The following is a 109,841-nucleotide window of genomic DNA, read 5'->3' as shown; positions in this document are numbered from 1 at the left end:
GGCGATGAGACTAGCCCATCATTCATTTTCAAAATCACTACACTGATTTCCACAATGCCTGTAAAGTTTTACCTCATAATTCTATCACTTTAGGTTGATGTGACCAGGAAAGCTCTACAAAGGTAAAAAACGCACCTGGGTCTGGAATGTTTGAATTGCACTGGGAGTGGCAAAGATGAAGAAACTTCCAGAAAATTGGTGCCTCCTGAACTGCAGGTCAGAGACAGGCCAGCCCATGGATCTGTCAGGGGCTCTGAGCAAAGAATGCTGAGACCTTGGGTTTCAGCAAGTCCAAGAGTGGTTGGAAGTAAGGCTGGTCTGGAGATGGAGGTCCTCTGGGGAGGCTCTGGAATGTCAGTTCTTTTTATTTAGTGTGGGGGACACTGCTCTCAGCCAGGCTCTTTGCTGAGCTCTGCCATACGAGAGTGGACAGGATTGGCACTCTCCCTGTCTCCAGCCGGAGGAAGCCTGTGCAGGAACATAAGTGAGTAAGCCTACAACGACCTGACAGCAACAATGAAAAACAGCGTATTGGTACAACGCACATGGCAGTGTGTGCCAATGGTGCTTCTATTCTGCTATTTCTGTTCCTTAGAAACCCTTCTACTTCAGAAGGATGGGTGGGGAACACCAAGTTCTCATCCTTCTGAAATAGCTCATGCCCCAACCACTGAACAAGCACATCGTTGTTCACGCTGAGATTTTTACCCAGAGCAGCACTTGCACCAAGGATTTGACATTTTCTTGGCGTGGGGTTAGGGGGACCTTCCCTGGGGACAGATGTAGGTGTCTGACTCCCATCAGCGTGACTCTTGAGTCCTCATCTGAGCCCATGGGAGGCACCACACAGGCTGGTCCCCTGCCCTCCCTCCTGTGCCCATCACGTGGGAGGAGGGACTCCATGCTCATTTGTTCAATACTTGAATACACAAGGGGACGCATTTATCCACAGAAGACCCAAGAAAGACTCAACCTCAAAGACAAAGCAAAGCTTGACAGTTCTGAGATGATTTTTGTCTTGTTTCCAGACATATTGGGGTCAGAACATCCATTAGTCTTCAATATTTTTATAGTAAAAAGAAATGGACTTGTTAATGGGTGTTTTTGAAGTTAGCCAAACCGAGGCAATAAATAGGCCCAGTGACTGTGAACTCTAGCACTAGCTTGGATCCCAGCGGTACGCTCTGTGAGCCGAGGGGGCGGCGGCGACATGTGGAGAGGCCAGGGGCATGGCGCATGCGAGGTGGCATTCTTTGTACAGCGGTATGGTTAGAGATGGTACCGGGGCTTCCCGTAATTCCCAACTGTTTTCTGTCCTCTCTGCCTGAGGATCAGCCATCCCATCCTCTCCCTGGGGTCGGCATGGCTTCGGCCAGCGAGGTGCTGTTTGACATGACATCACCACATCCCAGCAGATTCTTAAGAGACACGGCGTGACTTGGCTACGTCACTCTCTCCCCTTGTTGTGTGACTTAACTTTTTAAATGTTAGGCAATGTAGCACAGGCCAAACATGCGTGTGTGGGGCCGGCGTGTTCTTTCCAGCAGGATGGCCTCGCCCCTGGTCCAGGGGGCCTCCTGTGGGTGGGGGGCTCCCTCCACACCCTCCTCGGGGGAACGCGGGGTCCGCAGTGGCCGTGCGCGGACAGGCGAAAGCCCCGTGGAGACGGCGTCGGGGGCTTCCTTCCAGCCCTGGGTGGGGGCGTCGTGTTTCCCCGGCCCCCCGGAATGCCCAGCTCTGGAAATGCATCGGAACCGGGACCGGATCCGGGGTTCCCGCCGGCTCGCCTGCAGCGACCCGTTCTGGGCTCGGCGCCGAGGCTCCTGGAGGCGGACCCGGCCGCTCTCCGCCGGGTGGGGGGGGGCGCCCAAGGGGCTCCGGCAGCGGGGCGCCCGCTCCTCTCGGGGCCCTTGGCAGTTCGGGCTCTCGGCAGCATGTCTGCGGTGGAACTCGGGCCTTTTCGCAGCCGGCGCTCCGTCAGCGACGCCCCGTGGTGCCGGTTCCCGATCGGACCCACGGCCGCTCGGCCGCGCGCCCACGGTCGGGGGGGCACCTGTGTCTCCCGGACTTGGCCTCCCTGCGCGGCCCCCGCGGCCGCCGGGCTCTGGCCACCGCGGCTCAAAGTCAGAAGAGAGGCGCCTTCCTGCGGAGCGGCGGTTGGCGGCCGGGTGGGCGCCCAGGCACCGCGCGCAGGAGCCTCTCCGGCGGCGCGGACTTCGCGGGCCGGGGCCCTGCCCCCGGGTCTCTCGGGTTGGCTCGTCCGCGCCTCGCAGGGGCCGCCGCCCCCCGCGCCGCCTGGCTGCGCCTGCCAGGCCTCTTGGTCATGAGGAAAGAATCCACAGGTCTGCACACTCACTATTTTTAGGCATTGGTGGACTGGAGCCAGTTTCCCCAGTGGAGTAATTACCCACATATTTTATTGAATAGGGCCTTGAAAAATGACAACACACATCTTCAATCTACTTAGAAATTTAAACAGATTAAGAAAACCATACAGCTAATTCACAACACAATCGAGAAGCTCCTCGCCTGGTGCTCAGGCTGGTCCCTCCTCTGGGCAATCTAGCCACCCCCTACCTGGGTGGTCCCTGCACCCCACCCCTCAGTGATTTCCCCACGTCCGGCCCGGGCAACCCACTCACCCCCACCCCCTGGGAGATACACGCATACCCTCCCCTGGGTGATCTACTCACCCCCACCTCCTGGGAGATCCACCCACGCCTCCCTTGGGTGATCCACTCACTCCCACCCCCTGGGAGATCCACCCCCCCTCCCCCAGGTGATCCACATACTCCACCCCCTGGGTGATCCACTCAACTACCCACTGGGTGATCCACTCACCCCCACCCCCTGGGAGACCCACTCACCCCTCCCCTTGGGTGACCCACTCACCCCCACCCCCTGGGAGATCCACACCCCCCCTCCCCCAGGTGATCCACGCACCCCACCCCCTGGGTGATCCACACACCCCCTTCCATGGTGTCTCCAGACTGCTTTTTCCCCTGGTTGTTAAATGTCAGGTACAGAAGCTCAGGACTCCAGTAACGGCTTAAGAGATGATTGGAAGTAGGGCTGCCTTGAGCCCACTCTCATAAGTCCCAGTGTGCACCATAGACAAAACAGACACCTAGGAGAAGTTAGAGAAATAGAAAAATTAATTAGCTCCTGAGACCTGCAGAGCAATAAACTATTCTCTTCCTTCAGTGGGGTAGTTGGAGCCTGACCAAGAGCAGAAAGCAGGGAGCAGTGTGCCTCCTCAATAAGAGGGGGAGATAAGCAGGCAAATAAAGATGCAAAGAAAATTCCAGCTTCCTTAGGAACCTCAGTGAAATAACATTGCAAACACATGTAGGGCAGGTGGCTCTGTTAGCCTGGTCACTCTGGTTAGGCCATCATGGTGTTGATCCTTTCAATGTTCACAAAATCCTAAACTTAAATTACAGCTGTTGTCCCCATTCTGCAGATGAGGAAATGGAGGCCATCAGGGTGGATCAGCTCGCCCAAGGCCCCAGTCAGGAAATGCAGCACAACTGCAAAGGACACTGGCTCCACAGCCACTGTTCTTAACCAAAGAAACAGATCTGAGTTTGAGAACGGGCTGTGTGCCCTGATTAAAGTCCTAAAGAGGGGCGAATGTCAGCAAACCCCCTGAGATGGGTAGTCTGGGTTTGTTTATCCAGAACTGCTTCCTGGCTTTCTGGCACCACAGGCTGTGGTAACAGGGGTTGGACTGGGCTGCCAGTGACCCCATTTGGAGAGGGGTGTAGCCGCCTAGGGCTGGCCTCAGCTGTAGGAGGCATCTAGGATGGCAGCAACAGGAGAGGTCCAGGGTAGATGCTGACACCCAGTCAGTGCTGCTGGTTGTAAAGGTTGAAACCAAGCGCAAGGACAAATACAGAAGCAAAGGGGCCTTTGCTAGATAAAAGTGATATTGTGACAAATGAGAATGCTCGTGTTTCACATTCAGGTGGTCATTTTAAGTGGCAGATTTATATCCATTTATATGTATGTATAAAGGAAGCATTGCTCCTATAAATGGAATGAAGGTCACTCAGTAAAACTGGTGTTAAGTGTTCCCTGGGTGCTTTTAAAATAGACCCATCGTTACTTGCTGAGGCAGTGGTTACTGTGTTCAATCTAAGAGTCCTGCCCCCCAGGCTCCTGGGTGGGAACATGGAAGTTCTCCCCTTTCTCCACATGGAATCAATTATGAGGCCCTGATGATTTTACCTCTGAAACATTTTGTGGCAAAGTCAGTTCTGTCTATTGGCCAGACCGATTTCCTTTCTGATCTCAGCTCCACTACACTTTCTAGACTGCATCAGATTAGGTGGGGCCTGAGTTTTGACAACCAGAATGTGGGTGGAAGTTATCTGTTGGCTACCCCCAGGCCTGGCCCTGAGCCTTCTGCAGGATCCTGAATCCTATGTCTTCCTCTCCTGCTGGCCCTCTGTAGAGAACTAGCAGAGAAAGCAAGGCCCTAGGGAGTGGCAGAACTTGGTCAAAAGAACCTGGATCCCTGAATGACTATGTGGAACAGAACATCCCACCCTCTTCCCTACACCAAAGCCTCACTGCGGACCCACGCTGGACTGGGGTGTAAATAAGAAATAAAGTCCTGGGCCATGCCACTGAGATTTGAGTTTGTTTCTTATAGCAACTATAGCTACTTATGCTACTTTATCTTCTCCTAAATAATGCCCTCCAAACCCAACACCATGCTCACTACTGACCTTCTCCTCCTCTCAACAGGCCATGGCACCCCAACCTCTATCTCTACCTTCATGTTTGTCCATCACAATTCCACCTGCGAAAGCAGAGTAAGCCTGTTTTTTTGTTTTTTTACCACCACTATCTGTTTTTTCTTTCTCTTTTAACCATTTTTTTAGACTATAACATGAAAATACACCATTATTACCACATCCTTCAACTCTATCCCACCAATCATATCTTTTTAATCACAGTTAACAATTTTCAAATTGTTCCACATTTTAGAAATTCATTACATATATGATTGATGTCTTTTTGTGTGTGTTTCTTTTATTTTTTTATTGAAGTATCATTGACATACAATCTTATATCATTTCAAGTGTACAACACAGTGGCTCAACAATTACCCATATTATTAAATCCTACCCCCACCCCCCACTAGTACAGCAATCTATAAACATAGGAAAATATTACAGAATCATTGACTATACTCTCCATACTGTACTACTATTCCCCTGATCAACCTACATTACAATTGAGAAATTTTGGGTCCCTTTATCCCCATCAACCTCCCCACCTCCCCACCCCAACCCCTCCTGCATGGTAACCACCAGTCACTTCTCAGTGTCTGTAAGTCTACTGCTGTTTTGTTCCTTCTGTTTTTGCTTTTCATTTATATTCCACAAATAAGTGAAATCATCTGGTATTTGTCTTTCTCTACCTGGCTTATTTCACTGAACATAATATCCTCTAGATTTCATCCATGTTGTTGCAAATGGCAGGATTTCTTTTTTTATGGCTGAATAATATCCCATTGTGTATATGTACAACATCTTCTTTATCCATTCATCTATTGATGGACACTTAGATTGCTTCCATATCTTGGCTATTATAAATAGTGCAACAATAAACATAGGGGTGCATATGTCTTTTCAAATTGGGGATCTTGTTTTCTTTGGGTAAATTCCTTTAAGTGGAATTACTGGGTCATATGATATTTCTATTTTTAGTTTTTTGAGGAACCTCCATACTGCTTTCCACAGTAGCTTCACCAACTGACATTGCTACAAACAGTGTAGGAGGGTTCCCTTTTCTTCACATCCTTACCAATATTTGTCATTTCTTTTCTTTTGGATAGTGGCTCTTCTAACTGGTGTGAGGTGATATCTCATTGTGGTTTTGATTTGCAATTCCCTGATGATTAGGAATGTGGAGCATCTTTTCATTTGCCTGTTTTGGCCATTTGTTTCTTTGGAGAAGTGTGTTGTCAGGTCTTCTGACTATTTTTTAATCAGTTTATTTGTTTTTTGGGCATTTAGGCATATGAGTTCTTTCTATATTTTGGATGTTAATCCCTTATCAGGTGAGTCATTTATGAATATTTTCTTCCATACTGTAGGATGCTTTTTTGTTCTGCTGCTGATGTCCTTTGCTGTACAGAAGCATTTAATGCAGTCCCAGTTTTTCATTTTTGATTTTGTTTCCCTTGCCTGAAGAGATGTGTCCAGGAAAAAATTGCTCATACTTATGTTCAAGAGATATTTGTCTATGTTTTCTTCTAAGAGTTTTATGGATTCATGTCTCACATTACAGTCTTTGATCCATTTCGAGTTTACTTTTATGTATGGAGTTAGACAGTAATCCAGTTTCATTCTCTTGCATATAGCTGTCCAATTTTCCCAACACCGGTTATTGAAGAGAATGTCTTTTCCCCATTGAAGATTCATGGATCCTTTATTGTATACTAATTGCCATATGTGCATGGGTTTATATCTGGGCTCTCTATTCTGTTATACATTAATCTATGGGAATGTCCTTGTGCCAGAACCATATTGTTTTAATTAGTGTTGCTTTGTAATATAGCTTGAAGTCAGGAAGCATACTACCCCCAGCATTTTACTTCTTTCTCAGGATTGCTTTGGCTATTCAGGATCTTTTGTGGTTCTATATGAATTTTAGAACTATTTGTGTTAGTTCATTGAAAAATGCTGTTGGAATTTTGATAGGGATTGCATTGAATCTGTGAATTGCTTTGGGTAGGATGGCCATTCTGACAATATTAATTCTTCTCATCCATGAGCATGGGATAGATTTCTACTTATTTGTGTCTTCCTTAATCTCTCTCATGAGTGTCTTACAGTTTTCAGAGTACAGGTCTTTCATTTACTTAGTTAGGTTTATTCCTAGGCATTTTATTCTTTTTGATGCAATTGTCAGTGGAATTGATTTCCTAATTTCTCTTTCTGCGAGTTCATTGTTAGTATACAGAAATGCAACAGATTTCTGAGTATTAATTTTGTATTCTGCAGCTTTGCTGAATCCAGTTATTAGTTCTAATAGTGTTTGGTGGAGTCTTTAGGATTTTTCTATGTATAATGTCATTTTACCTGCAAATAGTGACAGTTTTTCTCCCTTACCAATTTTGAATTTGGATGCCTTTTATCTCTTTGCACTCTCTGATTGCTGTGGTTAGGACCTCTAGAACTATACTGAATGAAAGTGGTGAGAATGGACACCCTTGTCTTGTTCCTGATCTCAGAGGAAAACTTTTCAGCTTTTTGCCATTGAGTATGATGTTAGCAGTGGGTTTGTTGCATATGGCCTTTGTTATCTTAGGTAGGTACATTCTATGCCCATATTGTTTAGAGTTTTTATCATGAATGGATGTTGAATTTTGTCAAATACTTTTTCAGCATCTATTAGATGCTCATGTGGTTTTTATCCTTTTGGTTAATGTGGTATATGCTATTGATTGATTTATAAATATTATACCATCCTTGTATCCCTGGACTAAATTCCACTTGATCATGACGGTGATCCTTTTGACATATTTTTTGTATTCAGTTTGCTAATATTTTGTTGAGAATTTTTGCATCTATGTTCATCAGGGATATTGATGTACAATTTTCATTTTTCTATCGTCTTTGCCTGGTTTTGGTATTAGAGTGATGCTGATCTCATCAAATGAGTTTGGAAGTAGTCCCTCTTCTTCTACTTTTTGGAATAATTTAAGAAGGATGGATATTAGCTTTTATTTAAATGTTTGGTAGAATTCAGCTGTGAAGCCATCAGTTTCTAGACTTTTGTTTTTTGGGGAGTGTTTTGATTACCAGTTCAATTTCATTGTTGGTGATTGGTCGGTTAAGATTTTCTGTTTCTTCCTGAGTCAATCTTGGAAGGTTGTATTTTTATAGGAAGTTGTCCATTTCTTCTAGGTTGTCCAATTTATTAGCATATAATTTTTCATAGTATTCTCTAATAATTCTTTGTATTTCTGTGATATCCATTGTGACTAATCCTTCTTTGTTTCTGATTTTATTTATATGTGTACTCATTCTTTTTTTCTTGATAAGTCTGGCTAGGGGGTTGTCTATTTTGTTTGTTTTCTTGAAGAACCAGCTCAGTTTCATTTTATTCTTCTCTATATTATTTATTTCTGCTCTGATCTTTATTATGTCCCTCCTTCTATAAATTTTGGGTTTCAGAAAGGTCTCTGTGGCATCCCACAAATATTGGACTGCTGTATGTTTATTTTCATTTGTCTCCATGTATCACTTGATTTTTGTTTTAATTTGACCATTGATCCATTGATTATTTAGAAGCATGTTGTTTAACTCCCCATGTTTGTAGGCTTTTTTGTTTTCTTTGTGTAATTTATTTCTGGTTTCATATCATTGTGGTCTGAGAAGCAGCTTGATACAATTTCTATCTTTTTTAATTTATTGAGGCTCTTTTTGTGGCCTAGTATGTGATCTATTCTGGAGAACATTCCATGTACACTTGAGAAAAATGTGTATCCTGCTGCTTTTGGGTGGAGTGTTCTGTACATGTCTGTTAAGTACATCTGGTCTAATGTATTGTTCAGTGCCTCTTTTTCCTTATTTGTTTCCTGTCTGGTTGATCTATTGATGTGAGTGGTGTGTTAAAGTCTCCTACAATGAATATGTTGTGATCTATTACCCCATTTAATTCTGTCAGTATTTGTCTTACATATTTACGTGCTCTTATGATGAGTGCATATATATTTATGGTTATATCCTCCTGTTGGACTGACTCCTTTATTATTATGTAATGTTCTTCTTTGTCTCTTGTTGCTTTCTTTGTTTTGAAATCTATTTTGTCTGATATAAATACCACTACTCCTGCTTTTTTCTCCCTATTGCTTGCATGTAATATCTTCTTCTATCCCTTCACTTTTGGGTCTGAAACAGGTCTCCTCTAGGCAGCATATAAATGGGCCTTGTTTCTTTATCCATTCTGCCACTCCATGTATTTTTTGGTGCATTGAACCCATTTATATTTAAGGTAATTATTGATAGGTATGTACTTATTGCCATTTTATCATTTTCTGTTTATTTTCATAGCTCCTCTCTGTTCCTTTCTTTCTCTCTTGTAATCTCTTGTTATTTGATGGTTTTCTTTAGCTTTGTGGTTGGATTTCTCTCTTTACATTTTTTCATTTGTATTATAAGTTTTAGGTTTGTGGTTACCAAAGGTTCAAGAATAGCTTCCTGACTACATAACAGTCTATGTTAAGTTGCTGACTGATCTTTTTCAAACACAGTCTAAAAGTACTTTTTTTCTTCTTCCTCCTTCACATACTTTTTGTATATCCCTTGATTGATTTTGTATATAGTTCATTTTGCTACTTTTATTTTGTTTTAATTTCACACCTGATTGGTAATTAATTGGTCAACTACCTGTACTGTAGTTGTATTTCTACTGGTGAAAACTATTCAGCCTTAGGAACATTTCCATCTACAGCAGTCTCTTTAACATATCCTATAATCCTGATTTAGTTGTTACAAATTCTTTGAGCCTTCATTTATCTGGAAATGGTTTAATCCCTACTTCAAATTTAAGTGATAATCTTGGGGAAGAGAATTCTTGGTTGAAGGTCCTGTTCTAGTACATTAAATATTTTATGCCACTCCCTTTTGGCCTGTAACATTTCACTGAGAAGTCTGCTGATAGTCTAATGGGGTTCCTTTATAAGTAATTTCTTTTCTTTCTCTAGCTGCTTTCAATACTCTTACCTTGTCTTTTATCTTTCCCATTTTAATTATTATATGTCTTGGTGTTGTCTTCCTGTGGTTCTTTTTGTTAGGGGATGTATGTGCTTCCATGAACTCAGTGTATATTTCCTTCCCCAGATTGGGGAAGTTTTCAACAATTATTTCCTTAAAGAGATTTCCAATCCCTTTGTCTCTGTCTTCTCCTTCTAATACCCCTATTGTGTGAATATTGTTTCATTTGGTTTGGTCACACAGCTCTCTTATCATTCTTTCATTCCTAGAGATCCTTTTTTCTCTCTGTTCTTCAGCTTCATTTTGCTCCTGTTCTCTAATTTTCATCTCATTGATTGTCTCCTCTAGTTTTTGCAATCTATTATTCATTCCCTCCATTGTATGTTTCATTTTAGTTACTGTGTTCTTCAGCTCATGTATCTCTTTGTTGAAGTCCTCTCTGAGATCTTTAATACATTTCTGCAGATCAGTTGGCATATTTATGACTTTTACTTTGAAATATTTATCAAGAAGATTGGTGATTTCATTTCATTTAGCCCTCTCTGGTGTCTTATCCTGTAGTTTTGTTTAGAACATATTCCTCTGTCTTCTCATTTTGTCAGGTTTTCTGTGTTTCTTCCTTGGTATTAGATGGATCTGCTGGATCTGCTTTGCTTCCTGGTCTAGAGAGTAATGGCTTTATGAAGAAGGTGTCCTATGGTGCCCAGAAATTCCAGCATCTTTTCTCTCCAGTGCATGGTTCTCATTTGTTGTGGAACCCCAGTTGCTGTTGGTGGATAATGAGTGGGGTCTGTCTGCTGAGGTTTATCTCATTTTGCCTCAGTAGAACCTTTGTGATCGGAACAGGGGCTTCTACTAGGATCACTGTGGGCAGGGCCACGCTCTACCTGCCCTGCAGTGATAGTGGGCCTGCTGGGTTAACAGGGTGGGCAGGGCAGGTGAGTTGCACAATGGCAGGGTGCACAGGCTTGGAGTGGTGGCAAGTCACCTCGTTGTGGAGTGCATGGGTGCTCAGCAGTGATGGCAATCCATGTGGTGGGAGGGTGCACAGGAGCATGGGCAAGTGGTGGTATTGAGTCCCATGGTTGAAAGCCAAGCCAGCAGTGGCAGAGGCAGTTAGTCATGCCCTGGCAGTGTGCAGCTCCTGCAGAGTCGCACAGGCACCCTCTAGTAGCAGTAAGGCACTCAGCACCTGGCTTGGCCACCCCTGGGGAGGAAGGAGCTCTTGGAGCTGGCCCCTGCAGGTGCCTACCCAGTTGGGCTGAAATAGGACCACGAAAGCTGGGAGAATTTCCCTTAGCCCTCCAGGCAGCAAAGTCCGACACTGCTGGGCTGAGTGGGCTGGCACTTTGGCTGGGCACAGGGAAGTGCTTGGGGCCAAGCCACCAGTGAGTGGGATGGAGTGTCTGGGGCTCCAGAGAGTGCCTGAACTGTTGGGCTGATTGAGGGCTGGGGAGGTATCATCCACTTGCCCTTTCTCTTGCAGAGATAGCTTCATCCAGCCCTTGCCCCTCTTGTCTTCCCTCCCACGGCTGCAAGTCCTTCAAACTGCTGCCTCTGCTGGGTCTCAGTAGGACTAGTGGAGTGTGCCTGTGCTCCCCAGGCAGTTGGAGTCTCAGCCTCCAGTGTGCTCCAACTCTCCCTGGTGTCCAGCCCCACTAGTCACCAGAACCCAATGTAATGTGGACTCCTGTTCCCAGAGCAGATCTCCAGGGCCAGGTGTGCAGAGTTCCTGGGTGCCTATCCCTTCCCTGCTCCTTTTCTCTTTCTCCTGCCTATGGGCTGGGATGGGGAAAGGGCTCAGGTAATGCTTGATCACATCTCTGCCCCTTTACCCTTCTCTGTGTGGTCTTCCCTTCTCCCCCAGGTGCAGGTGGTCTGCCCTGCAGTCTTCAGGTCATTTTCAGGGTTAGTTGTATTTGCTGTAGTTGCTTCCTTGGTGTGTGTGTGGCAGGAGGTTTCTACCTTGCCTTCCTATTTATCCATCTTGAGCCTGCCTTCCCAGAGTAAGCATCTTAAAACACAAGTCAGACCAGAACTCTCCTTGGTATAAATCCTTTAATGGTATCTCCAAATACAGCCTCCAAAGTGCTATAATGTGGCATATGGTCTTTCCATGCCTGGCTCTGGTCTACAGTGCTAACCTCATAGTAGATTTCTGTTGACATCGATGGGGCCTGGCCACAGAGAGCAAGCTCTGGGCTCTTCTGTCCTCAAGACTATTCTCTCATCAGGCCTCTTTCTGGGACATCCTTCTATCCACTGGCCCTCTACCTCTTTCTGCTCACCTAACTTCTCTTTATCCTGTAGTCTGGCAACGCTTCCTCCAGGTACCCTCCCTCTGCAGCTTCCTAGTACTCCACACATATGTCACTGTATTTTCTACGCTGAGAGCACTTAGGACCTGGGTGTCATCTGTCTGTGCTTGACACACAGCCGAGCCTCACCAAATACTCCTTAGCCATAACATTAAAAAATGGCTCCAGGCATTGCCAATGTCCCCTGGGAGCACAAATGGCTCTGCTTGAGAAGCCCTGCTTTATAGTCATGCAGAGAAGGAGCCACCTGCTAGCCCCGACGAGGACTCAGAGGACATGTTAGCGCTGTGGGGCCACCTGAGCCACTGTTGACCTGAAACTGGATTTTGTCATGAAAGGCTCTCAGAAGCAGACCTGTAGAGCCCAAATTTGGAAGTGACTGGGGTTGGCAGGCATCAGGCCTACACAGTTTCCTGCTGCTTCTGTGTTAACAGAACCCAGTCTTTTTTCCACATGGCTGTATGCCCAGCACAAGCATTGTCTTGAGATTTGTCTAGGCCATTTTCCATCATTCCATGTCTCAATATCCCAGCCTCTCATGCAGTTAGGGGTGGCCTTATAACCAGTTATAGTCAAGGAGATTTAAGGAGAAAGTTAGTGTAAGAGCTTCTTAGATTTTTGTGCTTTTCTGATAAAAAGGGTCAGCAGCAGACATTCCCTATCCTTGACTTTGGTCATGATGGCTGGGGCAGCCATGGAGCTAAGGACGAAGGAGTCAGGTCAGCTCAGACATCCTGGAGTGTTTAAACCCTGTAGTGGGTTGAATAGTGTCCCTCCCACCCCCCACCTCCACCAAATTCATGTACACCTAAAACTTCAGAATGTGACCTGATTTGGAAATAAGGTCTTTGCTGATGTAATTGGTTAGGATCTGGAGATGAAGTCTCCCTAAATTTAGGGTGGGTTCTAAATCCAAGGACCATGTCCTTATGAGAGGAGAGGAATAGAGACACTTGTGGGGACAAGACCATGTGAAGGCAGAGGCAGAGACTGGAATCAAGCAGCCACAAGCAAGGGACCCCCAGGAGCTACCAGGGGCCTGTGGAGGCCGGAAGGATGCCTCGTAGAGGGAGGGGCACAGCCCTGGGACATCTTGGTCTTGGGCTTCTGGCCTCCAGAACTGTGAGGGGAGATTTTGGTTGTTTTAAGTTACCACATTTGTGGTGATTTGTACAGGCAGCCCTAGGCACCCAATACAGACATTGTTAGTTACGTTTTCTGTTACTTTAGATGAAAGTGTTTTTAATTTTTAATTGCTACAGTAAGACACAAGCAGAGAGCCAATTTAGAGCTCACACTAGGGGATTCATTCCCAGGTGCCCTCCCTTGAGGATAAGGGAAGGAGAGTGCCAGCTGGAAGGTCGCTTTAGGGTGAGAGGAAGGTCATTTCTTCTAAGTGTAGGCAGAGCCTTTTTTTTAAAAATGTGGCTCCAAATGTTTGCCACTAATTTATTGTTGTTATTTCTCACAGAGACATTTAAAATGGAGAATGACATGTATAACACTTCATTTGTCTTATGTTGTGAGGAAATAAGAGTTTCCACACAAATTAATACTATAGAAAACTGAGGCTTACTGTTTTTTTAGGTTCACATACTTCTAATATTCTCTATATCCATTTAACACTAATTTGGAAGCATGTTGAAATATATTTTTCTGCTTTCTCAAAACAGTCTTTTTCAACATGCTTTATCTTGTGTATGAATTTTTAAAAATTCAATCTGATGTCTTTATTTCTGTACTTTACTATTTAAGTAAAAATTGTATATATTAAGGTGTACCACATGACACTTTGATACACCTATACTTAGTGATGTAATTATTACAGTCAAACCAGTTAACATATCTCTCTCCTCACAGTTACCTTCTTATCTGAGGTAGAGTGAAAATCTCCCCCCTCCCACAGAGGTCACCCACCTTCTGGTGATGGATCAGGTGTTCCCTCCCCGTCAGGGACAGAGTCAAAGCCCAATTTGGGGGCTCCCCATTTCTAGATACCCTGCAGACTACTTCCCCAATTCTGTTAGAGAAATATTCCTTCCACATCCCATGTGACATAATGAAGTTAACTTTTGTTGGGTCTAATTAATAGGACTTGCTTTGCTGAGCCTCTACTCTGGGCTTCCTGGCTGGGCTGTGGTTTCAGACAAGCCTCCAAATCCTCATCTGGGAAGTAAGGAGTCAGTCCTGACTATCTTCAGGATGTCCTCTGCTTCTCAAATTAGGTGAGGAGGGGTCATCTTGGGATCTCTGTGCTACTTAAATGTGGTGATTCCATCCTGATGGAGCAATGGACCTGGGGTTTGAGGCAACACTCCTCAAAGGTGTCCCACCTCCACAGCCATCTTGGCAAAAAACGACCAAACCCGAATTCAAGCAAGAACTTAATCCAATGACCACTCTTCAGAAAATACAGACAGGGTGCATGTTAAATGACATCCCAGGAGGCTAGATAATGGCGAACTCCAGACTATGGGAAAAGTAAACCATGTTCTGCAGCAACAGATTGCACCCCCCCCAAAAAAAAAGAGGAGGAAGAAACTAGAGATTGAAAGCCTTTGAAGATAAAAATCAACCAAGTATAAAACATAGACTTCTTTTTGAAGGAAAAAACCCACAACTGATTAAAAGTTTTATAAGATAGTCAAAGATATTTATTATGGATCAGATATTTGATGTATTAAAACATTATTATTAATGCTTTGATGTGGTAATGTAGTTATGTTTCAAAACTAGAGTGTTTATAATTCAGAAATGCATACTGAAATATTTTATGGGTGAAATCCTATATTGTCTGGGGTTTGCTTCAAACTAATTGGTGAGGGGGAAAGCAGGTAGGGAAAGTGGTGAACAGGCTTGGTCATGAGTTCATAATTATTGAGGCTGGGTCATGGGTACAAAAAGGTGCATTATATATATTCTCTCTGTTGTATGCATTTGAGGCTTTCCATATTAAAAATAAAAAGGCATTCATTTCACAGGAAAACGTACTTCCAAAGTTTCTGTTTATAGGAATTTACTTTTGTAGGAATGCATCTCTTTGGAGGAACCCTGTCTTCATGAGCACAGGCTCACTAGGGCTCAGAGCAGATGGAGTTTCCTTCCTCTCCCTTCCAAAGCTTGCCTGCAAGTCAGACATAACCCACTGACTGTTCATATCTGGTTTCCATGGCATGTTCACATTTTCTGAATTGTTGCTGTATCAAGGTGCTTTCTGCATCAAATGAGATGTGATGCAGTCCAGAAAATGCTGCAACCTGTCTGGGAGGCTACCACTTCTCACACCAAAGGGTCTGGAGAGGGGCTGTGGTGTGGTTATTTCTGCTGCTTGGGAAGGCAGTCAAGGGCATCTGCTTTCTGTCATCCAGCCTGGCCCCCAGAGGGCTGGTCATGTCTCTCCTCTGGTATCACAATGGCTGTAGTGGTGCCAGGCCATCCTACGTGGATATGACAGTGTCCAGTGGTGAAGACTTTTCCAAAAGTGTCCCAGCAGCCTGTCCCACACTCTAGTCCTCTAGGGAGTTCCTGCTATGCTGACATAGGCACTGGCAGGGAGAATGAGACCTCCAGGACCAATGTAGACTTGTCCTGATTTGCCCTCTGGCCTGAGAAAGGTGGCCCCTGTTTGCATACCTGTCCATGCATACACCTGGGTAGAATTAGGGCTCTGCCAGCTAAAGCAGTGAGGGCAACGAAGCTACATAGATGGGTTGGCAACCAGAAACATTTGCCTAGGTGTTGACATTTCAAAGCAGGAGACTTCAGGCTCGTGTCTGCATTGGTGGGAAAGGACATCTCTGGCACCTTGGGTGCTGGCTAGAGAGGAGTGGCTTTGCCCCCTTTACAAAGTGGCTTTTGGCTCCAGATCACTCCAGGATCCCATCATCCCTGTCATTCCTCATTCATGTCATGCTGGGGCCCCATAATCCCCCTCCCAGACTCCCATGCCCTTTGCAATGAGACTGTAGCTCCTTCCTTCAAGAGGTGGAGGCTATTTCTCTGCTCCACACATCTTGTCAAAGCTTGGTCACTTGCTTGGGCTCACAGAATGGCGAGGAAGTGAAGGCATACTAGTTCTGACCTCATGCATATCGCCTCACTTTCTTGAAACCCTGTTCAGCCATCCTGAGAACAATCTGGGGCAAGCCTGCTGGGTAATGAAACATGTGTGGGCCAATCAACCATGGTGACCCAGTTGCCAATTGCCAGCCATGTGAGTGTGGTCACTCTAGACCAACCAGCCCTCAGTTCCCTAGCCAGCTGATGGCAGAATACAAGTGATGTGAAAGGCACAATCACTAGTGTCTGACCCAGATCAGCAGAACTGCACAAATCATCTGTACACTTGTGAATAATACTAAACACTTATTTAAAGCCACTGAGTTTGGGAGTGGTTTGTTACCCAGAAGTAGCTGACTCATACACACACACCCTGTTTCTTTTCAGTTACATTACTATTCAGTTCCTGGGAGCAATTGGGTTTGGGAATCTGGGAATAGGCAGAGGTTTTTTCAAATTTAACTGTGCTTAAGAATTGCCAAGGGAATTTACTTAAAATATAGATCACTGTGCTTTGCTCCTAGGAAGTTTTAATAGAACCCCAGATAACCTGCATTTGATCCAGCGCACATCTGATTCTGGCATAGGTAGTCTGGAAATCATTTACTCAGGAGAACAAATCACTAAAACCACGTGTAATCTCTAATATTACCCTCCTCCTCTAATATCAGAGAGAGAGATAAGAGTGGGTTTTGGCCGAAAAGGGAAAATGCTGGGCTTATCTGTGCAAACTGATAAGCAATGAGAAAGACCTCCCCTGCCCAGATCCTCAGCAACTTCATTTTACTCTTAGTAATGCTGCTACATAAAGAAATCTGTGTAAAGAAATATATTGCTTCTAATTTGCATAAACAAATTTGTGATCAAATACATTCATAACAAAACCCCTGATCTAATTACAAGCAGTTGACTGGTGGTGGATGAACCAAAGTAAGGGGGATTAGCTAGCTAGAAGCAAACTGCAAAGACTGAGTATTAGGGAAAAAAAGGAAAAAAGAAATCTTAAAACCTTGTAAAGAAGTAAACAGTGACAACCTGTGTACTAGATTCCGGAAGCCAGCCAGGGAGAATGGCTGCTTTCATTCCTATTGGTCAGTCAATGAACCGATGTCCTCTGAGGACCTGCCATATGACAGACAGTCAATGTGCTGCCACTAAGCAGGGAAAAGCACAGATGTAATTCTTCTCCTTGTGGACTTGTTTTCTAATGTGGTAAGGTGCAACAAATGGTAGATAGATAAATCATACTAGAGGGTGTACTGGGTTGAACTGAATATCCCCCCAAAATATGTTCAAGTCCTAACCTGGGTACCGGGAGAATGTAACTTTATTTGGAAATAGGGTCTTTGCAGGTATAATCAAGTTGAGATGAGGTCATTAGGACGGGCCCTAATCCACTACAAATGGTATCTTTATACCAAGAGGAGTAGAGAGACAGACACAGGGAGGACTCCACGCCATGGTGGAGGCAGATGGGAGTTATGCACTTACAAGCAGAGGAATTCTAAGGACTGCTGTCAGCATCTGAGACTAAGAGGAAGCCATGGAGCAGATGCTCTTCTAGAGCCGTGGGAGAGACCATGGCACTGCCAACATATTGATTTTGGACTTTTAGCATCCAGAACTATGAGAAAATAAAGTTTTGTTCTTTCAAGTCACCTGGTTTGTGGTACAGTACGTGGCCCTAGGAAACTAATGGACATAAATGCTAAGAGAAAAATAAAGCAGCATCTGGAAGTAGGGAGTATTGAGGGTTGGGTTTGTAGTTTAGATAGAGCCATTTGGAAGTTCTGACTGAGACCTGCGAGTGGGAAGGGAGGGATCGATGGGAGAGTCTAGGGAGGAGCATCCCAGGGGAAGGAATAGCAAGTGCAAAGGCCCAGAGGCAGAACTGCACCTGCTGTGTTTGTTAGGGGAAGAGCTGGGAAATGAGATGGGAGGAAGAGGGGGAAGGACCAGACACTGTAGGCACTCGCAGGTCACAGCTAGGCTGAGAGAGAAGTAAGCCACTGGAGGGATTTGAGCAGGAGTTGCATGATCTGATTTTTTTCAACAGAGTAATGGTTTTTTGTTTTAAAGGATCACTCAAGCTGCTGTGTGGAGAAAATGCTAAAAGGGGCAAAAATGGAACGTGGGAAACTTTTAAAATAGGCTAGAAACAGTGGTGGCTTCAAGAGGGTGTAGGTGGAGGTTTAGAGGGAGGAATGCTTTTGGGATTTGGATGTTTCTTGCAAGTGGGGCCAAGAGGATGTATTGGTTGTGGAGAGGAGGCTGGGATGACTCCAAGGATTCTGGCCTGAGTCACTGAAAGCAAAACAGTTCCAGAATAAGGACTGTTTGACTGGTGTGTGATTTTCCATAGTTTATTTAAGGAACATGTTCTAAGGCTTGGTCATAATTTCCACTTGTACAATAGACAGGTACTGAAAAACGCCTGAATTGAAATACTCATTTTTATTAAGTGACACCATTTGCCAAAAAGCTTTAGTATGCAATACACAAATCTTCCATACTGGTATGATATTTAAGTGTCAAGCACTTAGTGATCTGTGCTCACCTATGATACGGATAAGGAAGATAGCATTTAAACCGCACCGTTAAAAAGGCTTTATTCCCTCGTGCTGAGAAAGAAAGGCGGCCAGGCACCACAGGAAAGAGGCGATCAGCTTTGGGAGCAGAGAGGGCCGGTTCCGTAGAGCCGTCGTGGGGGCGCACCGTCGGGCTCCACTTCGCAGGCCGGCTACGGGAGTGCTTGTCCCCACCCCGCCTAGGCGCGCAGGGCACCGGCTGGTTCGCCGCAGCACCCTTACAGCCGACGCGCAGCACCCTCGGCGGACCCACGGCTTTGAAGCTCTGACAGCGCCGCCAACGCCGCAGGCCCAGCAGTCAAGGCCGTGAGGCCGACACGCCAGCTCGCGGGCTGTTTGCCCGTTTGCCTCTGGAAATCGTGAGCAGCTTCAAAGTTTTAACTTCATTTTAAAAAGGAAACCAAAAAGCCTGCAAGGAGACTCGCCCAGAAGGGTCTGCCAGGGGTCCCTGGACCCTGCTCCCCGGCTGCGGCTTGGCAGGCGTGGAACTTGCTCCTCCGCGGCGCCGGCAAGCACGTGGGCAGCGGGGACATGAGTGGCCGCAGCGTGACACTTGCACACGGGTCCCGGATGATAGGTTGGGACATGGGGCATTTCTGCTTTTCCACTGAGCGGCGGCCGGCGCGCGGTCGGTCTGGCACTGCCCAAACGTAGTGTGGGCGGGGTCCCGCTGACACGGCCCCAGAGGCTTCCGTGACCCGGTCCCAAAGGCGCGGAAACTTCCACTGGGCAGAGGTGGCGGCCTCGCTCCTCTGCGCATGCGCAAGACGGCCGGGAGGGTGCAGGGTCCCGGGCCCCAGCGAGCATTTCTCCACGCCTTGGCCTGTGCGCGGCGGCGGGACGTGGGACCGGTGGACGCAGGCAGGGCGCGGGCGGCGCACGGGCCTTGCCTCTTCTCTTTCGCCCACCACAGCCAAGTCTAGTCTAGGATACACGCCGCCGCGGCCACCCTGTCAGCCCCTCGCAGTCACATATCCACCCGACGAGACGCTGAGTCTTCCCGTTGAACCCCGAGGAGAGCCCTAGTGCGCAGGCGCGGTTACCATGGCGGCGGTGTCTAGTGAGGATTTGAAATCGGCCGCGCGTGCGCACTTGCGTCCCAGCGCCGGCGAGGGAGACCGTGGTTCCTCCCCGCCCCGCTCCCTCCCCGCCCCTCATTGGAGCGGAGGCGGCGGCGCCCCCTCCTTCCCCCGCGTCCTGTCGCCGCCGAGTGTGTCTTTTCGCCGCCGCCGCCGCCGCTGCAGGAGCCCGGAGCGAGCGGCGCGAGCGTGACTGGGGCCCGGCGCTCGGCGGCGGCCCTCCCGCGGGTCCCGGGGCGCGCGGCGCCTGGGCCCGCCCCCTCGGCCGGCCGGCCGCCCTCTCCGATGGCCTCTCTGCCTGGCCCGAGTGGAACGCCGCCACCGCGGCCCCCTCGCCAGCCCCGCGCCGCGTGAGCTGGCCCGACAGGCCCGAACCACCCGCGCGGCCTGACCGCGTAGCCCCGCGGCGCGCCCGGGACCCCGACGGGAGCCGCCCACCAGCCGGCCGACTCGCGGCGCAGGCCCGCCTGTCAGTCCGTCCGTGCGCGCCGCGCCGGGGCTCGGGGAGCGGCGGGGGCGGGGCCGCGGCGGGCGCGGGCCCGCGGGCGGCGCGTGGATGGATCCGCGCGTGGCCTGGATCCAGCCTGAGCAGAAGGGGCCGGCCAATGCCCTGTGGATGCAGATCTGGGAGACCTCGCAGGGCGTGGGCCGCGGCGGCTCCGGCCTCGCGTCCTACTTCTGCCTCAACTCGCCCGCGCTGGACACGGCGGCCGCGGCGGGGGCGGGGGCGGCCGGCCTGGGCGGTGGCCTGGCTGGACCCGCTCTGCCCGCCGCGCCGCCCCCGGCCCTGCGCACTGCCTTCGGGCCCGCGGCCGAGGGCGCCCGGCGCCCGCACAAGTCGCCGTCGCTGTCCTCGTCGTCGTCGTCGTCGTCCAACGCCGAGTCGGGCACCGAGAGCCCCGGCTGCTCGTCCTCGTCCTCCAGCAGCGCCTCGCTCGGCCGCGCGGGCGGCGGCCGCGGCGGCGCCTTCTTCCACTTCGCCGACGGCCCGCTGAGCAGCCCCGGCACGGCCAACGGGCACCTGGGGCCGCGAGGCCCCGCGCCCGCCGGTTCGCCGGCGCAGCACCAGTTCCACCCGGGCCGCCGGAAGCGCGAGAACAAGGCCAGCACGTACGGCCTCAACTACCTGCTGTCCGGCAGCCGCGCGGCCGCGCTGAGCGGAGGGGGCGGCCCCGGGCCCCAGGCGCCGCGGCCCGGCACGCCGTGGAAGAGCCGCCCGTACAGCCCGGGCATCCAGGGGTGAGTGCGCGCGGGCGCCGGCGGCCCTGGCAGGCCCCCCGCGCTGTCTCGAGGACGGAGGTCGGAGGCCGAGGGCCGACTCTGTTCTAAGGTTTTTATTTATATTTATTAAAACAACAAAACCCTCAAACTCCTGTTGTAAACGAGTGATCTGCCCTCATTCTAAAAGTAACCGCCGGGAAAGGGGCTGCTGAATCCGACGTGTGCAGATGGTCTCCATTTCTGCCTCTGGAGACTGGAAAGGGAGAGCGGTTCCTTCCCTCTTTTCCCTCCGCTGGAGACGCGTTAGAGACCCTTTGTCAGAGCGGACCCTGGGGTTTTTTATGTAAATAACGTTAAGTTACAGGCGGTTTTAGTATTGCCAGGGGCTTAAATGAATTTGAATGTAAATATTGGTTACATGGTAACTTTTTCCTTTTGAAAAAAAAAAACCTTTTTTAAGATGACTAGGTTTGATAGCGATACAATTTATCTAACAGTGAATTGAGAATTAACCTTTTGGGGAGGGACTTTCATGTTATTTCATTTCGTGCAAAAAATAACAAAAGCATTATCTGCAGGGTTTTTGTTTTGAAACTTAGTAACAAAGAAAATGAAAGTATCTGTAGCACATTGTTCTTTAGAAGCTGTTACATTTGAAAAACTTTATCAATCTAGAGGGGATTAGAGAAGTTGTATTTCCATTTAGTGCACTTACAGAGGGCAAGGGCCGGTAAAAATTTTTATGGGGAGGGGAGATTTGGAGCAAGCCCAGGTGAGGCTGTTCAGGTGCCAGTTCTACTTACTCATCCCCTCTGCCTTTCTGTGCTTTTCTGAACACCTAGAAACAAAATACTTGTAAGGAGGTTTTATGTCAGTATTTCAAGACTTAAATCGTAAACTTTCCTTACACAACTGCATGGAAAGGCACTAAGGGCATTTTTCAGGGTATTAGGGTTGTTACAAACTTGAGAGTCCTACAAGTCCCAGAATTAGGATTACTCCTAATGTAACTCTTTCTTGTAGTTTGTTTATTGTCATTCTAAATGTTCTTGGAAAACACTTAAATTGGTTTTACTTCAAAGTGTGTGTGATAGAGGGTGATAGCTGCATTTTCTGCATCGTGTTTCTCCTGGTTTGGGTTAGAATTGTTAATTTATTAAATTCCCTGAAGCCTGAGCAGGTACTTCAGCCCCGTGTGGGAGCCCAGTCTCCTCTCCCTACCTCCAGTTCTTGTAGAACTTCCTGAGCAGACCTGGTGGGAGCAGTTTCTTGATGGATGATATGGTACCTTAACAGTTATGAGGGGATCTTCAGGTTTCTAGTCTGTCATGTCACTGGAATTGACTCTGTGTCTCAGCTCTAGGAAACTAGGAAGACACGTGGTCTTTGCCTGTAGAGCAATTTTGGGTCCAGACAGCCCAGAGTCCCACATTTTCCTTTCATGACCTTCTGGCGGTGGTGGCATCATGTCCTTTTACAGATTACCTGGAAGCTGTTTCCTCACTCATAGATTTCTAGCTAGCCTCAGTCTACACCTTGCTGTTGACTTTATTAGGAAGTGAACCCACTACCTTCCAGGCACTTTGCTAGGATTGAGGGCAGCGATTGGCTCAGGGAGACACCTCGTGATCCTGGCTGCTAAGTCAGTCCTCCTGTTAGTGCGCCGGCCAGCACATGGGTGCTGTCTGCCCAAGGGTGCATACCTTGTTCCCCTCACCCCTGTGGGTCTCCTGCGTGGTCTTGCATCAGATCCTGTCCAGGCACCCTGTACCTTATCATCCTCATCCCGGTGCAGACTGTTGTCACTTCTACTGGAGATGGCTCAAGTAGCCCAAGGTGGTCATTCATGCATGCCAGCCCCCTCTGTGCCTTTCCCAGCCTACCAGTGGGGGGCCTTTGCCAGCGGATTGGCTCAGTTCCCAACCCTTTGGAACCTGTGAAGGCCACTGCCTGGCCCCTGTGCATGTTAGGGACTAAGCCTGAAACTCTCAGCAGGCCTCCAGGGGGCAGCTGCTCTGGGCCTGCTCCCCTTTTTTCAGGGTCTCTCCCACCATCCCCCTGCCACTCCTGTGTCCTGTTAGAACTCAGCTCAGAGGCCAGGTGGCATAGGGTGAGAGTGGGTCCTGAGGCAGCCAGGAGTTGTGCAGTGTGACTTACCTAAGCAGGGGCTGTTACAGTGCTCATGTTAATGTCCCTTGTTTCTCTTCATTGGCCACCCTTCCCTGCTGGCCTCTATGGGTGGTGTGTACTGTGCCCCTGTGTGACTCTGGGTCTGTACATTTTCTGCCATCTCTGCTTAGAGGAGTAGCCTGCTAGGGTTGCCTGCCATGTGTCTGGAAGAGCAGGGTACCCTCTCCTTCGTTTATTACTTGGAATCCTCCTAGCAGACTGCCCTGTTTGAGAAGGAAGAGAGGGGGCCTGGGAAAGCAGAGTAGTGGCTGAGCCGCCGAACCATGCCTGTGGTTAGAGGAGGGGGGTGCCTGCATGATCATTTCCCCCTGGGCTTACAGAAAACATAACCTTTGGGTATCAGGAAATAGGTCTGTCTGGAACTTGCCCCTGGCCAGAGTGATGGGAAAGGCCACCAGAAAGTCCTTCACATGTGATGTAGAGAGGGAAAGAACTGAGATAGGAGAGCCCATGGCCTGGCCAGTAGAAAGGGACCTCAAGGATGAGAAGCTGCTCAGACTCACTAACAGGCATTTCTGGAAAGAGTGGATCCTCAAGAGAGGGTGGTGGCGGGAGCTTGAGTAGTATCACCCAAACCCAATAGGGCCTTTGCCTGGTAGCCCATGTGGTCACCAGCACTGCTCATTCTTTCCTGGAGAGGAGGTTTTCACCCTGGTGGCCTGGCCTTGTGAGATGATCAGTGGCTTCCGTCCTTGACTAAAAGGAAAAAGCAGCAGGTGAGAGGGACAGGGATTAGTGTAAAGCCTTCCCTGGGGAGGTGGTGGTGAAGGCAGGGAGGTAAGAGTCGTTTTGCAGCTGCCTTGGTTCTAGTTTTTGTTCCATTTTTTGGTTGAACTCTCCAACTTTTGAGAACCCTGGGGGATAGTGTGAGATGTGCTCTCTACCCGGGCTTCTGACCTAGAAGTTGGGGCAGGTGTGTGGACAGTTGTGTGTCACTTTCATGTGCCTCATCTCCTGAGCCCGCAGAGCTTTGCTACTTTGCCCTGCTCTGTCTCAACAGCTTCACAAACCACCTCAGTTTAAAGGTAAAGAGAAGTCCTGCGTGGGGAAGGGTGGGGCGTGGGCCGGTCCTTTGCCCCATCCTCCCTGTGCCTGGTGGAGCTCCGGAAGAGCACGGTGGGATGAAGGAAGGCTCCTAGCCCCAGGCAGACACCTGCAGTCTGGGCCCTGCCCAGGCTTCACTTGGTCGTCCAGCCTCTCGAAGCTTGCCCCCTTGTGCATGACTGCACGTGCAGCATCCTCTCTGCTGCAGCTCCCTTGACAATATTACTTTTATATGTCTTCTGTTCTCTCAAAGAAGATGCCATTTTTCATCTGAAGTTTCTGAGAAACTGACAGATGTCATTCATAGGATGTGGGAAGCCATGTTCTTGGGCCCTGGCCAGGGTTCTTTCTAGCTGTGCATGCGTGCTCTTGGCTCTGTTTTGGTGGAGTCAAAGCCTTGTGTTGCATCCAGGATCCCTCCTGTCCCTCTGAGGTTCTGCCTATCTTGGCACTACCTGAGGTCGAGTGAATGGGACCGCCCAGCATATTCTCATGGGGACCGAGGACAAGGGCAGAAGGCACAGGGGAAAGCCCAGCAGGGCCTACCACAGGCCATGGCCATGTTACTCTGGCAGCTTCTCCCCCGGAGCTCTTCCTGGGAACATGGCGGGGGCACAGGAGAGGTTACTGCCAGATCCACCTCAAAAGCTGATGGGCCACACATGGGCCTTGTTTTTTGAGTGTTTGTCCTCTGGGACCCAAAGGTACAAGGTCATGGAGGGAAACAGATACAGCCACACCATGCACATTTGCTGCTGCACGGAACTCTGAAAACTCAGCTCCCGTGCCAGCCCTCCTCCCGTTCAATAGCAGCACTCGTTCTGCCCGTTGCCCTGTGGTGTGCCTCTCTGCAAAGTGAAATTGAGCATTTAGTGCAGGATGCCGGCTGTGATGAAGTTGAGAACAGTGGTGCTCAGTCACTGGTAAACAAGGATGGGCAAAGTCAGGACCTCTGGCACTTGGAGAAGCAGCTGCTGAGGCAGAGTGTGGGTGTGGGACAGATTCTCTGGGAGGGAGGATTTGCAACATTGGACAGGCCACAGGGTGCAGGGGTCTTTGGGAAAATGGAGACTTCACGTGTTTTTGCAAAAAATGGCCTTATTAATGCTCATGCTGTACAAGCCAGAGTTGGCAATGTGGACTGTGTCTTGCTACTGTGAGCTTATGATGGCAGAGCAATACCAAAGCAGTGCCATTTGCTGCCTAGAAATAACATGTGGTTATGACTTAATATTTTGTAAAGTAATTTTAAGTAAATATTTTAGAGTAAAAAATTATTTTTTCATAATCTTAACATTTGTATTTCAAGGTGACATCTCAGACCTTAGTTTGTTCACTATTTATTATGAAATTTTGGTTGTCATTTTAAGTGGATTCAGGTGAATGGCCTGTGGGAGGAGAGGTAACAGGCATGCTCAGACAGTGAGTACTTTTTTATGCCTTGGTGAGGTCAGCATGGCTTAGAATTTGTTTGTTTTTTTTTCAATTGTGTAGTGAAAGAGGGTTGTAGTAAAAAGCAGAAAAAAAAGACCCAAACATAATCCTTTTGATGTTCAAGTTTGGAAATGATTTTGATGATGTGGCCAGAATGCAGGCTAACAGGAGAAGGGGGGACTGCATCAGACTAACTAGATTCATAGGCAGTTATGTAAGCCACAGTGTCATCTCAAAATTGCCAGTGGCCAGGGTGGCTGTGGGGAGGCCCATCTGGAAGTCTCTGCCCAGCTTGTCAGGGGCTTCTCCTCTCAGAAGGCTGCTGAGTGAGCATGGCGTCTGAGTATGGCAGATGGGTGATCTTAGTAATTAAGACAGATGCTCGAGACACCTGCGCTGGTGTAAATATGTGTCCTGAGTGAGGTGGTCAGGGGCGCATTTTCCATCAGTTTGGGGTTTGTGCTACAAAATAAAGCATTTTATCCTAAGAGTTCTGTGCTGTCTTCATTTTCTGCTGCTGTGTAACCACCACAAACTCAGTGGCTTAAAACAACATTTATTGCCTCAGTTCCTGTGGGTCAGAAGTTGGGGATGGCCAGGCTGGGTTCTGTGCTCAGGTTCTCACCAGGCGGCAGGTGTTGACCACTGCGTTCTCCGCTGGAACTCAGGGTCCTCTTGCAAGCTCATTCCTGTTATTAGCAGAATTCAGTTCCTTGCCATTGTAGGACTCAGGTCCCTGATTCCTTGCCGACTGCCAGCTGGAAGCCTGTCAGCTCCTTCAGGACACCTGCTTTCCTTGTTTTGTAGCCCCTCCATGTTCAAACCATGCTGTGAATCTCTGACCTTGTTTCCCAGTTGGAGGAGGCCCTCTGCTTTAGGGGCTCATGTAATTGAGTCAGATGTAACTTTCCCTCTGAAGGGCACGTGAACATACAGCATGATCCCAGGAATGATGGTGACTTCATCATGGCCATGGTTCAGGGGTTTGGGGTGGAATCTGCTGGCTGCGGCCTGCCACATTCGCTGGCCTTCTCCTGTAGGTGGACTCCCCTGCCTTGGGAAGAAGGGTGATGAGGCTGTGGTTTTCTTTTCCAGCTCTTCTCTCCCTTGACTGGCTCCAGCCTGTCACCATGACTCTTGCAGTTGCTGCTCCTGTTTTCTAGCTTGGTTGTCACCACTGAACTCGAAAGTAACCACAGCGAACATAGCTTATGAGTGCCTTTTTAGTGCCCCTCTATGGGGACTGTTCTTAAAATATGCCATCTGAGAGAGCTTGACAGGAAAACCGTGTGCATGACTACATGGACATTGTGGTGAGGGACACTGTTCAGAGGTATCCTGCATGGGCTGTGTCTGTGTGGAGGTGGGAGGGCAGGGAAGGTCTTGACTCACCCAGATTGCCTCTCAAATCCATTTCTAAGTACGTAGTCATCCATCTTTGCTTTGCTGACAACCCCATGCCATTTGTCCAGGCTAATGGGAGTGGGGGCTTGCCTAGGACCTCTGCTTCCGAGCACAGTGCCTCCTGCTGGAGGAGCAGGAAGATCCCCACACTGTTCTTCCCTCTTTCTGCAGATGTACTATTCTTAAAACCTGACCCCTGCCCTCCTGCATCCCTTAGAGAAGGAGGGGCCGAGGCTTAGCCTGCATTCCCAGTGTCAAGCAAACGCTACTTGCTGCCTTCGAATAAGCATGATGAATGAATGAAAAAAGAGGGTCTGTCAGCTTAGGTGAGCAAGGTAGGGCTGGCAAATCTACATAGTTAAATAAACAGAATGCTAAATATAACTTTTGTTGTTTGACATAGAGTTTTTAAAGATTTGGTTGCTGACTCTGAAATTTTTTAAAGAACTGTCTATTGTGATTTATCTGCCTATCTTCCTGAAGAGTGTGCTTAAACCAGTTGATACCTTGCAATATAGAATGTATATTTCAAAAAAAATCTTTATTTGAAAGACATTCCCATTTAGTTTTAATGGTCTCTCTTCTCTTAAAATTAATACCCAACCAAGAAAAGTTAGAAGACAAGGAGAGGTGTGAAGATAAATTGCCCATCATTCGGCCACCTGGTGGGTGTCCTGGGCTTCAGAGGCACTGCCTCCCATTGCCCGGTGGCGAGGAGAAGGTTGGTTTTCCCTCCAGGCCAGGCGGCTCTCTGCGAAAGATTTATCCATCTCCTCCCTGACAGGCGGACTAGATGGGCCTACCTCTGAGGTTCCCGTTGGTAGGGAATGCCTTTGATTTTCAGCAGCATGCCTTTTTATTGTGGGTTTACACTCTTTTAAATTCCCAAATCAGTTGCTCTGCATAGGCAAATAGGTTCTCCTGTGGTTTTTGATCAGAATTAGTTTCCTAAATGATAGATATGAATGCAGGTAGTTTAATATCATTCCATTTTTGCAAGAGATTTCACATCATATTGTTTCTGAATTTCTGTGGATCTGAAAGAATGGCTAGGATGCAGGAGTTTAAGGAAAGTGAAAACTCGATATTTCTGTTTTTGTTTTGAACTGTTTGTCTGGAATAGGTTCCCAGCATTGGGAGGCACGTGAGGCCTTGTGCTTGTCTGGTCAGCTTGAATCATGTCCTCGGGTAGCCTGCCTCACAGGCTAGTTTGGGCTGGTTTCCCTGTGGGTTCTGACCCATGAACCTCGGTTTCCCCGTCCACGAAGTGGGGCCTGTGACATGAAGGAGCCTGGGAAGCACTGTGTGAATTGTCACGGGAGGTGGGTGGGTGGGCCAGGACTAAATAGGCTGCCCGTTTCCTTCCCTTTCCTCCTCTTTCCCCGAATGAAATTGAAACTGAAAATTATGTGGTTCTTGTTGCCAACGGGAGAGAAAAAGCCTTTTGCTTGGTTTTTGAAAAGACAGGCAACTTCCCCCCTCAGGCCAAAACTTTTCTCTTGGAGAAACTGTTGAAATCTTCAGGGAAGGCTGTAGGCCCAGCTGGAGACCAATGCGAGGCTGTAGAAATACTTTCTCCTTTGAAACCAACGTTCTTTTGTTTTGAAAATTTAAACAATGCCTTAGTGATGTGCTCTGTAGTTTTTAAGTGAGAATCTTATCCCAGTGTTTTAGAGGTACCCTTGATATAGTATTATGGGTGTGTGTGGCTGTTACCTTTTTAAAGTTGGGGTTTTTGCTCTGTGCACATAGTAGAAAGGGTGGATGTTGTATTATTTCTATGAGCTTTTTGCAGTTTCTGACACATGTTCTGTTTACATGGAGAAAACAAAAGTAAGGCCAGGAGTGTTGGAGCTGGAGTAGTGGAAGGTTCTGAGAAGATGGGAGAGAGCTCTCTTTCTGTGTGGTCCAGTCCAGCAGCCACTAGTCAACGTGTAGCCACTGAATACTTGAGGTGTGCCTAGTACAGCTGTGGAACTGAAGTTTAATTGCATTTAATTTTAATTAAGACTGAAATAGCCTTATGTTTGGGAAGCACCGAACTGGAGTAACCTTAGACTCTATTCAAAACACAGTGTTTGATTCAGTAACTGCTGCCTAAATAAACTCAAAAGGCAGCAAGAGCTGTGCTGCTCAGCAAGTTACCACTGGAAAGCTCTAGAATTTGTGCTTCTGAGTTTCTAGTGTAAATCCTTTCCAAAAGACTGCCGTCTTAGGAGTATATGATGCCTAAGATGGGGGGCGGGGGCAGCAGAGTGTGACAGGAAGCACCTTGTGGGTGCTGCATGCAGTCCCACATGTAGCTGGTAGGCCTCAAGCCCTTTTGTGCACCAGGACAGTGGCACGTAACCCAGACAGCCTCTTCCCAGCTGGGCCGGCTCCCTGGTGGCTTAGCAACCCTGTGGCTCACAGTGTGTGGGGCTGTGCATGAGTCTCTTCCTCAAGTTCTTGGAGCAGGACTGTGAAATGGGCAATGCTATTACTATTTTGTAGAGAGAAAACCAAAGCCTAGACAGACTAACGTGATCTGGCAGAAGGTGCTGCACTTGGAAATGTCAGTCCAGCGCTGACATCAGGGAACTCCAAACAGCTTTAAGTGAAGGAGGCATCCCCAGGATGCAGGGGATGGGACCTGGTGGCCTGCTCTACAAACCTGCTTTAAATGTGTCTGTAGAGGGCCTTTTGCTTTCTGAGAGAGAGAAGATTTGGGGAGGGGAAAACCTGGATTCCCCTATAAGGACTTTGACAGTCAAATGACAAATGACAGAGGTGCCAGAGGTGGGGTGGGGGACCCCAGGGGAGGACCTGGGGACAAGAAGCTAGTCTTGTTACTGGTTACTGAAGTTCCTATTTTTCCCAGACATTCCAAAGCTGGCCTGGAGGGAAGTTGTGGTGGAGGGAGCAGGACCCCTACCATCTGCATTATTCTGGAAGTCACAGTCTACGAAAACAGAGCATTTGATGAGTTGCTATTTTATCTGAAGACAATTGCAAGACAGAAATCAGGACCCGTGAGCATTTGCTGACTGCCTCCTTGGGTAGGCACGGCCTTTGCTGTTGTTCTTGTGTTTTCCCAAGTTTTCTTAACAATACTTCATTTTAAAGAGAGACAAATTAAGCTTTAGTAGATGTAAGCATCTTGCCAAAGCTGCAACTAAAAAATAAAAGAACTGGGCCTCAAAAACAGGCCTTACTGACAAGAAAGTCCATGTACTTTACCACTGCCTCCCCAGTAGGGGAATTGGTGCCCTTGAATTAGGAGCAAGAACTTGGTGAATTAGCAGAGATGGGGTCTGTAGTACAATGCAGTCAAGGGCATTTTGGTTACAGGCATCTTCTCTAAATTTAAGCAAACACTTTTAGAAATTGAAGGACAACTCAGAAATGATGGCCAAAATATACAAGGGGATACCTTGCATAGTTTGGGAAATGCAAAGAAATTCTGAAGTATTGATATACATTATCTCATCAAAAAAAACAGATGAATCTATGTGGAGGTTGTGGCTCTGTCAAAAACTGACCCACAAGAGACTGATGTAAAAACCTAAGTACAAGCATGATGGATAGAAATGAAAATATAGGGCTGAGACCAAATTCCAAACAATGGTAACCTGTGAGAATTGTCACAGGCTAAGGCTTGGAATGAACTGAAGCTTGCAAAATAGGTAAGAGTGCAAAGGGCTTTTTAGAGTAAGACCATAGAAAGTTAAGGATCTGTGGTTGGGAGGATGGCTCACTATTCTCAGAGCCTTCCTTAGCACATGGGGCTTCAGCTGTTCCTTTGCTCTCATCAAGCGTGCAGTCTTCAGCACCTGCCACACCAAAACTCATTGCTGGCCCTCCGAACCCTGCCCTTTAGGCCATGTCTCCTGCTCCCTGCCCTCTCAGGAGAGGGAGGGCTCTTGTCCTCTCCAAGTGCAGAAGAGGGAGACAGGCAGGAGGCCAGATGGCTGGCAGGCCCACAGCACATGGAGGGGCAGAGCCTGCATTGGTTCCTGGGCTATCTGGGTTCAGAGCCTGACTTTTTAACTCTGGACATGTAGAACAAAGAGGGAATTATCCCAAGATAATTCCAACAAGGAAAACACATTGAATTAGGCGAGGTTCGGTCTGTGGATCGAGAGAAATGACATCATAGGAGTGATTGCAGATGTCATCATGGGGCTCTGCCCAGGCTCAGAACTCCCCAGGGACCCCAGGGATGGACATCTTTGCCCCAGTCTCCCCAAGAGCATTGTGAGAGTAGCTTCTCACGAACCAGGCAGGAGGCCTGGTGCTGTTGCCCTGCAGTTGGAGAGGGACTCCTTTAAGGGGCCAGTGACAGCAATGCTGTGTGATGCTGTGCCTCTTACAGGTTTGTGTGCCCATTGCTTTAAAGTTAGTTTCCAGGAGTGCTTTATGCTGATTTTTAGGTAATGATATTGATTTTATAAAACAGATTCATGTGTGTGGAGAAAGTGAAGGTTCCTGTGGCCAGTATTCTCACCTGGCCCTGGTTGTCCTGCTCAGTATACACATGTGGGCAATACGTCGTTACTGACTCTCTATAAAGAGCTCCTCCCAGTGCTCTGGGTGACATGGTGGCACGGTTGCAAGGCTGCAGGAGAGCAGAGACTGAAATGGCTGTGGGGATAGAGAGGCCCAGAGGCAGAGACCGGCTTGCTGCATGCAGACTCGCTCTGAGTGGACAGGATTCTAGTGACTGACCTGCCACTGTGGGAATAAAGTTGGGTATAAACCCTCTCACCCCAAGAAAGTTCCATTGTCATTTGTTGTTTTCATTGAATCCATAGTGAACTTGCCTGGGACTGAAACCCATTGGCAAGACAATTGGCGACCTTGGCAGGATTCACTGTTGACCAAGGAACAGAACAGGCCGCCCTCACGGGAGGACTGTTTCAGCAGCTGCACCTGTGGATGAGGAGAACTTCAGGTGTCCCCCAGTGGACGTGTGGTCCGACGTGGCTGGCCTCCCAGAGGACTGGGCCCCACTCCAAGGCTGGGAAGGGGTGGAGGCGTCACCTGAGGCAGTAAAGTTGGCCCTCAGCAAAATAGGGAATTCCTTAGAGAAACAGAGTGTCTGTGAGGCTGTGGGAACTGTGGTGAGTTTTCTCACAATATTGAGAAAGGCTGTAAGGGAGAAAGACGTCCTCCTGCAGGAAGCACGAGAAGAGGCAGCATGGGAACATGAGCAACGAGGTGCCATTGAAGAGGTAAAATATTTGTTGGTGACTGAAATGGCGTCCCTACGAGGTGCTGTGGAAATGGCAGAGGAGGTCATGGCAGCCTGAGAGGAAGCAGCACGAGGAGCAGCAGCACGAGAGCACAGGCTGCCAGGGGCCGTGGGGCAGGTGGAGGGGGCAGTGGAGCCGTCAGCCCCAGAAATGGAGGAGCGGAGGTTTCATGAACAGGTGGGGGTGGAGGCCCTGCCGGTGCCCGAGGCATCAGCCCCTCCTCGGGTGAAGCCCCACCCTGTTGGAAGCTGGTGGAAACCCCAGAAGAAAATAAAGACTCAGCAACCACGGGTTCCTCCAGGAGAGGTGCAGCCCCCACCCCAGGTCTTGGAGGGTCTATGCTCTGCTCCTATCCTCAGGTTCAAGCAATGAAAGCACAAAAGGTAATACAGTCTGCTTCTCGAAGGAAGTATTTAAAGGTCCCCATGAAGGTCAGGAGGATCCAGATGTGGGTTAATTTGATTCAGGAGCCAACAAAGAAATTGGATGGAAAGACAAATAGGTTCTTACTGGAGCTGTGGCAACAACTGAGACCAGAGCAGCAGGTCTGGCCGCTGAGGACAAAGAAGCAGAAGCCAGAGACAAAGCAGCAAGATCGGCTAGTGTGTCTGCAAGACTTTCTGCCGGAGAGGCTGGAGAAGGTGGGTATTGTAAGGCTCACCCATGGTCCTTTGGGTTAACTCATTTGAGTAGAACTGGTTTGAATACAGCCAGGGTAACCACTTGGTGGCAATGATCTCCTCAGGCTTGAGAGTTATTATAATTTGTTGTAATTTTTGTTATTTGTACATTGTTGTAGCCTCTGTTGTTATTATGGAATTTGGTTATAATGTTCCAGCTTCCTTGCACAGGGACTATTGCAGAGGATTGAGGGCACATAGACTGAGAGGTGAGAATCCTGGAGGGGTGTTGTGTCGATAAAGTGAAGGTTCCTGTGGCCAGGATTCTCCCCTGGCCCTGGTTGGCTAGCTGACTACACACGTGTGGGCAATACGTTGTTATTGACTCTATGTAAAGAGTTCGGCCCAGTGCTCTGGGTGACACGGTGCATGGCCACACGGCTTCATGAGAGCAGAGGCTGGAGTGGTGGCAACGCCAAGGACAGGGACTGAGACGGCTGCGGGGGCAGAGAGGCCCAGAGGCAGAGACTGGCTTGCTGAATCCAGACTCGCTCTGAGTGGATGGGATTCTAGTGATTGACCTGCCACTGTGGGAATAAAGTTGGATACAACCCTTGCACCCCAAGAATTTTGTTCTCATTGAATCCGTAGTGAACTTGTCTAGGGCTGAAACCCATTGGCAAGACAATGTGTATTTAAGAAAAAAAGCAGGAAGTTAAAAAGTCATCGATTTGACCATTCAGAAATAACAAAGTATGATTAGGAGGCAGCCATTGTAGCCCTCTCCCTGCGCCCATGTGTGGATGGGCAGAGTAACCAACAGAAATTCATGTTCTCTTTAAGTACAGTTTATTAAATTATTTTGCTTCAAAGTAAAAGTAATGTTCAACTTCAGATAGTACTAACTTCTAAGAGAGACTGCTGCAGCTGAGACAGAACAAGGTGATGACCTTAAGTGGCGGAGTGCAGAAAAATCAGAGGAGTTTTAATGAGACCATGTTGGTTTGCTTGCTACTCTGTAGGGTGACATTTAGCCCTTGCTGTGGACTGAATTGTGTTCCCCCAAATTCATATGTTGAAGTCCCAACCCTCAGTGTGATGGTAGTTGGGGATGGGGTCTTGTGGGGTGGTTAGTTTCAGGTGAGGTCCCCAGAGTGGGGCCTCATCCTGGAATTAGTGTCCTTTTAAGATGAGACCCGGAGGCCTATGTGCTTACTTTCTCCATGCTGTGAGGACACAGGGAGAAGGTGGCCATCTGCAGACCAGCAGAAGGGCCCTGACCACACCTGCCCATGCTGGCAACCTCATCTCGGACTTAGAGCCCCAGAACTGTGAGAAGGACATTTGTTTATTCAGTTGCCTGGTCTGTGGTATCCTGTTATAGCAGCCCAAGCAGACTAAGACAGCCCTTTTGTATATCTCCCCACCTCCTGATTTGTGTTATGTCTTTGTCACCATGTGTTAAGCATTAGTATTTTGTGTGGTAATTACAGCCACTACCATTTATTGGGTTCTTACTGAGTGCTGGGCTCTATTCTATATGCTTTGTCTGTATTCACAAATCTTCATGACAGTGCCCCGTGGGGGATGCCATTAGCATCCTCTTGTTCCATGTGAGGAAACTGAGGCAGGGAGCCACAGGGCAGATCGGCCCCAAGCAGTCTGGGCTCCGGATGATTCTGTAATTCTGCCTCAACACAGGAAACCACACTTCGCGGTCGATCCGTTTCTGTTTTGTATTTACCAGACTTCTTGCTCACTGCTGCCAATGTGGAAGGCCCCCCACGTTCCTGTTCCTGCTGTGCTCCATCAGGGGTGCCTTTCCATGCAGGGCTCCACGTGCTGCACTGTCCTTGTGGCCTTTCTGCCCAGAGCAGTGTTGCAGGGCCAGCCCCTGCCTCCCCTCTCAGCAGATAGTGCTCTGCAAGACTGATTCCCCTGCTGGGGGGCCTGCCAGTCCGGGGCTCCTCTTGTCCTCACTGGGCCTTTCTTGCAATGTCTGTCTGGGCATCGTCCAGGCATTTCTCCCTGGATCGCAGCTGCCCTCCAGGCATAGACCCACCTGCCTTCCTAGGGAGCCTGGCCTCTGAGGCTTTCCTGGGTTACTGGTTGCACTCCTTTATGGTGGGATTGTCTGCCCTCCAGCTAGACCTTTTCCCTTGGGTGACTTGACTCATTTTCTTTTTCCTGTGTATTCATCTCACTTACATAGGTTCTTCTGGCTTTGGTCTGTTACCTTAATCCAGTAGCTTCCCTGTGTCCTACCTGCTGTTTGTCAGCTTTTAACCTCCTAACCCAGTTCCTTATCTGGGACTTCTGTAAAAGCAGGCACTGTTGATTTTCCTTAACTTGTGTTCTCTGTACTGGGTTTGTTGTTTTTATTGTGTACTGATTCCTTCCCTTCTTTTTTTAGCTACAGCATGAGGGTATGGTTGCTGCCCCTGCCAGGGCAGACCTTGTGGCCAAGTTTATACTGGTGGAACATGAATGTGAACTTCAGGAGCCCTTTCCACCTCACCTGAGAACTTTCAGTGCAGGCTGAGGGTTTGAAAGGCTGGCAGTGTCTTTGGCTGGCTTTTCTGGGATTGGATGGCCCCTGGGTAGAGAGAGTTGATGGGCTACCTTCTTGGGGCCTGAATTGCTTTGCTTTCTCAGGGGTTAGTTTTTCCGGTCCTGTCTTCATGACACTGGATTACCTCAAGAGCCTGGTGGTCCCGTTTGCCCTGAAGTTGGCCCGGTGGGGGACAGATGCCCCCACTGCTGGTATCTCAGACGCAGGCTCCCCTGTTGTCCTCAAGGCCATTCTGGCTTCCTCTCCTTCCCCCAGCCTTCCAAATTCATCCTTGCCTGGGGGGACTTGGTCCAGTCCTCCTGCAGAATGCTGTCTCCTGACCTCTGCATATCTGACTTCTGGACCTTGTGACTTGGCTGCAGTACCAGCTCTTGAGGAGGCCATTGCTGGCCACCTAACCTAAAGTCACAGAGAAGGCCGTGGGCCACCTTGGGGATTGGCATAGCATATATACTTTTTGGGTTATTTTGTATATTCTCTCTCCTCTCTATGCCTCCCCCTTCCCCCACACTCAGAGCAGGGGCCTTATTTCTTTGGTCCTGCTCACTACTCTGCAGCCAATATCAGAACAGTGCCTGCTACGCAGCAGGTTTCCAGGAAACAGCTGTGAATAATGAATCACATCTGCTCTCTGCACTTCAATGTTGACTTACACCTTCGGGTCCAGTAAGTTCTTTCCTTGCCTTTCAATTTTTGGTAATTTTCCAATGCTGTGTGTTGTCCTTTTTCTTAAAAAATATTTTGGACATTTTCTTGGGGCCTTGGAAGGCTGGTAAGTTCTTGTCCTGCCACCTTGAGCCAGAACCCCTGAACCACTCTCCTGAGACTAAGAGTTTGACATGTCTAGTTCATGCTGTGGGGAGTTGGCACACTGACTTGCTTCCTCCTTTAAACCAGAAGGAAACAATCCTGGCTGATTGAATGAAAAGTAAACATATGATAATAAAAGTTACATTAGTTTCATCCTGATATTGAAATCAAACTTTACTCTGATGCATATACAAATATTGGATACAACAAAGCTGAATAGCTTTAGTTGCATAGACTTGTTGGGTCTGGTAATGCACTGTAACTGCGGGACAGACTGGCTGTGGATGGCCCTGGCTCCTGGCAGGCGATGAGCACCTTTACCAAGTGCCTTTCCAGTCCTGGTGATATGGAGAGGGATGCTCATGTCCTCTGTCAGGGCTGTTTTGCACATGGGCTGGCCTCTTGAGGGGCACTGGGATGACTTGTCCCATGAGGGTGGTGGCAGTGGGAGGCTGGGCATTACTACTGAATGGTCAAAGCCAGGCAGGTGGTGGGGAAGGAGCTGCTTAGCACGGTGGAGTGGGAGGGTTCGGTGGTCAGCCTGTAGGCGCGGTGGAGCTGCTAAACCGGGGGCTCAGGGAGCACTTTGAGCAGCAGGGAGCAGGCACACCGTAGAAGTGCTGCTGCCTCCTGCCAGATGTGTGGCTCAGATGGCATCTCACCTATGAGCCATCCCGTAAAGGCGTGGGTGCCTGTCGCGGCTATACTCAAGGAGGTGTCTCACAGTGCCTAGCCAGAAAAAGCAGGTAAATGTCTGCTGAGGAGAACACTGATGTGGTAGTGTCACTAATGAATTTTAAGTTGTTACCTAAGTCTGAATGCAGCCTTGGAGTCCTACCCAACACAGCCTTCTGGCAGCAGTGCCTTTGCTGAGAGCTGGCACAGTAGATAAAACTCGTTAGCCGCACCTGGTGTGGTGTGGCCAGAGGAAGCTGGGCACTTGAGAGAACACCTCCTTCCTCGCATGGGTGTCCTCTGGGTCCTGTCTTCCACATCTGCAGAGGTTTTCCAGGGATTGTGGGTAGCTTTTCTAGGAGCCCTATGTTTTAGGAGGGGTGTCAGCTGCAGTCTGGGGTAGCTTCTTAAACCAGTGACGTGGGGTGGCACTAGAACCAGAATTCCAGTGCTGAAGGGGCTGCTTAGCCTTTGGGACCTTGGAGCTGAGCAGAGTCACAGGAGTTCCCAGGACCTCTGGGATGCCGGGCGTGGCTTGCCCTTGGCTCTGACAGCCAGAAGGGAAGCCCGTGCTGGTTTGGCCTTGGTGCAGAGGCTGAAGGAGACCAGAGTCTTAAAGAAGACCTAAGCACAGTGATGGCTGCCTTTAACTTTTGGGGCAAAGTCAGTGTCAGTAGAGCTGAAATGGTAACGTTGGTTTTGTTTATGATTATAAAAGCAATAATGGACTTAACGGAGGAATTTGGAAAATACAAAAAAGAAACTACCCATAAGTTTCCGGCTTACATTTGAGCAGATTTCTTTCTGATTTTTTAATGCTACCTTAAATATGTCACAATATGCCATTTTATATTTGTTTCCTAGATAAGTGGTTCTTCTGTCATTGAAAGCTCTTTAAACAATTTTTAAATATTGTATGGATGTATGTTATTTTCTAAATAATTAGAGACATATTACAACTTTCACTCTTCATTAGGGACCACAGTGAGTTTCCACATGTTTCTGTATGTTGAGTCACCTCCTGAGTGACACCACATGTGTCCAGTAGCTCACGTTCAAGAGTTACACAGCTCTGGGTTTGAGTCCCAGTTGCGTGATCTTGCGCCAGTTACCATTTGTCTAACAAACCCTTAGTTTTCTCACCTGTGAAATGGAGATGAGTATTTGCTTCAAAGACTATTTGGGAGGCACTGATGAAAATGCTGGCAATGTGGATGGTATCGTGTTAAATCTCAAACATTAAGTTTTCAAACTCATATTAATCCTTCCTCCTTGAAAGATTATCCCAGGTCACCTTCCCATTGATGGTAAGACTCTGGACAAATGACAGGAAAAACTAGCTAATTTAATTTCAGTAATGATCTAGCCACTTGAGCTAGCAAGCAAGGCTTAAGACCTCACCTTCAGATGCAGCCATGCAGTTCCCTGTGAGCACCCTGCAGGTGGCCTTCAGTGGTCTGTGATTGTGCCTTGGCTGCTGAGCATGGCTCTGGGGCACATGTGGTTCAGGGAAGTGTCTTCCGGGCCTCTCCTTGTGCTCTTCTCGGGTGTTGGGCCTGGATTACATTGTGGAATTTGTAGGACACTAGAGTCAGGAGACTGAGGCCCTTTGGTTATTTTTGCCCCATGATGGGCTGAGGACGTGCTGAACAAGTGGGGTGCTTCCTGCTAGGGTTGCTCCACTGGTACCCAAGGCATGGGTCAGTCATTCTTGGGTTTTAATGCAAGATGGCATGTAATGGTTCTCAGTCGTTCTGACCCCATCCCTGGAGTGTCTGTTTGCTCAGCTTGTGAACTGTTGGGTTGGCTTTATCCTGTCTATGGGAAGCTCCCAGGTGCCTCACCAGAGCTCTCTCTGTAGAGAACAAGATCAGCATGTCTTGTCTTCTCTAGCTGTGGGATCAGAAGAAATGCATTAAATTATTTTTGCCATGGCTTAATTTTAAGCTGGTATCTGAGCTCTTGCTTTCGGTTCCAAGAGGAAGAGGAGATTGTTCTCTAGGCTCTAGATGGCCCCAGGGCCTTTGCTTAGCATTTGCAGTATACTTGGGTTTGATCTGCCAAAGCAGAAGAGTGTCATCTCTGCTTGCCTTCAGTTCAGGTTCTGAATGGCCCTGGGGCAGCCACTTCCCCGGGGGTTCAGTGTGACCCACCCCACAAGGGGTATTGGAGGGAAGGGGAAAGGAAGCTGACTTTGCTGGGAGCTTAATTTGCATGTGTTTACATGCACCATGGTTCCTGCCCTGGTGACTCCACAGCTGCAGAGCCCTCTGCCTTGGCTATTTGTGACTGCTCTTGGGTCTCAGCTTCCCCAGGGCTGCAGTGCCCTCCCAGCCCAGCTCCTGCCTGTTGCTTAGCAGTTGGGCCCTCCATTTACAGTAGCTTCTCCCCAGGGCCTCACCCTTCCATTGACATTTAAATCACAGACACAGGTGGCTGCTTTCAGAGCCCCTTTGCAGACAGAGCGGTGCACAGATAGGTCTGTCAGGAGTGGAGAGAAGTCAAGGCACAGGCAGGCCCTGAGGGCAGGTTGACGGGCACCTTAGTTCCTGCAGCCGCTCCAGTGAAGGCATAAAGGGACACCCTGGAAACACGGGAACTCTCTAAGCTGCAGTTCACTTGCAGTTAGTTTCCTTCCACTTCTGAGCTTAGATTAAAAAACAAAAATTAACCTTTGAATATCTGATTCAAAGTTTTCTAAATAATTGAAGATATTGATTACCTTGTAATATAATTAAAAATAAATAAAGGTGATTTATATACTTGGCTCATTAACTGTATCAGTAAAGCAGTACTTTAAACAGGACCATCCACCCTAAAATAGAGGTTGCTCAGGGAGGAGGTGGACGCCAACTCAGACCCCTCTGTGCAGCAGGTCGAGCCTGTCTTCTCACAGTGAGAGTGCATCCACGCGGCCCTCAAAATAAGTACAACCCCAGTAGTTAATCCAGATATTTTCATGAAGACATTGCTTTTGGCAAAAATACAGACAGTGAACATTGTGGAGCTAAAGGGAAAGAGCTCCTATTCTGACAAAACCCTGACTTTTTAAGGCTTTTGAAGGTTTTAAGAAGAGTTGGAGGGAGAAGTAGAGGAGGAGAATTGATGAATAGTTGGAGACAGTTCTTGGTATTTTCCCTTGCGTTTTACATTGTAATGGAAAACCCTGGTGTTCCCCAGGCATTTGGAATTGGCCAGGTTCCTCAGGTGTGTTAAAGGGAACCCCCAACGCTGTTGACAATGGCTGGGGACCGTGGGGATAGTATTGAGGGCTAAGGTTTCAGTGACGTGGGGAAATGGGCCTGTTCGCCTATTACAGTGTGACGTGCTTGGTGGGCTTGGGTGTCGAAACCCTGACCACATCAGAGGTGGTATGTCCTGCCTCTGGCTTCCTTTTCTCTTAAGAAAATGATGAATAAAATCTGACTTCTGAGCATAGTTTTCTTCAGAAGAAACCACAGGATTTAAAATCTCAGAGAATAGGTAGAACCACCTGTGCATTGCCCTTACTGAGCAGCATCATTAACTGTTTACTGTGTTTCCTTTGCCCTGTTTCTTTCCACACAGTTTATTTAAATACAGTCCATTGTCCTTTGGGCCCCTTGTTTCATTGTGTCCTTTACCTGCTGCAGCACTTCTGCCCGTCTCTGAGTATGAGGCAGTCAGTTCCCTTTGGACAACGTACAGATTGTGTGGAGCTGGGAGTGGGGAGCTGGCCTCTCCTGGAGCTGGGTACCAAGTTTGGGGGCAGGTGGGGCTGCTCATGTGGGGAAGTCCTTTAGTACCCACCAGGATCCCTGACTTTGAGTCACATTTAGGCCAAGTTGGGAACCATGTAACTCTGCCAGCTCGGCTTCTAAAATCAAAAATCACCCTTCTGAAATGGGTCATGTTTTCATCAGTAGCTTTATTAGCTATGACATTAGATTGGTTCTCTAACTGAATAATGCATCTTCTGCTTTTTAAAATAGCTCATGGAGTTGGTTTTCATAAATAGTTACAGCAAACATATACCAGCTCCTAAGATACAAAAACATCACTGATCTTAATGTTTGGTACTAAAAGCAGAAATTAATTTGGGAAATGTACAAAAATTGAGAAGTTAGTCATTCCTTTTTGAATGAATTTGGACTCTTGGAGCAATCATAGATGAGAACTGTGTTGTTTTTCAAAGAACTATTTTCTAATATTTTGAAAGTACACTAGATAGTAATGCTTCAGAAGTCTGTTTGCTAGTAGTTTCATGGTTAAAACTAAAATTCACTGAAAGCTGCTCTCATCGTTTCCATATTTCTTAAAATAACCAGAAGGTGAATCATTTAAGGCTTGCTCCATTCTGATAAATCAGTTCAAGATTTCTTTGGAATTGAATCTTGAAGTTGAGCTTGATCTGTGTGGCCAGTAGTCCTCTCTAAAGTGTGTCGGGATTTCACTTGGTGGGACTGGGCAGCAGAGGTGTGCTCTGCCCCTGCATCCCACTGCTTGGATTACTCCTCTTGGCACCTGACACAAAACCTTCCTTCCTACCAGGCGTGCCCAGACTGAGGGCACAATTTGAGCTGCTCCCACAGAGCAGCTGGAAGCTCTGCTGCCCAGGGGCTCTGTTTTGGCCTCAGGCAGTCTGTACATTGGGCTTCCATTCACAGCCCCATAGCTAGAAAGCAGCAGGGCAGGCCTCATGTCCCAGTGGTCCTTGCTGTCACTCTTGCTGCTTCCCTAAGATGCCTTGTGGCCAACTTCTAATTCCCATGTTTTGTTGGATCTGAGGTGCTATTACTTGCAAGAAGTTCACCCATTTGAAGTTGTGTTTTGGGGTCAGAAAAATAAACTTCATATAGGCAACTTCCTATAAAGGCTGGCCAAAAAAGATGCACCTTTGAGAGACATACCATGAAGAACAAAAAATGTTTAATTTTAGATGGATTCAGTACTTAGCCATTGACTGAAAGATTCATGACAATTTCAGACATGTTAAAATGTTGAGGAAAAAAGAATGTCTTTTAGTGATAATGGAAGAATAGTGTTTGCTTCACTCAATTCCACAATTTCATCAGTCATTTGGGGAAATGCCCTCATCAGGCACCATTGTGACTAACATCTCATTCATCTGTGAGCCATGGTTCTGAAAGTGGAGCAGTAAGTGTGTGTTTTCATTTAATCAAGAACTGTAATGCTTAGTTTTGATAGACATGACTCTTATTTGTTCACATGTAGCTCTAAGATTTTAAAATATTAATTTTAAGTTTAGAAAAAAGTACCTACAAGAAGGTACTTTATCACTTATCTTGGTCTCCCACTGGAGAGTGCGCAGAGGCTGGGGGCGCCCCTTCTTTCCTGGGCTTCTGGGCCTCTGAGGATGACCCGAGTGAGCACTGGGGCGAGGAGATGGAGTTCATTCCAAGCTCCCTCAGAAAACCTCAAGGAACATGTTGGGGACAGGGGAGGCTTTGTGTCGGCAGCTGTCAGGTCAGCGTTGTGCTGCTATCTTGGTGGAAGAAACAGCCAGAACTGTGCTGTCCAGGGTGGTCACCACTAGCTACACATGACTGCTTAGATTTAAATTAAGCAAAATTAAAAGTTGAGGTCCTCAGCAGCACTAGCCACTTCTCAAGGGCTCAGTGCCATGCTGGCAGCCTCCATCCTCTTGGGTTCTGGCTGTGGGCCTCTCCTCTCCCTGGAGCAGCCCTGCCAGCCCGAGTGTCCCCGTCACACTAGTGTTTAGGGCCTGGCAGAGTTAACCCAGATCCCAGTAGACTGCTGTCTTGTTCTGAGGTGAGTGACAAGTGGCCTCAGGTTTTTAGAAGCCTGACTGGCTCGATAGTCTTTTTTTTTTTTAAGTCATTTATGTTCATTGTTAAAATTAGAAAATGCACATAAAAAATATGAAAAATCGCAAGTCATCTTGCCATCTAGAAATACGGCTGACTTGTTGCGTTTAACATTTTGTTTCCAAATATTAAACATAAGCAGAGGTGTAATGATCATTCTCAAGGGTGAACTTTGGTGTAAACCCTTGTTTTCCTTCTAAAAAATATAATCATCTTTTTTCCTTTTCATTATTTCTGTATATTGTAAGTGCAGTAACAATGTAGGCAGCTCAGAAGTGTCCAGAGTAGGAAGGGAAGTGTCCTCCACCCCATCCCAGTCTCCTGTTGGCACTGGCATCTGGCCTCCAGGACCCGTGCAGGTGTTCACGTGTGTATGTTATTGCTAATGCCCGCATGTGAGCAGGGCCATGGGTCTTGTTTGTCTTGTCTGTCGTGGACGTGTGCCTCCTTGGGGCGCATAGCCTCTCGGCATGTGGAGCCACAGTCCTGTCCCAGGTGCGCCCTTCTCGTTCTTGTGTGTGTATATGTTTCCGAGATGCATAGCACAGGTGTCCAGAAGTGGAATTCCAGGGCTCTGAGAAAGACCTTTTCTCGGCCTTCTGATGAACTGTCAACTTACCCCAGAGCACACCAGGCCCAGGGGCCATGCATTTCATGAGAGGCCTAGTCTTTCTCAGAGTGAGGGGCTTCGTCTTTCTGCCCCATGCAGTTGCCATTTGTGTGTTCAGTTATTTACACTCAGTGTGCGTTTTGATGGAATCTCTTCATGATTGTGTGCACCTGTCAGTCCTTGTGATGTGATTGCTGTTGGTATGGGAGTCTGGAAAGGCCTCCTTCAAGCTCGAGGTAGCTGGTGGGTCACTATGGATAAAATGAAAGTTCCTGTGGCCAGGATTCTCACCTGGCCCTGGTTGGCTAGCTCACTACACATGTGTGGGCAATACATGGCTATTGACCCTATATAAAGAGCTCTGCCCAGTGCTCTGGGTGACACGGTGGCACAGCTGCAAGGCAGCAGGAGAACAGAGGCTGGAGTGGTGGCAGTGCCGAGGACAGTGAGACTGGGATGGCTGTGTGGTCTGAGAGGCCCAGAGGCAGAGACCAGCTTGCAGCATGCAGACTCGCTCTGTTGGGTGTAACCCTTTCACCCCAAGAACATTCTACTGTCATTTATTTGGTTGCATTGAATCCATAGTGAACTTGCCCAGGGCTGAAACCCATTGGCAAGACACTTTGCTTTTTCCTTACTTTTTCTATTTGAATTTTTCACTTTAAAAAGCTTTCCATCCATCCATTTTCAGATGTAAAACAAGGTAGGAGTTAATTGTTTTTAGGCTATTGTGTCAGGAGTGGGTTTGTTTACAAAGAGACAGAAATAATGGAATAATGGTGATTTGGTGATCTGATGAGTCCCCAGTGGCCCTTCCTTGGGCACACAGAGGCCGGTGAAGCCCTGCATGACTCCTGGAGCTTCCAGGGGACTGCATGGCTCTGGAGCATGACAGCACTGGTGGGGCCCAGCCGGCCCAGCCGGCCTCCTCATCCCCCTTCCTTGCTTCTCACCTGGCTGCCTTTCTTGGGGCCATGGGGATCTCCCCCTGTAGGAACCTTCCAGAAAGTCTCCTGGGTGCTTCTGCCAGCACTCACTGGCCACGTGAAGCTGCAGGACAGGATGGTCAGGGAGGTCTCTTTCTTAGCACATGGGGTGGGCACTAGATGCCTCTGCCACGTGAAGCAAGTCCCAGGGCCCCCCATTAAAGGGTTGTGGTGTCCTGCTGGTTTGAGGCCACCACCTCTGTGATCTCTTATCAAGGAGATTTTTCTGTGATGCTCACAGCGTGGAAGTTGCCTTGGAAGATTTGTGGACTGCATGACACTGAGCTCTGAGGCAGTGATGACTGACTTGTGTGCAAGGAGGCTTCAGGGTGGTTTTTATATAGACATCTTGGCAGCTGTGAAAGTCCTTTGAGGTCTTGATATGTGAGAAGAGTAAATTCCTCATTTTCATTTTTGAGTAAAAATGATCAGAACTTCTTACGGACATAACTCTGTGGAACACTTTGAGACTTGAATGTGTAGGTACATTCAGTATTGGCAGCAATAGACTAATAAAATGACATGTTGTATCTGAGGCTCGCCACTGGGCATGTGGTTAAGTACTTAATTGTGAAAGTAACATGCAGTTTTTTAAAGTGCTGAAAACTACTTGTAGTGTTAGTATTAAATAAAATAATCCAAACTATTTTATTTAGCACTGTTTACATTTTTAAAAGGATAGTTGGCCACTTAAATGGTGTCTGCTAACAAATCAAGTTTATTCCACTATAGGGGTAAAATACTATTTCTTGGAAGGTTTTTTTTTTTATATCATTTTATGGGGAATGTAGGTCTTAAATAAACAGGGATATAAGCAAAATATTTATTTTATCAAAACTTGGTTTGATCCATTCCACACATTGACCGAATACTCACCATGAGCAACCAGTGCTCTGGTGCTGGAGGTCACCTTCCCCAGGCTGAGAGACTCCGGCCTGTTACCATGCAGCCATGAAGAGCTTGGGCCGTGTTGAGGAAGAGCTGGAGTGTGGGGCACAGTGGAGAGGACACGGCCATGCCTGTCCTGTAGGTTCTGTTGAATTGTTCAGAGTCCACAGATCTTGGCTCGGCCAGCAGTTCTTCCCCGCTGCCCTGCTGCCCTAGTCCTCACTCAGCCCTTGTGCTTCCACTGTCCTTGCAGGTTCCACTAAGTGCCCGCTGAGCAGGAGCTGGCAGCCAAGGGGGCTCTTTGGGTTTGCTTAGATGTCGTGATGAGTTTGCCCTCCCGTGCCTTTCTGTCCCACCAGTGCTGTCATGCTCCAGAGTCATGCAGTCCCCTGGAAGCTCCAGGAGTCATGCAGGGCCTCACCGGCCTCTGTGTGCCCAAGGAAGAGCCACTGGGGACTCATCCAGATCTTCTTGTCCAGCCAGTCCACTGGCAGGATCCCTTCTGTTCCCAGGAGTCAAAGCAAAGATACTCCTCCTATGGAATATTTGTTACAACAGCTGTTAATTTTTAGATCCAATTTAGTACATTTTTCAGATAGGTACATTATTAGTGTATGTTACTGGTGGATTGCAACCCTGAAATTGGAAGGCCTGTGTGTTCCACATGGCACCATTTCCCACTCTGGGAATGTGATCATGCTGTGACCTCATTATTCATCTCTCCTGAAACCTGGGAGGGGAACAATGCTAGGCAACCACCTCTTATGTCATGAGCAAGTCAACAGACATCTGGAAAAACTGACCCTGTGCTATGTCACTGAGGTGGTGTCTGCAGACTGGCCATAGGGTTCCCTTCCCTGGGGTGTTGAGGTTGACTGAGGGTGGGAGGCCTGAGAAGCTGTGGAGGGACAGTTTTGTTATTTCAGATGCATGCAGTTTAAAAGAGTGTCGGCAGCACCTTCTGCTTTGCAGGTTTGGACCAGCCGTGACATTTTGGCAACTTAGAATGCCCTGTTTGCAAGATCCTTTAATGTGTTAAATTTACAGTTGTGTGGGTAGCATTTTAGCATGCTAGCTTTGGTATTCCTTTTCCATGATTTTGGGCCAATTGCTTAATTATTCTAGTCTGTTCCACTTGGGGGAGGTATAAGTAAATTGACCCCGGAAGGCCGAAGGGGTTGTGAGACCAAAGAAAGGGGCTGACAAGTCCAGCTTGTATGCCACAGAAGCTAACTGAGGGAGCCTGTCCACAGAAGTGTGTCCTGGGCTGCAGGGCGCTTGGGTCTCTGCACCAATTGTGTTCGGGGAGGCTGACTTAGACAAGGGGGAAGGGTCTGTGTGCAGGATGGCCACCTGTGTACTTAGTCAAAGCAGGGGCTGACGTCTTGACCTTATCTGTGGAATGTTCCCGGTTTGCAGCATACACCCAGTGTGGGGAAGGGGTAAGGGAGCCAGTGGTCATTGTGGCACATTTGTGAAGATGGCATCGCTCTTGCTTACTGACACAGGCCTGTATCTTTATTACCAGGTCTCTAAATGTCTGTACCCCTGTGGCTGTTACCAGAACCATCCTGTGAGGTGCAGGAGGGTGTGTGCTCTTAGTGCTTCTGATGGACAGACTTCTCACCTTGGGGGATGGCTGCTCCAGCCACATGGGCTTTTCTGCAAAGAGCCCAGTGCTGCCTTCCAGGGAGCCATCTGCACTGACGGGACTGATGCAGGAGACCCAGCAGGTGTCTGTGCTGACAGGGAAAAGGTTGCCTGTAGCTTCGCCCTGGCATAGGCATTAACCTGCTAACCTGACCTATCTAGTCCTCCCTACAACATTGCCAAATGGCAGGAAATTTAGGTGACCCCTCAAACGTTACCATGTCTGCTGAGCTACTGAGAGAGAGTGAGTTAGAGCCTCAGTAATTGGAAGGATGGAAGCTTAGTCCCCCAAATCTTGGCGTTTGTTAGGTATTTTGGAAAAATTACTGCTTTTTCGTTTTGATGACTTTTTGGATTCATTAGAAAATGGACTCATGGCTGTCTGAATCAGCAGCATGCTTGGGGTGAGGTTTTCTTTTCTTGATTTTTTTAAACAAAATTAAACTTGGTAAACTTAAACTTTGTCTCAGGGATTGCCTACCTGATGCTGGTGAGTTACCATGAGCAAGGGTGTTGAGGATTTATTTCCCACTAGAGTCCCGTGGGCGCCCCTAGCAGCCTCCAGTGGCCTCTAAGCCTGCTGCCAACTCCAGGGGCAGTCCCCGAAGACTGTGGGGGTGGGGGCAGCCGACTTCAGGCTGGACCGTGGGAGTGGGCCTCACACCAGAGCTGATGTGAGCTGCTACCTATGTCTGTGGTGTCCCTTCCTTTGTGACTTGACACGAGGCCTGTGAAATATTGCCTGCTGTTAGGCGGATGCTCTGCTGGCTAGTGAGCTAATCACACTGTTATTATACTACCATTACTGAGCTAATTTTATTTTGTCTTCTGTTTGCTCTATCAAACTTAGAATGGAAGCAGTAGATTTGACTTGTTGTAATTCCTGGGATTGGATCCTTTGTCTCCCCTTCCTTTTAATTCCTAAAAGTAACTGAGGATCACCTGCCTTCCCTTCATACTGAAGGTGTCTTTGGTGTAGATTGTTGACTCTGAAACTTAACTCCTAAGCCATTACCACCTGCCACAGGCCTGGCATCGTCCCATGTGGGGTGACAGTGGGAGATATGATTTGAGCCAGAGGTGTAAGGTGGCTTTGGGGACTCACTCCTCTCTTGAAAATACTCCCTTGAGCTTGGTGCTTGCTTCTGCCCACACGTACTTGGTCATTGACCGCCTGCTGCCCTCTTGGAGTTGTACGGACAACACCAAGTGGAGTAGAAGTGCCTTCCCTGTGCCCAGGCCTCTCGGTTTCCCTGAGATGGGATCTCAAGGCTATAGGGTCCTGGGTCCTGGGTATTGTCCACAGCAGGCAGCAGACCCTGGCCACTTGCACTCAGGCCATCAGGCTTTTCGAGGCTGGCATCCATTCTTCTCCCTGGTGTGACGCACTGCATGTGTGCTGCGTCCTGCAGCTTGCCAGATGGGGCCCTCAGTTTCCTCATGTCCAGTCTCTGAAATGACACTTTTGGATAAGTCTTTAAATGCCTCTGGGAAGTTTTGATATTTGTGTTGGCAGGTTCACTCGTGTTAGTCTGTGGTGCTGAAGCATACTCTGTGCTTCCACCCACTACAGGGTTTCATTTCATTGTGTACTTGCAGAGAAAAGTCCTGGATTTTTAGTGGCCAGAAATATATTTTAGTGCCATGTTGATGTAGTAACAATGAAAAGTAAGCTTGATGAGTGTAATTGTAACTCTGTTGTTTTTTCTTTTGTCCACTAGACTTCATGAGGAAATAATTGACTTTTATAACTTCATGTCCCCTTGTCCTGAAGAAGCAGCTATGAGACGCGAGGTGGTGAAGCGGATCGAAACCGTGGTTAAAGACCTGTGGCCAGCAGCTGATGTGGGTTTACTCTGTGTACTTCTATGTTGCATGCTGGCAAATGCAGGCACCCCTGGTGGTGTGGTGGGGCCTTCTGTGGGCTGGGTGGTCTTTCTGGGTCCGGTCAGCCAAGGCAGTGCTCCTGCAGCTGTGGCCCTGGGATGGGCCTCAGAGCGTCACCCAGGAGCTTGTTAGAAATGCATATTCCCTGCCCACCCTGCACCTGGCACCAGAGCCCTGGGTTGGGGCCGTGATCTGTGTCTACCCCACCTCTCAAATGTGAGGACCACTAGCCTGAGGGACTTTGGCTTTTGAATGTCCTCCCCAGCCCCATCGCATACTGTAGCCAATGTTCATTTTGGTGAAACCTGAAAGCCTGCCTTCACACACCACTCTTCCAGGGGATGGACGAGGGCTGTGGTGTTCACAGGACTGGTGCAGGCTGCATGGCAAGTGGATGGGGCTGCAGGCTCCTGTCCTGTCATCAGCACCCCCTGCCAGTGACTGTGTCAGGGGACTGACCAGCCCTGGATGGGCTGGAGAAGCTGGGCTGGGGAAGGACACATGTGTTCCCAGTGGGCTGGAGCAGCCATCCAGTCCCCTCTGTTTTCATGGACATACAGCAGTTGTGGCTTTAAACTTTTGTTCCTTGGGACAAAGCCCTGCCCCTGTGCCTGAGCTGTGAGTTTGAAAATTGTTGGAGGGTTTGTTTGAAACTGGTTCTGCGGAGTCCTTGACTTTGAGCGGTTGTGAGCAATGCCAATGATTGTTTCATCTCTTAATTTTAAAGTTTGAAAAATTTCTTTTTGAGGCAGTTCTTTAAAGATTAAGAGGATTTTGGTTGATTATGTTGGACGCCTCACCCACACCTGCAGGGCAATGTAAATTTGGTCCAAGAGCAGAAGCGAGGCCTTGTCTAAGTGCGCTGTGGGGAGGGTGACTGCTGGCGTTGTGGTGTGCTTTCAGACAGCCACTCTTTCTTTCAGGTGCAGATATTCGGCAGCTTCAGTACAGGTCTCTATCTTCCAACTAGGTGAGTGCCGGGTGCTGCACGGCTCAGCGTTGACATGTATTGAGCTGGGATGGGGGTGTCTGTATGCGTATTAAGGGCTAAAAATAGGTTCCTTGTATTCAAATCTCAGGCTAGAATTGCAGCTAGAGGAAAAAACTGGAGCATGGGTGGTGGTGGGGGTTGTAGGAAATAAAATATGATTTAGTATTATGATAAATGATTCCTTTGCCTTTTCCTTTTGTACTTAATTTGATGAGTACAAAAATTCTGGACCCTAGAAACAAGAAGGTGAGTAGGAGAACCATACAAGTAAATGCTATAGAAAACATTGTTCTGCTGATTTTTATTGACATATTTTTGAAAATCTGATTTTATATTTTTAACAAAGATTCAAGCAAAATCTATTTAAACAGTATTTTGTAAAGATTTTTATTTGGTAGAAAAAGACATCGGACAAGTTTGCATTCTAAAATCCTTCTCTAGGGTTCTTTCATCAAGGTCTCTTTATATTCAAAATGGCTTTATGTTCAGTGTTTTATTAAAAGCTTACGTTCTGACCCACTGCTAACATTTGTAGACTAGGAAGGTATAATCTCAGGATTTGGGATTGGCATTGGCAGGGCCAGTGGGGAATTGAACAGATTCATGGTGTCAGGGTCCTGGGTCAGCAGGAGTGATCCAGTGTGGGTAACACAGGACCATGACAGTGTAGTTCCAGTGTAGACAGCACAGAAGTAAGGACCAGGACACCTCAGAGGGGCTGGCATTTTCCTATCAGTCTCCCTAATTATCTAGTGATGCTGGGAGAGCCTTTTGGCCTGTTTGCCTTTCATGTTTATGTTTCAAATAGTCCGTAAGGTGCACTTTCTCTCCCTAAGAGGGTTATGTTTATGGGGTTAGGACAGTCTTTGAAGGAGATACAGTGTGCTATGGCACCTGTCCACCCCAGATGTGTGTGTTACCATGTGCTGTGGCACTGGACCACCCTAGATGCATGTGTTACCGTGTGCTGTGGCACCTGTCCACCCCAGATGCATGTGTTACCATGTGCCGTGGCACTGGTCCACCCTAGATGCGTGTGTTACCATGTGCCGTGGCACTGGACCACCCCAGATGCATGTGTTACCATGTGCCGTGGCACTGGACCACCCCAGATATGTGTGTTATTGTGTGCTGTGGCACCTGTCCACCCTAGATGTGTGTGTTACCATGTGCTGTGAGCAGCAGTGGTTCACAGTCACAAATTCTTCTGTCCAGTGACATCGACTTAGTGGTCTTTGGAAAATGGGAGCGTCCTCCTCTACAGCTCTTGGAACAGGCCCTGAGGAAGCACAATGTGGCTGAGCCATGCTCCATCAAAGTCCTTGACAAGGCTACAGTAAGTGGGGCTGGGCCCTCCGGCCCGGGGGGCGGGCTTTCTCACACTGTAGGCAGGCGTGGTTTGTGGTTTGCTCATGCTGTTTATAGCACTTACTGGTTATGTTTTTGATGACTTCTCAACTGATGGTATAAATGTGCTTGGTTTTTTTTAGTTAGGATTACCAGCTAAGAATGTGTTTAGTGACAATCTGAACTATTGTTGGTTGTGAGAGCATCAGACTGCACTTGGCAGTAAAACGTGACTGGGTCCAACTTGGTTGGGCTGTGTAAAGGATGTTGGTGTCTGAACTGAATGCATTCAGCTGTTGGTGTAGCTGAGTGGTTGAACCGTGGCATTTATTACATAGAAGGTGATTACCATTTGCCCAGTTATACTTGAGAAAGAAAAGCTCACCTGTTCCTTTCTCATTGTTCAAAAAATGTGCACGAGAAACCTCCTCTCTTGGGGAGAAGTTGGAGGGTGAGATGGCTTTCAGTGTGTACTCATCCACGCCCATCTCAGTCTGGGATCAAAGCACTCCGGAGCGAAAGTGCCTACCTTTTGTGGGGCTGTCAGTTCCCACCGGCCCCGCTCTTTGGTGGCGCTCCCACTCGGCCCATTGTGTGGACTCCTGGGTGAGAACGAGGTGGGTGGTATCCTCGTTTATCTGTGCAGGGGGCTAAAGAGACCATACCTGATTGTCTAGGGTTCCAGAACTTTCTGGAGGACAGACAATAAATACGCTGAGGTGATGCTACAGAACCTGCAAGTTGTGGTGGCCTCATTGCTGTCACACCCCTTTTCTCAGCTGCTGGCAATCCCCTGTGGGCTGAGGAGTGCCTGCCTGCCCCTTCCCCAAGTGCCAGCTGTTGCCTGTGCCCCCACTGGGCTGCCTCCCCTCCTTTCATCAGGGCCTCGAGCCCAGCGTCAGAGCTGTGTTCAAGGAGAAAGCTGTTTTGAACAACCACCAGAAAACAAGTATTGCAGTATTACTACTGATCTCCAGAATCTGGAGTTCAACCTGTGAGTGTAGGTGCATGCGTGTGTGTGAGAGAGGCAGGAGAGGGCCGGGAATCCTTGGGGACAGAATTCCATGGGTCTGTAAGAGGTGTTGGGTGGATGGCGGGCAGGTGGCATGGGGGTGAGTGTCAGCTCTGCATTGGCTCCGCCGGGGCCATTGGAGCCTTGGGCTTCTGCAGGACAATTTCTGATAAGTTCTTTGGAAAGTGTTTTATTCTCCTGCCTATGGGTCACAACAGCTTTAGCTTACCTTACCTGGTGGTCTCCAGGAGCCACTGTCATTGCCTGCTGGCCCCCCACATATCCTTGGCAGTTTGCTTCGGAGCCCAGATCAGGTGTCATGTTCCTGCATCGATGGCTGTGAGGCACTCTGGACCTTTAATTAGACCCTGATTTTGGGGTGAACATCTTTTTCATTCCTCAGAGGCTGAAGGAAACAAAGCACCGCCTTTTCTCCTGGAAGAACACAGTTGTGCATGTGGTGGGGGAGGGTGTTCTGAATGGGTGCTTGGGCAGCTCTTAGGAGGCTGGTTTTGAGCACCTTTTGGTGATAATTTGTTTTGATGAGGTATTTCCAAAATACCTTTTTATTCTTTGATTTTCAGGGAATTTTTTTTTTTTTTTAGTTAAATTGTCTTAAAGGGTGAAAATCCAAAGTGGCATTGTTTGTAGAAACAACATCAGTACAAAATATAATTTAAACAATGGCTTTGTATGTTTTCTGAAATTCTAGCAAATATAATTTGGGGACCAGGAGCTCCTCCCAATGGCCAGGCTGTCATGGGGATGGGGGCTCAGCCAACTTCTCCTTGTGGTAGGCGGGTGGCAGAGTCGGGAGCTGCCCGCAGATGTTATTGTGCAGTGCCAGTCCAGGGGTCCTGAGCTGGAGGAGCCTTGGCTTCCAGGGACCAGTGAGGTCCACACAGGCAAGGTCCCCTTTCTTCTCACCTTTAAAATCTATAGTCCATGATCTCTAAGCCCCTGTTGTGAATAATGAGCAAAAACCCTCTGTACACCTTAGGAAACATTTTGATGCCTGACTGTGGAGAATGTTCCCTATTAAAGTGCAATTTTTAAAATTAAATCTTTGCAGGTACCAATAATAAAGCTCACAGACCAGGAGACTGAAGTTAAAGTTGACATCAGCTTTAACATGGAGACTGGGGTCCGGGCAGCAGAGTTCATCAAGAATTACATGAAGGTGCTGTCGTCAGCAAGTTAGCCCAGTACAAATAAGGGGCTTGTTATGTTGGTATACTTTTTCATATAAATGTTAAAGACTTTAAGCTAAATGGTAGTGGTTAGTAGGAATTGTGCAGTTGGATTATTTATCCTGTAGTTTTATTTCTAGAGGTAGTTTGAAGTTTCGTAGCTGCTGTGCAGATTACTTTCCGTGGCTGCCATTTCATCAGGCTGAGCTATTTCAGAGCTTTGTGAAGACGTGCTCTCTGGTTGTGACCACATGACTACCCCTGTTGCTCAGGGAGCCTGATGCTTCCATTGGAAGTGGAAGAAGCGTCATGATGTGGCCTAGATTTGCTTCCTTTGGAAGTTCTCAGTGCTGAGGGTGGGGGTAGCAGGCTTGTTCAGGAAGCTGACAGATTTTGGGCTCTGAGCAGGTGTGGGTCCAGTTAAATACATGGTGCTTCCCAACCCCCAGTTCTAGTGGAGGTGGTGACCCCTTGGGGGAGGCAGCCCCTCACCAGTCAGGAGACCACCCCACCCACAAGCCCAGGGGCCTTACTTCTTCAGTTCCCCTCGCAGTGCTTCATCAGCTCATCTGGGGGAGCATTGCCTTCCCAGCAGAACATAATAGCAGAATCTTCCACTGCCGCCCCCACCTTGTCCGGCCGTTCTGCTCCCCACATTCTGCTACTGTCCTCCTGCTCCAGAGCCGTGCCCCTCCCTGCTCTTGTTCTGCTGGGTGGGTGTGGGGGAGGCTCTGAGTGTCAGAGTTCTGTGTATTGGTTCCAGGACCCTTGCTCACTCACTGCCGCCCCCACTGTGAACAACCCCCTGCCTGCCACCCTGCAGAGCCTTGTACCTGTCACTGTGGGAAGTGTTTTAAGGAGGGCAGTCATTCCTTCCCCTGGCCCCACTTTGCCTGGGGGCTATTCATGCAGTGTTCCCCAACTCATCCCCGCTTTGAGTGGTAACTTGCACAGGGGTCCCTGGAGAGGTCTTAACAAGCCCCTCAGGTTATTCTCAGGCCCCTAAATTTGAGGAAGATTGGCCCAGAGGTGCAAGAAGATTGAGTAAGCCTTTCTTTCTACCATGTGAAATTTGCTATGTGAGACATCTTTAAAGGTATATTAACTAACCAGTCAATATTTTTCTTTTGCAATTTACAGAAATATTCGTTGCTGCCTTATTTGATTTTAGTATTGAAACAGTTCCTCCTTCAGAGGGACCTGAATGAAGTTTTTACAGGTGGAATTAGCTCGTACAGCCTGATTTTAATGGCCATCAGCTTTCTACAGGTGAGTGTGCCTTCTCTCAAGAGACCTTAGCAGTGAGACTCAGGTGGGGCAGATGCTCCCTGGGGTTCAGTTGCATTGCTCCCTGACCCCAGCATCCCTGCTCGCCCTTCACTCCTCTGTTTTGGTTTGGTAGAAAGTGACTTCTAGTTTTCACAGTGAAACACTATACTGATCAATACTTCTTTCCTTTTTTTCCTGTATAGCTTATTTTTTAGATGATTTAACAGATGGAGGAGTTAATCTGGTTCTATCTGTCAGGTATATGTCAGTCTGAAGTCAAGGCAACACTCTACATTTAGAAAACTTTCTTTTATAGACAACAAAAAAACTATTTTTCTTGGTTCTTGACTGATTTATACCAAAAAATTTGTTTTAGGAAGTGAGATAACATGTGTGGTCAAAAAAGTACTGGAAAGAGCCTTCTCAGATTGTTGAAACATCAGTATTTTGTCTTAAAGTACATATTGCCTTTTTTATTGAGTACCATGGAGAAATCTATTGTAGAAACCTACCAAAGTGTTAAATGCTATGATGTATTAATAAACTGTATTTATATTTGTTTAACATAAAATAATCTCTGAATTCATTTAAACATTTATCCCATTTATATTTCCTTGAATGAAGGGGTCTCTGTGGTCCAGCAGGATAGCCACGAGCCATATGTGCTCACTGAGCACTGGCAATGTGGCTACCAGGACTGACAAACCGAGTTTTTAATTAATTTGTTTTAATTATGTTAAATATAAGTAGCCACATGTGGCTGTCATAATGGGCAGTGCAGGTCAGCATTGCTCAGATTTATGAGCCTCTCAAAATCATGAATGATACTCAGAAAGGTGTCAGTAGCCAGTGGCTTAGGTTTAGGCTAAGTCCATTGCTTTATAGGAAGTGTGCTGCTGAGAGGCTGTCACTAATCAGTATGACAGGCAGGGACGTAAGTTTGCTATAAATATTTTGATACAGTGTTAATCACCTTACACAGTTCTAATTCATCCTTTCCCATTCAGGTTTATGATACTGATAACTGTTCATTCTAATACTGCCCCCTATTGGTTGTATTTCAGAATAATGGAATTGAGATTGGAATTGAAAATTACATTCACCATCTAGACGACTCTAAATTGTGCAGAACATGGCCCACTTAATTATTATTATTTGGGGTGTTGTGGCTAATTAGATGTCTGTGTTTGTAGGGAGTTGCTACATGGATCATGAATTTCAAAAAATGAAAGTATGATTTAAAAATTTAGATTAGGTTCTATATTTTTGTAACGGTCTTTATTGACAAAGGTTCTCCAGGCTCTTGTAGTGCCTCCTGGCTGCCCTGAGAGTCCTCGGTGCTGGTGAGTGAGCAAGTGCCACTGATGGTGTTTCCCTGCAGGGACCACTTGCTAGCGGACTTCATCACCTGCAGTCTCCTTCAGAGCATACTTGAATCTGTACAAAATGTGGGTGCATTGCTTTTACAGTTGCATCCAAGAATTGATGCCCGGAGAGCTGATGAAAACCTTGGAATGCTTCTTGTAGAATTTTTTGAACTCTACGGAAGAAATTTTAATTACTTGAAAACTGGTATTAGAATAAAAGAAGGAGGTGCTTATATCGCCAAAGAAGAGATCATGAAAGCCATGACCAGTGGGTACAGACCATCAATGCTGTGCATTGAGGACCCCCTGCTGCCTGGTAAGGGTGCCTCCCTGCCCCCCCCCAACGGGGGCATCGCTGGCACACCAGCCCAGGGGGTTGGGGTGGGGCGTCCCCAGGCCTGAGTGCCAAGGGCTGCTATTCATTTGATCTGATGCTGGTTCTTCCTGTACCAACAGAGTTAATGGTAACATGTTCCGAAGTCCTGGTTTAACCGTCTCATTAGCTTACTATAAAGTTGTAATTTTGTTTACATTCTGTAACCAGGGAAATGTAGAAAGTAAGAATTAAGAAAAAAAGTTCATTTTTTCTGATAGGAAAGTATTACATATCCATCATAAGCCATTTACTTCCTAGAAGAATGTCACATAGAAAAAAAGCCAAGTATGTCATAATTCCTTCCGATTTTGGTGTGTATTTTTCCAATTTTTTCCTACATGGGTGTTAACATTTACTGCTGTAATCTTACTAATTAACTGGCATCACATAATAGAAACAGGTTTGCAGCTTCTTGTTTTACATGACAGTATACCCTCGGCCCCTTCCCGTGTGCACAGGGCACATACCGTCGGGAGGATTGCCGTGGTGAGGATCCCTAGGCAGTCTGACACTTTTCCAGTTTTGTTCCCATGGGTATATTTAAGGGCACCTGTATCTCCATGCCTTTGGTGACAGTTTTTAATCTTCACCAGTCTGAGAAACCGTGCAGCACAGACTTTCATTTAGTTTATGTTTCTCTGTGACTAGTGAGGTCAAGCACATTGTTACAGTATGAATCACATAACTGCTCATGGAGCATCTATTGGGTAGCAGACTGGGGACAGGAAAGGGGTGGAGGGTGTCAGCGCCAGGCATACGGTGCCGTGCATGTCTTTCTGTGGGAGTTCCTGAGCTCTGTTCCTTTGTCTGCTGGGATGTTTCCCTGCTGGTTCTTTTACCCCATAAGCATTGGGACCTTTCCCTGGTGTTGTGCTGAACTTTTTTCTTCTAGTTTGTCTTTTGCATCTGTACTTGGTATTTTTTATTGTTTGGCTCCTACATACATATATATATATTTTTTTCTTTCCAAAGCTGGCTCCTATATATTTTTTAATATTCTCAAATTTAATGATTATTTTGTTTTTATGGCTGCTGGGATGTGAAATTTATTTTTAAAAATCTTTTGAAACAGAACATACTGACTGTCCTTCTCTGTTGTTGTTTGGAAGTGACAGTGTCACATCCTGCTCTTGTTTTCCTGACAGTGCTCCCTGACAGGCTTCTCCACCTGCGTGTCTGTGCTGGAGCAGTTAAATTGAAAACCTTTCCATTGTCTTTAGTATCTGTCTAAATGTACTTGAAAAATGAAGACCACATTATCACATTATATTATTGAATCTAGAAAAGATAAAATTCCAATACTTAGACTGTGTCTCCTAAAAATAAATCCTTATTTATCTGAATTGTGGAGAGTGAGTTACATGTAAATTACAAGTCAAAACTGCCATTCTTATGAAAATTAAGTTCTTTGGCTATGGCTTGTTTGGTGACTTCAGTGGTGGCTTCATTTGATTTGCTACCTGTCCAGGAGTTCAGACCTGGAATGTTCTCTCCTGAAATATTTGCTTTCTGCAGGTTCCACTGGTGCTGACTGAACTGCTCAGGTTGCCTGCCCACTGTGCGTCCTCGGTCAGCATGAGGACAGTCTGACTAAGGCTGCTGCTTTGGCTCCATTTGCTTTCTGCCACTGGGGAGTTAGCCTGACTCTTTCATGAACTGCCACTCTCTGTGGGTATCATCTCTGTTCATGGAGGTGGACCCTGATCTGAGGGTGCAAGCCAGCCTCTGACCTCTGAGAGATGTATGTGGGTGTGGTCTCGGACGTCTGACTGGGCCTTGCTGGCTGGGTCTAGGAGTATTCCTGTGGTGAGGGCACACTTCAAAATAACTGATAGAGGATTCTAAACATTTGGAGAGTGGCTTCCATGTCTGGTGGAGCTTTAAAGCTGCCTTTCTCTTTCAGGAAATGACGTTGGCCGCAGCTCGTACGGGGCCATGCAGGTGAAGCAGGTCTTTGACTACGCCTACATTGTTCTCAGTCATGCTGTCTCACCACTTGCAAGGTCCTATCCAAACAGAGATTCTGAAAGGTAACAGGAGCCACACATCACATCCTGGGCTCATGGCTCTGTGGCAGGGCTATTACACCCGCAATTTTCCTCTGCAAAGCTGGCAACTCCTTGCCTCTCTCACTTGCTTCCATCGTTTATTCATGCATACACATCATCGTTTAGCAGAACTTGAAAATACTGATTGGTAAAGGAAGACCTCTCAGGAGTTCAGCATGGCCGTGTTTGAGTCATGTATGGCTGAGAGTTAAACATTTCCTGTTTGGGGAGGTGACATTTTCTTCAGGGTATTTTGTTTTGGGGAAATGACTTCTGGCTTTTAAAACTTTGGGACACGATGCCTTTTCCTCAGGCAGTCTCAAATGTGGATATTCAGCTCTAAGGGTATGCCCCTGAGAGGCCCACCTTCTCTCCTCACACAGGTGTCCCTTGTCTCCATTTCGGGACCCCACTGCACACTTACTGGTAGTGAGAAAGGTTTCTTTGTGGCCCCAGGCTGCGCTGTGGCGGGTGGGGTGTGGGAAGGAGAGGTGGCTGGTCGCCAGCAGTGCCCTGGTGCCGCTCCTTGGGTGGGTGGGGGGGATCAGCTTTTGAGGCAGTTTTGTGGGTTTGGGGGCCTCTGTCTTCTGACTGTTTTCAGACAGAGCTGTGGGCTCCTTGGTGGGCACTGGGGTGGGACCTGGGTGTCTCTTAGCACCATCCCTCCATGCTCGCCCCCAGTGGAAGCGGGAGTGTGAGACCTGTGTGATCCCTGTGGGTGGGGAGGGTGGGCTTCCTGACTAGACCCTGCATTTCAGCAGCCTTTTGTGAATAGATGCCAGTTCAAGGACTCCTATGTAAGTGAACCCACTTCTTCTACACTGTGATCCTGAAGTACATTTGGGCTTGAATGTCATAGGTCATACGCATTTTGTAATATTGCTTTAGCTTTTTCCCTATCTTTCACTTAGCAAAGTGATACATTGTTAAAAATGTGAAGTGGCTATGAAAGGCTCTGTGGGCTGGGCAGTGCCCTCGGTGCAGTGCTGACTGCCAGCGCTCTCTTTCCGCAGTACTTTGGGGCGCATCATCAAAGTGACTCAGGAGGTGATCGACTACCGGAGGTGGATCCAGGAGAAGTGGGGTGGCAGGGCCCACCCGGCCCCTGGCCTTGGTGAGAGCGATTTGGCCCTGGCTCTCTTCAGCCTCCGACAGTAATGCCTGAGTGTCCCTTTGTCCTTCAGTTGTGGATTGTTTTAACTAAAAAATACCTAGTTGTCTGTAACAGTTCAATTTAAAACTGGAAGATTGAGGTCAGCACTGTCCAGCAGAAATAGAATGCATGCCACACATGGAATATTAAAGTTTCTAGTAATGGCACTAAAATGTGGAAAGAAACAGGTGAAATTAATTTTAACAATATATTTTCTTCAACTGAGTATTCCAAATATTAACATTTCAATATGTAATCAATATTAAAAAGTTACTGAGTACCTTGCAGACGTTTTTTTGTACTGTGTCTTTGAAAGCCAGCGTGTCCAGGAGCACACTACAATTAGGATGCTAAATTTTATCATCAGAAATACTTGATCTGTCTTTATAGTTCATAAAACTGAAAAACTATTTACATATCCAAGTTGTTTCAAACATTTAAATGTTTTCCAATAACTGAAACAAATACAATTTTAAACATTAAATTAATTGAAATCCAATGAAATTAAAAATTCATTTGCCAGTCTCATTAGCAACATTTTAAGGCTCAGTAGCCCCTGTGGCTAGTGGTAGTCCTGCTGGGCTGTGCCCATCTTTACTTAGTCTAACCGAGGCTATTTTCCCTCCACAGACAATAGAATTAAGATAAAAGAGCGAATCAGCGTGTGCGAGGGGGAACAGCCTCAGCGTGCAGACCCGGGGTCGCCCTACAGCCAGCGTCTGACCTTGTCTCTGCCCAGCCCCCAGCTGCTCTCTTCGGGCTCCTCTGCTTCCTCCGTGTCTTCACTTTCTGGAAGTGACATTGTAAGTGTGTCTTGCTGGGAGGCTTGTGCTGTGGAAAACATCTACAGCAGGGGGTGAACTCTACCACCCCCTTAGTTTTTACTACTTTCTATGTATGTCTGAGGCCACCCCAGGTCTGCCCCGAGTGGATCCCACTCTGCTTGAGCCTCACTGCCTGTTGGGGAGCCCCTGTCTTTTGCCCTGTGGCCCCCCATGAGCAGTAGTTCTGCTCCCAGTAGAACTGCAATGGGCTTCCTTGAATTCTTTTTTAAAAACTTGGGGGAAAAGAATTTAAGCTCAGGTGTCTCTCCTGTGTTCCTTGGACGGTCCCTTCCATTTTGAAATGGCTCAAAGGACCCAGGCGGCTGGGTGCCTGGCTGAGAGGCAGGGAGGGCGGGTTGCTAGCCTCTGGTGCTGGTGCGCGTCCCTCTCACCACCGAGAAGCAGGGTACGGGGTACAGCTCTGTTTTTTCTACCCCAAGGATTCCGACACGCCTCCCTGCACTACACCCAATGTTTACCAGTTCAGTCTCCAAGCGCCAAGTCCTCTGCTGGCCAGCTTGCCTACCGCCTTGCCAATGCCTACTGGCAAACCTCAGTCCACTGCTTCCAGAGCATTGGTCATGACAACGAACACTCAGGTATGTGGCCAGCTGCTGCCCTTCCTGGGGATGGGCCCCCAGGGGCCGTGTCTTACATGTGCTGTAACAGTGGCTTCAGAATTAGAAAAATAATTAAAATCTTTAGAAGGTACATATCTATTTTGTAGGAAAATTTTGCCTTTTGTGAGTCGATCAAATATAATGACTGTCATCCTAGAAACGACAGTGTCCTTGAGGTCTGCCCGTGCACTGTGTGCAGCGAGGGCCCTCGGAGCCCTGGTGCGCCAGGCAGGCATGGGCCCCCTGCCCTGCCTTCCTCTCAGAATCTCGGGACTTATGCTTAGGAAGTGTTAAATGTAAACTCTGACTTTTTCATGTTGTTCTTTGAGTAGTATTTGTAGGACTTTCTGTTAGAATATGTTTGCTTTTTTAATTTAGACAAAATTAGAAGTCTAAATGATAATTTCAAGAATATTAAATTTCGTATCTACTTCCCAATCATACATCAGTTGAATATATAAAACCCATCACATTATTAAAGTAAAGCCAGTCTGTACATCATGAGTTATAATTTGAACATAAAGCAACATAAATATGTGCAAACATATAGACTTGTTTCTCTGCATTGTTTGGCGCTCTGCCCAGGTGGGCGTCCTCACAGGACCCCCTGCCACGGAGAGCCCATGGCCTCTGCTGGTGGTGACGGCAATCCACATCTGAAACTTTACCTGAAACCTCTGGTTACTGTGTAAGTGTAAAACTCCAAGGCTCACCCTGCGAAAATAAATTCTGCCACAAGCAAAGTCTGGGTGTCACGCTGATTGTGGCTTCCCTGAGTCTGTTGTTGATTTTAACCTTCCTTGGGGTCCAGCTCCTGATAGAGCCCAGTGCAGCCTGTGCCAGACCGTAGAAGTTGAGGAATGTTGGGGGATAGGTGAAGATCAGGTGCTGTGCGGAGGCCCCATCTGTCACTTGTGCTGACGGTGAGAGAAGCTGAAGCCAAGATCATGCAGGTTTGAAGACAAGGCTCAAAGTCCACTTTCTCCTCTTATTTCCAAACTTCAAATATTACTTGCAGTGGAGTAACACATAAATTCTACTCTGAGAGCTCACGTGCACAATCTCTCCTGTGTGGGTCACAAAGTGGTGAGGTCAGCCACTCGGGATGGAGTGTAGACTGCAGGGGCAGGGCATGAAGCTGCCAGAGACCCAGGAGTGGGCTCTTCTGGCGCCCCGAGGTCCTGGGGTGCAGAGCCCCACCGAGGAGAGGCTGCGGCTGTGCTGCTCGCCCTGCCTGGAAGCGAGAGACATAGGAGCGCTGGTAGTGTACAGGGGGGTTGCTGCAGGGGCTCAGAGCCCCTGCAGCTGCTGTGCCAGCCCCTGAGTGCCATCTCTGCTCCATTCGCTGCCCTCAGAGGGCTGCAGGCACTCCCAGAGGTCTTTGGGGCAAATACATATGATTCCAAGATGTGAGCAGTATGGTTCTGGAACGTCTGAGGAGGGGGGTTGCACCACTAGCGCATGCCCTGACCGGAATGGTGATGCAGAGGTAGGGGTGGGTAAGGGACGGAAGGAGTGGGAGGGCTGGCCTTTTGTGGCATTGTTAGTGGGCCTTCCGATGGGCTGGCCATTGGCCTCTGCTTCTGTGTTGGGGGGCTGCACTGCAGGCTCTTTCCAGAGGTCCCAGGGACAGGGGTTACTCTGTCCTTTTTTTGAACTGTTGCTTGGTTTTCAGTGGATAATAAAACTGTGACTTGGGTGCTGGGGTTCGTCATATTGTAATTGTTTCAGGATATAAAATGGTTCTGATTTAAAAAATCTCATGAGGTTGTAGCAAAACCAACTACATTAATGAGCCTATTTGCAAATGGCCATTCTGAAGCAGTGCCTGTCCTTCTGGGGGGCTCAGCACAGAACTGGAATTGGTTACTGTTGGTGGATCAGGGCCTTATGTCGTCTCTGGTTGTTCTCTTCCTAGACCAGGTTTACTATACCTCCACCGACCCTAGGGGTGGCCCCCGTTCCTTGCAGACAAGTTGGTGTTGAAGGAACCCCAGCGTTGAAAGCTGTCCACCATGTGTCCTCCACGGCCATCCCAGCAGCACCCCCCAACCCGCTGTCCAGCCCTCACCTCTACCACAAGGTACGTCTGCCCCCCCATCCCCCCCTGCAGACTGCTGGCCAGCGCTTTAACACCTTCCTTGCCAAAGAGAGGCTTCTACAGAGTTTTTTTTAAAGAGGGAATTTGTTTTCTGATCATTCTGCCCCTTATAACAAACAAAAGTTTAGAAGTGTTAAATTATTTTTAAATGTAGTAAGTTTAATTCCTCTTCATAAGCATCTCTTAATTCTTTGATTGAACTTGTTAGCATAAAACTGAAGTTTGAAATAGGCCTCAAAGTGAAGAATTTTCTATTTTCTCATTTATCTGTTAATTTATATGCTAATACTCTGGTTTTCAAAATGCACTTGGTGAAATCAAGAACAAATACTGGCATGGCCCCGAGCACAGCTTTGCTGCTCCTCCCTGTTCTTTGCTCGAGTGCCCCTGGCAGAGGGGCAGGGAGGGGCTGGCAAGGCCTGCGTGTGGTTTGTCTCTGGGTTCCAGTGGGATCCCTGTGAATGCATTTCCCCGCTTCCCCGTGGCTTTTTAAAGCCTGGATCCCGCACATGAGAAATGGCTGTGTAGTAGAAGAGCAGGTCATTATTTCCTGTGCTCTCAAAGTGCCTGAGTGTGTCATAGCCCTGTGACCCGGGTCTCCAGCAGGCGTCAAGGCACAGGTCCTGCAGGCTGTCTGCTCTGGGCTCTGATGAAACTTGGCGGGCCTACTCTATTGCTCCAGGTGGCAACTCTGTTGCTTATCTAATCATATTTTCCAGTAAATATTTGACCCTTGAGGGTTGGCTCGTTGGACCTATATCATTAAATCCTGATTATAGTTTTACTTAAAGTTAAGTAATAGAACATTCCTTCTTGGATTTATCCGTGCTGTCCAATGGAGTTTTCACTGCATTATCAGCATTATCATGCTGGCCTGTTAGAAGTAGTATTCAGAACAGAATTATAACTTTCTAAAAGGGAAAAGCACCCTTTGTTAGTTGGATTTTGGCTTTCTTTCTCAACCCTCTTCTGCTTGTTTTGCTCTGAAACTGCTGTATTTTCTCCTGGTCTGCTTTGCATGGGGCTTTGCTGTGAGGGAGCAGCCCGAGTACAGAGCTGCATGTGGAGTGGCACCGGCTGCAGCCTGCATTCTGACCTGCTGGACATGGCACTCGTGTTTCCAGCATGTCATAGTTGAAGCTAGGGGGAAGAAAATGAGAGGGACCTTCGTCTGTGGACAGAGGGAACCCTTGGAAGTGAGATTCTAGATGTATTTGGGTGTGGAAGTGTATAGTTTGAGACGGGCCCATAGTTCGTGGGTCACTGGATGGAAGATGGCCCCTTGTCTCATGGTAGTTGCTCTGAAATGTAAGAAGAAATGGGCTTTCTTCTTACTTATGCCTTCGTATTTACTGTCATGTGGGCACTTAGATGGCAATGACAGGACTGTGCATCAGCCATGGGGGCAGTTTCTGCATGTTGTCACCGGCTGTAGCTTCCACTTTTTCTCGGTAGAGAGGGATGCGGCTTGTGGTCGCTTAGTGTGCAGCCCGAGGACAGAGTTCTGCAGGTGTCGGGCTGGGTCAGGGTGGCTCTCCTGTAGCAGTGGTGTCTGGTGTCTCTCCCAGCCAGCCCCCAGCGTCCCTGTCTGTCTTCGTCTCTTCAGCAGCACAGTGGCATGAAGCTGTCCATGAAAGGCTCTCACAACCACAGCCAGGGCGGCAGCTACAGCTCCGTGGGCAGTGGAGGCGTGCGGCCCCCTGTGGGCAGCCGGGGACACCACCAGTATAACCGCACGGGCTGGAGGAGGAAAAAACACACGCACACGAGGGACAGCCTGCCTGTCAGTCTGAGCAGATAATAGCTGTGGGTGGCGCCTGCTGGGCCCACCCTTCCCAGACTGAGCGGGCGGTCTGGGCACCTGGCCAGAACTGAGACCAGCATCCAGCACATGAGCTGGGCCCCCGGAGTGCCCGCCGCCGATCACTCTGCATGTCCCTTGTGTGGTGGTCACGTCCATCTTAAAGAACAGCTCCTTGTGCCCATCTGTGAAGCCTTATTCAACATGGACACTGTTTTCTGCCTCCCGGGATTCTTCCTTCGTGCCGGAGCAGGTCTGGACCAGGAGCTGTGGGGCGTGGAGCAGGCCTTGGCGTTTCTCCGTAGCCGCGTGTGCCCCTTTGCGTTTGGGCATTTTCATTTCACATTTGTCGCAGTGACAGATCAAGCCCTCAGCGGACAGGCCGGGAGGTACCATTGTCTTACTGCCTCATGCTTTGTTTCAGATCTCAGAACTGTTCTTCCGTGTAAATATGGAAAACTTATGATTTGTGCAATAACTCAGATATTTTTTATTTAATTTCATATTTTCACATAAGTTATATTTAAGGGAGGAGGGAATTTTTTTTAAACAAGCTTAGATCCTTTCCCGAGTTGCATTTTCTAAGTTGGGTTCATCGTGTCGGCTGGTTGTCTGATGAGCATCGTTACAAACACTATGAATGAGGATTTTGGGGTTGATTTTGTTTTTTTCTTTTGGTCAGATGTGGGGCCTCTCAGTGTGTGGAGGAGCCGTGTGGCCTCAGTGGTTTCCCCAGAGTCTGCTGGGCTTGCCAGCCTTCTGACCGGCTGCCCGCTGCCTCTGCCATCCAGGCTGCTGTAGTCTCACTCCGACCATGGGGTTTTAATGGTTTGATTTTTGGTTCTTTTAAACTAGACAACAAATCCAGCATTTAAAGTGCCAGAAGTGTAACTTCCTAAGGGGAGAAAAAGGTTGTCACGTTATAAAATCTTAAGAAAATGTGAACTTTGAAATGCTCCGGTGAGTTTTCGTAACATAGCCTGTAATGATGGGTCTGCTGAATATCATTATGGACAATGGTACCCAGTTTTAGGAATGTGGAGAAAGGAATTATGTTGATTCCATTGAGGAATCTGTATAGCAGTATGCATTCGTTCTGTTAAGAGCAAATCTAGGCGAAGGACTTCAGCTGCCCAGTGCGCTGTGGGGAGTGTGTTTCATGTATTGCAGGAGAGCTGACGCCCGGCTTGCGAAGCATACAGGTATACTATGCAAGTGCATTCTGCCACGACAACCACTGTCTTTGTGACCTTTTTTTGAACAAGAACATACCCGTCCTGCCGAACCTGAGTTTTCGGAGCACCACAGTTGTCCTGGGAGTTAGTAGCAGCATCTTGTAGGTCATCCAACTTCCCATTTTTAAAATGGGGGTTCTGGCCCTGCTGAACACTACAGGTAGGTTGGTCCTTAAAGTCCACTAGTGGAGAATGTTGGGATGAGAAGCTTATTACCATGACCCCAATTGACATGCAGAGCAGGCAGTTCTAGCGTGGTATCTGAATATGACGGACACCCAGCAAAGACGAGCTTTAACATGCCTATGGTCTGCCTTTTTGAAGCAGGACTGGCCCCCATGGTCACTGAGAGCTGCCCTCTGTGGCTGCAGGCTCTCTAGGAGGCATTCCAGAATAGAGTAGCACATTTTGTCTGCAGTTCTTGATGATTGAAAGTTATCAAAAATATTTAAAGATATTTAAATTGTGAACCTATTGATAAAGAAATATTTATAGAAACTGATATGTAGGCCTGTACTAATCTCTACGCATTAGCAATATTGACTGTAACCCTACATTAAGGAAACCTCTGCCGCGACAGGGGCGAGTGTCCTGTGGGGGTGCATTTTAGAGCTCGACTCAGACGCAGGCGCCATGCTCCATCCCTTCATGGTGAACTGAATGAATTGGCCTGGCTGCCACTGTGGTCACTCGCTACAGGTGTAATAAAACGATATCATGTTTCGATTTTTTTGTGTGTGGACAACAATGTGGAAGCTAAAATTGACCTATTTTTATGTAAAGTTTTTCTATTCTTTGATTTTTAATAAACTTTGGAAACCAGGTGTGCTTATGTTTGAGTGTGTTTACTTTCCAGGGAAAGGGTTGCTTCTGTGGGCTCACATTCTTGAACTTTCTAAATTAGGGCAAGAGAAATTATCTTGTAATTGGTTCAGTAAATTCCGAACCTAGTTGAGGTTCCAGGCTGTGTACAAGAGAATGGGAACTGAGACAGTGTTTGCTCCCAAGTTCTGGGCCTTAAGGGAGTCAGTGAGACCATGTAAATGATGCTGTTTGTGTGCAATTTCCAGACAGGCTGATACATGATACTGTGTACTTAGATTTCCCAGTGAAACATTTGTTACTTCTACATCTCTTAGGTTAATACTGTATCACTTAAAAACACATTTTAAATGCTGAGCAATCAAAATGCAACTTAAAATGTAACATGTTTAGAGTTTATGAGGAAGTCTGTAAAAATTCTTACAAAGCAGTGAGTGGCAGAACTTGTCCCAGGCTCAGGGCCCCTTGCGTTCTAGTGTTGCCAGAGTGATCCGCAAGAGCCTTCCTGTCGTAAAGGTGGGTTTGGTGGGACGATGCCCCTTCCCTTGGTCCTCCCCCAAAGGTCTCCAAGCATGCCCCAAGCAGGTGCTCCTGGGGGCTGAGCCAGGCCCACCCCATGTGGCACTCAGTCCACTGGGGCTGCAGAGATTGCAGGACGCAGTGAACGTGCCCTGTGGGGTAGTGGCTGGAGCAGAGGGCCACATCTCTGTGAATAGGACCACCTGGGAAGTCCTTGAGCAGGACCCAGTGACCCAGGGGAGCTGTGCGGATGCTGAGGGGGCCAAGACCTGGGTGTGCTGCTGGCACAGCATGGTCTGATGGCCAGGGCAGGGAGCAGAAGCAGGGCTGGATAGGAGGTAAACCAGGCTAACTCTGGAGGCTGGGACGGGAAGTCACCATGGCCGCTCTGGAGAAGGGGCCAGAGGAGGGCGTTACTGTGACCCAGGTGAGCGGTGATAGCTGGTGGAGGGCGCCACATGGGGCGAGATGTAGGCTTAGGATTTAGGGTTTATTTGAAGGTAGAGCTGGCAAAGCCCCCCTGATGGACTTGGGGGTGGGCGGGGAGTTGCCCTTAGCTTCCCTCCGGTTTCTGCCCTGAGCTCTGGGAGGCAGTGCTCTGCAGAGTCGGCCCTGAGGCCTCCGGTAGCTGCTGGATGGGCAAGTCACCCCTGCAAGCCTGGAGCCTGGGGGCAGGTGTGTGCCCAGACAGGGCAAGTGTGCCCGGGCTCAGGGAGCATGAGAGGAGCGGGCTCTGTGCGGGGAGCAGGGCCCTGTGCCCTCCCTGGACATGGGCCAGAAGTGCCCCACCCTCTGCTGTTCACTGCCACACCAGCCATGCTGCTCTGTTCCAGTCTGACCAGCTGCAGCGTTGCCGCAGAGTCTCAGGACCCTGCCAGCCCTGAGTCCTAGGACTCCAGATGATCATGGCAAGGGTTCCCTGACCTCCCCTCTGAGTTGCTCTTGTGTCTCGTGCCCCATTTTAAAGCCCCACTGAGATACAGGGTGGCTCCTGTGGTGGACTCCAGGCAGTGTCACACGTGGGAGGTGGTGACATTGTGTGTACATGTTTTGTCTCCATCAGCCTGTGATGCTCTCACTGAAACCGAGGGGGATGTGTTTATCTGTATACTTTCTAACTTGCAAAATTCTCACCAGCCCTGAGGTAACTAAGGTGACCAGAGGAAGCTACTTTAGAATGGATAGTGGCTTCCATATTGTGCACCCCCCAACATGTGCACCCCAGCCCACACCCCACACTTGTGCTAAGAATCGCTCAAAAATAGGTTTCATCATTGTGTTTCCATGGCCCCACGGGGGCAGGGCAAGGGGACCTTTGACAAACCTGGTGATGTCACTCACCTTTCATCTCCCAACACAACTGGGGCCTGCAGAAGGACCAGTCCGTGATTTCCAAGGCCCCGAATTGAATTTCAGGCAAAATGGATAAGCCTGACTTCCGGGCTTAGAGAAAAGGCAAGCCTGCCATAGCCCAGGAGGCTGAGGTCTGTCTGTCTAATGGAGCCACTTGACTGTGGGGCCTGGTGATATGTTTACAAACACTGTATTGTTTGTCTGAAATATCAGCCCGCACATTTGACACACTGTGAAGGGTGTAGAACCCATGCTATTGTGGGTCACTCAGGCAGATTTGGGTTCTTCCTGCCCGTTTCCTCAAGTCCTAAATGAGTTTTCATGGTGTAGACAGCTGTGGCCAAATCCAAGTCAGCAGATGTGAGCTTAGCTCCCCAACAGAACTCACAGGGAGTCAAGGCTGGGAAGCACCTCAGAGGCCAGCTGGTGTAACTCTGTCCTGAGGTGAGGGCGCAGGCCCAGAGTCGTCGCAGCTTCGCAAGGCTACACCACAGGTCGGTGCTGGGGCTAGAATGTCCATGCTTCCATCCTGACGTGCCAGGTGTCCCTTTCATTCCCACGTGATCCTGTGGAAACTGCTAAATTTAGGCTGAAAACCTTGGTGGTGCATTAATATTGAGTCCTGCCAGGTTCCAAAACTGGCCTGTCCTGTGGCAGCCCCTCTACACTGAGGTGCCTGGACAGTGGAACTTCTCACCATGCGGCAACAAGGGTGAGCCCAGAGCACCTGGGCTGATGTGTTTGAACCTTATGGCTTGGCTTACAAAGTGTGGAGGTGACCTGGGGGGCTCGGTCCATTCAGTGTCGATGGTTGCATGCGACACTGGCCCTTGTAAAGGTGAGTCCTGCTGAAGTGTGCTGTGATCATTTCAGACACACTCAGACCCCACCTGTGGCCATTTCAGCTTCTTGCCCTCCTCCCATTGCTGGCCTTCTACTGCCCCGTGGTCCTCTGCCCTTTTCTCCCTGCCCTATCCAGCCACGTGGCCTTCGCTCTGTGTCCTGCAGGCCCTCGAGGTAAAATCCCTCAGCCACTATCTGTCAGTTTCACTCACCTGGTGAGACCCCAGCCCTACCTTCAGTCATGCCCCTGCTGGCCCCTTGGCCCTGCTTGCAAGGTAACACTGGGGGCTTCAGCCAGGAACATGCAGGTGGGCACTGCTGAGATGAGGCAGATGTAGTCTCAGGACCCTGTCAGCCCTAAGTCCTAGGACTCCAGATACACTTCATGGCCAGGGTGCAGTGATGTCTCCTCTGAGTTGCTCTCATGTCTCTAGTGCCCCATTTTTACCTTACATATAAAAAGTAATCACTCTGGGGCCAGATAATTCCATGAGATGTGAGCCACCACTAGGCCACAGCTGTTGCTCCCATCTCCAGATGAGTAAACTGAGGCACAGATCAGTAAGTAACAGAACCAGCGTCGCTCAGTGCACTTTGGAGTGGCCATGGGCACGTCCCCCTGGACCCTCAGCACTCAGGTGCTCCCTTGTCCCTTTCCTGGTGGCAGTTTCAGGTCCCCGCTCAGTTCAAACCCACCGCCATCTGCCCGCTCCCCTCTGGGACAAGGTCTTGCCTACCCTGTCAGGAGAAAAGCTCCCACTTGTCCATGGTCCTCTGTCTCAGACCCTTTTCTCTGTCCCACCAGCCTTGAAACCCTTCAGGTCTCTCCTGCCCCGAAAGCTGCTCCCCTCCCTGTCTGGGGGCCTTCCCACCTCCTTTTCCTAAACCAGCTGTCTACACAGCTGTCTCCACCTTCCTGCCTTGCACTGTGCAGTCTTTTCTGTCTCCCCCTTGCCCTGTCCCTCCAGGGACCTGTGAAACCATGGGGCAGTCTCCGCGCTGCTTCTCTTGGCTACTTAGCTGGGCTGGGCACACTTCCCACCTCCTAGGCCTCAGTACGATTTTCTCCATATCTCCCTGCTCTATGTGCTCAAAGGCTGGATTCCCACGAGCATCTCTGGCTTGGGCCTCCTCTCTGAGCCCCACGTAGTGGACATGTCTTGGTGGGGCTCTCTCCCAGCTCTGGCCTCCACCCTCTTCATCCTGCTCTGCCTGCTCCAGTGGGGGGTTCCCTCATGAGAGGGGAAACCCCTGAAATATACAAAGCAAAAACCCACATTGTTTATTATTAAATTTGGTAGACATGAGCTGTGCTGTCAGATTATACGGGTTACATCTCTGTGTGGCCATGGCCAGGCTGCCCCTGGTCACTCTGAACTGTGGCTCTGGCACATTTGGCCCTTATAAATAAAGACCAGTGGGCCTCCTCCTGGCCCTGGGCCATAGTACTGACCACACAATTCATGATGATTCCTGGTTGCAGTGGTCGGGGTTGCATCCTCGCTCTTGACAAAGTAATTCTAGGACCTGCCTGTGGCTCTTCCAAGGAGGTACGGCTGCCTGGGCACCTCTGCAGAGATACGAAGTAGTTGGTGTAAACAGAGCTTGTGCCTGGTGAGCTTGAAGCCCCAGGTGCCTCTCCTGTGTGGCCAGGGGTGAAAGGCGCTGTTCCAAAGCACTGTTTTCCCTATTTCTTCGGCTGCCTTACCGGAGGGCAATGAACTTCTCTTTGCCACGCGTGTGTGTGCCTGCACGGTTAACCCAACACTGCCTGCTTTTAGAGCACCTATTCTGCTCTCCTCTCCTGCTCTACTTCACTAAAAACAAAAGGCAAAACAAAATGCTGCCTCTCCAGCCTCCCACAGCCTGAGTGGCCATTGGGAGGACAACTTGCTGTGGCATGGAGAGGGGGCAGCGGGGACAGCCTTGGGTGGGGAGGTAAGGCACAGGTCAGAGCATGCCTCCTGCCGTGGGTGTCACGCAGTCAGCGTCCCCCGTGCTGCTTTCCAAGGGAAATGCAGATGGGCAGGTCTGCAGTGCTCTGGGCCCTTCCAGAAGAAGTTCTCACGGACTGGGGATGAGCTGTGTGGCCAAGATCTGGACGCTGCTAAATCCTGTTTGAGCGCAGAACAGGGGGCGATTGGGATGTTTTTCAGCTGACCTCCCTCCCTCTTCACGTCCTGATTTCCAGCTTGTTTCAAAGTTTTAGAAGACCAGGGTAGGTCTGGTGCAGGGAAGACGTCCCTGCCTGAGTGTGGGAGGCCCCAGCACCCCTGGTGTGTGGCCTGTCACTGGGGATAACCCTGTCCTTCTTTCCTCTGTCTACCCTTTCTGGTATGGCTCGTTCACCCCTGTTCAGTGGGGTCTCTTCTCCCATTGGAGCCACCTGGACGGGTCCAGAAGGACTGTTTTCTAGCACTGGGCCCTGGAACCATCATCATTAATGAATCATCTACTTTCTTTGACATCTACTGTGTCATAGTAAGTAGTATTTCTTTTCTGTTCCTTAGCTTTCTCAGTTGTATCTTCTTTACTCAGTATTATGAGCTTTCTGAAGCGTGTTTGTGTGTGTGCGTGTGTGTGTGCATGTGCATGGAGGTGTCTTGTATGCACGTGTACACACACATGGATGCCTGTGTGTGTGGCGGTGGGTGGGTATGTGTGTTCCTCTCAGGCTCAGCAGCAGGCCGGACACCCAGCAGTGGCTTGACACAGCTTAACTGGCTCACGGGCAGGTGACCATGCTTCCCTGCCCTGATGACCTGCCAGAGGGAGTCCGGGGCAAATAAACAGCAAAGCTTTAGTGAATACTTTTTTTTTTTTTTTTTTAATGTTGAGGAAAACAGCAACTAGACTAAAGGTTCCTTTCTTGGGAAAATTGAAGTCCAGACAGGTTACTAGAATTTTGATGATGGTCAGGTCTTCCTGTTAGTTCTAAAAGCTCATTCAAGCATTGCCCATCCTGGAGGATTTTGTCTCTTTCTGATAGCGTGCTTGCTAGGAAAGTAGGAGCCACAGTGAAGCCAGATCATTGCCAGTGTTTTGTTTCCTGGTTTTGCTTCACCCCATCCCACCCCATCCCATTTCACCCCATCTCATTTGCAGGTTCCTGGATGGGGAGAGTCTATGGACCAACCTGTGCGCCCTCCCCTGCGCCAGGCCTGCCTCTTGTTTCTGCCGCCGCCCGCCCAGCCAGGGAGTCTCTGCGCGCTAACCCCGGGGGCTGAGGTGGGCGTCGTCCTCTGCACCACCCCGCTCCCAATGGGGGTCCACCGAGGGCTCCATCCCCTAGGTCGCCTGGCCCACTTGCAGGCCAGTGGCCCTCCGGGCGGCGAAGGGCGCGCGCAGCGAAGAGAGGGGGCGCTGTTGCCTCGCCGCAGACTTTCTCAGGCCACCAAGCCCCGCGGCCCCCAGCCCGTCCCTCCCGCGGTGCTGGCCTAGCGCACGTCGCCGCAGGGCGGGGCTGGGGCGGGGTGTCCCCGGAAGGAGGCTGTGAGCTCAGCTAGTATTTGAGAGGAAACCAGTGCTCAGGTTAAAGAAAGTAGCGGAGATGAGGCTGCAAATTTTTTCTTTTATTGGAAAAAAAAAAAGGTTCTGTAAAATCTAAAGAGTGACAATGGGAGTGAGGCTGGGTGGCCACACGGGCTCAGGCTGGGGCCACCCCAGTCCCGGGGGGACCCGACGGCGGTGACAGGGAGTCACCCTGCGCTGTGACAGGGGCACCCCAGGCTGCAGTGGGGGCACCCCGATGGCCGCAGTCAGACTTCCACCCTCCCTACGGAGCGGGTGCCGCGTTCTGGTAGTGTGTGTTTGTGTGTGTGTGGGGGGGGGGGATTGTAGCCCCGCTGTGCCCGGAGTCCCCGAGGTGCTGGCAGGGGACCTGAGTTGATGACTGGGGGGCACTGTGCCCCAGGACGGCAGTTCCCGCCCCCTGGAAGCCGAGGGACTAGGGTTGGACACGGGAACAGGAGCAGCACCGCGTGCAGGGCCCAGATGGTGTCTGCCCCCTTCCTGCCCCTTTAGTGTGCGCTGCGCTCCCCCCTGCAGCTGTGACAGGGACAGAAGCCTGCGCCTGGGCAGTGGGAGGTCGCCCCGCGGCCATGAGCAGCAGCTTCGTGCCCGCTCCTGCCTGGTTCCCTGCCCGCTGGTGCAAGGGCCTCCCGGGGCGGTGGGGCAGGAGCCCAGCCCTGTGCAGGAGGGGCCACCTCGGGGGGCCGGGCAGGCAGTGCCAGGCCCAGACCCAGCCAGCCCCTGAGGGGTGACAGGGCCACTCAATGCTGGGCTGGGGTTCCTTCCCCATTGCGGCTGCGACACCCACCAGCCTGGCTGCCGAGTGTGAGTCAGCTGGGAGAGAGCAGCAGTGATGGCGCACGCTTCACAGACACACACTCAGAAGCCAAGTTGGTGGTGAATACATCTCTCGTTTTATCAGGGGAAAAAACCCAACTCGCTGCTCTCTCCACTTGCCGTCCCAGGCTGTCCCTGCCCTCGGCCACCGAGTTCTGAGGCAGTGCCCAAGCCGCCCCATCTCCCCACAGGCTGGCCACTGACCTTCCCATCTCAGCCCCTCCATGACACGGTGCGGGCAGGCTGGCCCCAAGGGGAGGGAAGGCTGCACGCCACTCAGCCTGCCCAGCCCCAAAGCCCAGAGGCGTTCCATAAATCCCTGCTCTTCCCTCAGAAAGCCAGCTCGTCCCCAGCGTCCAGGTTGGTTTGTTTTGTATCCGACAGTTTGTACCAAATGACCAGGGAAGGTACTTTAATTCATAAATGTCAACTGTCCTGTTCACAGTGACATCTTCAAAGTCACCAATCATTTGATGTCCCCAGCCTCCCCTGGCCTCTGTTGGCCTCAGTGGCCCCTCCACCAAGGGGGACAGCACCCAGGCTGCTGGGCCACAGGGCAGTTGGAAGGGGGACTGGAGGAGGGCAGGGGTGAGAGGGACAGCCCTGAGGAAGTGCTGTCTGGACACAAGAGTGACTTTTCTGGATATCAGGCACTAGAGAAATGGGGGTGATGGGACATGGTGGGAGAGGCAGGGTTCTGAGTCCTGGGCCCCCATAAGTGTTTAGGGGGAGTAGTGTGGTCCCTGACCGGATCCAAGCTTCTGTTAAGGCTTTCTGCCTGTGGCAGAGGTGCCACCTGAGTGGATGGGTGTTCTGGGGACTCCTGCTCCTTGGCTTGGGGGCTCCCTGGGGCTTCTGGGGTGACAGAGGCCAGTGTGGGGCCTGCAGGGGTGCTGCACCCCTGCAGACAGTAGCTCAGGTGAGGCTGTAATCTGCATCTGCATCACCCATTCTGAGCAAAGGCCGAGTCTCAGGTGTCCCAGACACCTGGTGCCTAGCCCATGTGGTCTCTGGCTGAGAGAGGCTGGGGGCTCCTTGGCGGCCCACATTCCAGTAGCTCCCACCTCCATTTCCATCTTCCGATGGGCACTTCTGGCATCAGCTCCTTGGACACGTGCCCTCATGATGGCCAAAAGCCAGCCTCAGGGCGACTGTCCCAACCAGGAGTCTAGCTGGACAAAAGCTTCATTGTCGTTCTGAAATCCTCGCTGGGAACAAGTTCCGCTGGGCTCAGAGATCACCGTCCGTACTGAAAGAGAAACCCACCTTACATCTGTTGGCAAAAGATGAGAAATACATTGGGCTCATTGGCGCTTCCTCCCAGAGCTGCCGGCAGCTGCACGGTGCTGGAGAAAGCTTTCCTGCTTCATCGCACACTTGTGTTCACCAGGTCGCTCAGCCATGGGGGTCAACAAGGATTTGAAGACAGTATCATTATAAAGTCCTGAGCATCTGCCTGAAACAAAAAACTGATGCTCATAGAAGAAAGCTCAAACTTCTTATTACAGACATGGAAAAAATTGTATTTGAAAATTCTATACAAACTCAGTATGTAATCTCTCCCTGTATTGTGTTGTGTTTATCTGCGGCTTTGGACCATGACACAGAGTCGGGCAATGAGACACGTGGGGGCCCTTGGGTCACAGTGCGACCTCAGACAGGCTGGAGAATGAGGGACAAAGGTCATCCACACCCAAGACCGACCTTCCGTACAAACCTTGGGCCTGAAGCTCTGACTGGAAATACTTCACATGTGGTGTCATGGGTCACTGCTGGGAGAAGCTAGTTAGCATTGCCTCCAAGCTCCCTGGACAGGCCTGGGTGCATGTGCCTAGCCTCTCCCAGAGCCGCCCCACTAGCCTTGGCTGATTTTAGTCTGAGTCCTTTTGCTGCCATGCACTAGAGCGTTTCTGACTCCTGTGAGTCCTTTCAGCAAATCTTGCTGAGAGGGGTTTGAAGGACCTTGTCAACACTTGGGTTTCCTTTGTTTGGTTGCTGCCATTTTCAGAGAGAGAGAGAGAGGAAGGTGAGGGGAGAAGAGGAGATTCAGCACAGAACACCCCTCCCTCCATGTTCCTGGTCCGCTGCTGCTGGGCACAGCCCTTCCCTTAGGAGACCCAGCCACCGACTGCACTGCAGACAGCGGGCCAGGCTCCAGGGGTGGGAGGTAACAGAGGTGATGTTTGCGGGTCCCACTGTCCTCAGGGGCCATGCACGGGCCTCCTTTTCAGTGACAGGCATGGGTGCAGGCCTGCGTCCTGGGTGGGAAGGTCCCTAACTGCCTGTAAGGCGCTTCCTGGGTGGGGGGGCCTCTGGTGTGTTAGAGGCCCCATATCTGGTACCTATGCCAGGCCAGGGGCATCGCAGTGAGGAGGCCCAGCTCCTCTCCTCAGCTGTGGAGGGTGAGCTCTGGAGGGCACAGTGGCCTTGTGCCTCACCTTATCCTGGCCTGACCATGCCAGCTGCCCATTTGGTTGGTGGTGGTCTGAGTAAGGGCCCCAGACGCTGTGCAGTTTCCTGGGGCTGCTGTAACAAAATACCACAGTATGGGTCCCTAAGACAATCAAACTTCACTGTCTCTTGGTCTGGAGTCCAGAAGCCCAAGACCCAGGTGTGGGCAGGGCTGGCGCTCTCCGACCCTCGGAGGGAGAACCGCTCCAGGCCTCTCCTGGCTCCTGTGGTTTCCTGGCTATCCTTGGTGTTCCTCCGCTTGCAGACACATCACCCTGACCTCTGCCTTCAGCTTCGCATGGCGCTCTCCCTGTGTGCACATCTGTGTCCACATTCCCCCTTTTGTAAGGACACTGGTCATACTAACTTAGGGACCCCCTGCTCCAGTAGGACCTCATCCTAATTGCATCTACAAGGACCTTATTTCCAAATAAGGTTGCAGCCTGAGGTTCTGGGGGCTACAGCTTCAACATATGACTTTGCAGGGACACAGTTCAACCCATGCCCATGTCCTAATTCCCAAAGCCCATGATTGTTAGCATGCATGGCAGGGGGACTTTACAGATGAGAGTACATGAAGGACCTTAAAATGAGGAGATTACCCTGGATTATCTGGGTGGACCCTAAGTACAAAATTATCCCAAATATCCCTACTAGAAAAAGACTGAGGGAGATTAGACTACAGAATAGGAGAGGCCAACACAATGAGGAGCAGAGATTGGCGTGCTGGGGCCACAAGGCAAGGAATGAAAGTGGCCACGAGAAGCCAGAAGGGGCAAGGGACAGTTTTTCCCCCAGAACATTCAGAAGGAGCCAGCCCTCCTCAATTTTAACCTGGGAAATTGATTTTGGACTCAAACCGTATGTGACCAAGTTTGTATTGTTGTAAATTACCAAGTTTGTGGCCACCTGTTACCTAGCCATACAGAACTGAGCGGGCGCCGCTTCACCTTCCCAGCACCAGGAAGACCTGGACCTGCATATAGGCTACTTTAAATTGTTTTTTCTGTGCACCTGGTTCAAATGAGGACTGGAGAGATTGAGAGAGTCAATGAAACAAGTGCTGGAATGAGGTTGCTTATATTGGGTGACATCGCACCATGTCCTGAAGGATAATGAAGCCTTTGTGGACATGTTTTCTACCTCATATAAATTGCTTATAACTTGTCAACATCCACAAGTTAACACATAAATTGCCCGGCCCTAAACGAAGTCAAGAGGAGGTTGCACCAGCGTGCATCCTGCTGTGGGGCCAGGCCTCAGCCTGCTCTGATCTGGCTCTGGAGGGACAAACGGCCCTGCTTGTGCCCCACTTCCAGGAAATGTGGTGTTTCTTCCTCACACACTTAGATACTTCATGTCACCATGCGAGTGAAGCACTTGAAGCTTTGCCAGAGCAGGCTGTGGTGGGGCTGTGGATTCCCGCCCAGCTGCAGGGGTGGAGGAACATTCCCTGTGGGGTGGTCCAGAGGTTGCACCCTGCATTCCTTCATCCCGTCCTCCTGAGCACCCACTGTGTGCTGGGGTAAGCCCTAAGATTCAGACTCTGTGTGAAGTGCCCCCTGGAAGCCCTGATAGGAAGGGCCAGCCCTGGCCAGGCTCAGCTGGATGGGAATTTGCAGGTCACACTCGACTTGCTGGCCCCACTGCCCTGGCATGGGAGCTACTGAAGGCACGACCTCGAATCCTCATCCTTCACTTCGCCACTGCTGTGCTCCTGGGGTCCTGAATGCTGCCAGGCACACAGATGCTCAATATCTGCATGTTAAGAAGAGCCAATCCTTGGGCCAACTTCTGTGATCAGTGAATAGTGCATCGGGACTGGCCCAGCGTGGTCCCAGCTTCCCCCAAAGCCTCGGTGGGGGGCAGCAGGAAGTGCCCTTCCTGCCCCTGAGCTCCCTGAGGGGACAGCCCGGGAAGAATCCGCACTCTGCAGCCACAGCCTTCCAAGATTCCTGGGCAGTCAGCCAGCGAGCTCTGGGCTGGTTTCTGCCTTGTCCTTTCACTTTTTTGTTCTGGGAGCTGTATGGGGGTTGGGATTGTGGGGAGGGTCGGTGGCTTCAGGGCCAGGCTGTCATTTCCTCTGTAAGCTGCAGACTTGAAGTCCTACCTCCCTTGCTCCTTGGCGGAGGCTGAAGACCCCTGGCAGTGCTGCATCTGCCCTCGCTGCCGCGGGTGAGGAGTCTCTTCCACCTCACCACCTGCCCGCCTGCTTCTCTGTGGCCCTGCTCTATGTCCTTTGACCCCAGGCACTTCCCTGGCCCTCTGGGGAACAGTCCAGTCCTGCTACAGTGACCCCCTCTGGGGTGGGATTCCCAACTGCAGCCGACCCACAGCATGTGTTGCCTGCAGCAGGCACCTCACATCCCTGGGGAGTTTCAGGGCTCCTGGGGCTGCCTTTGAGCCTGCAGGTTGCTCTCTGCATGAGGGGCCTGGCTGAGGGGCACCCTGGGCTGAGGCCGTGTCTGCCCGGAGGAAGGGGCACCTCCTCCCAGTTCTCACAGAGGCACTGCATGGCCTAGCGGGGTGGGGGCAGCAGGGCCCTGGCACAGCAGGGCTGGGCAGGTTGTTCCTTACACGGGAACTGTGGTCTGGTCCCTGGGCTATTCCTGTGCCCCCAGGGCTCTGGGTGCTTCTGTGTGCTGGGGGCTCTGGTGCAGCTGCAAGCAGGCCTCAGGGAGCAGGGTGGGGCCTGGGGGCTGCCGGGGGCTCTCGGAGCTTCTCCTTAACAATTGCCAGCTTAGGGGAGGCATGCCCTTAGTTACTGCTGCTGCTGGGGAAAGTGAACAGAGGGGTCCACAAAGAGATGAGGAGGCCAAGCGGGCTACTGGCTGTGGCCGTGAGAATTGGTGATGCGAATGGTCTGGGCAGGGCTGCAGGGACAGCCCCTGTCACCTCCTCCTGGGACCCGTGGTCTGTCCCTGCGATGGGGGCTCTCCTAGTCCACCTGGGAATCTCTGCTGGATCTGCAAGGCCCTCTGACATCACCCGCTCTGTGAAGCCACCAGACTCTCCAAGGTAGAATGAATGACTTTATAAGAAAGGCACATTCATCCTCCTTCCCAGGAGAGCATCTGGCTGAAATGAGTCAATCTCGGAAAGGCTTGAATAACATAATCTGACAGAATGGTTCTGAGCACTCAGTGGTGCACATGTGTGTTCACACGTGCGTGTGTGCACCTGTATGTTCACATATGTGTATTTCTGTGCACACACCCAGGAAAACACATGGCTGGACTACTGGAGAGCCTGTCAAACAGTCACCCAAGGCTGGTGATGGCCTGTTGATTTTATCCTCTTAGAATTACATTTTTTTCACTGGAACAGTTTTCAGTTAAATGTCTGTTTGACCAGGTACCCAGTGAAACCCATCTGACTTGGAAAATGCCAGGAACACTTTTAATTTTTCCAACTTGACCTTTTCATCCTGACTTAACCTTTCCCTTCTCAGCATAAATAAAGAAATCAGGATTCTTGACGGTTCCTGATCTAAGGTGGTTACAGAGGAGCTGTAAGGAGACTGAGCAGGGGAGCTTAGCTCCCCTGGCCACTGGAGGAAGGCCTCTGTATGTGGGGTCTTGGACCTCTGGGAAAAGGCAGTTCAGTTAAAAGTACAGCCTCGTTCTTTGCCTGATAGAGAATATATAGCCCAGTCCGTGCAGGGCTTGCTGCTCACAGGGCATTGCTCTCAGCACTTGGTGTGTGTGAAGTTTCTAAATGCCCCCCATGATCCTAGGAGAGGGGCGCTGGTCAGCAGCAGTTTGTGGGGAGAGGATGCTGTGCGTGGACTCCCCGGAGGAGCCTGGCTGGCAGTGGCAGGGCCAGGATTCCCGCTCACGGCCCCAGGCCCACTCCCCTCCAGCTGCTCCTGTGACCTCCTGGCCTGCCTGTCCTGTTCTTTGGGCCCAGCAGCATGTTGGGGGCAGGTGAGGGATGCTGTGGACCCAGTCGGTGCTCTGTCAGTGTGGAGGACTGATCGCATGGAGGGCCTGGCCCGGTAAGGGCATCCTGTGCAGTCATTCAGCAGAGGCTGTGCCCTTGTCCCGAGGCTGCCTGCCTAAGGGCCACGAACTGCACGGGCAAGCAGCAGAAATCTGCTTTCCCACAGTGCCCGACCCCACAAGTCTGGAGTCAAGCTGTTGGTGGGGCCGCACTCCCTCTGAAGGCTCTGGGGAGGGGAGGTTTCTTGCTTACCTCCTCCAGCCTCCCCGTGGCTGGCCATTCTGGCAACCTTGAGCTGCAGACGCACACTCATCTCTGCCTTTGCCTTTGCCTGCACACAGCCACTTCCGTCTGCATCTGTGATCAGGTGTCCCTCCTCAGACAAGGCCACCTGTTGTGGATTAGGGCCCTCTCCCATCCAGTGTGGCTTCGTGCCAATTTACCCCAAGACATCTGCAAGCACCCCGTTTCCATGGACATCATATTCTGGGGCTCCTGGTGGACATGGTGCTTTGGAGGACCCTGTTCAACCCAGTTCAACCACTCACTCACCCTGGCCTAGTCAGCTTGGCACCATAGCAGAGGGACACAGACAGGGACTAAACCAGGCACTTACTTCTCACAGTCTCAAGGTCTAGGACCGGGATGCCTCCTGTGTGGGCTCCTGGCAAGGGCTCCATTCTTGGCATGTGCATGGCTGCCCGGCACTGTGTTCTCGTGTGGCCCTTCCCTGATGTGTGTCTGTCTGTCTCTCCTCATGGGCAAGGGCACTGATCCCACCTGGAGGGCTTCACCCTCACCTAAACTAACCACCTCCCAGAGGTCCCACTCTAAATGCCACACCACAATATGTGAGTTTGGGGGCCCCAAGTGCAGCCATAACACCCCCTCTCACCCTCCTTCAGACGGGGTGAACGCAGTTTGTTAGCAGGAACTGCCACGGCGCCAGCTTCTGCAGACGTTGCCTCCTCGTGATCCCAAGGAGGGGAGCCCTCAGCGATGAGGCTGGCAGGGAGGAAGACACAGCACAGCAGGACCACCTCTTCAGCCGCAGGCTTCTCTGGGCACCTGAGATGCTGGGGCTGTGGTGTGTGGTCAGCCTGCTGGGAAGCGGGGCAGTGGGTCAGAGTCCCCTGGGTGTGAGGCCAGCACAGGGGCTGTTCTCCTGCTCCCTGCATTTCCAATGTTCCTTCACTCTGAGGAAGAGCTCATGGTGGATAGAGGATCGAGCCTCAGGCTGGCTGGAGTGAGTGCGGGCATTTGGGGTGAGTGTGAGTGGGCTCCTTTCCATTCCACTCCCTCCACGGGCACATGGGTCCCCAGGTTGGTGAGGGCTTGAGTCCTGGGGCTGGCCAGCTTGGGGGGGTTCCACCCCATCATCTCCTGGCAGTGGGGTCCTGGCCTCAGCCTTACCTTTTCATCAGTGAAACGGGGATAAAACAGCACCGACCTCAGGATTGTGGTGAGGATGGAGAGGCAATACCCATGCAGAGTTATGTTCAATGCAGGTATTTGTTATTAGGACTCACCCTGCTCTTACCGCACACTCTCTATCTGCTGGTGCCCTCTCCTGTAAGTGGAGTCGGGCAATCTATCACTGTTGGTGTCAGGCTTGTTTTGCTGAGCACACCAGTGCTTCGTTCCTTCATTCCTTCCTGTGGCCCAATGACACTGAGTGGTATGAGGATACTGCCCTTCATTTATCCCTTTATTGGCTGCTGGATATTTACATTATTGCCACTTTTTAGCCATTTTGAATGATGCTACAATGAACATTCATGTACAAGTTTTTGTGTGGACGTATGTTTTCATTTCTCTTGGGTAGACACCTAGGAGTGGAACTGCTGGCCCTGTGGTGACTCTGTGTGTGACTGACTGGGGACCTGCCAAGCTGGTTTCCAAGCAGCTCCCCTCTTTCCATTCCCTCCTGCAAAGTGTCAGGGCTCTGATTTCTCTGCATCCTTGTCAACACTTGTTATTAGCTATTTATTTTTTCATTCTAGCCATCCTAGTGGGGGTGAAGTGGGATCTCATTGTGGTTTTGATTTCATTTCCCTGAAGGGCAAATCCAAAGAGACATGAAGCAGACAAGTGGCTGTGGGGGAATGGGGCAAGGGGGGATGTTCTGGAGCTAGACGGAGGTGGTGGCTGGACAACAGAGAGTCTCCTATAAACCACAGAATTGTACACTTTAAGATGGCAAATTTTGTCTCAATGAAAAAATATCCTATTCCTCCTTTGAGACCCAGCTCTCTGCCCCCTTCTCCAAGGGCCTTGGAAGGTCTCTCTCCATTTGTGTGACCATCCTCCAGGGGTGCCATGATGGGGACATGCATGCAGATTTAATGCTGTGACTTCAACGCTTGCTGCTGTCCTCAGAATAAGCAATCTGGAGGCTTCTTTAATGCATGTTTATTGTGCAATTTCAGGTCAGGAGTGTGGGAGAAGTTGGCTAGTTTATGAGGCTGCCCACAGTCCCCTCCACCCGGTGGGTGCTTTCTGTATCACCCCACAAAAGACCGAGCACCTGGAAGCCATGGGAATTGGGTTTCTTTGTGAGAAAGAGTTGCGGACAGAAAACCAGCCCCTGGTGGTGATGTTGGATGTAACCTGAGAAAGTGATGGCTGTTGGCCAGAAAACAGAACTTCTGGAAAAATGAGGCTGACTCGCCTACCTGATGGGTGGCTTTGATCTGGGAATGCCCGGGACGCCTGTACAGTGTCTGTAAGTGCACCATGAATTGTGAAATAGTTTCAGGAGGCACTTCTATTTACTACTTGAGAGGTAGAGCTATTCACAAGCTAACATGTTGGTGAGTGTTGAATGGAGAATATGCACAGGAAATACCAACCCTTGGTGGTATGGGATCCAGAAGAAAGCCAGGGCAAATGCCTCGAGAAGCCATCAGAAATGAGGGCTGGGCTGCAGCTTTGAAGGGGCCTTGACTTCAGTTGCAGGCAGGAGGCCTTTCTCTGCAGGTGGGCCTGTGGGCTGGAGGTGCTCAAGAGGCCCAGGAGGTCACAGGTCATCTGCAGACACCCTGGCTGGAGTGTGGGAGTCCGTCAGGGAACAGAGGCCCCTCTGCCTGGGCCAAGGACTAGTCCTTCCTAAAGCTGGCGAGCGTGTTACCTGGTATCCAGGATGGTTCCAATGATTGAACCCTTTGACTTTAAACAGGAAAATCCTGGAAACATCCTAAGAATGCCTCCAGTAGGCAGTAGTGAGAGAAGCCGAGAGAAACCTGGAAATACTATGCAGCCATTATGGACAAGGAAAATTACCAAGGACCTGTTTAGTATTACCATAAAAGGCCATAGAATGACATGTCAGAATGATCATTCACACATAAAATGTGTTCCTATTTGCATGGACCCCAAAGCACAGGGAACTGACTGGGAGCTGCCGACTGTGGTTGCCCCTACACATGGAAGTGGGTGGATGCTTTATTTATTTATTTATTTATTTATTTATTTATTTATTTATTTTGAGAGGGCATATCTTATATTTATTGATCAAATGGTTGTTAACAACAATAAAATTCTGTATAGGGGACTCAATGCACAATCATTAATCAACCCCAAGCCTAATTCTCAACAATCTCCAATCTTCTGAAGTATAATGAACAAGTTCTTACATGGTGAACAAATTCTTACATAGTGAATAAGTTACATGGTGAACAGTGCAAGGGCAGTCATCACAGAAACTTTCGGTTTTGATCACGCATTATGAACTATAAACAATCAGGTCAAATATGAATATTTGTTTGATTTTTATACTTGATATATATGTGGATCCCACATTTCTCCCATTATTATTATTATTATTATTATTTTTAATAAAATGCTGAAGTGGTAGGTAGATGTAAGATAAAGGTAGAAAACATAGTTTAGTGTTGTAAGAGAGCAAATGTAGATGATCAGGTGTGTGCCTGTAGACTATGTGTTAATCCAAGCGAGACAAGGGCAAGAAAACATCTATGGATGCAGAAGATTTATCTCAAAACAGGGGGGGAGAGGTTCTAAGCCTCACCTCTGTTGATCCCCAATTTCTCACCTGATGGCCCCCCTGCGACTGTGCCTGTCTTAGGTTGTTCCTCCCTTGAGGAATCTTACCCGTCTCTGGCTAACCAGTCATCTTCCGGGACCATACAGGGAAATGTAAAGTTGGTAAGTGAGAGAGAAGCAATATTGTTTGAAAAGGTTAGCTTTTTACTTCTTTGCAGATTTATGCCCTGTGGCTTCTATGCCCAGCATTTGTCTTGAGGTATCTTTAGCACTTGGAGGGATTATGATACTCGGTAAATTCGATATGAGGCACGAATTCTATTTAAGGGTTGTAATTAGGAAGGAAGAAGAAAAGCTATAGAAGTACCAGACGGAAGAAAACATGGGAAGATTGATTATTTCTTTGACATATCTTCTTGTAGAGTAATTTAAGCATGTATAGGTTTTAAACTACTAATTAAATTGCGCGCACACATTAACATAATAGGAATACAGTTACATATCCAAAGCAGATCTATAATTACCAGCCATCTCCAGTGAGGCCAAGAAAACCAGTTAGGCACCCTAGGCATTTGTGAAAATTTGTCTGTGATATGATGGATATTGTCCAACTGTACTTGAACAGTCTGAGAGAAATCAGACAAATTAAAACAGCCCATTCCTGGGAACTGTTCACATCCCATATGTTCTTTTAACAGTAGATGGTCTGTAGTTGTAAGATTTTGGAGTGCTACAACTTGCACTTCTCCTAATTCTTGGTTGAGTTCCAACAGTGTAGATCCAGTCAAATTTGTTGTTTTACTGTATGCACAGGCCAGCTTAGATATCTCCTTCTTCATTCCAATGGCAAGTCCAGGAACCAGTGGGATGAATGCAGCTACGACTGCAGCATCTTTGTTGAGGTTTTTTGATGATCATCTTCTGGTATGACTCTTCCAGAGAGTGTTGGTGTTGGAAGTTCTTCTTCATATCGTATCTTAGTTCATTTTCCGGGTAGCCAAATTAGGCTTTGATCCTCTGTATAAACACAAACAGACCCTTTGCCCACACTTTGATCTGCCCTTTATACCATTGTGTAGAACTCCTTGGAGGTCACCACACAGGAACTGCTTTTTTTTTTTTTAAGAGAAAGGAATATTATCAGAAAGTGTACCTCCATAGCCGATCATCTGACACCCTTTAAGTGATCAAAATTAAGGATATTTAAAGCATACATTAATCGTTGATTTACAGTTAGTTATATCCTATCATGGAGTAATCCCCCTTTTCTTTCTTTCTTTTCTTTCTTTTTTTTTGTTACTTTTAATCTACACTTAATGACGAATATTATGTTTACTAGGCTCTCCCCTATACCAGGTCCCTGCTATAAACCCCTTTACAGTCACTGTCCATCAGCATAGCTAAATGTTGTAGAATCACTATTTGTCTTCTCTGTGTTGTACAGCCCTCCCCTTTCTCCCACCCCCCCATGCATGCTGATCTTAATACCCCCCTTCTTCCTCCCTCCCCCTTATCCCTCCCTACCCACCCATCCTCCCCAGTCCCTTTCCCTTTGGTACCTGTTAGTCCATTCTTGGGTTCTGTGATTCCGCTGCTGTTTTGTTCCTTCAGTTTTTCCTTTGTTCTTATATTCCACAGATGAGCGAAATCATTTGGTATTTCTCTTTCTCCGCTTGGCTTATTTCACTGAGCATAATACCCTCCAGCTCCATCCATGTTGCTGCAAATGGTAGGATTTGCCCTCTTCTTGTGGCTGAGTAGTATTCCATTGTGTATATGTACCACATCTTCTTTATCTATTCATCTACCGATGGACATTCAGGTTGTTTCCAATTCTTGGCTATTGTAAATAGTGCTGCGGTAAACATAGGGGTGCATTGGTCTTTCTCAAACTTGATTGCTGCGTTCTTAGGGTAAATTCCTAGGAGTGCAATTCCTGGGTCAAATAGTAAGTCTGTTTTGAGCATTTTGATGAACCTCCATACTGCTTTCCACAATGGTTGAACTAGTTTACATTCCCACCAGCAGTTTAGGAGGGTTCCCCTTTCTCCACAGCCTCGCCAACATTTGTTGTTGTTTGTCTTTTGGATGGCAGCCATCCTTACTAGTGTGAGGTGATAGCTCATTGTAGTTTTAATTTGCATTTCTCTGATAATTAGTGATGTGGAGCATCTTTTCATGTGTCTGTTGGCCATCTGTATTTCTTTTTTGGAGAACTGTCTGTTCAGTTCCTCTGCCCATTTTTTAATTGGATTATTTGATTTTTGTTTGTTGAGGTGTGTGAGCTCTTTATATATTTTGGATGTCAAGCCTTTATTGGATCTGTCATTTTCAAATATATTCTCCCATACTGTAGGGTTCCTTTTTGTTCTATTGATGGTGTCTTTTGCTGTACAGAAGCTTTTCAGCTTAATATAGTCCCACTTGTTCATTTTTGCTGTTGTTTTCCTTGCCCGGGGAGATATGTTCAAGAAGAGGTCGCTCATGTTTATGTCTAAGAGGTTTTTGCCTATGTTTTTTTCCACGAGTTTAATGGTTTCATGGCTTACATTCAGGTCTTTGATCCATTTTGAATTTACTTTTGTATCTGGGGTTAGACAATGGTCCAGTTTCATTCTCCTACATGTAGCTGTCCAGTTTTGCCAGTACATTCTGTTGAAGAGACTGTCATTTTGCCATTGTATGTCCATGGCTCCTTTATCAAATATTAATTGACCATATATGTTTGGGTTAATGTCTGGAGTCTCTAGTCTGTTCCACTGGTCTGTGGCTCTGTTCTTGTGCCAGTACCAAAATTGTCTTGATTACTATAGCTTTATAGTAGAGCTTGAAGTTGGGGAGTGAGATCCCCCCTACTTTATTCTTCTTTCTCAGGATTGCTTTGGCTATTCAGGGTCTTTGGTGTTTCCATATGAATTTTTGAATTATTTGTTCCAGTTCATTGAAGAATGTTGCTGGTAGTTTCATAGGGATTGCATCAAATCTGTATATTGCTTTGGGCACGATGCCATTTTGACGATATTAATTCTTCCTAGCCACGAGCATGGGATGAGTTTCCATCTGTTAGTGTCCCCTTTAATTTCTCTTAAGAGTGACTTGTAGTTTTCAGAGTATAGGTCATTCACTTATTTGGTTAGGTTTATTCCTAGGTATTTTGTTCTTTTTGATGCAATTGTGAATGGAATTGTTTTCCTGATTTCTCTTTTTATTGGTTCATTGTTAGTGTATAGGAAAGCCACAGATTTCTGTGTATTAATTTTGTATCCTGAAACTTTGCTGTATTCCGATATCAGTTCTAGTAGTTTTGGGGTGGAGTCTTTAGGGTTTTTTATGTACAGTATCATGCCATCTGCAAATAGTGACAGTTTAACTTCTTCTTTACCAATCTGGATTCCTTGTATTTCTTTGTTTTGTCTGATTGCCATGGCTAGGACCTCCGGTACTATGTTAAATAGCAGTGGGGAGAGTGGGCATCCCTGTCTAGTTCCCGATCTCAGAGGAAAAGCTTTCAGCTTCTTGCTGTTCAATATAATGTTGGCTGTGGGTTTATGATATATGGCCTTTATTATGTTGAGGTACTTGGCTTCTATTCCCATTTTGCTGAGAGTTTTTATCATGAATGGATGTTGAATTCTGTCAAATGCTTTTTGAGCAATTATGGAGATGATCATGTGGTTTTTGTCTTTCTTTTTGTTGATGTGGTTGATGATGTTGATGGATTTTCGAATGTTGTACCATCCTTGCATCCCTGGGATGAATCCCACTTGGTCATGGTGTATGATCCTTTTGATATACTTTTGTATTCGGTTTGCTAATATTTTATTAAGTATTTTTGCATCTATATTCATCAGGGATATTGGTCTGTAATTTTCTTTTTTGGTGGGGTCTTTGCCTGGTTTTGGTATTAGAGTGATGTTGGCTTCATAGAATGAGTTTGGGAGTATCCCCTCCACTTCTATTTTTTGGAAAACTTTAAGGAGAATGGGTATCATGTCTTCTCTGTGTGCCTGATAAAATTCCGAGGTAAATCTGTCTGGCTCGGGGGTTTTGTTCTCGGGTAGTTTTTTGATTACTGTTTCAGTTTCTTTGCTCGTAATTGGTTTGTTTAACTTTTGTGTTTCTTCCTTGGTCAGTCTTGGAAGGTTGTATTTTTCTAGGAAGTTGTCCATTTTCTTCTAGGTTTTCCAGCTTGTTGGCTTATAGGTTTTCATAATAGTCTTTAATAATTCTTTGTATTTCTGTGGAGTCTGTCGTGATTTTTCCGTTCTCATTTCTGATTCTGTTGATGTGTGTTGATTCTCTTTTTCTCTTAATAAGTCTGGCTAGAGGCTTATCTATTTTGTTTATTTTCTCAAAGAACCAGCTCTTGGTTTCATTGATTTTTGCTATTGTTTTATTCTTCTCAATTTTTTAAATTTCTTCTCTGATCTTTATTATGTCCCTCCTTCTGCTGACTTTAGGCCTCATTTGTTCTCCTTTTTCCAATTTTGATAACTGTGACATTAAACTATTCATTTGGGTTTGTTCTTCCTTCTTTAAATATGCCTGGATTGCTATATACTTTCCTCTTAAGACTGCTTTTGCTGTGTCCCACAGAAGTTGGGGCTTTGTGTTGTTGTTGTCATTTATTTCCATATATTGCTGGATCTCCATTTTAATTTGGTCATTGATCCATTGATTATTTAGGAACGTGTTGTTAAGCCTCCATGTGTTTGTGAGCCTTTTTGTTTTCTTTGTAGAACTTATTTCTAGTTTTATACCTTTGTGGTCTGAAAAGTTGGTTGGTAGAATTTCAATATTTTGGATTTTGCTGAGGCTGTTTTTGTGGGCTAGTATGTGGTCTATTCTGGAGAATGTTCCATGTGCACTTGAGAAGAATGTATATCCTGTTGCTTTTGGATGTAGAGTTCTATAAATGTCTATTAGGTCCATCTGTTCTACTGTGTTGTTCAGTGCTTCTGTGTCCTTACTTATCTTCTGCCTGGTGGATCTATCCTTTGGGGTGAGTGGTGTGTTGAAGTCTCCTAGAATGAATGCATTGCAGTCTATTTCCCCCTTCAGTTCTGTTAGTATTTGTTTCACATATGCTGGTGCTCCTGTGTTGGGTGCATATACATTTAGAATGGTTATATCCTCTTGTTGGACTGAGCCCTTTATTATTATGTAGTGTCCTTCTTTATCTCTTGTTACTTTCTTTGTTTTGAAGTCTATTTTGTCTGATATTAGTACTGCAACCCCTGCTTTCTTCTCGCTGTTGTTTGCCTGAAATATGTTTTTCCATCCCTTGACTTTTAGTCTGTGCATGTCTTTGGGTTTGAGGTGAGTTTCTTGTAAGCAGCATATAGATGGGTCTTGCTTTTTTATCCATTCTATTACTCTGTGTCTTTTGATTGGTGCATTCAGTCCATTTACATTTAGGGTGACTATTGAAAGGTATGTACTTATTGCCATTGCAGGCTTTAAATTTGTGGTTACCAAAGGTTCAATGTTAGCCTCTTTAGTATCTTACTGCCTAACTTAGCTCGCTTATTGAGCTGTTATATACACTGTCTGGAGATTCTCTTCTTCTCTCCCTTCTTATTCCTCCTCCTCCATTCTTCATATGTTGGGTGTTTTATTCTGTGCTCTTTCTAGGAGTGCTCCCATCTAGAGCAGTCCCTGTAAGATGTCCTGTAGAGGTGGTTTGTGGGAAGCAAATTCCCTCAGCTTTTGTTTATCTGGGAATTGTTTAATCCCACCATCATATTTGAATGATAGTCGTGCTGGATACAGTATCCTTGGTTCAAGGCCCTTCTGTTTCATTGCATTAAATATATCATGCCATTCTCTTCTGGCCTGTAGGGTTTCTGTTGAGAAGTCTGATGTTCGCCTGATGGGTTTTCCTTTATAGGTGACCTTTTTCTCTCTAGCTGCCTTTAAAACTCTTTCCTTGTCCTTGATCTTTGCCCTTTTAATTATTATGTGTCTTGGTGTTGTCCTCCTTGGATCCTTTCTGTTGGGGGTTCTGTGCATTTCCGTGGTCTGTTCAATTATTTCCTCCCCCAGTTTGGGGAAGTTTTCAGCAATTATTTCTTCCAAGATACTTTCCTCTCTCTTCTTCTTCTGGTACCCCTATAATATGGATATTGTTCCTTTTGGATTGGTCACACAGTTCTCTTAATATTGTTTCATTCCTGGAGTTCCTTTTGTCTCTCTCTATGTCAGCTTCTATGCGTTCCTGTTCTCTGGTTTCAATTCCATCAATGGCCTCTTGCATCTTATCCATTCTGCTTATAAATCCTTCCAGAGTTTGTTTCATTTCTGCGATCTCCTTTCTGGCATCTGTGATCTCCCTCTGGACTTCATCCCATTTCTCTTGCGTATTTCTGTGCATCTCTGTCAGCATGTTTATGATTTTTATTTTGAATTCTTTGTCAGGAAGACTGTTAATTGTGTCTCCTTCTCTGGTGTCTCTGTGATCTTGGTTTGCCTGTAATTTTGTCTTTTCATGGTGATAGGAATAGTTTGCAGAGCTGGGACGAGTCATGGCTGGTAGAACTTCCCTTCTTGTTGGTTTGTGGCCCTCCTCTCCTGGGAGAACAGCGACCTCTAGTGGCTTGTGCTGTGCAGCTGCGCGCAGACAGGGCTTCTGCTTCCTGCCCGGCTGCTATGGAGTTTATCTCCGCTGTTGCTGTGGGCGTGGCCTGGCTCCGGCTTCTGCTCCAAAGAGGTGGAGTCGTGTTGGAGGGGGAGCGGCCAGGAGGCTATTTATCTCGGTAAGGGGCTCCCTGCAGCCCAGGGGTTAGGGTGCCCAGAGATCCCCTGATTCGCTACCTCTGGAGTAAGTGTCCCGCCCTGCCCCTTTAAGACTTCCAAAAAGCACCCGCCAGAACCACAACTACCACAAAAAAAAATAAAATAAAGTAAATTAAAAAAATAAATAAATAAAAAATGGCGGCTCGTTTTTCTTTATTCTCTGGTGCCAACCTCAGGCACCTGCTCACCGGTCTTGCTGCCCTGTTTCCCTAGTATTGGGGTCCCTATCCCTTTTTAGACTTCCAAAAAGCACTGGCCAAAACAAAACAACAACAACAAAAAAAAACAAAAACAAAAACAAAAAATGGCCGCTCACTTTTCTTTTGTTCTCCAGCACCGGCCTCTGATACCTGCTTGCCGGTCTTGCTGCCCTGTTTCCCTAGTATTGGGGTCCCTGTCCCTTTAAGACTTCCATAAAGCACTCACCTCAACAAAGCAACCACAAAACAAAAAAAAGAAATGGCCGCTCACTTTTCTTTTGTCCTCCGGCGCCAGGCCTCCGGTACCCACTCACCATTCTTGCTGCCCTGTTTCCCTAGAATCCAGTGCCCCGTGCATGCACTGTGTCTGCGCTCTGGTCTGGATGGCTGGGGCTGGGTGTTCAGCAGTCCTGGGCTTCCTCTTCCTCCCACTCTGCCTGCTCTTCTCCCGCCGGGAGCTGGGGGGAGGGGCACTCGGGTCCCACCAGGCCGGAGCTTGTATCTTATCCCCTTCACGAAGCGCTGGGTTCTCTCAGGTGCGGATGTGGTCTGGATGTTGTCCTGTGTCCTCTGGTCTTTATTCTAGGAAGAGCTGTCTTTGTTATCTTTTCATAGATACATGTGGTTTTGGGAGGAGATTTCCGCTGCTTTATTCACACTGCCATCTTGGCTCCGCCCTTGGGTGCTTTATTTTAAAAAATAATATGAATACATTCTTGTGTTATTTTTGTAATAAACTATGGGAAAGACAACTATGCACTTAGGTGTTTTTTGAGCTGACTTTCCAAGTCCTTGGTGAACATGCAAAATACAGCCTGAATGTATCACGCAGAATGGCTATGCAAAGGCTCATGTCAAATGATGGTTAGTCACCATCAGTGGCATTTCCAAAATGCAACTGGGAAGGAACACAGGCCACTGAGAAAACTGCCCCAGTGTGTGTCATGTGTGACCTTGGCCAGGTTATGAAATCACTCCTTCAGCGTCTTCCCATCTGTAAAATGGGAACGGTGATAACACTTCCCTGCACACTCTGTGAAGTTAATCCATGCAAAACTCTTGGGCTCACAGGACATGCCCAGTAAGTGTCAGCATGCAGCAGAGGGTGATCTGGGGACAAGCCTGGAATCCCTCTTCTTGGGTGGAAGTTCTGACAGTGGTTGTGTCTCTGTCTCCCTCAGCTCGCAGACCAAGCACATAGCAGCCTTCTCCAAGTGCCATGCTGGTGGCTTAGGTTCTGCCTGGTGTGAGATGAAGTGACACAGAGATTAGCCTTCAATGCAAAGTGCTATTTCTTGGAAGTAATAAATTCTCATCAATTTTCTAGCTAAGCTGCAAAAAACATAGCTACAAATTTTATTTGTATTAGTGAATAGCTGGCTGTACCATAACTTAGCCAAAATGTATAGATATCAGTTAGGATCTGGTGAGGAGGCAAAAAACACACTGGTTACTTGAACAGAGAAGCTCTAAAGAATTATCAACTAGCAGAAAGTGATTAACTATAAAAGGGATAAAAGAAATACTAAGGGGTCCAAAAGTAGCAAGAGCAGCTACTGCCTCTAGACCAATGGCTCTCCATCAGGGCAGTTTTGGCGCCCCCAGGCCCCTCGCCTCCCCGGGATTATTTGGCAATGACTGGCCACATTTTAGGTTGTCACCAATGGAAATGTTTGGAGACTGCCAGAGGGTAGAGGTCAGGGTTGCAGCTAACACACTGTGATGCATAGGACAGTCCCCACAACAGTCACCCAGCCCCAGATGGCAGTATGACAAAGCTGAGCTACAGACCTCTTGGGAGGGGGTGTGGCCACCAGGGAATGGGCAGGCTGTCAGGTTGCAGAGACTTGCAGAGGGTGCACCTAAGATGCCACCCGCTGCTGCTGGCAGGTGTGCCTGAGAAGGAGGGAACATGCAGGCGGAGCTGGAGCTCATCGTGGGCTCCCTGCCGCCTCACAGTAATGGAGCACAAGGATCCGTGGGAAAGTGCCCTGCTGCGGTTCTGTGGGGCCACTCTGCACCTTTCTCTGATGAAGCCTAATTTCCTGACAGTTGTTGAGGCAGAAATTGTTTGCAGGGTTGAGCTCTAGTGTCTAAAGTAGGGCAAAGAAGGGTGGACTTGCATGGAGAGGCAATAAGTTGACAACAGGCACAGAGTGGGAATGGGCATATGAGCATGGTGCAGATTCACAATTGTGTTCCCCTCAGCCATCAGCCAGGATCTTTTGGAAGGATGTTTAGTGATGTGGATACGCCTGTGTTCTGGCTACAGCATTAGCTTTAAAACCATGTGCAGTGGCTGATGCTGCTCCTCTGCTGTTCAGGTAGGCTGGCCCCCTTTCCCGACATGAAATTCTAACAGCCAGCTGCCCTTTGGGGCCTGGAGCCAGCTTTGCTCACGTGCAGAGACAGAAGGGGGGCTGCCCCGAGTCAGTGGCTCAGAGGTGTCACAGTTGGAAAGTCTTCCTTGCCTTGGGTGGGATGGGCCAACTCTGAGGTATAGGATCCCCTGAAGGACCCACCCAAATGGCCCACTTGGGACGCTGCCTGAGGCTGCATGGTGGCTTGTCTGCTGCCCCCACATCCTTTCCAGTTCTCCTGGAGCACTCCTTAATAAGCCACAGACCCTCATGCTGTGGTGTCCTAGTGTTCCATAGATGCATGGTTCACTGCATGGGAAGATTAGCAGTGACTGCAAGTCTTTAACACCAATCTCCATTTCCCAGTTTTTCTAAATTCAGTGTGCTTTCTTTTATAATAATATTATTTGTTTATGCTTGTCAAGTACTGAGAGATTTTATTATTATATAGGTAGTCCCTGAAGGAAAACATTTATTTAAATCATTGGTTCAAGCTCTTGTAAGAAGGGATGTCTTATGAGGTCAATAGGGCTGGAGAAAGGGGTGGATAAAGGGTATCATGGGACAAAGAGCAGCAAGAACTGACAGCTAGTGAACGGGGCTCCTTCTAGAAGGATCCAGACTGTTGCCTGTTTTTGTGCCTGCTGTTTCTCAGGGGACAACTCAATCCGATGATTATGTCCGGTCCCACTTTGGGACCAATTCTGTCCCCTGGTGACCTAAGGCTCCCCATGGGGGCTCCTTCCGCTGGGAGCTGCTGAGACCCCGTTCACACATTTATGCGGAGGAGTCTGGGCCCTGCCAGCTGAACCCCTCTCCTCAGCGCAGGCCTCTGTTTGGAAAGGGGGGAGAGTGGCTGGCCTCACCAAGGGAGTTCAGAGGTGGGGCTGCTTCCAGCTCATCCCATCCTTCCCCTCTGCTTCTGCTGCTTTTATCTGGAAACAGCCCATGAAGGCTGAGGCCCCTGAGTAAATTTCTTTGAATTGTGGGCAGCAGCCTCTGTGGGGTGCCACATCCAGGGGTCTGATGGCAGTGCCACCTCACTGACAGCCATGGACACCACAGGGAGGGCACTGCTCTCGTGGGCCCCAGCGGGGGCCATCGGTGGGTGAGTGAGGGAATGGCCCCCTGAGAATAGAGGCAACAGGTGTACGCCCAGCAAGCGGGCAGAGCTGTGGGCTCGTGCTGATCTCATGGTGTGGTTCCCCTGGCTGGGCACGCCTGTCACAGGGCACCATTTTGGGGGCATGGCGGGACCCTGCCGTTGCCTGGGAGCTGTGGGTGGGCAGAGCTCTCTGCTGGCTGATCGCACACTCCCCTGGTCCGAAGGAAAGGACAGTGAAATGCACACACACGGCCAAGGGCAGTGATTCAGCTAAGAGGGTCATTCCCTGCTCTGCTCACACATTCACATGAAAGAATACCCCAAATCATTCTTTAGCTATTTCTTGAATGAGGAAGTAAAAATATCTGTGCCACATGCCAAGGTGATCCGTCCACAGATCACCTGGAATAGTTTCTTTGAGACGCGACACCACTAGGCTGGATTTGGGGAGTGCAGCTGGGATTCAGCGTGAGTCCCTGTCCATCTGCCTCCCCCGAGGAGCATGACCCGGGCCCCCAGGACCTGCCCTCGGGTGCTGAGGAGGAACACCATGAGATCAGCACAGCTCCAGCCCTGAAAGACGTGATGGAGCCAAACATGCCAGGGGGACGGGATCTGCAGCTGACTGTCCTTGGCCTCCTTTCTCCACACTGCCGCTTGGAATTCTGTGCTGCTTTTGTCAGATGTGGCTGTAACTAGAGATTGTGACTAGCAGGAAGATGCCCTCAGCCTGGAGGGGGCGGCCCAACACAAGGGACTTGCCCCAGATCCCTGCTCTAAACCGTCAGTGTGGCCACAGTCCTTACCTTTGGAAGCTTTCCTCTGGGTGTGTGTATTGAGGGAGTACCAAGAGTCAGCCGAAGGGGCTCCCTCCAGTAGGATGCAGGTGGTAGTTTGCATATGTGATGACCCAGTTCCTAGATAGCTACTTAATCCACCTGGTTATGTCTGACTCCCATCTTTGGGTCCAATCTTATGCCCACAGCCTCCTAAATCTCCCCACTGAAAGCTGTCAAGATCTTCTCTTCATCCAAGACAATCAGCTGCCAATCCTTCCTGGCAAGGGGCCCCTCTCCCCTCAGCTTGGCCCTGCTGCCTGGACACACACAGACAGAGGTCAGAGCATGGGGCTGATCCCCACCCGCCCCTCACCCTTGGCTGACTGCTCAGACCTGAGAACAGGGCAGTCGCCACGGGGATCGGGATGGGGCAGGGGCAAAGTTGTGGGGTGTGGAGGTGGCAGTCAGGCCTTCCTTTTTGGTGGGGAGGGACTGGGATGAAATGTTCACCCACGCTAGCTGACTGTGGTACAAATGGCTCTCCAAAAAAGGAGGTGGAGAGCACTGGGCCCCCCTGGGAGCAGGGAGGTCAGGGTTCCCTTCAGAGGAGGGACATGAAGGCTGAGTGGGAATCACAGCCAGGCAGGTGACCCCCAGCTGCTCTGAGATGCTGTAATGCTCCAGCTGGTGGCTGTGTCCGTCCAGGGTCCCTGGTGCACCAGAAGACGGAAGAGGGAGCAGTCCCGACTTCAGAGCTGGGAGAGCCAGGCTGGGAGAGGGCAAGTCTCTGTCCAGGGAGGTGGGACGGGCTCCGTGGCATCTGAGCCCGAAGTCTGTGTACCTGTCCGCACGCTGTGCCCCTCCCACGACAGGCGCCGAGTCAGCTGTAGGCGGTGCTCCTCGGCCTTGGGTGAGAGCCAAGAGCCCCGCAGCCCTTCCTGAAAATGTAGACCCTGTCACTTGATCCCAGAGATCCCTACCCTGTGGGCTGGGCTAAAGCTCAGGGCTCTTACTGTTAATGCCCCCCAGGTGATTTGGAGGGCGGCACTCTTAAGAAATGCTGGTCTAATGGGTATTATCTTTGACAACTTAGATGTGGATTTTAATTTAGCGTGTGAAGTTGGAAGATGAGACAGGTGTGGCCCTGACCACAGACACCTGTCCGTGCTTAAGAGTCACCCTCTGGCTAATCTGAGCTGTGATGATAAGGATGCCACAGAGGATGGGGATGGGGCATGGGGCCCATGGGCATGAGCGTGAGGGACAAAAGATGTGATAGGCATGGACCTGCCTACATAGCAGCTGCAAAAATGTGAATTGATTTATGATAGGGCTATAAGAAAATACCATGAGGAGAGGCAGAGAGTGAAGGGGGGCCAGGTGTCCACAATGACCTGGGTGGGCTTAAAATGTGTCTTCTTTTCCCACTTTGGCCTTTGGCCCATCCACCCCTACCTCTAGGCCCTGGGAGAGCATGGACTCCCTATGGAGAGGTAAGTAAGGGATGTGTGTGTGTGTGTGTCTGTGTGTGTGTGTGTGTGTGTGTGTGGTATATGGTGTGTGTACATGGGGTGTGTGTGTGAGGTGTGCAAGTGGCTACAAATAAGCCACCAAATGCCATTTGGTCCTGCCTACAGACACTCTGTGGCTGTTCTCACCTTGGCTACATGCCAGTTGCTGCTGGTTTAAAAAAAAAGAAAATTACAAGAATGTTTCATGTGCAGCATAAATTAGGAATGATTATTCAAATTTCTGCTTCTGGATGCAAAGCAGCACATATAAAACGTGGTGAAAAGAGGCTGATTAGTGAGGCGAACGCTTTCGAACAATCTAGAAAGCAGGGAGGAGCTGGCTGTAATGCTGCCCGCAGCTCTGGGTTGATGGAAAAGTGACAAGTTCATATCTGCCTCCAGGTCCTGCCTGCCTCCTTCCCCCAGGGCCCTGTGAGCTTCCGTGCACACCTGCTGTGGGGGCGGCCCTCCTGGCTCTGACCCACGTTCCCCCGCTGTAGGGCCCCGCCCACAGTGTCACCCACTGACATCAACGCGGAATGCAGGGCTTGGTTTCCCAAAGGGCCCAGTCCTCAGTGCATGTGTTGGGGGCACAAGTGACAGGAGCAGAAAACCTGAGGGGAGAATGTGCGGGCTGCTGCCTACTCGGGGGTCGTCCCCACACAGCCTGCATGTTCCTGGGCATTGCCACGAAGGAAATCTGTGCCGGGACACCTCCAGGATGGAGGGGGCATTTGTCTGACTCTTTATTATTTCCTCAGAGCGTTTGGGGTTGGGCTAGGTTCAAGCTAGGGGCTTTTAAGTAACCATTGTTTGCTATAATAGAATTGCGTATGTCCTGCTAAATTCCCAAAGCTAGCATTTAAAATAGGATTAACTTGGTTTCCCAGTATAGACACATGTTAAAATCCTTTTAATTGTGAAATAACTATAAATTCACAGGTTGCCGAAATCATACAGAGAAGTTTCTTGTACTTTTACTCAATCCACCACCCCCGCCACTTCCACCCACATGGTTACAGTTTTCATAACTGTAGGTCAACATCACAGCCTGGAATCTCAAGTTGGTACAGTGGGTATACGTGGTTTTATGCTGTTTCATGACTTGTAAATTTGCATGCGCTTTCATGAAGAGCTGGGGCCCATGAAGTTTGGCCTGAGGGCCAATTCCAGACTGCCTCAGGTTTCCATAATGAAGTCTTATTTGAACACTGCCACATTTGTTCATTGGTGCATTGTTTATTTTTATTTTTTTTGCCGTGATGGCAGAATCCAGCAGTATGACAGAGGCTGTAATGGCTTGGAAAGCATCACATATTTCTTATCTGGGCCTTTATAGAAAAAGTTTGCTGACCCTGGTTTAGAGAATCACTTTTATTTTTTTAAATCTAGAAACAAACTTGGAGCTCCTACCTTCCAGCCCTTCCCTTTCACAGAGGTGACCACAAGGCTCACACCCCTGCTTCTGGCCTCCTGTCCTCAGCAGGCCACTCACTTGGTACTGGAGCATTAAACTGGATTTTACTTTTTGAGCACATTTGAGAGTAAGACAGTTGAGTAAAGTAGTTTTATATCCTCAGAACACTTTTCCTTCTTAATTTCTTTTGCTGCTTGAATATCTTCAGACAGTTTGTGTTGGCCTATTTCTTGATTTTAGTGAAAACAACTGTGTGTCACACCATTAAAAAGGATGGAATGAATCCCTAGACCAGTGAAGCAGGCCAGGTGCCTCGCTGGGTGTGCTACAGGGAAGAGTGAGGAGTGTGGCCCAGTGGAGGGAGAGTGCACATGCAGTGCAAAAGGGCAGCAGCCACCCAGCTCCGCTCTACTGCTGAACACAAGGCAGGCGCGAACCAGTTTTTCCTATTTCCAAGGACAGGCAGAAATCTGGAATGTTATGTGTCATATCCTAATCTTTACACATTAGTTACTAATTAGATAAATGTGCAGACCTTTGGCAAGCCAAGCAAAGCAGCAGAGCAGCCCATGGTGAGGCCCAGCCTCATCATTTACCATGGTGGGTTCTGGGGTTCTCATGGGGAACCTTGTCAGTTTGAGCCCTGATGAGCCATTGGTCCATGGTAGACTGAGTTCACGTTGCTAGGCAGTGAGAGAATGGGATGGTAAGTGTAAGGCTGAGAGCACTGACGGGAGGAGCAAGCACGTCGGACCCTGATGACGTGTCAAAGTCCCCGGCTGTTGCCCCCTCCCAACCTGAAAAATGTGTCTTTCGTTAGCCAATCCTCGCACCACTGTAAATCTAAGCTCTGCCTCCCCCTACCTTCTTTAAAAACTCACTGTCTGTCTGCTTATGCGCGCGAATTCCCCAGCCTCTATTTCTGTAGACTGGGGAAATCTTGCCCAGGTGTTTGCGTTCAAATAAACTACCTGGCCCTTTGTTGCCTCTCTTCACCTGCTTATTTCGGCTAGAATTTATCTTACATTTGGCGCCGAAACCCGGGGAGGAGTATGAGTGCGGGGCCCCAACTGGCCACCGGCGGCCCCGCCCCCTCCTTCCCCTACCCGGGACCTCAGCCTGCTCTCTGCTACGTGGACTATTTTCTGGTGAGTCCCTCAGTTTCCCCCAGTCTGCTTCCCTTCCTAAGTCCATTTCACCTGGTCCGTCCGAAATCGTAGCTACGTCCAGGTCTTGGGTATTCAGCCCATCCATTGCGAGTATCCGGGATACTCGCCCCTGGCCCTGTGGTGGGGGAGATGTCCCTCACCCAGGTTCCCAGGCCGTCTCCCCTGACTTGGTGCGCTTGGGATGCTGGGCGCTCCTCTCAGTGGGATGTTTTTTTTAGGAAGTGGGCGCAGACATGGGGAACCAGTCCTCGAAAGCAGAGGCTCAGACCCCACTGCGGTGTCTCATTTCGAATCTGGCTACTCTATATTTGTCCCGGGAAATTCTCAAATGGAAGTCAGTCTTCCTTTGCTCTCAGGCTGGGCCTCAGTATCCCTTGGACAATCAATCTTGCTGGCCCCCTGAGGGAACTTTTGATTTTGGCCTCCTCACCAACTTAACAAATTATTGCCACTGGGGCGGAAAGTGGAGTGAAATCCCATATGTGCAGGCCTTTTGGACTTTGCGCACCCGTCCAGATCTATATGTTAAGTGTTCTCCTTCCCAAGTTTTGTTGGCCCAGGCCTCCGCCAAAGACCGCCAAGCTCTACCACTCCTATTACTGGGAGGTTCTTCTCTGAGGGACTCGGTGGAGGATCTTGGCTACCCCCCTTCCAGCTCCTCCAGGCCCACTGTGGGGGCCAGCTCCCTTCCTCAATGTATCTCTCCTCCACCTTGTTCCCCTTCTCTTCCAGTCTTGCCACCATTTTATTCCACAGGTGCCGACTCCACTTCGGATAAAACTCCCCCATATCCTAGTCCCCTGCCTTCAAGTTCTGCACCAATTCCCAGTTGTATCCCCCACTACCAAAGTTGCCTCCTCCGTCCCCTCCTCCAAATCCACCACTGTCTTACTCACCACAGCTAGCGCCCAAATGGTCTAGCCCTCCTGTAACTCGCTCTAAGTCACAGCGGTCTCAAGCTCATGTGATGGCTCCTCTGAGAGAGGTAGCAGGAGCTGAAGGAGCAGTGCAAGTTCATGTTCCCTTTTCCCTGGCAGACTTGTCCCAAGTAGAACAGCGATTGGGATCCTTTTCCTCCAACCCTGTAATGTTCGCTAAACAGTTTAAATATCTTACTTGAGCTTATAAGCTCACCTGGCACGATGTACATGTAGTCCTCCAATCCACTCTAACCCCAGAGGAACATGACTGTGTCACGTCAGTGGCACAGCACTGTGACAATGAGGCCCACGCCATGGATGAGCGTGAACCTATGGGCAGAGAAGCTATTCCTCTACAAGAACCCCTGTAGGATTATAATTCTCCCGAGGGTGAAGCATGCTGGGATCGCATGGTTCACTACTTATTGGCAGGTATGAACTCTACTGCCCAAAAAGCTATCAATTATGATAAGCTTAGAGAAATTACCCAGAAACCTGATGCAATCTCATCAGAATTCCTCAAGCGCCTCAAAGAAACTCTAGGAGCTTTCACTAAGATTGACCCAGCCTCAGCGTTAGGTTCCTCTCTCCTGGCCATGCATTTTATAACTCAGTCAGCTCCTGACATCAGGCGCAAGCTTAAAAAGGCTGAAGATGGTCCCCAAACCCCTCTAGGAGACCTGGTAGATATGGCATTTAAAGTTTTTCATGCCCAAGAGGACGAGAGCGAGAGGAAGTCAGCTGCCCGAATGGCAGAACAAACTTGTGCCATAACAGCTGCTCTGCGGCTGGCTCATAGAGATCGTCAGGGTGCCCCTGAAGATCGACTCAAACCTCCAGGCCCTTGCTTTCAGTGCAGCGAAGAAGGGCACTGGGCACGGAAGTGCCCCAACCCATGCAAACCGACCAAACCATGCCCCAGCTGTGGTAAGAGAGGTCATTGGAAAGTAGACTGTCCACTAGAGGGTAGTCCTCCCCCAGCAGCAGAGTCCCGCAGGGGGCAGACGCCCTCGAAGGACTACCCTTCAGACCTGCTGGGCATCCTTGAAGATTGAAGATGCCTGGACTCAGACACCCCTATCACCCTTGCCGAGCCCAGGGCTAAGCTGTGGGTAGCGGGTAAGTCCATCTCTTTCCTGGTGAACACGGGGGCTACCTACTCTGTTCTCCCCTCCTTTAAAGGGCCTTTATACCCTGCCAAGGTCTCCGTAGTTGGAGTCATGGGAACCTACTCCAAGCCTTTAGAGACGGGCCCAGTAGCCTGCACCTTTCAAAACATCCCGTTTACTCATTCCTTTCTTGTCATGCCTTCCTGTCCTACCCCTCTGTTAGGACGAGATTTGCTCTATAAGTTAGGAGCCTCTATTTCCCTCCCACCTTTTAAATGCTTACAAAATGCCAGAAACTCTCTCGTTGCTTTAGTCGGCGAAGGAGAGTTAGACGACAGAGACCTAAGTCTCCCAACTTCCTGGACTGCTGTCAACCCAGTAGTGTGGGACATCTCCACCTCCGTGGTGGCAACCCACCACACCCCAGTTTTAATACACCTTAAAGACCCATCCCGCTTCCCTTTTCAGCCTCAATTTCCTATTTTGCAGGTTCACCAAAGGGGACTACAGCCTATTGTTAATCGTCTACTCTTGCAAGGGCTTTTAGTACCGACTAACTCCCCATGCAATACTCCCATCTTGCCAGTAAAAAAGCCTTCTGGAGCGTACCGCCTTGTTCAAGACCTCTGAATAATTAATGGAGCTGTTATCCCTTTAACCCAGTAGTGCCTAACCCATACACTCTTCTGTCTCAGTTCCCATCTGGTACCTCTCATTTTACTGTACTAGACCTTAAAGATGCCTTTTTCACTATACCTCTCCACTCAGACTCGCAGCCACTATTTGCCTTCATGTGGGAAGACCCTGATACCTGTCAATCTAGACAACTGACCTGGACAGTTCTACCTCAAGGTTTTAGAGATAGCCCCCATCTTTTTGGACAGGCCCTGGCAGAAGACCTTTTGCGACATTCAACGGGTGAGAGTACTCTCCTCCAATATGTAGATGATCTTTTACTTTGCAGCCCCTCAAAGGAGGCCTCGGTCCTGGACACTACATCCCTTCTCAATATCCTGGCAGACCCGGGGTACAGGGTATCCCCGGCCAAAGCACAGCTGTCTCTACCTCAAGTTACATATCTTGGACTGACTCTAACTCCCACCACTAAAGCCCTGATGGCAGACCGGGTGGTTGCTATTAAAGCTCTCCTGTCACCTACTTCAGGACCTGAGATACTATCCTTTCTAGGATTAGTAGGGTTTTTCAGACACTGGGTGCCTAACTCTGCCCTTCTGGCCAGACTGCTCTATGCAGCTGCTACAGAGACTCCTACTGGGCCGCTAACTTCACCCACTGAGGTGGCTTCTGCTTTCAATCAGTTGCGGAATACGTTACTCTCATCCCCCCCGTTGATGCTCCCTGACCTAACCAAGCCCTTTACTTTATATACAGCAGAAAGGGCAGGAGTGGCCACCAGAGTCCTGGTACAGCCAGTGGGGCCAGGGTGCCATCCCATTGCATTTCTCTCCAAACAGTTAGATGCCATTGCCAGAGGGTGGCAGCCTTGCCTCCGAGCCCTAGCAGCTGCGGAAAGTCTAGCCCGAGAAGCCCTGAAATTAACGCTCCAACAGCCCATTACTGTGTATTCCCCACACCGGTTACAAGATCTTTTGAGTCATAAATCCCTGGCCTCCTTGAGTCCTTCAAGAGTACAAGAATTTCACCTCCTGTTTATTGAACATCCACAGGTAACCCTACAAGTCTCTCCACCCCTTAACCTAGCCTCCTTGCTTCCCATCAGCGATCAGGCAGACCAGCCCACTCATTCCTGTGTAGAGATTGTAGAAGCTCTTAGAAAACCTAGAGAGGGCCTACAAGACATGTCCCTCAAAAACCCTGACTTGACCTTTTTCGTAGATGGAAGCTCGGTGAAGGGGAGTGATGGGGTGTGAAGGGCAGCCTATGCAGTAGTGACTCTGTAGCAAGTGATAGAAGCAAACCTACTCCCATCTCAGACCACCTCCCAGAAAGCCAAATTAGTAACTCTTACCTGAGCGTTACAGCTGGCAGCCGGGAAGAGAGCCACAATTTATACTGACTCTAAATATGCCTCCTTGATTGCACACACTCATGCAGCAATTTGGAAGGAAAGGGGCTTCCTCACCACCAAGGGAACCCCAATCATCAATGTCAGGGCCATCAGCCGCCTGCTACAGGCCCTACAGGACCCCAAAGAGGTGGCCATCGTGCATTGTAAAGGACATCAAACTGGAAACGATCCAGTAACCAGAGGTAATGTGTTGGCACACACCACAGCCTGACAGTTAACATCTGGGTCTACCCCACCCTCTGTGTTGTTTCTTTCCTCCTCTCTACTGCCCCAATACCCCGATGATGAATGGCAACTGCTCCTACATCAAGGGGGAATGTTAGGAGATCAGGGATGGATATATCTCGGAGGACGAATTGCCCTACCCCAAGCCCAAGGCAGGGATGTCGTATCCAAAATTCATCAGTTTCTACACATTGGGCTGGAAGCCATGCACTGGTTTCTCTCCCCCATATTTGCCCCTTATGGTCTCTGCAAGGCCATAGATGAGGTACACCAAGGCTGCACTACTTGTCATCGCATCTCGTCTCAAGGTGCTCTGAAGATCCGGATGGCCCTCCACCAGATGAGAGGAACCATCCCCGGACAGGACTGGCAGGTCGATTTCACCCACATGCCTAAACATAAAAAACTCAGGTATTTACTAGTTCTGGTTAATACCTTTTCAGGATGGATTGAAGCCTTCCCACCAACCAAGAGACAGCTTTGGTGGTGGCACAGACATTGGTAGCACCTATCATCCCCGTTTTGGCCTGCCTGCCTCGCTACAGTCAGACAACGGGCCTGCTTTCGTCTCTCGGGTCACCCAGCTAACAGCCGAGGCTCTCAATATCACCTGGAACCTCCATATACCCTACCACCCCCAATCATCGGGTAAGGTTGAAAGGGCTAACGGTCTCTTAAAAGACCAACTAACTAAGCTGTCTCTAGAGGTAAAGCTCTCGCGGCCAGATCTTCTCCCCATCGCTATTGCTCGGCTGCGTGCTGCCCCCTGGGGACCAGCTGGACTAAGTGCATTTGAGCTGATGTATGGCAGACCCTTATTAAACACAGGCCTGCCCATTACCTCTCCTCCTTTTGCCTCCTACCTTCCTTACTTTACACTGTTGAGGCATCTTCTTAGGGAACACACAGACCTGCTCCTACCCCAACCTACGTCATCCAGCAACCAAGGAGACGTAGTGATCCTTCAGCCAGGAGACGAAGTGCTCCTAAGAGAACTCCAGCCAAAATCTCTCCAACCCTGCTGGACAGGGCCTTATACAGTGATCCTCACTACACCCTCAGCAGCCAAACTACATGGGCACTCCTCCTGGTATCACCTTTCCAGGCTCAAACAGGTACCCAGACATGATGAGTGGGTGTCTTGTGAAGTGGGTCCTCTTAAGCTATCTGTTAGTCGTGTCAAGTACAGCCAGCCAAATAGATGACCCTAAAGTCTCCAGGCAGAGCTATTCGGCATGGAAATTCAGGCTTAACCTAACCCTTCCTCATGGAACTGAGGCCCGAGAAGTAGGCACCCAAAGCTGCCTGCGTGCGGGTTGTCAGGCACCAGTTCAAATACCGATATACACAGACATCTTAAATACCTTCTCAAACCCAACGCTATGCTTCCCTTACAACCAGACCTCTAGTACATGTGCATTCCAGTCCGACATGTATGGAGGATGCCATCCTGAAGCAAACAAATGTAAAGTCCATACAGTAAGAGACACGACAAGGGGAACCAATGACAAAATGTTTACCAAGATACAAAATAGGCTATACATTACTGTTAGTGACCCATGGGACCAATGCTGGGAAAAAGGAGTACAGGGCAAGCTGTACAAAAGCGGTCAAGCCTTTCCACAGGGCACGATCGACATCAAAAGAGAGTGGACCACTGTAAACCCCACTCTCATGGAGGTCTTAAACACCCAGGCACAGGTATCAAGTAATATTTAAAAAACAGAACAGGCACTAAAACAGAGGATCCAGTCAGGCCCCTACCCCCTCTCTACGACCAGCAGGAACACAACTTTCCTGGGCCAGAGTCATTAGAGAAACAGTGCAGTTTCTTAATGCTTCACATATCTTCAGCAATGTGTCTGACTGTTTCCTCTGCGCCTCCCTCCAACGCCCCCCGGTGGCTGCAGTTCCCATTAGTTTTTTCCAGGCTCAACCAGTAAACTCTGAAAAAGACTGCGGCCTCCCTTTAAGCGAGGTACCGATGTGGAAAACAAGCCTTGAGCCCAAAGCTCGGCATAAGTCCAGGGTCACCAGAAAACTGCACGAAAAGCCATCGTCCCCGCTAAACTGCTACCTGACCCAGCATTCCACTATCTCAGAATGGCCAATGGGAAGCCAATGCCAATGACGGGTAACTGTAGACACTTCAATTTCCCTTCAAGGAGGCAGATTCTTCTGGTGCAACAGCACGCTTACCCAATGCATCAACAGCACCACAGTAGGACCTTGCTTTTCGGTAATGCTAGTGCCCCAACTAACTCTGTACAGCAAACCTGAGGTAAGACAGGCACTAGATGAATGGTCTATATATCAAAACACTAGACAGAAGAGGGCGGTTTTTCTACCGGTGCTGGTGGGAGTGAGCCTAGTTACTGCAGTGTCCGCGGCCGCCACAGGGGCAGGAGTGTTAGGCCATAGCTTAGTGAGCTCTCAAAGTCTAGCAAGTCGATTGGCAGAATTAGATGATAGTGAGCCTAACCTTGGGAGAAACCTCAACCTCCCTTATTTCCCTTCAGTGACAACTTACTTCCCTTGCCCAGGTCACCCTTCAAAACCAGCGGGCCTTAGATCTGCTTACTGCAGAAAAGGGCGGAACCTGTATTTTCTTGCAGGAAGAATGCTGCTACTATATCAATGAGTCTGGGGTGGTAGAGCAAAGCATAAAAAAACTGCAAGAATTACAAAAAGACCTCCACAAAACAAGAGTACCTGAAGGTGGCCCTCTGCTAGGCCCCTTAATAACAGTTTGTGGTTTACTCTTAATCGCCCCGTGTGTTTTCAAGTTCCTTCAACAGCGCATAGCCGAAATTTCACACATAAAAGTTAATCAACTGTTGCTGTGCGAGTACTCGCCCCTCCCGACTGAGCCTCCGGCCATCAACCAGCCTTAAACCCCCCACGTCACCCCTCCTCAGCCGGAAGTAGCCAGATCGAGTCAGCGCCCATTATAACCAAGAGGCTGAAATGTAAGGCTGAGAGCACTGACGGGAGGAGCAAGAACGTCGGACCCTGATGATGTGTCAAAGTCCCTGGCTGTTGCCCCCTCCCAACCTGAAAAATGTGCCTTACGTTAGCCAATCCTTGCACCGCTGTAAATCTAAGCTCTGCCTCCCCCTACCTTCTTTAAAAACTTGCTGCCTGTCTGCTTAGGCGTGGGAATTCCCCAGCCTCTATTTCTGTAGACTGGGGAAATCTTGCCCGGCTGTTTGCGTTCAAATAAACTACCTGGCCCTTTGTTGCCTCTCTTCGCCTGCTTAATTTGGCTAGAATTTATCTTACAGTAAGGAGGACCTCTCAACACGCCTGGCAGCATGAATTCAGTCTGCCGTGGGCCAATGGCTCGTGCATGCATCATCTTCAAAGTGGCTGATGATCCATCCACAATATAACATGTGATTCATTTACCACTGGAAGTTCTCCTGAGGATGCCCATGAGTCAGACTCTCCGGGCCTCTCCCAGGGAGGAGGCCTGCTGGTGGTGGGCACACATTCAGTGGCATTGCATAAAGACAGGTGGTAGCCTCACGAAACACAAGAACTTTCATGCCTTCAGAGTGGGTTTGATCAACAGACACCAGTCATTCTCAGGGAATGATTTCCCCCAGGGAACATTTGGCAGTGTTTCCCCCAGGGAACTTGTGGCAGTGTCTGTAGACATATTTCATGGTTGTAACTGGAAGGCTGCTGCTGGCATCTCGTGGATGGAGGCTGGGGATGCTGTGAAACCTTTCTACAATGTCCAGGACAGACGTCCACCACCAAGAATGATCTAGCTGACAAGTGTGGTGGTGCCCCAGTTAGAAGTGCACACCTGGCACAACAACTGAGACATCTATAGCTGTCAGGTCAGGTGCTGAAGTGACACATCTGTCAGTATTCGGTTCAGAAACTGCAATGAGACTGAGCATGGTGGTGGGCTCTAGTCCATCCACTTCATGATTTCTAAACTTCCCGTGAGGAAAAATGTCTGCCATTGATGTGCTCACAGCCTGTCAGCAAAGGTGGGGGTAGAGGATAAATCCTGATGTGTAGTGACACGCGTGTGTGTGGTGGGAGGTGGCACCTGGGAGGAAGCCTGTTCTGGGGACCTCGCCTCTGTGCAGCTTTGGAATTTTAATTCTCTGAATGAAAATATCCATTATTTTAAAGGATTTACTTTAATTTTACATGTGAAAACAATTACCTGTAGGAACCAAAGGTTGAATGGGAAAGCAATAACAAGTTGCTTTTCATATGTGTCAGCAGAACATTGGAGAGAAGGGTGCGATTTTTTTGACGTTCTGTCATCAAAGCTCTTGTGACCTGTGTTTTTGCATGTAGGTTGGCTTAAAGGGATTCATATGTTAAACATCCTAAAGTTTAGGTAATAACTGCTTACTTTTAAAAAGGCATAGAAAAAAAGCATAGTTTTAATTTTATGAAAAATTTCCCTCCGTTTTCAATAAACTAGACCTGGATGCCAATATTTTGTGTCTTGTAACTTAGGGCCACTTCCTTATGCAGTTGTGTGATTTATCTGTTCCATCATTTTCTTAGTCAAGTGTTCCACCAATAGTGGTTTTTTACTTATTACCCCAACTCCACCACCGTGGCTGAGTAGAGTGGTCTCAGGGATGGCTCTGAGAGAGGAGGACATGTGTGGGGGGTCGAATGTCCCCAAAGCACAGAGAGAGCTCCCTGGGAGGTGGGGGATGGGAGATTGGGAATGGTGGGGGACGGGGAATGGGGATTGGTGGGAGATGGGAAGTGGGGATTGGTAGAGGATGGGAGATGGGGGAATGGTGGAGGATGGGAGGTGGGGGATGGTGGAGGATGGGAGATGGGGATTGGTGGGGGATGGGAGGTGGGGATTGGTGGGGGATGGGGGATGGGGGAATGGTGGGGGATGGGAGGTGAGGATTGGTAGGGGATGGGAGATGGGGAATGGTGGGGGATGGGAGGTGGGGGATGGTGGGGGGTGTCTGAGCTTGGGTGGGGACCCTGAGCCTCAGGTGCTCCCGTGGTGCAGCTTGCAGGCCCCTCCCAGGGAAGCTGCCCTGCTCCCATGCTGGGGAAATGCTCGAGGGAGCCGACACTGTGGGCTGTGGCCAAGGTGGACACATGTACAGTTTGATTAGATATTGATCTTGAATGAGGCTGTTTAAAACTGGAAGTGACTTGAAGTTTAGGGATCAAAGTGAGTTTATCAATTTAGGCTTAATTCACATAAGTGGGAATAACAGAGACTGGATGTTTATGTACCCCTATCCCCCCAGATTGTATGTTGAAGTCCTATTGCTCCATGTGATAGTGCTGGAGGGTGGGCCTCCAGGAGGTGATCAGGCCTGTGGGTGGAGCCTCACGGGTGGGATCAGTGGCTTTAAGGGAGGGGCAGAGAGCTAGCTAGCCCTCCTTCTGTCATGTGGGGACCTGAGCAGTCAGTGTCTGCAGCCAGGAAGAGGACCCTCACCTTGCCCAGCCCTGCTCATACCCTGGTCTCAGATTTCCAGCCTCCAGAACTGGCAGCCCAAGCAGACTAGGACAGGGTCTTTCAAAGACAAACTTGTGCAGCAATTGGAACAAAGCACACTTTAATTTGCTCATGAACCCCTCCTGCTCCCCCCACCTCAGCCCCTGCTGTAGTTGGGGTCATGTGGAACCCCTTCCCTCCCTGCTCCCGGGTCCCTGAAGAGCTGAGTGCTTCACTGGGACCAGGGTATTTGGTCCAGTTTGTCTTAAAGTCACTGGAAGTTCGCCCTATAGATGAGC

General features: G+C 48.9%; 1 protein-coding gene across 5 annotated transcripts; it reads left to right on the top strand.

Annotated features, from left to right (window-relative positions):
* The first annotated feature begins 19,645 nt into the window (after positions 1-19,645).
* On the top strand, positions 19,646-66,992 carry TENT4A (terminal nucleotidyltransferase 4A). Of its 5 annotated transcripts, none has more exons than XM_057496541.1 (13): positions 19,646-21,020; positions 48,669-48,792; positions 49,758-49,804; positions 51,041-51,161; positions 53,257-53,364; positions 54,515-54,643; positions 56,113-56,326; positions 58,290-58,416; positions 59,448-59,548; positions 60,218-60,390; positions 60,852-61,010; positions 61,617-61,719; positions 61,843-63,092. In XM_057496541.1, exons 1-12 carry the CDS (start codon positions 20,338-20,340, stop codon positions 61,689-61,691), a joined length of 2,061 nt encoding a protein of 686 aa, XP_057352524.1. In that variant the 5' UTR covers positions 19,646-20,337; the 3' UTR covers positions 61,692-61,719; positions 61,843-63,092. The 5 variants fall into 5 exon arrangements, with proteins under 5 accessions (XP_057352524.1, XP_036752571.2, XP_036752569.2 ...); XM_036896674.2 differs by lacking the exon at positions 61,617-61,719 and adding an exon at positions 64,742-66,992 and having other exon boundaries at positions 19,647-21,020; positions 62,950-63,114; XM_036896675.2 differs by lacking the exon at positions 61,617-61,719 and adding an exon at positions 64,701-64,890 and having other exon boundaries at positions 19,647-21,020; positions 62,950-63,114.
* Positions 66,993-109,841: the final 42,849 nt, after the last annotated feature.

Source organism: Manis pentadactyla, chromosome 2, assembly GCF_030020395.1.
Source record: "Manis pentadactyla isolate mManPen7 chromosome 2, mManPen7.hap1, whole genome shotgun sequence".
Taxonomy (NCBI): Eukaryota; Metazoa; Chordata; class Mammalia; order Pholidota; family Manidae; genus Manis; species Manis pentadactyla.
The sequence above is the reverse complement of the archived record's forward strand: the minus strand, read 5'-3'. Positions and strand labels throughout refer to the sequence as shown.

Coding starts and splice junctions, on each gene's coding strand:
- TENT4A (XM_036896673.2), top strand. CDS start 20,338: ATGGATCCGCGCGTGGCCTGGATCCAGCCTGAGCAGAAGGGGCCGGCC. Junction 49,805..51,040: donor GGTCTCTATCTTCCAACTAG/GTGAGTGCCGGG, acceptor TCTTCTGTCCAG/TGACATCGACTTAGTGGTCT. Junction 60,391..60,851: donor CACTTTCTGGAAGTGACATT/GTAAGTGTGTCT, acceptor TTCTACCCCAAG/GATTCCGACACGCCTCCCTG.